The sequence below is a fragment of the Tachypleus tridentatus genome, chromosome 8, assembly GCF_004210375.1.
Source record: "Tachypleus tridentatus isolate NWPU-2018 chromosome 8, ASM421037v1, whole genome shotgun sequence".
NCBI lineage: Eukaryota > Metazoa > Arthropoda > Merostomata > Xiphosura > Limulidae > Tachypleus > Tachypleus tridentatus.
This window is the reverse complement of record NC_134832.1, coordinates 145,620,735-145,764,913: the sequence shown is the minus strand read 5'-3', so window position 1 is coordinate 145,764,913 and position 144,179 is coordinate 145,620,735. Positions and strand designations below refer to the sequence as shown.

The 144,179-nt window shown below is 33.0% G+C and overlaps 3 protein-coding genes and 2 long non-coding RNA genes across 9 annotated transcripts; 1 reads left to right on the top strand and 4 right to left on the bottom strand.

The window, feature by feature from the left end:
- Positions 1 to 7,482: 7,482 nt before the first annotated feature.
- Positions 7,483 to 11,345, bottom strand: LOC143224302 (neuropeptide F receptor-like). Its single transcript, XM_076452698.1, has 2 exons — positions 11,238 to 11,345; positions 7,483 to 9,460 (listed from the first exon to the last, which is right to left on the bottom strand). Exon 2 carries the CDS (start codon positions 9,343 to 9,345, stop codon positions 8,248 to 8,250), a length of 1,098 nt encoding a protein of 365 aa, XP_076308813.1. The 5' UTR covers positions 9,346 to 9,460; positions 11,238 to 11,345; the 3' UTR covers positions 7,483 to 8,247.
- Positions 11,346 to 36,039: 24,694 nt separating this feature from the next.
- LOC143224301 (neuropeptide F receptor-like) lies at positions 36,040 to 40,028 on the bottom strand. Its single transcript, XM_076452696.1, has 2 exons — positions 39,617 to 40,028; positions 36,040 to 37,885 (listed from the first exon to the last, which is right to left on the bottom strand). The coding sequence occupies exon 2, from the start codon at positions 37,768 to 37,770 to the stop codon at positions 36,673 to 36,675; it is 1,098 nt and encodes a 365-aa protein (XP_076308811.1). The 5' UTR covers positions 37,771 to 37,885; positions 39,617 to 40,028; the 3' UTR covers positions 36,040 to 36,672.
- Positions 40,029 to 71,376: 31,348 nt separating this feature from the next.
- LOC143223697 (uncharacterized) lies at positions 71,377 to 129,823 on the top strand. 2 transcript variants are annotated; one of them, XR_013013047.1, is made up of 4 exons: positions 71,377 to 72,773; positions 114,562 to 115,381; positions 118,893 to 119,047; positions 129,415 to 129,823. It is a non-coding gene; the product is annotated as an uncharacterized LOC143223697 (long non-coding RNA). The 2 variants fall into 2 exon arrangements; XR_013013048.1 differs by lacking the exon at positions 71,377 to 72,773 and adding an exon at positions 111,527 to 113,229.
- On the bottom strand, positions 88,951 to 114,762 carry LOC143223695 (homeobox protein DBX1-like). Of its 4 annotated transcripts, none has more exons than XM_076452014.1 (8): positions 114,557 to 114,762; positions 108,982 to 109,329; positions 107,307 to 107,389; positions 101,106 to 101,690; positions 99,332 to 99,872; positions 91,856 to 92,052; positions 90,046 to 90,096; positions 88,951 to 89,767 (listed from the first exon to the last, which is right to left on the bottom strand). In XM_076452014.1, the coding sequence occupies exons 4-8, from the start codon at positions 101,106 to 101,108 to the stop codon at positions 89,648 to 89,650; spliced, it is 912 nt and encodes a 303-aa protein (XP_076308129.1). In that variant the 5' UTR covers positions 101,109 to 101,690; positions 107,307 to 107,389; positions 108,982 to 109,329; positions 114,557 to 114,762; the 3' UTR covers positions 88,951 to 89,647. The 4 variants fall into 4 exon arrangements, 3 of the variants coding, with proteins under 3 accessions (XP_076308129.1, XP_076308130.1, XP_076308131.1); XM_076452015.1 differs by having other exon boundaries at positions 101,579 to 101,690; XM_076452016.1 differs by lacking the exon at positions 101,106 to 101,690.
- LOC143223698 (uncharacterized) lies at positions 92,087 to 93,998 on the bottom strand. The gene is made up of 2 exons (XR_013013049.1): positions 93,857 to 93,998; positions 92,087 to 92,499 (listed from the first exon to the last, which is right to left on the bottom strand). It is a non-coding gene; the product is annotated as an uncharacterized LOC143223698 (long non-coding RNA).
- Positions 129,824 to 144,179: the final 14,356 nt, after the last annotated feature.

Here is a 144,179-nt window from a genome sequence, read left to right as displayed (position 1 = left end):
TATTTTGTTGTAACTTTAAAACTTGAAAATGCAGTGAATTTTATGTTTTGTATGTTCAAAAATACGATACAATAGGGGAGGAAAACCAACTAAACGTTGTAATATTTCTTTCTATAATCAATCAGTTTTATGTATATTAACATAAACACAACAATATTATTACTCTCCTTTATGGGTCAGTTGTAAGACTATGGATTTATAATAATATCAGAGATTCGATTCCGCGTGATATTTTTCATCGGATATATCACAACACAGAACATTCATTGTTGCCTTTGTACAATTTTAAAGATGAATATTGTGACGTTGCATCACTCTATCATTGGAACAATAATTACCATGAATATTTTGTTTGGTGTCTCTTCAATAAAGTGATATACTTGTAAGTTATTTGATCTCACAACAAAAAGTATGGAGAACAAAAAGAGGCATGGTTAACCTTTTACCTGAAATCAGTTTATAAACACCACTTGTATACATTCTCATTAAACCTGTGTCAGACATCACCATCCAACCTGATTAGATTTATCTCCATAGCCTGTTGGTCGAACGTATATGACCTGTCTAGACCAGGCTTATTATACTTATGTTAGTATTATTAATCGATAACTCCGAAAGTGTATTAGATCCGTGTATGACCTTTAAATAACGTCTCAAATGATGGAAAAAAAGAGTAAACAGAAAAACGCGAACCCTATTGCAATTCTACATTCACACAGAATAAAAATTTCGCTAAGTTGAGTGATGCGCATCGCATAATAAACAAGTTTTTCGAGTGTCATATAAGTAAGACTTTCATTGTAGTGTGGTTCATATCATATGATAATAAAGTTTTAAGCTTTAGATATTAATCGTCGACAAAATTGTTACAGTACTTATGAAAATCAGTAAAGTTCATTGTAGCAACATAAATACGATAAGTAGGATAGTCAACCATGTGGTCTTCCTTTAAAATGCATAGTCAGTCACGAAAACTTGTGCTCAATCTTTGCTAAATGTATGACGACTTTTTTTAGTTAGAGGAATGCCCGAATGTATAATAATAAGGCTGATAATATTTCTTTTAAAATTTTTCTTTACGAATTTCCAACGATGATAAACGTAATAACATCTGGAGCGTATGCACACTTTGCAACACACGCACAAACCGCATTAGCATTTCACCCGTAACGAGAGCTCGTTGTGTTAGCTGAAAAGTTGAGTACTTTAATAAGTAAGGTAAATAAGGTTTAGACTTTGATAAATTTTGTTCTTAAAACCTTCCAAAGGAGCGATAAAGCGAAATGTTAGGTGTCTAATTATCTAAGAACAACAATTGTTGCAGAGATTAAATAAAATAAAATAAAAATTATCACAACTGAAACACAAGTATTTTTTAAAATACGAAGATGATTAGAAATAAATATAAAAAGAAACAATTGATACACAAGTAAAATACGGGTAATCGGTTATAAACTTAATGAATAACGAATAAGTGTTTATAAATAATAATATAGTATAAGATAAATAAATGAATAATATCTATTTCCACAGTAGAGGCCTTAAATTGGTTTACTTCAAGATATCTGTCACGAAAAAAATTGAACTTTTAAAAATAATATTTACCTTTACCCCAATCAATAAACCAAATGCGTTTAAAATTAAAGAAAACATACACGAATATATTAGGAAACTTGGTTAACAGAATGTTTACATAATAATTTAAATAACGATGGATTGTTGAAACAAATAGAAAGTAGTTTTGTACCTTCAAAAGAACAAATCTAGAAGTTGTTACAATTTATAAAGATATAATAAAATACATGTTGTAAAATTATTCTATTTAAAGAATATATTTGCAAAAAGAAAGAAGTACATTAAAGAAACTTTAAATATGGAAGACAGAGTTTTTGTTACCATGAATCAAGAGTATTATGATAATATGGATTCCAAACATTCAAATGATAAAGAAACTTATAAAAATATGTCCTCTAGAGATACTTTAAAATTTGAAATAAAGAAAAAGAAGAAATGAAATAAAATATAATATAATTTAAATATGAATATGTTAAGAAAGGAAACGATTATTTACTGAATAATCAAAAACTAGGAATGTTTTATGTGTTGTCCAAAATTCATAAAAGTAAATACGTTAAAGAAATTGCAGGTAAAGATAAGGTGGAATATTTTTTGGATAAAAGAGCATTCCAAAAAATTTCGGTTGTGCCACTGGGGAAAGTTAAATATGAAATTATATTTATTTTTATCAATCACTTTCCAAAGAGTTAAAATAGTATTCAAATATCACTAGGTGTTGTATCTCTTTATCCAAGTATGAAATCCGAATCAATTGAACATTAGTTAGATAAATACCCAGGTTTATTTCATGGTTTATTGTTTTTTGTTTGTATATTAAAATATATTTGTGTTATACAAGAAAATTGTGTGTATCACTCTTCTTGGTAAATATTATAAATTTGATGCATATTAACATTTAATTAACTTCTAAATTCAAATTTCCGGTTATTTGAAATAGTAATACGTAACGTCATAAATCGGAGATTCGTCATTTACAAAGTATGATACGTAACAAGCACAAACAGTATTGTAGAATCCACCTGGCTGTGTTAAACTTATACAAAGGTAAACAGAAATATGTTTACCACTATCAAAATCGTAGAATCAACTCATGACGTGGATCTTATGGATTCGATAAAGTGAAATGTTTGTTCGTTGGATTTTGTGGAAAGCTATTTGACGGATGACAATATTATCCATCCTTAATTTTGAAGTGACAAACTTGAAACAGTTGGGGCATTCTGGGGAGAATCAGAAGTTATTCGGTGGAAGAAAAGTATAATTTTTTTGGAGATTCATGTGTGATAGATTGTCAGGTGAAGAAATTAAATGTCCACCAGATGGCGTCTAAGGAAACTTTGGCCAAAGTGAAACGATTCACCAAAGAATTAAATATATGTGTCAAACAAACAATGTGATGCATTCCACTAGTTATTAATGTTTAGATGAGATTTATTGGTACTATCAAATACGTTTTTATTCACCTCTCCTAAACAAATTATAGAAATTATCAGTCATGTCTGCATTTAGGTCAAACATGTGTCAAATTATGGTCATCATATTACTCTTCGATAAAACATAGAAAATTGCCAACAGTTGTTTGTCGAAAACAGTGTTCTAATGTTAACCACACTCACATGCTCTCAGATGTAGCAACATATGGTTTAAACACGTACATCTATGATATTTCGTTTTGATTTGCTCAGTATTTCTTTATGTTAAACGAAAGTCTCAAAATACAGCTTTTGAGTGGTTTCTATATTTTTTTTTTCTTGTTTAATTTTCTACCAACGATTTCTACCTCTCGTGCGACCATCATTATGTAACTGTTGTCTATTAGATGAAGAAAAACTTCTCGAGTATTTTCTACCAATTTGTAAAACATATAGAGCGACATCTGTGGTTAGGTTTAAATTAGGTTTTAGTGGCGAAAAATGAATGCTTCTTTTATTAATTTTGTTGTCATGTATAATATTTTAAAGTTAGTAATGTCATTTGGATGTTGATTTGTTATACAGTGTTTGCAAATGTGTGATGGTTGAATAGGGATTGTTATGTTCTTTCGTCATAAATTTTCATAATAAACCTTCATAAGATGAGCTTTCATTCTGATGTTCAGCTTTTGAATGAAAATAAATTTGTTTTTGTATTTTGTGTTTTACTTTATACAAATGTTTATGATGTTTGTGGGTAAATAACCATGATGTGGTAAGACAACAGTTACTAGATTATGACCACAAGAGAGGTCAAAGCATTGGAATAAAATTAAACAAAAAATTGAAACAAACAATCCAGTCAAAGCCTGTATCTCTGGACTTGTAGTTAAAGTGTATTGAAACAAACAATCCAGTCAAAGCCTGTATCTCTGGACTTGTAGTTAAAGTGTATTGAAACAAACAATCCAGTCAAAGCCTGTATCTCTGGACTTGTAGTTAAAGTGTATTGGGGATTTACTCTTCTCACAACAACGATTTTATAGCTGTAGACTTTGTTCTCATACTTTAACTTTGATATCTGTGTTCTTTGTCAGAAGACGTTTTCGCATATCAGTACAGATGGTATGGGACACTGAGAAATTTAATGAGTGTCTAGACTTCAGTTGACTTTTCGAATTTTCTGTGGGCTTAAGAATATATTGTGAAAATACGAAAAAATCAGTAAGTTAGTTTGTTAGTGGGTCTGTTATAGGACAGTTGCAGAGTTAGCGAATTTGCTATTTCGCCAGTTTCATATCTGTGCCACAGACATCAGAGGAAGTTGAACAAGTAACTGTTTAGTTTTATTTGTAAGTTAGGCATGTCGCTAGGCGATATTCTGGAACGTGTTATAATATAAAATAATACATTTGCCTTTTCTTTAACTAAACAGACCAATAGCATTATTTTTACTAAATAAAAATTTAAAAACAAAACTGTCCAACAATAAAAAAAGCTAGAAGAGCGGTGATGGGAACGAGGTTTTTTGGTAAAATTAAAATGGAACCAAGAAGAAAACGTCGCGTGCCCAAACTTAAATTGGAAATAGAACACAAACTGGAATATTACATATATATATATATACGAAGTAATAATGGGTAGGAAGGGTACAAATGGGTAATAATAACGGGATTTCCTGATGTCCACAGGAAACAAGACCCAAGAAATAATAGCATACGTAAAGACAGTTGACAAATGTCATAAAAACGTTTTATTTCATTCTAATAAAAATTATTTTAATAAATATTACATTTCGGTCATAGGCCTACATAACAAAAACTACATTGATGAAAGATGACGAAAACACATAATTCAACAAACACGGATGATTTTACTTTCCAGTACATTGTTTACTTTTGTATATGATTGTTTAACATTTGTTTATAGAATGTTTACATACCTACTGGCCTGTTACTGACACAGATAGAAACTGCGACTACGAACATTTATCAATTTTTTAATTTCAATACATGAATCTATAGTCCTTGCATGGCGACGCGCATAAAACGTGCGACTCGTAATCCGAGGGTCGCGGGTTCGAGCCCGCGTCGCGCCAAAGATGCTCGCCCTCCCAGCCGTGGGGGCGTTATAAATTAACGGTCAATCCCACTATTCGTTGGTAAAAGAATAGCTCAAGAGTTGGCGGTGGGTGGTGATGACTAGGTGCGTTCTCTCTCGTCTTACACTGCTAAATTAGGGACGGCTCGGTGCAGTGGGTTAACAACCTACTCACTTAAATACCTGTTGAAGAATCCGCAAGCGATTGCGGCCCTATGTTCCTAGATGGAATCTCATGGTGATACTAACTAACTAACATGAATCTATACACATGCATGTGTGTGTGCCTATTTAAATATAAAGTTACTGAGCTACTGCCCAAGTTACTATTCCATATAATTTATTAGACGATACATACGTTTAAGATTTCTTATCCGTTTCACCAAAGATTAACCTTCTGATACATAAATCACTTTATATTGCTTTATTTGTGATTGAAAAAAACTTAGGAACCTAATTTATCGCGTATACAATTCACCATTATAGGAGACGTAACCACATTTTTTTGATTTACCAGCCGAATCTGTGCTGATGACCCTTAACTAGGCAGTCCAACAAATATTAGGCGTCACAAATATGTTTCTAATTTTATCTTGTTCAACTCGTGTTGGGTAGAACTACAGACTATAATGTGTAAATGAATAACATAGAGTCAAACGAGGGAAACATTAAATTTGAAATCAATACACGATACTTGAATAAGCGTCCTTCTTCAGAACGATTTGCATATGAAAAGTAAAAATTCTCATTAAATACAGAAACTAATGAATTAGCATTTAAACCTATCCATGTTGAGATGCGTTGATACAAGTCGTATGCATCATTATCTTTAACGTCATGGCCACCTCAGCAATGGGCACATGACTGGTGACATGATTATCTCTCGAGTTCCCTTCCTATCTCGAAGTGAACAACTAATTATGCCTTTTTTGTAATTTTGTAGCTTCTCTAAATTCACAAAAATATGTTAAATTTACTATGGAATATGTTGAAAACCGAAACTTTAATTTTCAGAAAACCCACTTACAGTCACACAATCATCCATGATCCTTCAATGTGATCAACACGATAACAACAATAAATAAAAATACACTGAAATGAATGGAAGTTTGTTTCTTTTACTGAATTTGTGAAAATTAAACTTATTTTGAATATTTTAAATTTTGTTTTGAAATTTTCCCTTCATGAAGATTCAAGCTGCTGCCCTCTAGGCTCAAATCTTGAAAACATCTATACAGGAATACGATTTTCTTATATGGTGTGTCAAGGAAGTAGGGCGAACGAGGCTGAGTATTTTGACAAGTAAACAAATTATATTATCTTCATTCCTTCCACCCATATATACATCACTACATAAATCATCAGGCGGTTAAATACAGAGATCCACACAAATATACAACTTATCAAACGTCACTCCTTTGAGAGGTAAGTTCTCATAGCGCACCTGTATCTTTTAAGAGGAAAATAAACAGAATAACCGCAATCCTATAGGTAATAATATAATATTTTTCGGCGAATATTATTGTTAACAACCAGTTAAATACCATATATTTTCCTTTAGTAGACCTTTTCCATATAACTTCTAGCTTCCCCATCTCATTATAGTTTGATGTTTATGTTTCAGATTATATTTACAATACTTATGACTTAAAATAGGATAAAATGCAAACAAAAGGAAAATATTACTGTCTCAATGTTCGTTGACGAAAGAGCTTTCAGAAAATAGGTTCAGTTACGAAGCGTTAAGAATTCGTTAGGAAAACTATGCTCTGTAAGATTGTTTCAAACCGATATAAAGGTTTATTGTTAACAGTGCCGTTTTTATAAAATTGTTTTAACACTCCGGTAAAGGCACTTAGAACGTTAACAAGTCTCATTCTTATAATTTTTATTCCTCTACAATGTTAGATCTCTAGCATGTAAAACTACTTACGTTACCGAAGTGAGGTGTTCAGAGTGTGTTCGTTATGTCAGAAAAGCCTCGTCTTTAAAGTTTTTCCAAATACTTGTTCTAGAAAATGTTTGCAGAACAATATTAAAGCTGTTTTTATAATGAGCTTTTACGACCTTTGTAAAGCTTTTTTTTAAGGGCAGTTTTCAGGACACCAATCAAAGCTATGTTTCAAAAATAATTTTCATGACATTGGTTGTTTCTTTACTGATCTTTAATAATTATGTTTTTAAATCCAAAGAGACAGTGTTTTATTTTCGTATTTTAGTGAACTTTACGAACTGCGTAAAGCTTAAACAAATAAACTTTACCTTTATTGTTTTACTGAGGCAGTAGTTTTTATTAATAATCCAGAACTGGTGCAAGTAAGAAAACATCAGATTGTCAAATAGAAATGCATTCCCTAAAGAGTTCCGTAAAACATCTATTACATTGTTATAAATTGTTTTGTATTGAAAGGAACCAGAGTTTGAAACAGTGGTCAAACTAAAGATTGGAAAGACAAGCTTTAACTGAAGTATTTTTATTAACACAGAAACTATTCTGTATTTAATGGACTCTTTCTGGCCTAACATTAGGATCCAATAGCCAACTTACTTTTGAAACTGAGATGAACAAGTATATTAAAGTATATTGAAACGCACACAAAACTTCTTTAATAACGGTGTAAATATTACAATTGCTATATATATATTACAACCATAATCTTTTTAAGCCAAAACAAAACACATTAAAAGTAAACAATTAAACAAAATACGTTGTATTTTCAAAAAACGATCCTTGGGTACAAGTTGCAATCTGAGGTTATAAAATGTATCTTAGGTTTTCAAGTTGAATGAGAAGAAGGACCCACATAGCAATGGGAATACACTGTTTATTTTATCTTGAAATTAAATAATTCCTGGCGTTTCGGTAATGACACTTTTCAAGAGCCTGATAACTAAATTGAAGGACTATAATTACACTCATTATAACAATCTATAATCAAATATTTAAAAATCCTATATCTTTACTATATCTTTAATATATTCAAACCATATATTTGCACTTTATTATGACAAAAATAAATTATATAGTTACGTCACTTTTACAAACAATGACTTTTTTTTCTGTTTCCAATCCATTTCAATAACTGTAATTACTCTCCACCACACACCAGTTTTCATAACAAGAAGTACTTTTTATTACATGTCGATCTTTACCCAGTTATTCCAGCGCATTGTTAGAGCGGACATCTTGGCGATTCACATTATTGGCTATCGATAGACAACTGAATTTTTCAACTAAACGGATCAGTTCTCGTCTAATATTGGTGTTCAACCAACCGTAGAGAATCGGATTAGAAGTAGCGGAGGTCATGGCGATGAGGTGGCAGACAGCGAAAGTCATATAGAGGTCTTTTGGCCTCATGACGTTCGGATAAACATCTGCTAATAAGTTTATAACGTTCCAGGGCGACCAACTCATTGTGAAGACGAGACAAATATTTTGTAGTACCCTGTTTGCCCGCAGGTTTCTTCTCAGTTCTCTCTGATTCCGTTCCGAATTTTGTTCGTTTTCCTGCGCAGACGTTTGTGGCTTAACAGAACCCAGGTGGGATTTGACACGGAAGTGAGTGACCACCAGCACAGTTGTGGGAATGACCAGTTGAGCAACAAAGGTTACTATAAGGTAGACTAATTTACTGAAGTTTGAAGGCCACTCTTCGATACACTTTTTATAAATAACGAAATTTAAGAAACCAACTTTTTCAACTCTTTTGGTAAAGCAGATTGGAAGAGAGAGTAGGACAGACACCATCCAAATGGCGAAAGTATACATAAGGAATCGACGCTTTCTGAACTGTCTTCTGACGGGTATCAAATTAATAATAGCCTGATGTCGGTCTATAGCAATCACTGAAATGGTACCCGCCGACACAAAGATTGTTGACGCTTGACTGAAAGGTATTATCTTGCACAACGCATCCCCTAGAGGCCAGTCTCGAAATATCAGTTGTACCAAGGTAAAAGGCATGCAAAATAGGCACAAAGCAAGATCTGAAATGTTCAAGTTAACTATCAACATATTCTGACTCGCATAAACAGCTTTGTTAGATATAATCACATATGATATTAAGAGGTTAAGACACATTCCCGCTGTTATTAACAATGTATAGCAGGATACAAATGTTATTTCGACTGCTCGGCCAAAGAAACCACCCTGAACAAAGTGCTCTTCAAGAATCGTCCTGGCCTGGTTAAGGCTAAAGTTGAAAATGTTGTGGGCTTCGCTTATGTTGAATAAATCACTCTCTTCTTTCATATTTATAACCGATGCTAGTAGGAAGAAAACTATCGAGGAATTGGTAGGTTTATGTCTGTCTTTGTTCTGATGCACTTAATTCAACATATCCACCAATAGATCAGTGGTAGACAACCTAGGTAGAAATGAAAACTTCTTACTTTAAGTGAGAGAAAACTTAGTAACTATCAAAATCAATATGGCTTGTTTTAAGTGTTGTTGTTTTTATAATTAGTTTAGATTAGAGATGGGACAGGCGAGATGGGTCAGTGGATCATTCTTTGTAACTAAATATTATGTTGCATTTTGAAAACGTAAATGATTTCTATAACTAATTAACACATTTAATGACCGAAATAAATTAAGAGTAAAAGTACCAGATCTTTCTTCTTTTTAAACTGTTGTTCCACGTAACCATATTCCACTTACGATATCCTGTAACATCATATTTAAACTGTTGTTCTTTGTTCTCTACGTAACCGTAGAGTCCGTCATGGTCAGGTGGGTGAAGGCATTCGACTCGTAATCTGAGGGTCGCTGGTTCGAATCCCAGTCGCACCAAACATGCTCGTCCTTTCTGTCGTGGAGACGTTATAATGTAACGGTTAATCCCACTATTCGTTTGTAAAAGAGTAGTCTAATATTTGCGGGTAAATGGATGATTAGGCGCCTTCCCTCTAATCTTACACTGCAAAATTAGGGACGGCTATTGCGTACAGCCCTCGCGTAACTTGGCGGGGAATTCAAATAAACAAAACAAACAAACGTAACCATATTCCATTTACGATATCCTGTAACATCATATTTAAACTGTTGTTCTACGTAACCATATTCCACTTACGATATCCTGTAACATCATACTTAAACTGTCCATTTCAGATATATAACAATCACTGTTATTACTGGCACCATGTTCTAACTATTATTTCCTGATATACTGTTAAACGGTAGATTCTAATATGTTAACACGATGTTTCTGATATAGCATTACCTTGAAGTAATTGATATATTACCACGACATAACTATTATTTTCTGATATATCTCTACCTTTAATATTGTCACGATTCTTCTGTAGTTACTGATATATTGTCACGATGTAACTAGTATTTTCTGATATATAACTACCATTGAACTATTCATATGTTGCCACAATGTAAATGTTATTTTCTGATGTATAACTACCATCTAACTATTCATATGTTGCCACAATGTATCTATTATTTTCTGATATATTGCCAATGTATTCCCATACATATATTACAGTATTTTAAATACCACCTTTGATAGATTTCATCGTTCTAATTACAACATTCTTATATTAAGTGAATAACTAGAAAAACAAAACAAAAACATTAATCTCTGGGTAAATAAGGTAGCATTTTGTGTTAAACTCTGGTTTGTATGGGTAATTGGAAGAAAATACAAGGGCTCGTTTATTATCAAACATTGGACTCTCTACAACAAGCCCATCGAGGGGATTAAACTCTCATTTTTAGCAACATAAGTCAGCTATCATATCCTTACGTTACTGGTGATTTAACATAAAACCTACATATGAAGGTACATTGATAACGCTTATCACTCACAAATGTCTAATTTATTTACCCATACAAACCAGAATTTAACACAAAATGGTACCTTATTTACCCAGAGCTTAACGTTGTTGTTTTGTTTTCCTAGTTATTCACTTTACTTTGATATTTTCTAACATGGGTCAGCACACTTTAAAGTGGATGTCAATAGCGTTGTTTAATAAACAGTTACATTTGATTTATAATATGATTATGCCTTAAGTAAAGAGAACGCCTGGCAAACAAATTAAATATATACAATAAACGTATGCTTATCTAAAATAATAATAACAGTAAATGTTTAAAATCTGACAATACAAACAAATGTCAGTATTACTTACTCTCTTTAAGTAGATGTGTTCCAGGCGTAAAGCTCTTATCTGTCTCAACAGGATTATCAGTTCTAAGAGGTTGAGAAGCGATCTGTTGTCAAGCTCGTATCTTCATCTGCTTTAAACGTATAAATATACCTTGTATAAATAGTGTCGAAAAAAACTCCCTCTAGCGATCAAAACGAAGAAATGGTCGATTTTCGAGTTCTCGAAATTTCACCCCATGTTCTAGGAACTTGTGTATCTATTGCAAATAAATCTACCTATATGTAAACGAACGGAAGCAGTTTTGCTAATACCGATATACCAGAAAGTTCTTTAAATAGAGTTTACTTCATATAACTGTTAAACTGTCACTTTTTTAAGGTTATCTATACTTAATACCAGACAGTTGTTTAGATGGACAATTTATAATATATAGAGTTTACGTCACATAACTATTTAACAGACAGTTTATAACATATATAGTTTACTTCATATAACTGTTAAACTGTCACTTTTTTAAAGTTCTCTGTACTTCATACCATACAGTTGTTTATCTCGACAATTTATAATATATATTCCCTGACGTCATGCTATATTTGAAACACTTTCTGAACAAACGATAAACTCTATCGATATGTTATTTTTCTTTTCATAATCACTTGGTCTGACTTTTTTTATTTGTACTATGTTTCTTCTCTTTATTGATACGCAATTATATACAACCTTTGATGCTGTCGTAGATCAATACATGTACTTTATGTTTTTGTTTGTTCTTTTAAAGTTTCGCACAAAGCTACTCGAGGGCTATCTGTGCTAGCCGTCCCTAATTTAGCAGTGTAAGACTAGAGGGAAGGCAGCTAGTCATCACCACCCACCGCCAACTTTTGGGCTACTCTTTTAACAACGAATAGTGGGATTGACTGTCACATTATACACCCCCACGGCTGGGAGGGCGAGCATGTTTAGCGCGACGCGGGCGCGAACCCGCGACCATCGGTATTACGAGTCGCACGCCTTACGCGCTAGGCAATGCCAGGCCTTACAAAAGAGAAAAACTTTGTTTAGATTTAAAAAAAAACTCACGCCATGAAGCAGGTCAATAAGATATTTATGTTAAGTTCACTCGGGCCACAAAGGATACTGGGAAATAATCAGCAGCATTAGTTTATATTGATCCTGTGCTTGTGAGAAAACCTTTGAACTTCACAGTAGTTGATCGCTCCTAGCTGTGTAGATAGAGGTTCTTTAAAAGGAGTGTGGAGATATTCAGCTTGAAACACGTCCCAGTTGTGAGACTAGATGTATTGTATCAAAAGCACACAGTTCGTGTTAGCTGGGAAGTGTTTGTGAGCGGGTAAATCAGAAACAGAGCTAGAAAGACTAGACGTGCTGTATAGAAGCTTTTTTTTTTATTTCGCGCAAAGCTATTTAATGGCTATCTGCGCTAGCCGTCCGTAATTTAACAATGTAACACAAGAGGGAAGGCAGCTAGACATCATCACCCACTAACTACTACAATATCTTCTGGATGGATATACCAACAATAGGACCTTCAAAAACCTACAGGTTTGTAAGAATCATAGTCTTTTTAATACTGCATCATTCACTCCATAAACAAATACTTATGGCTACCTTAAGAACCACCTACATAAGATTTGTATTGTAAAGGACGGACTGACACTGAACAAGATGCTAAAATAATTTATTAGTAGTAATAAACATTGATGTTATTTCATTATTTAATAAAATAATATACAGGACAGCTTTTATTTGTTTTATGTCGTCCGTCTGTTCTTTCTCCGACCCGAATTAAAGTGTTTATATAATTTGTTGTTTCATTGCTTACGTCACTGATGATCTGCTGTAATCTGAATTAAGTTTCATGGTCCTCTTTCGTATATTTATATTTATGTCTTGATATACGATAATGTTTATTTATTATGTTCCTTGGTATGTAGGTCAACATTTCTTTGTGTTTCTACAAGTCCGTATCTAAGTCATGCGTTATTGATAACAAAATGATTCAAGCCACATATTTTTAGTTCGATAAATTAGCTGTTCTTCGTAGGAACTACTCGATGATGGTATTAACCTACCGTGACGCTTTTCTGGAGAATTGATTAAAAAAATATTATTTTGCTGTAACTTTAAAAACTTGAAAATGCAGTGAATTTTATGTTTTGTATGTTCAAAAATACAATACAATAGGGGAAGAAAACAAACTAAACGTTGTAATATTTCTTTTTATAGTGTTTAATATTTCTTTCTATAATCAATCAGTTTTATGTATATTAACATAAACACAGCAATATTATTACTCTCCTTTATGGGTCAGTTGCTATTTATAATAGCACCAGAGATTCGATTTTGTGTGCTTGACAAAGCACGGATATAATACGAGGGAAAACAAACGAACTACTGTTATAAGTTTACTGAGATTTCATGTACTGAAAAGGCGCGTCACAGCCAGTTGGTTAAAGCGGTGGACTCGTAATTTAAAGGACACGTGTTCGAATCCCTTTGACACCAAACATGCTTCCTTTCTCAGCCCTAGGAGCGTTATAGTATGACGGTTAATCCCACTAATCGTTTGGTTTTGATTACTAGCTGTCTTTCTTGTAGTCTTACACTGCTAAAGTAGGGACAGCTAGTGCAGATAGACCTCGTGCAGCTTTGCACAAAAAGCAAACAAACAATGATGTACTAGTACAAGCAAAAGTAGATCGAAGGAACGCAAAATATGTATTCCGCTTAAGGTGAATTGAATTAATGTTATTTGTTATGATGCCGTTAAAAATAACGGTTGTTCCTCGATTAACCTACAGGCGGTTGTACAAAAACAATAATTATGGTGTGCCTGATTGCTCTCATTGTTCATTTAGTAAGACCAAAAATAATAAAACAAATGGAAGAAATGTTTAAAACGTTTGTTTAGAATAAGATTTATATCTGAGTATCTAGTAAAATACTGTCTACACCTTACAGTTGAAAATATTAAACATATTTTCCAGAAGCTTCAGAGCACTCGTGGATAAGGTTATATGCGAAAAAAGTTTAAATGGAATATTTAACTAACAGGAACTAATACAGATTTTCCTTATAACCAAGTTTATTTTACACTGAAAATATTATAGGTGTAAATAAAAAATGCTTCTGGATTTACGTGTTTGACGGTTAGGAATATTTTATAGTAATATAGAACCTACAACGACGTAAGACGTTTTTTTGAATGATATTATTAAGTTTTGACATAAACCTGCTATCGTCGCAAAACGAATAATGGCTGGGAACATCAGAATATTTTCTAGTTGAGAAAAGTTTGACAAGTGAAATATATTATAACTTAATTGTTTGTTTGTTTAATAATTTCCAAAAGACTTTGGTGAAACGTTTTTTTTTCTAAGCCAAACTCGAATTTTGCAAAAAGACTTTTGTTTAGGACAATACGATAATATTACATATTTTCTAATATTTTAATAAGAAACAGAGCTCTAATTCGAATAGAGAAAGATAATTTTGCAATGAAGCTCATTTTATGTGCACGAGAGAACTTATGGCCAAATAATTGTATTTAAATATACAATACAATCCACAAAGATGTGCTTTGTCCAACATGAGTATCATATCCTGAATTTTAACAATATAATAAATTCCTTTTAAAGAATTGTAAAGAAATATAATAAACTCCGAAAGTGTATTAGATCCGTGTATGACCTTCAAATAACGTCTCATCTGATGGAAAAAAGAGTAAACAGAAAAACCGCGAACCCTATTGCAAATCTACATGCATACAGAATAAAAATTTCGCTAAGTAGAGTGATGGGCATCGCATAATAAACACGTTTTTCCAGTATCATATAAAGTAAGAGTTTCATTGTAGTGTGGTTCATATCATATGATAATAAAGTTTTAAGCTTTAGATATTAATCGTCGACAAAATTGTTACAGTACTTATGAAAATCAGTAAAGTTCGTTGTAGCAACATAAATACGATAAGTAGAATAGTCAATCATGTGGTCTTTCTTTAAAATGCAGAGTCAGTCACGAAAACTTGTGCTCAATCTATGCTAAATGTATGACGGCTTTCTTTAGTTACAGGAATGACCGAATGTGTAACAATAGTTAGTTAGTTAGTTTTCACCATTAGATTCCATCTCGGAACATAGGGCCGCAATCGCTTGCGGATTCTTCAACAAGTATTTAAGTGAGTAGGTGGTTAGTCCACTGCACCGATGCGTCCTTAATTTAGCAGTGTAAAACTATAGGGAAGGCAGCTAGTCATCACCACTCACCGCCAACTCTTGGGCTACTCTTTTACCAACGAATAGTGGGATTGACCGTCACATTATAACGCCCCACAGCTGGGAGGGCGAACATGTTTAGCGCGACGCGGGCTCGAACCCGCGACCCTCGGATTACGAGTTGCACGCCTTACGCGCTAGGCCAGTGTAATAATAAGGCTGATAATATTTCTTTTAAATTTTTTTTACAAATTTCCAATGATGATAAACGTAATAACATCTGGAGCGTGTGCACGCTTTGCAACACACGCACAAACCGCATTAGCATTTCACCCGTTACGAGAGCTCGTTGTGTTAGCTGAAAAGTTAAATACTTTAATAAGTAATGTAAATAGGGTTTAGACGTTGATACATTTTGTTCTTACAACCATCCAAAGGCACGATAATGCGAACTGTTAGGTGTCTAATTATCTAAGAACAACAATTGGTTAAATAATTCGATTATTTCAATTATTAAAATGCTTTCGATAAACCAATATGAGTTGCAGAGATTAAATAAAATAAAATAAAAACTATCACAACTGAAAGAGAAGTATTATTCGTGTTAGCTGGGGAGGTTACGGTGTTTGTGAGCGGGTAGAGCAGAGAGAGGGGCAGAAAGACAGAAAGCTTTTTTTTTTTTTAATTTCTCGCAAAGCTACTCGAGGGCTATCTGCGCTAGCCGTCCCTAATTTAACAGTGTAAGACGAGGGGAAGGCAGCTAGTCATCACCACCAACTAACTACTGCAATATCGTTTGGACGTATATACCAACAAGTGGACCTTCAATAACCTACAGGTTTGGAAGAATCATAGTCTTTCTCTCACTACATCATTCAATCAATAAACAAATACTTATGGCTACCTTAAGAACCACCTACATAAAATTTGTATTGTAGAGGACGGACTGACACTGAACAAGATGATAAAATAATTTAATAGCAATAATAACCATTGGTATTATTTCATTATTTAATAAATTAATATACAGGACAGCTTTTGATTGTGTAATGTCGTCCATCTGTTCTTTCTCGGACCTGAATTAAAGTGTTTATATAATTTGTTGGATCATTGCTCCCGTCACTGATGATCTGCTGTTATCTGAATTCAGTTTCATGGTCCTCTTTCGTATATTTATATTTATGTCTTGATATACGATAATGTTTATTTATTATGTTCCTTGGTATGTAGGTCAACATTTCTTTGTGTTTCTACAAGTCCGTATCTAAGTCATGCGTTATTGATAACAAAATGATTCAAGCCACATATTTTTAGTTCGATAAATTAGCTGTTCTTCGTAGGAACTACTCGATGATGGTATTAACCTACGGTGACACTTTTCTGGAGAATTGATTTAAAAAAATATTCTTTTGCTGTAACTTTATAAACTTGAAAATGCAGTGAGTTCTATGTTTTGTATGTTCAAAAATACGATACAATATGGGAAGAAAACCAACTAAACCTTGTAATATTTCTTTTTATGATGTTTAATATTTCTTTCTATAATAAATCAGTTTTATGTATATTAACATAAACACAACAATATTATTATTCTCCCCTATTGGTCAGTTGTAAGACTATGGATTTATAATAATATCAGAGATTCGATTCCGCGTGCTTGACAAAGCACGGATATAATACGAAGAAAAACAAACAAACTACTGTTATAAGTTTACTGAGATTTCATGCATTGAACAGGCGCGTTATGGTCAGTTGGTTAAAGCGCTGGACTCTAACATGCTTCCTCTTTCAGCCCTAGGAGCGTTATAATATATCGATTAATCCCACTAATCGTTGAGTGGAGATTACTCGCTGCCTTCCTTCTAGTCTTATACTGCTAAAGTAGTAACGACGAGTGCAAATAGGTCTCATGTAGCTTTGCGCAAAGAGCAAACAATAATGTACTGGTATACGTAAATATGTATCTTGTTATGATCCCGTTAAAAATAACCTTCAATGTGAAAACAAAATGCATTGCAGTTCCAAATAACTTCACGAATAACAAATGTTGATCTAGTCGGATGAATAAAACCATTCTAATTAACGGTGATGCTCTAACTGTATATATGACTAAAGGTGGTGTTCTAAGTATGTATATTACTAACGATAAGTGTGCATAACACTAATGATTATGTTGTAAGTATGTTCAAGATTTACGGTGATTAATTAAGTGTGCACACAAGTAAACGTAATAATTCATATATCACCATAGGTGGCGTCCATGTGTGTATGTGACTCAGAGAGTCAAGAGTTATTTCTTGATTGTGGAAGAAGTATTGGGTACATTTAAAAGCATCTTATCATACAGGTTCTCCTTTCATTCTTAAAAAATCTTACAATTTTGGCGTCTTACAAATAAAATATGGTCTTGTAAAAATGGAAACGTGTTTACCATTAATAACTTTGCTTTCTTGTTTATATTATATGATTCAAAGCATGAAACAAGCGGATAGACAAACAGTATGTGAGTAACATCCGGGAGCAGAATAACTTGGCAATGTGCTTATCCACGTGTTAAGACATCTGAATGATTGGCATGTGAATATTACGTTCATCAAACAAACGATTCTGGTATGTTTGAATTAATTTCGCTCTCCATTAAAATATTTTAAAGAGACCAATGTACCCCGAACCGAGGCGATCGAGTCTATGTATTTGGGAATATTGCAATCCACGCTAATCGTTCAGACTGACAGAATCAAGTTAAATCAATAAGGTAAATGGGTATGAGGTAATTATTCTCTCTAACATATTTACCCACATCTTTAAACATTTGAATGACAATATTTATCAGGTAAAAAACAATTTGTGCTCTGCTCACCACTGACATCAAATTATTTAATTTGTCCTATTTCTGTAATTCTACTACACACCGTGTCTGTGTTATTACGAAGATTTTCGTCGATTTCTGTCTTTATCTCCATATAGATTGCTGTTACAAAGTTTTTTGCTTTCGAAACATTATTTGTAATTTTTTCTTGATCGTGTGAAAAGTAGGTATTTCTTTATACATAAATACAACCATAACGTTTCTAAAATTTTGTAGGGTAGGGAATTAAAAATAAGTGATTTAATTGTGTTTGTTTTCAAATTCCAAACCATGAGCATCTATAAAGTTAGCTACACTATCCATACAATTATTGATAGTAATGTAATAATTGTTATCTAATCCCAGATCAACATTTTAATAATCTCAACATATTACTTATCTGTTATCAAGTTCTTCTACAGCATTTTGTATGAACTAAACAAAGTCATTCTTTGTTTATTTAGGGAATGTAAAAAAACACATGTTTTGAAAAAAATACTAGTATATACAGGAAGAAAACTTATTTCGTTTTTCTCTTTATTTTTGGATCAACATAACCTAATTAGACTCGCTTCAGTTTTTTCCTGTTGAACACATGTGCTTTGTCCAACACGAATATCAAATCCTCAATTTTAGCCCTGTGGACTTTTCTATGAACCACTGAAGGGAGGTCCTCGAACTAATGAATAATTAGATTTTTTTTGTATATTAGATCATTTTAGGTTTTGTATAAGATAATTAAATATTATTATCGTAGAATAATGATTCCAAAACTAGCATAATATTTGGATAAACTTTTAACTTATAATGAGGTCAGCAAATTTATTAACCATACGAAGAATACTAAAAGCCTAGAATTCACAATTCAGTAAAAACCAGTGTTTGGAACCTTACATTTACTGAAATAATACTTTATTTTTGGAAAATATGGTATCATTTGACTACATGAGAATTAGTATGCATACATTAATTTCAAAAGGTGATAGGCCTACTAGTTTTGTTGTTGTTATTTTTTTGGAAAATTGGTTTACTCGATTAACCTACAGGCGGTTGTACAAAAACAATGATTATGGTGTGTCTGATTGCTCTCATTGTTCATTTAGTAAGACCAAAAATAATAAAACAAATGGAAGAAATGTTTAAACAGTTTGTTTGGAATATGATTTATATCTGAGTATCTAGTAAAATACTGTCTACACCTTACAGTTGTAAAAATTAAACATATTTTCCAGAAGCTTCAGAGCACTCGTGGATAAGGTTATACGAGAAAAAAGTTTAAATGGAATATTTAACTAACAGGTATTAATAGAGATTTTCCTTATAATCAAGGTTATCTTACACTGAAAATATTATAGGTGTAAATAAAAAATGCTTCTGAATTTACGTGTTTGACAGTTAGGAATATTTTGTAGTAATATAGAACCTAAAACGAAAGACGTTTTGTTTGAATGATATTATTAAGTTATGACAGAAACCTGTTATCGTCGAAAAACGGATAATGGCTGGTAATATCAAAATATTTTCTAGTTGAGAAAAGTTTGACAAGTGAAATATATTATAACTTAATTGTTTGTTTGTTTAATAATTTCCAAAAGACTTTGGTGAAACGTTTTTTTTTCTAAGCCAAACTCGAATTTTGCAAAAAGACTTTTGTTTAGGACAATACGATAATATTACATATTTTCTAATATTTTAATAAGAAACAGAGCTCTAATTCGAATAGAGAAAGATAATTTTGCAATGAAGCTCATTTTATGTGCACGAGAGAACTTATGGCCAAATAATTGTATTTAAATATACAATACAATCCACAAAGATGTGCTTTGTCCAACATGAGTATCATATCCTGAATTTTAACAATATAATAAATTCCTTTTAAAGAATTGAAAAGAAATATAATAAACTCCGAAAGTGTATTAGATCCGTGTATGACCTTCAAATAACGTCTCATCTGATGGAAAAAAGAGTAAACAGAAAAACCGCGAACCCTATTGCAAATCTACATGCATACAGAATAAAAATTTCGCTAAGTAGAGTGATGGGCATCGCATAATAAACACGTTTTTCCAGTATCATATAAAGTAAGAGTTTCATTGTAGTGTGGTTCATATCATATGATAATAAAGTTTTAAGCTTTAGATATTAATCGTCGACAAAATTGTTACAGTACTTATGAAAATCAGTAAAGTTCGTTGTAGCAACATAAATACGATAAGTAGAATAGTCAATCATGTGGTCTTTCTTTAAAATGCAGAGTCAGTCACGAAAACTTGTGCTCAATCTATGCTAAATGTATGACGGCTTTCTTTAGTTACAGGAATGACCGAATGTGTAACAATAGTTAGTTAGTTAGTTTTCACCATTAGATTCCATCTCGGAACATAGGGCCGCAATCGCTTGCGGATTCTTCAACAAGTATTTAAGTGAGTAGGTGGTTAGTCCACTGCACCGATGCGTCCTTAATTTAGCAGTGTAAAACTATAGGGAAGGCAGCTAGTCATCACCACTCACCGCCAACTCTTGGGCTACTCTTTTACCAACGAATAGTGGGATTGACCGTCACATTATAACGCCCCCACAGCTGGGAGGGCGAACATGTTTAGCGCGACGCGGGCTCGAACCCGCGACCCTCGGATTACGAGTTGCACGCCTTACGCGCTAGGCCAGTGTAATAATAAGGCTGATAATATTTCTTTTAAATTTTTTTTTACAAATTTCCAATGATGATAAACGTAATAACATCTGGAGCGTGTGCACGCTTTGCAACACACGCACAAACCGCATTAGCATTTCACCCGTTACGAGAGCTCGTTGTGTTAGCTGAAAAGTTAAATACTTTAATAAGTAATGTAAATAGGGTTTAGACGTTGATACATTTTGTTCTTACAACCATCCAAAGGCACGATAATGCGAACTGTTAGGTGTCTAATTATCTAAGAACAACAATTGGTTAAATAATTCGATTATTTCAATTATTAAAATGCTTTCGATAAACCAATATGAGTTGCAGAGATTAAATAAAATAAAATAAAAACTATCACAACTGAAAGAGAAGTATTATTCGTGTTAGCTGGGGAGGTTACGGTGTTTGTGAGCGGGTAGAGCAGAGAGAGGGGCAGAAAGACAGAAAGCTTTTTTTTTTTTAATTTCTCGCAAAGCTACTCGAGGGCTATCTGCGCTAGCCGTCCCTAATTTAACAGTGTAAGACGAGGGGGAAGGCAGCTAGTCATCACCACCAACTAACTACTGCAATATCGTTTGGACGTATATACCAACAAGTGGACCTTCAATAACCTACAGGTTTGGAAGAATCATAGTCTTTTTCTCACTACATCATTCAATCAAAAACAAATACTTATGGCTACCTTAAGAACCACCTACATAAAATTTGTATTGTAGAGGACGGACTGACACTGAACAAGATGATAAAATAATTTAATAGCAATAATAACCATTGGTATTATTTCATTATTTAATAAATTAATATACAGGACAGCTTTTGATTGTGTAATGTCGTCCATCTGTTCTTTCTCGGACCTGAATTAAAGTGTTTATATAATTTGTTGGATCATTGCTCCCGTCACTGATGATCTGCTGTTATCTGAATTCAGTTTCATGGTCCTCTTTCGTATATTTATATTTATGTCTTGATATACGATAATGTTTATTTATTATGTTCCTTGGTATGTAGGTCAACATTTCTTTGTGTTTCTACAAGTCCGTATCTAAGTCATGCGTTATTGATAACAAAATGATTCAAGCCACATATTTTTAGTTCGATAAATTAGCTGTTCTTCGTAGGAACTACTCGATGATGGTATTAACCTACGGTGACACTTTTCTGGAGAATTGATTTAAAAAATATTCTTTTGCTGTAACTTTATAAACTTGAAAATGCAGTGAGTTCTATGTTTTGTATGTTCAAAAATACGATACAATATGGGAAGAAAACCAACTAAACCTTGTAATATTTCTTTTATGATGTTTAATATTTCTTTCTATAATAAATCAGTTTTATGTATATTAACATAAACACAACAATATTATTATTCTCTTCCTATTGGTCAGTTGTAAGACTATGGATTTATAATAATATCAGAGATTCGTTTCCGCGTGCTTGACAAAGCACGGATATAATACGAAGAAAAACAAACAAACTACTGTTATAAGTTTACTGAGATTTCATGCATTGAACAGGCGCGTTATGGTCAGTTGGTTAAAGCGCTGGACTCATAATCTAAAGGACACATGTTCGTATCCCTCTGACACTAAACATGCTTCCTCTTTCAGCCCTAGGAGCGTTATAATATATCGATTAATCCCACTAATCGTTGAGTGGAGATTACTAGCTGCCTTCCTTCTAGTCTTATACTGCTAAAGTAGTAACGACGAGTGCAAATAGGTCTCATGTAGCTTTGCGCAAAGAGCAAACAATAATGTACTGGTATACGTAAATATGTATCTTGTTATGATCCCGTTAAAAATAACCTTCAATGTGAAAACAAAATGCATTGCAGTTCCAAATAACTTCACGAATAACAAATGTTGATCTAGTCGGATGAATAAAACCATTCTAATTAACGGTGATGCTCTAACTGTATATATGACTAAAGGTGGTGTTCTAAGTATGTATATTACTAACGATAAGTGTGCATAACACTAATGATTATGTTGTAAGTATGTTCAAGATTTACGGTGATTAATTAAGTGTGCACACAAGTAAACGTAATAATTCATATATCACCATAGGTGGCGTCCATGTGTGTATGTGACTCAGAGAGTCAAGAGTTATTTCTTGATTGTGGAAGAAGTATTGGGTACATTTAAAAGCATCTTATCATACAGGTTCTCCTTTCATTCTTAAAAAATCTTACAATTTTGGCGTCTTACAAATAAAATATGGTCTTGTAAAAATGGAAACGTGTTTACCATTAATAACTTTGCTTTCTTGTTTATATTATATGATTCAAAGCATGAAACAAGCGGATAGACAAACAGTATGTGAGTAACATCCGGGAGCAGAATAACTTGGCAATGTGCTTATCCACGTGTTAAGACATCTGAATGATTGACATGTGAATATTACGTTCATCAAACAAACGATTCTGGTATGTTTGAATTAATTTCGCTCTCCATTAAAATATTTTAAAGAGACCAATGTACCCCGAACCGAGGCGATCGAGTCTATGTATTTGGGAATATTGCAATCCACGCTAATCGTTCAGACTGACAGAATCAAGTTAAATCAATAAGGTAAATGGGTATGAGGTAATTATTCTCTCTAACATATTTACCCACATCTTTAAACATTTGAATGACAATATTTATCAGGTAAAAAACAATTTGTGCTCTGCTCACCACTGACATCAAATTATTTAATTTGTCCTATTTCTGTAATTCTACTACACACCGTGTCTGTGTTATTACGAAGATTTTCGTCGATTTCTGTCTTTATCTCCATATAGATTGCTGTTACAAAGTTTTTGCTTTCAAAACATTATTTGTAATTTTTCTTGATCGTGTGAAAAGTAGGTATTTCTTTATACATAAATACAACCATAACGTTTCTAAAATTTTGTAGGGTAGGGAATTAAAATAAGTGATTTAATTGTGTTTGTTTTCAAATTCCAAACCATGAGCATCTATAAAGTTAGCTACACTATCCATACAATTATTGATAGTAATGTAATAATTGTTATCTAATCCCAGATCAACATTTTAATAATTTCAACATATTACTTATCTGTTATCAGGTTCTTCTACAGCATTTTGTATGAACTAAACAAAGTCATTCTTTGTTTATTTAGGGAACGTAAAAAAACACATGTTTTGAAAAAAATACTAGTATATACAGGAAGAAAACTTATTTCGTTTTTCTCTTTATTTTTGGATCAACATAACCTAATTAGACTCGCTTCAGTTTTTTCCTGTTGAACACATGTGCTTTGTCCAACACGAATATCAAATCCTCAATTTTAGCCCTGTGGACTTTTCTATGAACCACTGAAGGGAGGTCCTCGAACTAATGAATAATTAGTTTTTTTGTATATTAGATCATTTTAGGTTTTGTATAAGATAATTAAATATTATTATCGTAGAATAATGATTCCAAAACTAGCATAATATTTGGATAAACTTTTAACTTATAATGAGGTCAGCAAATTTATTAACCATACGAAGAATACTAAAAGCCTAGAATTCACAATTCAGTAAAAACCAGTGTTTGGAACCTTACATTTACTGAAATAATACTTTATTTTTGGAAAATATGGTATCATTTGACTACATGAGAATTAGTATGCATACATTAATTTCAAAAGGTGATAGGCCTACTAGTTTTGTTGTTGTTATTTTTTTGGAAAATTGGTTTACTCGATTAACCTACAGGCGGTTGTACAAAAACAATGATTATGGTGTGTCTGATTGCTCTCATTGTTCATTTAGTAAGACCAAAAATAATAAAACAAATGGAAGAAATGTTTAAACAGTTTGTTTGGAATATGATTTATATCTGAGTATCTAGTAAAATACTGTCTACACCTTACAGTTGTAAAAATTAAACATATTTTCCAGAAGCTTCAGAGCACTCGTGGATAAGGTTATATGAGAAAAAAGTTTAAATGGAATATTTAACTAACAGGTATTAATAGAGATTTTCCTTATAATCAAGGTTATCTTACACTGAAAATATTATAGGTGTAAATAAAAAATGCTTCTGAATTTACGTGTTTGACGGTTAGGAATATTTTGTAGTAATATAGAACCTAAAACGAAAGACGTTTTGTTTGAATGATATTATTAAGTTATGACATAAACCTGTTATCGTCGAAAAACGGATAATGGCTGGTAATATCAAAATATTTTCTAGTTGAGAAAAGTTTGACAAGTGAAATATATTATAATGTTTTTTTTTCTAAGCCAAATACGAATTGTGCAACAAGACTTTTGTTTAGGACAACACGATAATATAGTATATTTTCTAATATTTTAATAAGAAACAAAGTTCTACTTCGAATAGAGAAAGATAATTTTGCAATGAAGTTCATTTTATGTGCATGAGAGAACTTATGGCCAAATAATTGTATTTAAATATACAATACAATCCACAAAGATGTGCTTTGTCCAACATGAGTATCATATCCTGAATTTTAACAATACAATAAATTCCTTTAAAAGAATTGTATGAGGACGGTCTATTTGCTAAAGTAAAGTTGTTCGGAAAGAATGTGGCATTTGTTGATAGAATATCTTATTCCAAATATTATCTTAGGGAGAGCAGGAAACGTCTATTAAAGATAAATTAAGTTTAAAATTTTATTTAAAAGCAAGAGATATCTGTTTGGAAAATTAGTAGGGAAAAATAATACTTACTTAAATATTCAAACTCAAGTTTAAAATGGTTTGAACAAACGAACTCGAAACCTGACTAAAAATCAAAACTCAGATAATTATGTGCCTGGCTTCATATTCTATGATAAACAAAAGACAAATAAACATTTGAATAAGTTACTAAAATAAAAAAGCGAGACTCACTCTGATACTTATTTAGACATATTTTTAAAGTTCGGGTACATAAACAGTGTGAACAAAGTTGGTCTCACTAAGGAAGATATATATATATATATAACTAAGAATATTATATAGCAAATTAAATTTGATGTTGATTGAAAATATTAGATGTGAGAAACCTTTTTATCAGTATAGGAGATAGCTGTCATCATGGCTTTCTCCCTCTCAGGAAGTGATCGATCTGAAAAGAACCTATGAATATATAAAATAATTGGAAAATATCTAAATATTAAGTCAAGTGGCTACATAAATAAAATACATCTCCATCATATTTTTGTGTGCAGAGATAATAATTACATAATTGTAAATTTTGAAAATATTTACTGCAGGCTATACATTAAGAACTATGAATATAATTATTTTTATATATTACTTTTACACACACACATGTGTATACACAGAAAGATATAGATATATAAATAAAATCTACAACAAAATATTTTCTTTCATTAGTCACATAAATGTCAATGACCAGCACTTGAAAAACAAGCAGTTATCTGTTATGCATTAAAAACACAAACAATAAATTTTCATCAGATATATCACAACACAGAACATTCATTGTTGCCTTTGTACAATATAAAAGATGAATATTGTGACGTTGCATCACTCTATCATTGGAACAATAATTACCATGAATATTTTGTTTGGTGTCTCTTCAATAAAGTGATATACTTCTAAGTTATGTAATCTCACAACAAAACGTATGGAGAACAAAAAAAGGCATGGTTAACCTTTTACCCGAAATCAGTTTATAAGCACCACTTGTATACATTCTCATTAAACCTGTGTCAGACATCACCAACCAACCTGATTAGATTTATCTCCATAGCCTGTTGGTCGAACGTATATGACCTTTCTAGACCAGGCTTATTATACTTATATTAGTATTGTTAATCGATTACTCCGAGAGTGTATTAGATCCGCGTATGACCTTTAAATAACGTCCCATCCGATGGGAAAAGGAGTAAACAGAAAAACCGCGAACGCTATTGCAAATCTACATGCATACAGAATAAAAATTTCGCTAAGTTGAGTGATGCGCATCGCATAATAAACAAGTTTTTCGAGTGTCATATAAGTAAGACTTTCATTGTAGTGTGGTTCATATCATATGGTAATAAAGTTTTAAGCTTAAGATATTAATCGTCGACAATATTGTTACAGTATTTATGAAAATCAGTAAAGTTCATTGCAGAAACATAAATACGATAAGTAGAACAGTCAATCATGTGGTCTTCCTTTAAAATGCAGTCACAAAAACTTGTGCTCAATCTATGCTAAATGTATGACGACTTTTTTTAGTTCGATGAATGTCCGAATGTATAATAATAAGGCTGATAATATTTCTTTTAAAATTTTTCTTTACGAATTTCCAATGATGATAAACGTAATAACATCTGGAGCGTATGCACACTTTGCAACACACGCACAAACCGCATTAGAATTTCAACCGTTACGAGAGCTCGTTGTGTTAGCTGAAAAGTTAAATACTTTAATAAGTAATGTAAATAGGGTTTAGACTTTCATACATTTTGTTCTTAAAGCCTTCCAAAGGAGCGATAAAGCGAAATGTTAGGTCTAATTATCTAAGAACAACAATTGGTGTAAATAATTCGATTATTTCAATTATTAAAATGCTTTCGAGATACCAATATGAGTTGCAGAGATTAAATAAAATAAAATAAAAACTATCAGAACTGAAACACAAGTATTTTTTGGAAAATACGAAGATGATGAGAAATAAATATAAAAAGAAACAATTGATACACAAGTAAAATACGGGTAATCGGTTATAAACTTAATGAATAACGAATAAGTGTATATATATAATAATATAGTATAAGATAAATAAATGAATAATATCTATTTCCACAGTAGAGGCCTTAAATTGGTTTACTTCAAGATATCTGTCACGAAAAAAATTGAACTTTTAAAAATAATATTTACCTTTACCCCAATCAATAAACCAAAAGCGTTTAAAATTAAAGAAAACATACACGAATATATTAGGAAACTTGGGTTAACAGAATGTTTACATAATAATTTAAATAACGATGGATTGTTGAAACAAATAGAAAGTAGTTTCGTACCTTCAAAAGAACAAATCTAGAAGTTGTTACAATTTATAAAGATATAATAAAATACATGTTGTAAAATTATTCTATTTAAAGAATATATTTGCAAAAAGAAAGAAGTACATTAAAGAAACTTTAAATATGGAAGACAGAGTTTTTGTTACCATGAATCAAGAGTATTATGATAATATGGATTCCAAACATTCAAATGATAAAGAAACTTATAAAAATATGTCCTCCATAGATACTTCAAAATTTGAAATAAAGAAAAAGAAGAAATGAAATAAAATATAATATAATTTAAATATGAATATGTTAAGAAAGGAAACGATTATTTACTGAATAATCAAAAACTAGGAATGTTTTATGTATTGTCCAAAATTCATAAAAGTAAATACGTTAAAGAAATTGCAGGTAGAGATAAGGTGGAATATTTTTTGGATAAAAGAGCATTCCAAAAATTTCGGTTGTGCCATTGGGGGAGGTTAAATATGAGATTATATTTATTTTTATTAATCACTTTCCAAAGATTTAAAATAGTATTCAAATATCATTAGGTGTTGTATCTCTTTATCCAAGTATGAAATCCGAATCTATTGAACATTAGTTAGATAAATACCCAGGTTTATTTCATGGTTTATTGTTTTTTGTTTGTATGTTAAAATATATTTGTGTTATACAAGAAAATTGTGTGTATCACTCTTCTTGGTAAATATTATAAATTTGATGCATATTAACATTTAATTAACTTCTAAATTCAAATTTCCGGTTATTTGAAATAGTAATACGTAACGTCATAAATCGGAGATTCGTCATTTACAAAATATGATACGTAACAAGCACGAACAGTATTGTAGTATCCACCTGACTGTGTTAAACTTATAGAAAGGTAAACAGAAATATGTTTACCACTATCAAAATCGTAGAATCAACTCATGACGTGGATCTTATGGATTCGAGAAAGTGAAGTGTTTGTTTGTTGGATTTTGTGGAAAGCTATTCGACGGATGACAATGTTATCCATCCTTAATTTTGAAGTGACAAACTTGAAACAGTTGGGGCATTCTGGGGAGAATCAGAAGCTATTCGGTGGAATAAAAGTATAATTTTTATGGAGATTCATGTGTGATAGATTGTCAGGTGAAGAAATTAAATGTCCTCCAGATGGCGTCTAAGGAAACTTTGGCCAAAGTGAAACGATTCACCAAAGAAGTAAATATATGTGTCAAACAGACAATGTGATGCATTCCACTAGTTCTTAATGTTTAGATGAGATTTATTGGTACTATCAAATAAGTTTTTATTCACCTCTCCTAAACAAAGTATAGAAATTATCAGTCATGTCTGCATTTAGGTCAAACGTGTCAAATTATGTTCATCATATTACTCTTCGATAAAACATAGAAAATTGCCAACAGTTGTTTGTCAAAAACAGTGTTCTAATGTTAACCACACTCACATGCTCTCAGATGTAGCAACATATGGTTTAAACACGTACATCTATGATATTTCGTTTTGATTTGCTCAGTATTTCTTTATGTTAAATAAAAGTCTAGAAATGCAATTTTTGAGTGGTTTCTATATTTTTTTTCTTGTTTTATTTTCTACCAACGATTTCTACCTCTCGTGCGACCATCATTATGTAACTGTTGTCTATTGGATGAAGAAAAACTTCTCGAGCATTTTCTACCAATTTGTAAAACATATAGAGCGACATCTGTGGTTAGGTTTAAATTAGGTTTTAGTGGCGAAAAATGAATGCTTCTTTTATTAATTTTGTTGTCATGTATATTTTAAAGTTAGTAATGTCATTTGGATGTTGATTTGCTATGCAGCGTTCGCGAATGTGTGATGGTTGAGTAGGGATTGTTATGTTCTTTCGTCATATTTTGTTTTGTTTATTCAATGTAAATACCATTGATGTATGTAGAGATGTTTGCCTTGATAGAGTTATCAGAATAAACCTTCATAAGATGAACTTTCATTCTGATGTTCAGCTTTTGAATAAAAATAAATTTGTTGTTTATTTTGTGTTTTACTTTATACAAATGTTTATGATGTTTGTGGGTAAATAACCATGATGTCGTAAGACAACAGTTACTAGATTATGACCACAAGAGAGGTCAAAACATTGGAATAAAATTAAACAAAAAATTGAAACAAACAATCCATTCAAAGCCTGTATCTCTGGACTTGTAGTTAAAGTGTATTGAAACAAACAATCCAGTCAAAGCCTGTATCTCTGGACTTGTAGTTAAAGTGTATTGGGGATTTACTCTTCTCACAACAAAGATTTTATAGCTGTAGACTTTGTTCTCATACTTTAACTTTGATATCTGTGTTCTTTGTCAGAAGACGTTTTCGCATATCAGTACAGATGGTATGGGACACTGAGAAATTTAATAAGTGTCTAGACTTCAGTTGACTTTTCGAATTTTCTGTGGGCTTAAGAATATATTGTGAAAATACGAAAAAATCAGTAAGTTAGTTTGTTAGTGGGTCTGTTATAGGACAGTTGCAGAGTTAGCGAATTTGCTATTTCGCCAGTTTCATATCTGTGCCACAGACATCAGAGGAAGTTGAACAAGTAACTGTTTAGTTTTATTTGTAAGTTAGGCATGTCGCTAGGCGATATTCTGGAACGTGTTATAATATAAAATAATACATTTGCCTTTTCTTTAACTAAACAGACAAATAGCATTATTTTTACTAAATAAAAATTTAAAAACAAAACTGTCCAACAATAAAAAAAGCTAGAAGAGCGGTGATGGGAACGAGGTTATTTTGGTAAAATTAAAATGGAACCAAGAAGAAAACGTCGCGTGCCCAAACTTAAATTGGAAATAGGACACAAACTGGAATATTACATATATATATATATACGTAGTAATAATGAGTAGGAGGATACAAATGGGTAATAATAACGGGAAATTCCTGAGGTCCACAGGAAACAAGGCCCAAGAAATAATAGCATACGTAAAGACAGTTGACAAATGTCATAAAAACGTTTTATTTCATTCTAATAAAAAATATTTTTAATAGATATTACATTTCGGTCATAGGCGTACATAACAAAAACTACATTGATGAAAGATGACGAAAACACATAATTCAACAAACACGGATGATTTTACTTTCCAGTACATTGTTTACTTTTGTATATGATTGTTTGATATTTGTTTATAGAATGTTTACATACCTACTGGCCTGTTACTGACACAGATAGAAACTGCGACTACGAACATTTATCAATTTTTTAATTTCAATACATGAATCTATAGGCCTGGCATGGCCACGCGCGTAAGGCGTGCGACTCGTAATCCGAGGGTCGCGGGTTCGAATTCCGGTCGCACCAAACATGCTCGCCCTCTTAGCCGTGGGGGCGTTATAATTTACGGTCAATCCCACTATTCGTTGGTTAAAGAGTAGCCCAAGAGTTGGCGGTGGGTGGTGATGACTAGGTGCCTTTTCTCTAGTCTTACACTGCTAAATTAGGGACGGCTCGGTGCAGTGGGCTAACAACCTACTCACGTAAATACTTGTTGAAGAATCCGCAAGCGATTGCGGCCCTATGTTCCTAGATGGAATCTCATGGTGATACTAACTAACTAACTAACATGAATCTATACTTATGCATGTGTGTGTGCCTATTTAAATATAAAGTTACTTTTGAAATAATTATCTACAGGCTATCTTCTTGAGCTACGTTTACACATATTTCCTTTTTTATTATTTTAATTGTTTTACTCGTTTATTTTTAGAACAAATGAAAAAATTTTAATGAAAAATTAATTTTTCATGAATTCATGATGTTCTAGAAACAAATAGGTACAAGAAGTCTTGATAAAAATGAAACAGAAACCGAACGCTTTCGAAAGGTCCACGTTTCATGCTGACAATGGCCTTTCAACGAATTTGTAATTTTAGGTTTCTAAGCGAGGTTTAATTTTAATAAATTTTTATTCTTTAAATGATAATTTATTAAGGCCTGGAAAGATGGAAAAACGAATCAAAACCCGAACACTGTTATAAATAATGTATATGCAACCTTTGTTTTACAAATGGGTATACGAAATTAAATTTCATATCATAGAAAATGATAAATGCATCTGAGTTACTCGCTTTCGTGAAACATGTTTAAATTTTTTTAACAACCATATCAATATGTATCTGCTGACGCCTTTATTGGTGAAAGCGTGGTCGTTAATAAATGTCTGTTTTCTTATAGCAAAGCCACATCGGGCTATCGTCTGTGACTACCGAAAGGAATCGAACCCTTGATTTTCGAGTTGTAAATTTGAAGACTTAATAAATGAAGCACTTGTAAAACGTACAATATTTTTTTTGTTCTCCTCAATTCTGTAATCTCTAAGTACCGACAGTTTCAAGTATGAATTGTATAAAATAAGCTAATACAGAGAGATTATCTGTATCATAAAAAAACTGAAAACAAACATGTTTAGCAACTCAACACCTTTAATTCAGCAACACTTACGTGGAATCTCAACCTGAAATACTTTTTACTTAAGACTAAAACACTTGAAACTCAGCCAAGAAGACCCTGAAATCAGCAAAGCAGATCTAACTTATCGAAGAGATTAAGAAACAGTGTAGTATTACAGACAATGAAAGTGTACATCTAAAAACAGTTTAGTTCACAGAGAACTGTGTTTCTATGATAACCCAATGTAATTTGATCTACAGAACATAAACATATGTGACAATGTAAGTCAGTACATATACATGAATCAAAAAAGAAGCTTATAATCTAGTTATACACGAATATAGTTCACATCTAATAATATATTACTTTTCAAAATTCCATCCTGAGTTAGTAAAAAATCAGAGTTTGCAAAACTGCCTAATAAAAGTTTGATAAATTTCCTTAAATCCAGGTTTAGTGTAAAAAGGCTTTGAAAAATTTGCAGTATATATAGAATTAGCAATTAATGTTGAATCTGTAACAATGAATATGTGCTCTAAAATAATTCAAACTTCTACCAACGACTTTCGTTAAAAATGGAGTTGAAGCTGATTGAATCGATACACTCTAAAAGTAAAAATGATACTTTAACAGTCACAAAGAGGACAAAGGTAATACTGTTGTTGTACCTGAAAACAACATAATCACGGTAAAATAAACGACTTTCTTGATTTTCATATTATTACGCTTCTGAACATAGACTTCATCAAAATCTACAACCTTAACGTTAATGGGGCTCTGGAGTCCTTTTCAATCACCAATAAATTATCCTCAAATAATTTCGGTATTTGAATAATGCCTGAGGTACTGCCCAACGTACTATTCCATATTATTTATTAGACGATACATACGTTTAAGATTTCTTATCCGTTTCACCAAAGATTAACCTTCTGATACATAAATCACTTTATATTGCTTTATTTGTGATTGAAAAAAACTTAGGAACCTAATTTATCGCGTATACAATTCACCATTATAGGAGACGTAACCACATTTTTTTTATTTACCAGCCGAATCTGTGCTGATGACCCTTAACTAGGCAGTCCAACAAATATTAGGCGTCACAAATATGTTTCTAATTTTATCTTGTTCAACTCGTGTTGGGTAGAACTACAGACTATAATGTGTAAATGAATAACATAAAGTCAAACGAGGGAAACATTAAATTTGAAATCAATACACGATACTTGAATAAGCGTCCTTCTTCAGAACGATTTGCATATGAAAAGTAAAAATTCTCATTAAATACAGAAACTAATGAATTAGCATTTAAACCTATCCATGTTGAGATGCGTTGATACAAGTCGTATGCATCATTATCTTTAACGTCATGGCCACCTCAGCAATGGGCACATGACTGGTGACATGATTATCTCTCGAGTTCCCTTCCTATCTCGAAGTGAACAACTAATTATGCCTTTTTGTAATTTTGTAGCTTCTCTAAATTCACAAAAATATGTTAAATTTACTATGGAATATGTTGAAAACCGAAACTTTAATTTTCAGAAAACCCACTTACAGTCACACAATCATCCATAAGCTTTCAATGTGATCAACACGATAACAACAATAAATAAAAATACACTGAAATGAATGGAAGTTTGTTTCTTTTACTGAATTTGTGAAAATTAAACTTATTTTGAATCTTTTAAATTTTGTTTTGAAATTTTCCCCCTATGAAGATTCAAGCTGCTGCCCTCTAGGCTCAAATCTTGAAAACATCTATACAGGAATACGATTTTCTTATATGGTGTGTCAAGGAAGTAGGGCGAACGAGGCTGAGTATTTTGACAAGTAAACAAATTATATTATCTTCATTCCTTCCACCCATATATACATCACTACATAAATCATCAGGCGGTTAAATACAGAGATCCACACAAATATACAACTTATCAAACGTCACTCCTTTGAGAGGTAAGTTCTCATAGCGCACCTGTATCTTTTAAGAGGAAAATAAACAGAATAACCGCAATCCTATAGGTAATAATATAATATTTTTCGGCGAATATTATTGTTAACAACCAGTTAAATACCATATATTTTCCTTTACATGAGTAGACCTTTTCCATATAACTTCTAGCTTCCCCATCTCATTATAGTTTGATGTTTATGTTTCAGATTATATTTACAATACTTATGACTTAAAATAGGATAAAATGCAAACAAAAGGAAAATATTACTGTCTCAATGTTCGTTGACGAAAGAGCTTTCAGAAAATAGGTTCAGCTACGAAGCGTTAAGAATTCGTTAGGAAAACAATGCTCTGTAAGATTGTTTCAAACCGATATAAAGGTTTATTGTTAACAGTGCCGTTTTTATAAAATTGTTTTAACACTCCGGTAAAGGCACTTAGAACGTTAACAAGTCTCATTCTTATAATTTTTATTCCTCTACAATGTTAGATCTCTAGCATGTAAAACTACTTACGTTACCGAAGTGAGGTGTTCAGAGTGTGTTCGTTATGTCAGAAAAGCCTCGTCTTTAAAAGTTTTTCCAAATACTTGTTCTAGAAAATGTTTACAGAACAATATTAAAGCTGTTTTTATAATGAGCTTTTACGACCTTTGTAAAGCTTTTTTTTAAGGGAAGTTTTCAGAACACCAATCAAAGCTATGTTTCAAAAATAATTTTCATGACATTGGTACAACATATTTCTAAGGGCGGTTTTCAGGACGACAATCAAAGCTCTGTTTCATAAATAATTGTCCCCACAGGTACAGCGGTAAGTGTAATGATTTACAAAGCTAAATAAGGGCTTCGATTCCCCTCGGTGAACTCAGCAGATAGCCCAACGTGGCTTTGCGAAAAGAAAACACACACACACATAAATAATTTTCATGACCTTCGTACAACGTGTAAGGACGGTTTTCAGAACTACAGCAGTGCCGTGTTTTATGAACTGTTCTAATGCTTTAGGAAAACAGTTTCACAAAATATTTTCATAGCAGATTTTAATGAATGTTTCGATATTTCCAGAAACCTATTTTCCGTTAAGTTTGTTCAGTACACTTTAAACTTTATTTGCTATAAAATTATTATAGCACGTTAATAAACCTCAAATGTAAAAGTTGTTTTCAAAGCTGTGTTTTATGAAGTGTTTTCACGATGATGGCAAACCTGTGTTATGTTTAGTGATTTCAGGATACAAAAAAAAAAATTGTTAATTTTCTCCACTCCAAATTACACACTTATGTTTCAGATAACTGTTAGATTTGGGGAAAAGAGTTGTTTCTTTACTGATCTTTAATAATTATGTTTTTAAATCCAAAGAGACAGTGTTTTATTTTCGTATTTTAGTGAACTTTACGAACTTCGTAAAGCTTAAACAAATAAACTTTACCTTTATTGTTTTACTGAGGCAGTAGTTTTTATTAATAATCCAGAACTGGTGCAGGTAAGAAAACATCAGATTGTCAAATAAAAATGCATTTCCTAAAAAGTTCCGTAAAACATCTATTACATTGTTATAAATTGTTTTGTATTGAAAGGAACCAGAGTTTGAAACAGTGGTCAAACTAAAGATTGGAAAGACAAGCTTTAACTGAAGTATTTTTATTAACACAGAAACTATTCTGTATTTAATGGACTCTTTCTGGCCTAACATTAGGATCCAATAGCCAACTTACTTTTGAAACTGAGATGAACAAGTATATTAAAGTATATTGAAACGCACACAAAACTTCTTTAATAACGGTGTAAATATTACAATTGCTATATATATATATTACAACCATAATCTTTTTAAGCCAAAACAAAACACATTAAAAGTAAACAATTAAACAAAATACGTTGCATTTTCAAAAAACGATCCTTGGGTACAAGCTGCAATCTGAGGTTATAAAATGTATCTTAGGTTTTCAAGTTGAATGAGAAGAAGGACCCACATAGCAATGGGAATACACTGTTTATTTTATCTTGAAATTAAATAATTCCTGGCGTTTCGGTAATGACACTTTTCAAGAGCCTGATAACTAAATTGAAGGACTATAATTACACTCATTATAACAATCTATAATCAAATATTTAAAAATCCTATATCTTTACTATATCTTTAATATATTCAAACCATATATTTGCACTTTATTATGACAAAAATAAATTATATAGTTACGTCACTTTTACAAACAATGACTTTTTTTTCTGTTTCCAATCCATTTCAATAACTGTAATTACTCTCCACCACACACCAGTTTTCATAACAAGAAGTACTTTTTATTACATGTCGATCTTTACGCAGTTATTCCAGCACATTGTTGGAGCGGACATCTTGGCGATTCACATTGTTGGCTATCGATAGACAACTGAATTTTTCAACTAAACGGATCAGTTCTCGTCTAATATTGGTGTTCAACCAACCGTAGAGAATCGGATTAGAAGTAGCGGAGGTCATGGCGATGAGGTGGCAGACAGCGAAAGTCATATAGAGGTCTTTTGGCCTCATGACGTTCGGATAAACATCTGCTAATAAGTTTATAACGTTCCAGGGCAACCAACTCATTGTGAAGACGAGACAAATATTTTGTAGTACCCTGTTTGCCCGCAGGTTTCTTCTCAGTTCTCTCTGATTCCGTTCCGAATTTTGTTCGTTTTCCTGCGCAGACGTTTGTGGCTTAACAGAACCCAGGTGGGATTTGACACGGAAGTGAGTGACCACCAGCACAGTTGTGGGAATGACCAGTTGAGCAACAAAGGTTACTATAAGGTAGACTAATTTACTGAAGTTTGAAGGCCACTCTTCGATACACTTTTTATAAATAACGAAATTTAAGAAACCAACTTTTTCAACTCTTTTGGTAAAGCAGATTGGAAGAGAGAGTAGAACAGACACCATCCAAATGGCGAAAGTATACATAAGGAATCGACGCTTTCTGAACTGTCTTCTGACGGGTATCAAATTAATAATAGCCTGATGTCGGTCTATAGCAATCACTGAAATGGTACCCGCCGACACAAAGATTGTTGACGCTTGACTGAAAGGTATTATCTTGCACAACGCATCCCCTAGAGGCCAGTCTCGAAATATCAGTTGTACCAAGGTAAAAGGCATGCAAAATAGGCACAAAGCAAGATCTGAAATGTTCAAGTTAACTATCAACATATTCTGACTCGCATAAACAGCTTTGTTAGATATAATCACATATGATATTAAGAGGTTAAGACACATTCCCGCTGTTATTAACAATGTGTAGCAGGATACAAATGTTATTTCGACTGCTCGACCAAAGAAACCACCCTGAACAACGTGCTCTTCAAGAATCGTCCTGGCCTGGTTAAGGCTAAAGTTGAAAATGTTGTGGGCTTCGCTTATGTTGAATAAATCACTCTCTTCTTTCATATTTATAACCGATGCTAGTAGGAAGAAAACTATCGAGGAATTGGTAGGTTTATGTCTGTCTTTGTTCTGATGGACTTAATTCAACATATCCACCAATAGATCAGTGGTAAACAACCTAGGTAGAAATGAAAACTTCTTACTTTAAGTGAGAGAAAACTTAGTAACTATCAAAATCAATATGGCTTGTTTTAAGTGTTGTTGTTTTTATAATTAGTTTAGATTAGAGATGGGACAGGCGAGATGGGTCAGTGGATCATTCTTTGTAACTAAATATTATGTTGCATTTTGAAAACGTAAATGATTTCTATAACAAATTAACACATTTAATGACCGAAATAAATTAAGAGTAAAAATACCAGATCTTTCTTCTTTTTAAACTGTTGTTCCACGTAACCATACTCCAGTTATAATATCCTGTAACATCATATTTAAACTGTTGTTTTACGTTCTCCACGTAACCATACTGTCATGCACGGTCAGGTGTGTTAAGGCGTTGAACTCGTAATTTGAGGGTCGCGGGATTGAATCCCCGTCGCATCAAACATTCTCATTCTTTCAGCCGAGAAGACGTTATAATGTAACGGTGAATCCAGTTGGCGGTGGGTGGTAATGATTCCCTCTTGTCTTACTTTGTAAAATTAAGGACGGCTAACGCAGATAGCTCTCGTTTAGCTTTGTGGGGAATTCAAAAACAAAACAAACAAACAAACCATATTCCATTTACTATATCCTGTAACATCATATTTAAGCTGTTCATTTCAAATATATGACAGTCACTGTTATTACTGGCACCATGTTCTAACTATTATTTCCTGATATACTATTAAGTCGTAGATTCTAATATGTTAACACAATGTTTATGATATAGCATTACCTTGAAGTAATTTACATATTACCACGACATAATTATTATTTTCTGATATATCTCTACCTTTAATATTGTCACGATTCTTCTGTAGTTACTGATATATTGTCACGATGTATCTAGTATTTTCTGATGTATAACTACCATCTAACTATTCATATGTTGCCACAATGTATCTATTATTTTCTGATATATTGCCAATGTATTCCTATACATATATTACAGTATTTTAAATACCACCTTTGATAGATTTCATCGTTCTAACTACAACATTCTTATATGAAGTGAATAACTAGAAAAACAAAACAAAAACATTAATCTCTGGGTAAATAAGGTAGCATTTTGTGTTAAACTCTGGTTTGTATGGGTAATTGGAAGAAAATACAAGGGCTCGTTTATTATCAAACATTGGACTCTCTACAACAAGCCCATCGAGGGGATTAAACTCTCATTTTTAGCAACATAAGTCAGCTATTATATCCTTACCTTACTGGTGATTTAACATAATTCCTGCATATGAAGGTACATTGATAACGCTTATCACTCACAAATGTCTAATTTATTTACCCATACAAACCAGAATTTAACACAAAATGCTACATTATTTACCCAGAGCTTAACGTTGTTGTTTTGTTTTCCTAGTTATTCAATTTACTTTGATATTTTCTAACATGGGTCAGCACACTTTAAAGTGGATGTCAATAGCGTTGTTTAATAAACAGTTACATTTGATTTATAATATGATTATGCCTTAAGTAAAGAGAACGCCTGGCAAACAAATTAAATATATACAATAAACGTATGCTTATCTAAAATAATAATAACAGTAAATGTTTAAAATCTGACTTTGATTTTCTCGTTAACTTATCATTATTAGAGATAAAATTAATATCTGACAAAGGTCGTGTTGGTTATTATGCCAGTACAATACCCTACTATTGGATAGATTTACAAATACAAACAAATGTCAGTATTACTTACTCTCTTTAAGTAGATGTGTTCCAGGCGTAAAGTTCTTATCTGTCTCAAAAGGATTATCAGTTCTAAGATGTCGAGAAGCGATCTTTTGTCAAGCTCGTATCTTCATCTGCTTTAAACGTATAAATATACCTTGTATAAATAGTGTCGAAAAAGACCCCCTCTAGCGATCAAAACGAAGAGATGGTCGATTTTCGAGTCCTCGAAAATTCACTCCATGTTCTAGAAACTTGTTTTTGAATTGCAAATAAATCTACCAATATGTAAACGAAGGGATGCAGTTTCGCTAATACCGTCAGAGAGTTCTTTAAAAAGAGTTTACTTCATATAACTGTTAAACTTTTTAAAGCTCTTGATACTTCTTACCAAATAGTTGTTTAACTTGACAATTTATAATATATAGAGTTTACTTCACATAACTCAGATTTTTAAAGTTCTCTGTACTTCATACCACACAGTTGTTTAGATGGACAATTTATAATATATAGAGTTTACGTCACATAACTATTTAACAGACAGTTTATAACATATATAGTTTACTTCTGTTAAACTGTCACTTTTAAAGTTCTCTGTACTTCATACCATACAGTTGTTTATCTCGACAATTTATAATATATATTCCCTGACGTCATGCTATATTTGAAACACTTTCTGAACAAACGATAAACTTTATCGACATGTTATTGTTCTTTTCATAATCACTTGGTCTGACTTTTTTTATTTGTACTATGTTTCTTCTCTTTATTGATACGCAATTATATACAACCTTTGATGCTGTCGTAGATCAATACATGTACTTTATGTTTTTGTTTGTTCTTTTAAAGTTTCGCACAAAGCTAAACGAGGCCTATCTGCTCTTGTCGATCCTTATTTGGAATAATCTTTTACAAATAACTAGTGGGATTAATTGTGACATTATAACCCCTCCACGGCTACAAACAACAAGAATGTTCATGTGGAACAATTGTAACTACACAATGTAATTGTTTCATCGTTTATTTAATTAACTTTTAAAGAGTTTAATGTCTTTACTTAATTTATATTTAGATGTTTTCTGTTTGATGTGTGTAAAGTTTTGTTAATATTTTTATTATAACCTTTCAAAACCGTCAATTGATAATGTCCTACAAAGCTTAGAATTTATTTGTTATCAGTTAGGTATTGTTATTAATATATTATAATATCTTATCGCCTTTTAACAAAGACAGATAGTGTTATGAAACTTTCTAATCTTACATATTAAATTTCAGTGTTTTTTACACTATATTATCCCAATTTTATAGAAGAAATGGATGAAACAACCACAAGATTGCATTTTATGACAAACCTTTAGACTGTCTATTGCGGAAAATAACTGTACTGTGTTGATGTGTTTAGTAAGAATCGTTAATCATTATACTTAAAGTTCTAATCCTCGGAAAAACAACATTTGTGAAACGTTATGTACAGAAAGATAACAATAATATTTACACAATGGTAATTGTTATTCATTGATGTTTACATAGATTCCTTAAACTTTAGGAAAACAAATAAATGTTTTGACTCACAATTCTAACCACGAAATTTAAATAAGTGTCCTTTTCAGGAATAAGAGGAGTTTTATAAGATATTAGTTATGGAAATGTAAACTACAGAATATGTGAATTAACGAAATTAATATGTGTTCTACATATTAAACGTCAGAAAAGCATTATATGCAAGTTAAATATAGAAGTAAAAATTATTTCACTGATAAATTTGTGAAATCTTTCAGTACATAAATGGGTGGATTTATTTTGTTCCACACATTCCACGTCTTCTTCCTCTCTTTTTACTCTATCACACATTTTCTTACAAGTTATTTGTTCCATCACACGGGTGCTTCAAGATTCCTTAATGCATGAAATACATTTTTCCATGTTTGTTGTTCCAGCACACATGTTATTGCATATTATTTATTCCATTACACGTTCTTTGTTCCGTCGCAAGTGTTCCTCCAAATTTTTACTTCACCGCACATTTTATTTTAAATTATTTCTCCTACCACACGTGCTCTTCAATGTTTTTTATTGCACCACACGTTTTCTTCCATGTTCTTTATTGCACCACACGTGTTCTTCCATGTTCTTTATATATTATATAAATATATTCTTTCATTTTCTTTCTTGCGCTAAATGTGTTCTTCGAAGATGTTTGTTACATGACAAAGATATTAGAAAAGAGAAAAACTTTGTTTAGATTAAAAAAAACCTCACCACATGAAGCAGGTCAATATTTATGTTAAGCTCACTCTGGCTACAAAGGATACTGGGAAATAATCAGCATCCTTAGTTTATATTCATCCTGCGCTTGTGAGAAAACCTTGTGAAATATTCGGCTGGAAACACGTCCCAGGTGTAAGACTAGATGTATTGTATCAAAAGCATACAATGTTCGTGTTAGCTGGGAAGTGTTTGTGAGCGGGTAGAGCAGAAAGAGGGGCAGAAAGACTAGACGTACTGTATAGAAAGCTTTTTTCTTAATTTCGCGCAAAGCTACTCGAGTGCTATCTGCGCTAGCCGTCCCTAATTTAACAGTGTAAGACGAGAGGGAAGGCAGCTAATCATCACCACCCACTAACTACTGCAATATCGTTTGGACGTATATACCAACAAGTGGACCTTCAATAACCTACAGGTTTGGAAGAATCATAGTCTTTCTCTCACTACATCATTCAATCAATAAACAAATACTTATGGCTACCTTAAGAACCACCTACATAAGATTTGTATTGTAGAGGACGGACTGACACTGAACAAGATTCTAAAATAATTTATTAGTAGTAATAACCATTGGTGTTATTTCATTATTTAATAAAATAATATACAGGACAGCTTTTATTTGTTTTATGTCGTCCGTCTGTTCTTTCTCCGACCTGAATTAAAGTGTTTATATAATTTGTTGTTTCATTGCTTACGTCACTGATGATCTGCTGTAATCTGAATTAAGTTTCATGGTCCTCTTTCGTATATTTATACTTATGTCTTGATATACGATAATGTTTATTTATTATGTTCCTTGTTATGTAGGTCAACATTTCTTTGTGTTTCTACAAGTTCAACGTCCGTATCTAAGTAATGCGTTATTGATAACAAAATGATTCAAGCCACATATTTTTATTTTGATAAATTAGCTGTTCTTCGTAGGAACTACTCGATGATGGTATTAACCTACCGTGACGCTTTTCTGGAGAATTGATTAAAAAATATTATTTTGCTGTAACTTTAAAAACTTGAAAATGCAGTGAATTTTATGTTTTGTATGTTCAAAAATACGATACAATAGGGGGAAGAAAACCAACTAAACCTTGTAATTTTTTTTTTATAATGTTTAATATTTCTTTCTATAATAAATCAGTTTTATGTATATTAACATAAACACAACAATATTATTATTCTCCCCTATTGGTCAGTTGTAAGACTATGGATTTATAATAATATCAGAGATTCGATTCCGCGTGCTTGACAAAGCACGGATATAATACGAAGAAAAAACAAACAAACTACTGTTATAAGTTTACTGAGATTTCATGCATTGAACAGGCGCGTTATGGTCAGTTGGTTAAAGCGCTGGACTCGTAATCTAAAGGACACATGTTCGTATCCCTCTGACACTAAACATGCTTCCTCTTTCAGCCCTAGCAGCGTTATAATATATCGATTAATCTCACTAATCGTTGAGTGGAGATTACTAGCTGCCTTCCTTCTAGTCTAAAACTGCTAAAGTAGGAACGACTAGTGCAAATAGGCCTCATGTAACTTTGCGCAAAGAACAAGCAAACAATAATGTACTGGTATACCCAAATATGGATCGAAATAACGCAAAATATGTATCTTGTTATGATGCCGTTAAAAATAACCTTCAATGTGAAAACAAAACGCATTGCAGTTCCAAATAACTTCACGAATAACAAATGTTGATCTTGTCGGATGAATAAAACCCTTCTAATTAACGGTGATGCTCTTACTGTGTATATGACTAAAGGTCGTGTTCTAAGTATGTATATTACTAACGATAAGTGTGCATAACACTAATGATTATGTTGTAAGTATGTTCATGATTAACGGTGATTACTTAAGTGTGCACACAGGTAAGCGTAATAATTCATATATCACCATAAGTGGTGTCCATGTGTGTATGTGACTCAGAGAGTCAAGAGTTATTTCTTGATTGTGGAAGAAGTATTGGGTACATTTAAAAGCATCTTATCATACAGGTTCTCCTTTCATTCTTAAAAAATGTTACAATTTTGGCGTCTTACAAATAAAATATGGTCTTGTAAAAATGGAAACGTGTTTATCATTAATAACTTTGCTTTCTTGTTAAAATTATATGATTCAAAGCATGAAACAAGCGGATAGACAAACAGTATGTGAGCAACATCAGGGAGCAGAATAACTTGGCAAAGTGCTTATCCACGTGTTAAGACATCTGAATGATTGGCATGTGAATATTACGTTCATCAAACAAACGATTCTGGTATGTTTGAATTATTTAATTAGTTCTACTTCTGTCATTTTACTACTCTGTGTCTGTGTTATTACGAAGATTTCCGTCGATTTCTGTCTTTATCTTCATATAGATTGCTGTTACAAAGTCTTTTGCTTTCAAAACATTATTTGTAATTTTTTCTTGATCGTGTGAAAAGTAGGTATTTCTTTATACATAAATACAACCATAAAGTTTTTAAAATTTTGTAGGGTAGGGAATAAAAAATAAGTGATTTAATTGTGTTTATTTTCAAATTCCAAACCATGAGCATCTATAAAGTTAACTACACTATCCATACAATTATTGATAGTAATGTAATAATTGTTATCTAATCCCAGATCAACATTTTAATAATCTCAACATATTACTTATCTGTTATCAGGTTCTTCTACAGCATTTTGTATGAACTAAACAAAGTCATTCTTTGTTTATTTAGGGAATGTAAAAAAAACACATGTTTTGAAAAAAAATACTTGTATATACAGGAAGAAAACTTATTTCGTTTTTCTCTTTCTTTTTGGAACAACATAACCTAATTAGACTCGCTTCATTTGTTTCCTGTTGAACACATGTGCTTTGTCCAACACGAATATCAAATCCTGAATTTTAGCCCCGTAGACATATCTATAAACCACTGAAGGGAGGTCCTCGAACTAATGAATAATTAGTATTTTTGTGTATTAGGTCATTTTAGGTTTTGTACAAGATAATTAAATATTATTATCGTAGAATAATGATTCCAAAACTACCATAATATTTGGATAAACTTTTAACTTATAATGAGGTCAGCAAATTTATTAACCATACAAAGAATACTAAAAGCCTAGAAATCACAATTCAGTAAAAACCAGTGTTTGGAACCTTGCATTTACTGAAATAATACTTTAGTTTTGGAAAATATAGAATCATTTGATTCCATGAGAACTAGTATAAATACATTAATTTCAAAAGGTGATAGGTCTACTAGTTTTGTTGTTGTTATTTTTTTGGAAAATTGGTTTCCTCGGTCAACCTACAGGCGGTTGTACAAAAACAATAATTATGGGGTGTCTGATTGCTCTCATTGTTCATTTAGTAAGATCAAAAATAATAAAACAAATGGAAGAAATGTTTAAAACGTTTGTTTAGAATAAGATTTATATCTGAGTATCTAGTAAAATACTGTCTACACCTTACAGTTGTAAAAATTAAACATATTTTCCAGAAGCTTCAGAGCACTCGTGGATAAGGTTATATGAGAAAAAAGTTTAAATGGAATATTTAACTAACAGGAATTAATACAGATTTTCCTTATAATCAAGGTTATTTTACACTGAAAATATTATAGGTGTAAATAAAAAATGCTTCTGAATTTACGTGTTTGACGGTTAGAAATATTTAGTAGTAATATAGAACCTAAAACGACATAAGACGTTTTGTTTGAATGATATTATTAAGTTATGACAGAAACCTGTTATCGTCGTAAAACGGATAATGGCTGGTAACATCAAAATATTTTCTAGTTGAGAAAAGTTTGACAAGTGAAATATATTATAACTTAATTGTTTGTTTGTTTAATAATTTCCCAAAGAATTTGGTGAAACGGTTTATTTTTTCTAACCAAATTCGAATTGTGTAAAAAGACTTTTATTTAGGACAACACGATAATATTACATATTTTCTAATATTTTAATAAGAAACAGAGCTCTACTTCGAATAGAGAAAGATAATTTTGCAATGAAGCTCATTTTATGTGCACGAGAGAACTTATGGCCAAATAATTGTATTTAAATATACAATACAATCCACAAATATGTGCTTTGTCCAACATGAGTATCAAATCCTGAATTTTAACAATATAATAAATTCCTTTAAAAGATTTGCGTGAGGACGGTCTATTTGCTAAAGTAAAGTAGTTCGGAAAGAATGTGGCATTTGTTGAGAGAATATCATGTTATAAATATTATTTTAGTGAGAACAGGAAACGTCTATTAAAGATAAATTAAATTTAAAATTTTATTTAAAAGCAAGAGATATTTGTTTGGAAAATTAGTAGGAAAAAATAACATTTACTTAAATATTCAAACTCAAGTTTAACATGTTTTGAACAAACGAACTCGAAACCTGACTAAAAATCAAAACTCAGATAGTTATGTGTTAAGACAAATGAACATTTGAATAAGTATCTAAAATAAAAAGGCGAGACACACTCTGATACTTATTTAAACATATTTGAAAGTTCGGGTACATAAACAGTGTTAAGGAAGATATATATAAAACTAAGAATGTTATTTAGCAGTTTAAAGTTGATGTTGATTAAAAATATTAGATGTGAGAAACCTTTTTATCAGTATAAAAGATAGTTGTCATCATGGCTTTCCCCCTCTCAGGAAGTGATCGATTTGAAAAGAACCTATGAATATATAAAATAATTGGAAAATATCTAAATATTAAGTCAAGTGGCTACATAGATAAAATACATCTCCATCATATTTTTGTGTGCAGAGATAATAATTACATAATTGTAAATTTTGAAAATATTTACTGCAGGCTATACATTAAGAACTATGAATATAATTATTTTTATACATTAGTTTTACACACACACATGTGTATACACAGAAAGATATAGATATATAAATAAAATCTACAACAAAATATTTTCTTTCATTAGTCACATAAATGTCAATGACCAGCACTTGAAAAACAATCAGTTATCTGTTATGCATTGAAAAACACAAACAATAAATTTTCATCAGATATATCACAACACAGAACATTCATTGTTGCCTTTGTACAATATAAAAGATGAATATTGTGACGTTGCATCACTCTATCATTGGAACAATAATTACCATGAATATTTTGTTTGGTGTCTCTTCAATAGAGTGATATACTTGTAAGTTATGTGATCTCACAACAAAAAGTATAGAGAACAAAAAAAGGCATGGTTAACCTTTTACCTGAAATCAGTTTATAAACAGCACTTGTATACATTCTCATTAAACCTGTGTCAGACATCACCAACTAACCTGATTAGATTTATCTCCATAGCCTGTTGGTCGAACGTATATGACCTGTCCAGACCACGCTTATTATACTTATATTAGTATTATTAATCGATTACTCCGAAAGTGTATTAGATCCGTGTATGACCTTCAAAGAACGTCTCATCTAATGGAAAAAAAAAAAGAGTAAACAGAAAAAACGCGAACCGTATTGCAAACCTACATTCACACAGAATAAAAATTTCGCTAAGTAGAGTGATGCGCATCGCATAATAAACACGTTTTTCCAGTATCATATAAGTAAGAGTTTCATTGTAGTGCGGTTCATATCATATGATAATAAAGTTTTAAGCTTTAGATATTAATCGTCGACAATATTGTTACAGTATTTATGAAAATCAGTAAAGTTCATTGTAGCAACATAAATACGATAAGTAGGATAGTCAACCATGTGGTCTTCCTTTAAAATGCAGTCACGAAAACTCGTGCTCAATCTATGCTAAATGTATGACGACTTTCTTTAGTTACAGGAATGTCCGAATGTATAACAATAGTTAGTTATCACCATTAGATTCCATCTAGAAACGTAGGGCCGCAATCGCTTGCGGATTCTTCCACAAGTGAGTAGGTTGTTAGCCCACCTCACCGAGCCGTCCCTAATTTAGCAGTGTAAGACTAGAGAGAAGGCAGCTAGTCATCATCACCCACAGCCAACCTTTGGTCTACTCTTTTACCAACGAATAGTGGGATTGACCTTAAAATTATAACGCCCCCACGGCTGGGAGGGCGAGCATGTTTAGCGCGACGCGGGCGCGAACCCGCGACCCTCGGATTACGAGTTGCACGCCTTACGCGCTAGGCCATGCCAGGCCTGTGTAACAATAAGGCTGATAATATTTCTTTTAAAATTTTTCTTTACGAATTTCCAATGATGATAAACGTTATTACATCTGGAGCGTATGAACACTTTGCAACACACGCGCAAACCGCATTAGCATTTCACCCGTTACGAAAGCTCGTTGTGTTTGCTGGAAAGTTAAGTACTTTAATAAGCAATTGTTGTTATTGTTTTTTGGAATTTCGCACAAAGGTACTCGAGGGCTATCTGTGCTAGCCGTCCCTAATTTAGCAGTGTAAGGCTAGAGGGAAGGCAGCTAGTCATCACCACCCACCGCCAACTCTTAGGCTACTCTTGTACCAACGAATAGTGGGGTTGACCGTCACATTATAACGCCTCCATGGTTGTGAGGGCGATCATGTTTAGTGCGAGGCGAGCGCAAACCCGCGACCCTCGGATTACGAGTCGCACGCCTTACGTGCTTGGCCATGCCAGGCCTCTTAATAAGTAATGTAAACAGGGTTTAGGCTTTGATAAATTTTGTTCTTAAAACTATCCAAAGGCACGATAATGCGAAATGTTAGGTGTCTAATTATCTAAGAACAACAATTGGTGTAAATAATTCGATTATTTCAATTATTAAAATGCTTTCGATAAACCAATATGAGTTGCAGAGATTAAATAAAATAAAATAAAAAACTATCAAAACTGAAACAGAAGTATTTTTTTGGAAAATACGAAGATGATGAGAAATAAATATGAAAAGAAACAATTGATACACAAGTAAAATACGGGTAATCGGTTATAAACTTAATGAATAACGAATAAGTGTATATATATAATAATATAGTATAAGATAAATAAATGAATAATATCTATTTCCACAGTAGAGGCCTTAAATTGGTTTACTTCAAGATATCTGTCACGAAAAAAATTGAACTTTTAAAAATAATATTTACCTTTACCCCAATCAATAAACCAAATGAGTTTAAAATTAAAGAAAATATACACGAATATATTAGGAAACTTGGGTTAACAGAATTTTTACATAATAATTTAAATAACGATGGATGGTTGAAACAAATAAAAAAAAACTTCAAAATATGGAAGACAGACTTTTTGCCACCATGAATCAAGAGTATTATGATAATATGGATTCCAAACATCCAAATGATAAAGAAACTTATAAAAATATGTCCTCCATAGATACTTCAAAATTTGAAATAAAGAAAAAGAAGAAATGAAATAAAATATAATATAATTTAAATATGAATATGTTAAGAAAGGAAACGATTATTCACTGAATAATCAAAAACTAGGAATGTTTTATGTGTTGTCCAAAATTCATAAAAGTAAATACGTTAAAGAAATTGTAGGTAAAGATAAGGTGGAATATTTTTGGATAAAAGAGCATTCCAAAAATTTCGGTTGTGCCACTAGGGGAAGTTAAATATGAGATTATATTTATTTTTATCGATCACTTACCAAAGATTTAAAATAGTATTCAAATATCATTAGTTGTTATATCTCTTTATCCACGTATCAAATCCGAATCTATTGAACATTAGTTAGATAAATACCTAGGTTTATTTCATTCACGTTTTAACGCGTAATCCATACCTCAGGGGAAAAATTTTGTTCTCAGTCCCACGAGGCTGTCCTCCGTGGTACAGCGATAGGTCAACGGATTTATAACGCTAAAAGCAGGAATTCTATTCGCCTCGGTGGACTCAGCAGATAGCTCAATGTGGCTTTACTATAATAAAACACACACACCTACGAGGCTATTTCAGCCAGAAACAAAGATAATTGATTATACTATTTTACATGGATTCCTTCATAAAGTAATGGATCTTAATCCGGGATATCATTGAACCTACCGAACTTCTTCCATATTCTACCAGTATTCTATAAGAAAGATATGAGATGGTTGAGGAGGGAAACCCCATCGAAGTGTCCCCTGGCGAGAAGGATATAAAAAAACAGGATCAGTCATATGAAACTGAAAAAGAAGGAAACACAAGTAGCTGAACTCGAAGTCCAGCAGGTGTTCCGTTATGAGTTCTGTACTCGTTCCAAGGTCAACATAAGTATTCATAAAAAAAAAAAAAATCATAAAATAATTGTCATTTATTCACATGTAACAGATTAATTAATTTTGGTTTGTTTAATCTGAATTTCGCCCAAAGCTACACAAGGGCTACCTGATCGGCCGGCATGGCCAGGTGGTAAAGGCACTCGACTCGTAATCTGAGGGTCGCGGGTTCGAATCCCCATCCCTCCAAACATGCTCGCCCTTTCAGCCATGAGGGCGTTATAATGTTTCGTCAATCCAGCTATTTGTTGATAAAAGAGTAGCCCGAGATGTTTGGGTTTTTTAATCAATAAGTACCTGGTATATTACTAAGTAGTACCTCATCTAATATTGTTCTTATAGTCAGTTAACACCTGTTACATTACGATCATTTAGTCAATAAATAACCACTATACTATTTATTCTGTTGTCAAGAACTGCGACTAATTTAATACTATCCTATTAGACAGTAATTGCTTGGTATTCTGCTATTCCTTTATTCAGTAATTACCTTCGTTTCCAGTGGTCATGCAACCAGTTTATATTTTGTCACTATATGTCAGATGCACTGAAGGTGTTAGACAGCAAATGCCTAGTCCACAAATTGTTTCTGTTAAAAGTAAGTTGCTCTTTATTGTTGTTAGTAAATGCCTTTTACTCTACTGTTTCTTTAATCAGTAAACGCCTAATATCCTGCTGTTACTTCAATTAATTAATGTCTATTATATAACTGTTTCTTTAGTCAGTAAATGACTTGGTACTGTTACAGAAGTGTAGAATTAGATACTGTTACATTACAGTTCTTTAGTGTGTGTGTTTTTTTTTCTTATATCAAACCCACATAGGGCTATCTGCTCAGCCCACTAAGGGGAATCGAACCCCTGATTTTAGCGTTGTAAATCCGGAGACATACCGCTGTACTAGTAGGGGGCAGAGTTCTTTAGTCACAAAATGTTTGATATATTACTGCCACTGTCCCTGTATTCCAAGAATGCTTGGTATTTTGCTGTTCCTATAGTAAGAAAATGCCTTTTCATGTTACACTGCTTCAGTTAGTAAATGATGGAAATATTAAAGATATTTACGTATCTGGTACACAACTTTTCCTTTATTCATTAATGGGTGCCGAATCGAAAAGAAACCTTTCGTGTCTAATCCAATTCATGTATGTGGTTCAATACTTTAAGAAACAAAAGCAAATATATTCCGTAATTGTATTTCAGAGAAATATAAATTATTAGGCTTGACAGTGGAATTTTATTTTTTAAACAAACAACTCAGATATTTGAATATATATATATATATGCATATGTGTAGGTATGTGTGTGTTTTCTCCTAAATAACTTATGATTTTCTTCAGCTTCCTGATAAGTGTCGACAAAACTGTAAATGTTTTAACGTAAAAGCGTAGAGATGCTGATATCTTATTAAACATTTCTAGCGTCTTTCGTTTTTATTCACAGACTGCACTCACAACTAATCAAATTTTAGTTAAGGAAATAAAAAAAATATATACAGATGAAAATTTAACAAAATCATATCCTAATTTAAATACTTATTTAAAATTCGTTATCTAATTTTTCGATTGTTTTGTGCTAAATTAGAACAAGCTAGCATAACATATTTAATTATAGTATTGGCGTTTTAACAAGTTCTAACATATTTCCAAGTGATTTTTTTAAAAGATTCGGTCATACTAAAGTATCAACTAGAAAAATTCTACTGTAATAAAGAGAAGATAAGAAGAAGAAAATAATAAAATACACGACCATGTATGGCCAGGTGATTAAGGCACTCGACTCGTAATCCAAAACATGCTCGCTCTTTCAGCCGTGAAGACGTTATAATGTTACGGTTAATCCCACTATTCGTTGGTAAAAGAGTAGCCCAAGACTTGGCAGTGGGTGGTGATTACTTCCCTCTTACCTTACACTGCTAAATTTTCAGATAACAACTTTGACAGTTTTCACTTATTGTCTTAATAAATAACAAAATAATATCGCTTGTCACGTGATTATTTTAAGAGAGAGGTCAGTCTTATGCTTCAACATTCTCGCAAGTGAGATCCTACCTGGAGAAGTGAAACTTAACTGTGGGGTAACTACGGTTTAGGAATTATTCCTCTTTATTAGTACCTCCCCGCTTCCACTGGCACAATGGCAGGCAATGTGTAAAGGCTTATAATGCTTTAAAGCGGGTTTTGACACCCACGATGGGCACAGAACAAACAGACAATTGTGTAGCTTTGTGCTTAACTACAAACAGTCAGAAGAACTTTATTAGAATGATCGTTGTTGTTCATCGTATTAGTTTTCACTGATTCGTTCGTTACCAAGGAACTTTATGATAGTTAGGCCTAAATCGTCACTCTATCTGAATAACTTACGTATATTTTTAATACTTTAAGACTACTGTAGGCGAGACAATAATATTCAACATCACGAAAACTGATATGTTAACAGATCTAGAAATTACAAAAGATACAAGGAGATGAGGGATAACTCCTCTAAAAGCACTTAAACAGTATTGGAGTTAGTTAGCCTGTTTCTCTATTTACCCTCGATCTTGCTGATGTAAAATAAACCTCTAAACAAATTAGACATACGTGTCTATAAATATATTATGTAATTCTGGTTCTTAATCTTTATGTGGATAGCTTTGTTTTGACCTTTTTACAAAAGTTTGTAGAAAAATAAATATTATCATAAATATAAATCGTTTCACATTTATAGGCCATACTCAAACTGAATAGAACAGGTGACAGAAGTTTTTATTAATTTGACAAACAACGATATATGATCATGATGAAAAGTGATATACGTTTGGGGAACATAGTACATCTTTCGAGAGAACGTGTCAGCACAATAAACCCAAGTGGAAGATGGTGAGAGAAAGACAAGTCTGGAAAAAGGAAAACGAGACCAAAAGGCTTAATAAAAGAGAATGAAAGTAGAATAAAGTAAAAAAATGCATAATCCATAAAGTGTCCTTATAAGTGTTTTTATAAGTTCACCAAAAACCGAGAAAGAAGTGAACAAGCAATTTGGGTCAATTTTGTCAGCTATGTGTTCAAGAATAACACATTATACAAAGTCAACATTTCAGAAATTAGCAAAAATTATCAAATGGATATTTGGCATAAGAGGTTTATGAGCAAAATTATGAATGTCTAAGAACTGGTGAAGAAAAATTGATTTTCTCTTGAATTTGTGTTCAAGAAACCTATGAAAAACTGGAAACACAGACGAGCAATGCAGATAATGAATGGATGAACTCAACAAGAATCTCAGCGACAGTTGGAATTAAGAACGATATTAGACTAATTGGAAATAATTCTTTCATCAGCAAAGAGAAATTCTGTATCAGGAATAGATTATGAGAGATACTTCAAAACTAATTTTATCCCCATGTAATATGAAGCAGAGATAGCTCAAATAACCAAACTGTCAATTATTGTTAATAGACAATAAATTCAGAGAATTTCCAATGATATTACTGAAAAAATCCTTGATAGATATTCACATACTAAAGGAATATAGGCATTGGCAATCGGGTAAAGCTTTAAGAATGGAAACATTGTCTATTCAGCAAGGTAGAAGAGGAAAACTAAAGAGATCCACAATCTTAAATATTAAGGCAGTCATACACACAATATTCAGTAAAGTTTAGATATTTAACCTTATAGATATTCACAAGCGAATATTATATTAACATTTTAGTACGATGAAATTAAAGGTCTGTGAATTTTGGACATTCTAATATGGTGTATATTGGTTACCCCGAACAACAGGTGCTTTAAACTGTAGTTTGACAAATAAAAATACTAAGATTTTGAAACATCCTCTAATTTGTCTCAAGAATCCTTAGTAAGTCCTCTTTTCTTCAAAGCAAACATAGTTTGTATATATATCGACACACCGAAAAGTCCTGGACTGACACCAATCACATACTTTGATTTTGATGATATAATTGTTGCAAGCATATCACATGCTTAGTGAAGTAGTGAAGGGTTGGCACAAAGCCTAGCCTCTACTAACAGATAATATATTGTAAAATATATATTTATTTAGATAAGGCCTCTCAGATGTTGGCCGAACAAAATTCTTTCTCTTCACGCTGATATGTCCAGACAAAATAGTTCCACAAAAAGCTTTGTCACATTTGTACATGTGATAGTTGATTGCAGAATAACAATAACTGAACACATAAATCTTCTGAGAGAAACATCAGTGCAGTTCAGGAACTGCCTCTTCAATCTGATAAAAATGACATTAATGACCAAAAATGAGCATGGAATCCATTTGTTTACATCAGTAATAAAGTTAGTGATGATTACGTTACAATGTATGTAGAATATATTCATGACAATAGCGAGTGGAATAGTCAAACTAACATACTATAAAACACAGAATTTGTACAAGACAAAGAATTCTTTTTAGCCAAGCTTTATTTCTATAAACAAAAATTACATTTCATCATTTGCATTATTGCTGAAAAGAAAGGACAGTTGAAGCAGTACTAAAAAAACTGAAACCAGTCAATGCATGGGTCAATGAGGCCAAGAAAAGTATAGATGTGCTCTGTCGATTGGAAAATATTAAACGTAATGAGTGTTTGCTCAGACAGGTTGCATTACATCAAGCACAATTAATATTATCAGTAACATGAAGAAGGAATGTTTAGGACAAGTTAACAAAGCTATTATCCCGGAACAGATATATAAGCAACATACAATACGTACACGAGATCTTTATGTATATACGGGTACCCAGTGGTTGATTTGCCAGTGGGAATAAATGGATGATCCAGTTTATTCAGATTATAATATGAAAATTTACTTGCCTGATTGACCAAGAATATTGAAAGTCATAACAATGTCATATTACTGATAGACAACCTGAACCTTGTCCCGAGATTGAAGTTAGGAATAATTCAAAGAATCTTGGGTTCCATTCCGTTGCGTTTTATAATTCAACTAGAAAATGAAACAGCTAACTGGTAAGGAGAAGTTCTTGGACAATCTGGCAAGATATCCAACTTATTTCATCAATGATATATCATGTAGAGGAATTGCAGTCTCACTGCTCATGTGGTTGCTGCTAGCCAGTTGCATCACTATTGACAATGGTTTGAAATACGAAACAGCCTTGACAGCATGGTAACAAATTTGCTGAGGTTCTACATTGTGCTTTGGTTGATGCTTAGAGTGTTGTAGCATTCGAGTAAATAAATAAATAGAACAAAGTTCATCTTTCGAAGTAACAAAAATAGTTTATTTATTTTAAGCTCTGAGTTCTTCATTCAGCTTATCCAAGGTTCGCTGGTAGCCCTAACTTCATATATAAACTATGTGTACTAAGGAATTCCTTCTAGTTGTTCATTTTGTACCTGTATTTCTTCGCCAAAACATGATCTTTATATATCAAAGTACCGAACTAATTGCACTAATTAGTAACTCGTGCGTTAGTTACTCAGTAATTATCCGGCTGACACACTCAATCCCAACTCCCTGAAGTTTTTACAAACTCTCAGACCTTCTAAGACAATTTCTATTACATGCGAAAAAAAAGTCGTTCCTATTAAACACCAATGTAATTTCGAAAATCTTTTGAATTCACAAAATAACATACAACAATAGTATTGTTGAGTTATACAAATGTTTTACTTGTAGTTAGTGGCGTTTTTAGGTAGGGGTTAGAAGGCCCCAGGGCTAAGGGTCTTAATGTGGGTTCGTTGATTATTTTATTCTATATAACATTACATGGGATGTAGGGTCACAAACATTATTAGACACTGGGCCAACACAACCTTAAATCCACCACTATTTGTAGTATCTCTTGTAATTTGAAGTTTTCAATAGTACTCTTGAGTAGATGTTTTTAACCATTTAGTAAAAAACACTGCAACACCCAATACACTTGAAGAAAAGGCGGACATTTTTCTTATTCTATTACAAGTTATACTAAGCCCTCATTGGATTACGAAATCCTCTAAACAATCTAAATATATAAATAAAACAATACAATAAACATAAAATTCAAAAGTTGGCAATACATATATATATTTACAATTAAGGTAATTTATAATTGTGCATCCAATATTACAAACATTTAAATCAATGCTGAGACATAAAAAGCACAAAGTATAATCATATTTATGTTAGTAAGGCAGTACTGTTCATTTATCTTAGTTAAAGTAGAATAGGTTATGGTATGGTTGTGATATTCAAGGAAAATCATAAATTTTAGGACGGTACCATAGTAACACTAAAATTTGTAGACCAAATTAGTTCTTTGTCATTATATAAAAGACTGTTTAGTGTATATATTATTAATTAGTTTATTTTGTGAATGAATATCTTCAAATTGTTTTCTTGCTTTATTATTATAAGATTATAAAAACAGACAACAATTGGAAATTGTTTGTAACTCGGTGGTATTGAGAATATAACAATCAAACAACTTAATAATAAACAAATAAATAGTAGTAGATGAGCGGGAAACAGCATACAGACCAGACAACAACAAAAGGTAATGAGTTCTGATCGAAGTAAAGTTCGAAGTGAAAGTAGCTGTAGTAAAAGCTAGGCCTAGCTTTTAATATGTTAAAGTAAGACTAGCTGTGTAAAACGAGAATAATTTATTCCGTCAAAGAGTGGTTCTAAAGTGACTGAATCAGCCTGCGTACATTTTTACAAAAGGAACAAAGTATATTTTGAAGAAAGAAGACGAAACTATCACTGAAAGAGTAGTATACGAATCTGTGTAACTCGTACTTGTTGTAAGTACATTGGTGCGATAGAAATGCTAAGTAATTGAATAGGCCTAAGCGAACTTTTTGGAAAGAAGAACAGAACCATATAGATATTTCCATGATATTTCTATGGTCCCTATATTGTAAAGAATTTGTTGTACTTAGGTTAAACTAGTTTCGAATATTATATTATTTAAAAGTGTATTCCGTTCACATATCGTTGAATTTTGACAGTAAGACACGTACTGTAGAACAACAACAACATAGTATATATTTATATTATTAAGTATAGAAGTGAAAGCGTAACAGATTTGATTCTTTTGTTTTCCAGTTTTATTTCAACATGAACGTCGTTTGGTACTATCGTTCTCACTTTCAGTATATCTTCTTGTATTTCCCATTACAGTCTTCATTTCAAAAACATCTACACGCTCTACTCCAGGTGTTCTAATGTTCTGTCTCTTTCTCCTTAAAAAAAATTATTTTTCTTATTGATTTTCCTTTAATTTTCTGTTCGTCTTTTTTATGTTCTATCTCCTTCTTTTAACGTTTTCAATTTTATTATTTCTCTAATTTTAACTCCCTTTTCTAAATCTTTCTCTCACTTTTCTTATGTAATTTTCTCTCTTCAAATGTTCTGTTCTTTTTTTTTCGATCTATTCTTTTAACGTTTTCTTTTTTATTGTTCCTTTAATTTTTTCTCTGTCTTCTAATGTTCTATTTCTTACTTTCTTTCACGCGTAGTAAATTTTCAACTATACAGTTCCTCCTGGATTCTGTTTCAAATTTATCAAAATAATTCCACTCTCGACATAAGAGTTTCCCAGTGCTGTGCTGGTTGAAATGTTTTGTTTTGTTTTCAACCACAAGTTCTAATAGCTCGCTTGATCTATTTTACAACTAAACATGAACCATCACACAGATGATTTTTTGTCATGTCAAAAAACTGTCTTTAAATGGTTCACTCGCTAACTTCCCATTCGATCGTAAGAATTTAATTATGTTGACTAAACAACCCACAGAGTGACTGAATAACTATATAACTATCAGATGACGGTAATCTCAATACCTCTAACAAATCTCTAGAAAATTCAAGACATCAGACATCTTTACTACGTCAGTAAAAAAAAAGTAAATTTCTAAATTAAGATATTAATGGACTACAACAATATTGTTTTAACATTTATGTCCCTTTACTTTTATAACATCTTTTAGCCCATTGTCCAGTAGTAGTTTGGAGAAATTGATCCTACAGAAAGAAGAAAAAATATTGCCAATCCAAGGACCTTCCACGACTACAAAGAAAGTTCTTAATTTTCTAACTTTAAACGTCTGTATTTCGTAACTATTGAGTTAATCTTTTTTTCTTCTTACGTTAATTTTATTTTAAGGATTATTTAACTTTTTATATCTGTATTTTTTATGCTTTCTACTGTTAACTTTTCTCTCGTCCCAACAACTGGAAACAAGATGATGCAGTCCGTTGAGAATTTCTTTTTTCTTTGATCTGTTAATGTCATATCTTTTGTAATTAGAATACTTAGATACAAACAATGAAATTGCTTTTGATCTGACAATAACAAATGCAAAAAGATGACTAAACATATAATTCGTGAAAACTGAATCCTGAAAACAACTTATCAAAGATATAAGTGAAAAAAAGGAACATTCGTTCAGATTAACGAATGTTAATGACAAAAGCTCACATATTATTTGAAACATATTTTAATGACTTACTTCTGTCTACATACAAGATAAATATAATAACTTTTAGTCAGTAGAAGTAACGATCATAGCATTTTAAATGTTATTGTGAAAAGTTAAAGGATGTGTTTGTTTCACGTATAATCTGTGATATGCAAAACCATACTTTTAACACTAGTTATTTAACTATTACAGCTGCTTATAGACCTTCCAAATCCTGCTAAATGGATGACCCTTGATGTGTTTGATCTTTGACACCAATACATCAGAACTTAATAACAACTTATTAGTAATAAATCTCTTGTCATGCAATGTTTAAACTACTTTGTAAAGAAGTTGATAACAGAAGAGTTGAAGCAGATCATTATATGACGTCACTTTCTCTTAATGTATGTTGTCACTTTCATCATAAGGTTTCATCTTCTGTCAATATTTGATGTCACTTTCTATCATTATATGGTATGACTTTCAGTCATTATAAGGTTTCACCTTCTGTCTTTATATAATTTCACTTTTTTTCAGTATATTTGTTAATTTCTGGAATTATATGCTGCCAATTTGTATCATTAGAAAGAGTTTCTTTTACCACTTTATGTTCTCTCCTTTTATGATATATGATGACACTTCGTGTCATTACACTATGTAACAAAATTTTTACTTTTTCTTGTTCCTGGGCAGAAAGTGTTATTTACTTTATGCCTAAAGTAAACGGAAAAAAAAACAATTTTTCTCTTCAATTTTGCTTTTGTAGCCTGGGAGCGTATAACGAAAACATGGTGGGAGACTATATTTGGGGGCTGATACGTGCAGTGATTTACATTACTGTCGCAAATCTCGAAAAACTACTCACTTCTAAACATTTCTGTGTAACTTTAGTATAAATACATGTAAATCTTGATTCATATGTTGTTTTATTCAGATCTTATGTAAATGAAAATGTGCAAATTTGCCCGTTTTTACACAGAAAATATGATAATTTTTAAATTTCATTATCCAGGTCACAAAAACAAAATTTGAAGGGAATAATGGCCACTTTCTGTACTTTTACAACATAAGCAATTAAGATATACATACTATCCAGGAACAAAATTTGTGTTACCTTGGGTTATATGAGCACACCTTTGCGACTATATGGAACCATTTCTGTTTACAGTTGTTTAGTCAAGAGAACAGGAATAATTGACATCAACATTTGTAATATTTTATGCTCGACTGTTGTGTCTGTAAACTGTTTTTATTGTTACATACGTCAACATCTGTGAGTTAGTTTGTATTAACATTACAAAACAAATGGTAAAGAATTGGTACTGTTTTAGTTAAGACTGGAGTTCTTACAAGAAGGCAAGCACTGTTCTACTTGTAGTCAAAAGTATATTATAATAGGCTTATCTTTGAAATGGGAAAAACACCCCTTACAAATGACTTTCAACACTGAAGGTATTGGTGTTTACGAAAATTGAATATTCGCATCATCAGAATTTTGTGCGAATTTTTTTCTCTAGTTTTAGTATACGCCAGCGTACTGATTCTTTTATAAGAAAGAGGATTACTTGTGTGAGCTTATAAATCAGATTTCTAAGTTAATTTGATTATCAGAGTAGGTGGCGTGATCCTATCTATAGATGTAATAAGAAACCCAATTCGATATCATGTTTTAGGGTGTAGGCTGGTTGACTTCCTCATTTTTTCTACTGATATAAAGAGAGATCTCTGACGTAAATGTTCATCGTACAACGTCATCACCACGTGAATTAAGCGTATTTTAGAAAACAAAAATAGCACATGAGAGTATACTTTTCCACACATTTAACCTGTTACAAATCATTAGAAGATTTTTGTTTTTTGAATGTCGCACAAAGCTACTCGAGGGCTATCTGTGCTAGCCGTCCCTAATTTAGCAGTGTAAGACTAGAGGGAAGGCAGCTAGTCATCACCACCCACCGCCAACTCTTGGGCTACTCTTTTACCAACGAATAGTGGGATTGACCGTTACTTTATAACGCCCCTACGGCTGAAAGGGCGAGCATGTTTAGCGCGACGGGGATGCGAACCCGCGACCCTCGGATTACGAGTCGCACCCCTTAACGCGCTTGGCCATGCCGGGCCTATCATTAGAAGAAAACAATAACAAGATCTACTCGAAACGTATATTTTACCTGTTCCAGTACAACAAGGAGTTTGTGTACATGTGATGGATACAGTTTCAATTTGCAAATCGAAAATAAAAGATATTTGTTACAGTTTCGACTACAATCTCGATAACATCAGATATTTCAATTGTAATTCTGACTGTAACTTTGATAACAGCAGGTATTTCTATTATAGTTTTGCTGTAACCTCATTAAAAGCAGATATTTCTATCCATACTTTAACTCCAAGCTATGAGGCCCTTATAATCTTGTATACATCATCCACTATAATATTAATTGCAATGTTCTACTTCTGTAGTTTATGATATACTTCTAGGACTTACCAGTTTCTGTTCACCTTGGTATCCGGTGGTATGTTCTTGTTAAAGAAAAACACAGTTGATCTGTATACCATGTCATCAAAGTTTTCACTTGCTTGTCTACTTGTGATAATTTTCATTAAAAAAATATTTTTTCGAAAAGAATTAGACAGATAAGCCTGCAAATAACAGAGGTTTCGATCAATAAATATTGAGAATGTTCTGTAGTTGATAAATTGTCTGGATTGTCCGTATTAAATGACAGCAAGAACAATTTATATATAGAGAGAGACATAACATAAAAAATAGTGCCCATACTGTATCAGTGAATTGTTCACGACTTTATTGTTTCTGTCTGTCACAAGTGTAGGTGAACTTGAAGTATCAGCCTGCTTTCTTTGTCCAGTGATAAGTGTCACCTCGTAACCTCTGTCCCCTGATAATTTTGGTTAGCTATCAGTTTTAGTTGACCATCAAAACATATTCCAGTTTTAACTTTTAATCCAGGCTCAAGGTACTCTGAAATATCCTTGTGGACAGAAGATATCACCTAACAAAAGGACAAAGGCCTAAAACAGTTAGAACAACATAATTTTATACATTAACTCGTGATCCCACCATGGTAGTGTGAAAACTAGATGTTGAATAATTATATATTACTTCGAAGGTAAGAAACCCGTTATATGCTCCCATATCACAATATATTATCCACTAGTTTGTATACGTTAAGATACTAATCCTTGTTCAAGAAAGATGATTGATTTTATAGGTTTTGAATCAGATTTCTGAATTAATTCAATTATTATAGTCTGTAATATGATCCCATCTGTAAATACGTTGGTAGAGCATATTTTTTTCATTCTCTAGTTTATGACATGGTTTACACTTCAATACATTGTCTACTATGAAACTCGTTCAATTGTTTTCATTCTATAGTTTATGATGAACCTCCATTACTGTATGTTTCCTATACACCTAAACATATTCATTATAGTATGTTGTGCTTTTCAATTTCTATAGTTTATGATCTACAAAACACTTAGGTACATCGTCTACTATTAAACCCGTTCATTTGTTTCAATTCTATAGTTTATGATGTACCTCCATTGCTGGTGGGCTGTATATACTTAAATACTTCATACAGTATGGGGTGTATCATAGTGTTCTTATTCTGTAATTTGTGATGTACATACGCTACTATGTGGTGCATATACTCTCAGATATATCATCAACTATGTGATATACTGTATTAGATACATCATCAACTATAAAACCCACTCCACTGTTTCAGTTGTGTGATAAATGGTGTACCTTATTCTGTCTGTTTCCTATACACCTAAATACATCATTCACTGTAGTGTGTTGTACTATTCTGTAGTTAATGGTACACTGTTTGGTATCTTCCACTACTATGTGATTTGTTTTGTTATTATGCACAAAGCTACCGAAATGGCTGTTTCTGTTCTGCCCACCACGGGTATCGATACCCGTTTTTTAGCATTATAAATCCGCAGACATAGCACTATGCCACTGGGAGGTACTACTATGTAATACATCAACTACAGGACGTATTATAGTGTTCACATTTTGTAGTTTGTGATGTACTTCCACTACTGTGTTGTCGTTATACTCTTAGATGCATTACCAGATATAAAATGTTTATAATCTTGTAAATCTTTAACGCAGTATTAACACGGAACCGTATCAGACGAATATTATCCAAACTACATTGTATTTTCAGGTCAGTATTAAATCTGATCATACTGTCTTATCAGACCAGTCGTTTTTCTATGTATATCAAGGTTTTCAACCTTCTAGCTGACTATTGAATAGTGCATTTTCACCGTATGGTGCTTATAAAGACTCGTAACGAATTACTAAGTAGCGTTGCTTCGTTACTTACGATAGATTTAGACCTTCTGATCATGTCATTAAAGAATAGTTTCTCTTAGTATGACGATTGTAAACCATCAAATCAGTTAATCAGTGGTTGTTGTTGTTTTAATACAATGATTAATTAAAACGTTTTGGCCGATTACCGAGTGGTATTTTCTCTCTTCATTATGACATAACTGCTAACCAACTACTATAGTAATATCTTTTCACCCTTTATGATGTCTTTAACTCTTCTATCCAATTACTAAATGACATCACTTTTTTCTCTTTATTATAGCTTTAAGTCTTTTAATCATCTAGTAAATGATAGTTTTTCACTTTTTTATTATGGTGTTAATATTTTCTAGTGAACTAATTAGTGCTGTAGTTTCTCTATTCATCAATAGTTTTAAGCCTCCAAACAACTTCTCGGTACTACCTTTTCCTCTTTTGTATTTCGTGTCTGCTTGATTTGTTTTACAGTTTTCTAACTCATTCGTGTTAATTTCACCTTCATCAATGTATTTCATGTAATTCGTCCGTGATATTTATATAAACCTCATTATATATTATATGATGTATGCTAATTTATTTCGCATGAATATTTAAATATTACGAGCGAAAACGTTTTGAAACTTTCTTTGATATTTTTTCTAAGACCACCTCAGGCTGAAATAACATAAAGATCGTGAAATAAGAACAAATTACAAAAATTACCTGAGAATAATCTTACCTCTTTGAAACGACGTATATTCAAAACAAAATATTCCTTCATTACTCAGTCAAGCCACCTCCAAACTTTTATATACGCTGGTTTTATCTACCAAAATGCAAATACATAATCATATCAGATTCTTGTTTTATTTAAAACAGTATAAAATGAAAGTTTTGGAATATATTTTCTCTGCTGTCTTTCTCGCTAAGACTACCTCAGGTTAAAAAATGAATAAAAAAGGAGGAATGTAAAATGAGAACCGGTTTCTAAAGATCACTGTAGTAATTTAATATTCAGCTGTAAGAAAATGAAATTCCAGCAAAACAAGGGTATATTGTTCTTATTATACTAAAATATAATATATAAGATGACAAATAATTGTCAAATCATTACGTTATTTAATGTGTTTGATATTTCTTTAGTATTGCCTTCCAAGATTGTTTTGATAGTCACAGATGTAAGTAACGTGTAGTTTAACGACATGAAAAGAAGCATAATTTTGTTCTTGAACTGGAGATTTGAAGTTATACTTAAGCGGATTCAGTCTTTTAATTTGATGGGACCACATAAAGTATCCAAACACTGACCATTCAAACAACCACTAGATAATTACAGTTATCAAGTCACAAACCACCACTTATATCATCAAATTAGCTCTTTATTTACTGGCTAATATAACGACTACCAGTTCCAGATAACATTAGGTATCCAATCAGAAACTTCTAAAACGATCACCATTTGAAAATAGCATCATTTATTCAATCATCATTTGTGTTCTAAGGTAGGCTAGCCATTCATTGGCCAATGAATGAACAATAGGTTATACGTAAGTTTACGATTACGGAATCCCTCTAAAAAAAAAAAAAAAACCGCCAGCTGAATCTTAACTGAAGTTGTCCAGTTACTACATGACAGTTATTCATTCAAAACGATTTTATTTGTCCCTAGCATTTCGTCATCAGATTTGATTGTATTAAATGTATGCCTCATAAAGTAACCTTAAGCGCCAATTCAGGGCAATTTCTTTATACTAGTGTCTTTTTAGTATATATTCCCAGCATTTTTTCCGAGTTGTTTGAAAATCTGAAACATCCCGAGAATCTTCATGTTCAGGAATGAACTCTAAGTCAGTAGCAATGTAGAAAAGTGAAAGAGCTGTCAGAATTAAGTCACTTTAGAGTCCGTCTTAAATTTGCTCAAGAACATTCGAAGGTTTTTCATTGTGACCAGAGGATGGCGGGAGATTGAAATAATTTCGTCACTGACAGACATATATGCACACACAGTGTGCTTTATGCGTGCATTGGTTTTCAAGATACTTTTATTTAAAATATTTTTAGAGTAGAACAAAATATGTAGTATTTTACTTTATCAAAACTATGATTTCACTACTTATGTGGAACGATGGTTCTTATAACGACTAGTAGATGGCAGGGCTAACTAAATTCTTATATTTTCGGGTAATGGCGTTAAGCTGCACAAATGTACGAGTCGACAAAACAGAGAAAGAAACAAGACACAACACCCACCGCCAATTTGTGAACTACTTTAATTGACTGGTGGAATATTATTGTGAATATTATAAAACATTATCGCCCCGAAACTTGGTATTATGTTATGTGAAGTCAACCAAAGACTTGTTTGTTTTGTTTTTGAATTTCGCGCAAAGCTACACGAGGGATATCTACACTAGCCGCCCCTACTTTTGCAGTGCAAGACTAGAGGGAAAGCAGTTAGTCATCACCACCTACCGCCAACTCTTGGGCTTCTCTTTTACCAAAGTATAGTCGGATTGACCGTAACTTTATAACGCCCACACAGCTGAAAGGAAGAGCCTGTTTAGTGTGATGGGGATTCGAACCCGCGACCCTCGGATTAAATCGAGTGCCTTAAACCATCGGGCCCAACCAAAGACCCTTGTATCACCAGCTGGGCGTGCTAACTCTGGTTCAATTGTGGCCTTAATAATTCGTAGAAGGATAAATTACTTTCAACCTTTAAAAAGTATCAAAACAATATATTTGCTGTTGAATTACATATTTCACCCATTAGTTGGTAATATTAACATTACTATGTATTATGCTACTTTAAATTGTTTGTTTAGAATTAAGTACAAAACTACACAATGGGCTGTCTGCGCTCTGTGTAACACGGGTATCAAAATCCGGTTTTCAGTGGTGTGAGTCCGCAGACATACTGCTGTGCCACCCTACTTTTACAAACACCTACATAGGTTATTATATATATATATTTGTTTTTGACATTTAGTAGCAGAAGGCTATTTTAACCAATACACCTTCTGAGAAAACAAACTTAATGCAAGTGAAACAAGCTATGCTAAGAAATTTATTGTTTTAAAAAAATCTAAACATAAATCTCCAATATTCAATGATAAATATTTTACAGATTTTGATTTTTCACGTGCGTTACCCAAATACTTTGATATTCCTTTGTATATGGATTAAAAGTTCAAAAGTCTTAATTTTTATTATCAATATTCAGTTAGTAACGCGTATTGCAGTTCAACATGAGATATATTGAAGGTTTGATAACCTATATCTACACTTAATGTTTCAGTATTTATTTCGTTTTGAAAAAAAACTAAGGGTAGGTGTATGTTTTAATGCCATTTTATTTGTTTCTAATGTTAAAATTAGCATAACTAAACCGTTAGCGAAATTTAATGAAAACAAACGCAATATTTCAGAATAACGTTTAATTTAAATATTTGAAGGACATTATATAAATACATGAAAAATTACGACTTGAGCTCCGCGGAAAAAATAGAATTACATTACTGTTCTCTCTAAAGGGTAAACAAAAGTTAAATTTGCATCTTTCCTTTCGATTGAGCAATTTTTATCTTTTTATTTTGTCAGAAGTACTTGGGAGAAATTCTTCTAAACTTAACACGATAGTCTTGTTAAAAAATATCGAAGAAATACCTGAGAAAGTTTTTGTACATATATAATGATGGTTTTGTTTAAAATATAACCTAGACACTTAAGAATAAATTTGTAAAATTAACATGGTAATCTTGTTTAAAATATCAACGAAACACCTGCAAGAAATTCTTATAAAGTTTTCTTTCAAATATCAACGAATCTCCCGAAGTAAATCCTTGTAAAATTAACACAGTGGCCTTGTTTAAAATAACATCGAGAAACCTGGGAGAACTATTTATAAAGTTTATATAACAGTTTTGTTTAATACATTAACTAAATATTCTAAAGAATTTTTATAAAGTTAACATGACAGTATAATTCAAAATATAAATGACACAACTGGGAGATATTCTTGTACAGTTAACATGTTAAGTTAATTAGACATTTAAACGAACATTTTAGGAGATATTTATAAACACATAATGACGAGAAAACCCGATATAGGTGTTAACACTTTTACCAAAATATAGCAGAGAATAACGTTTTGACCTTTTTCTTAACCTGAAGTTACCCTAAGAGTGTCAAAACGTTGTTCTCCGCTATTATTTGGTAAAAGTGTTAATACTCTTACTAGCCGTCCTCAGATAATCCTATTTTTACATACAAACCCCTTTAAAGTAGAGCTACGTTTGTTTCTAGAATTCAGTTAGAATAGCAATTTTTAACTTGTGAGTTTCTTTTTTATGATGTTTATAGAAAAGAGGTGCTAAGAGCTTCGTTTATCATGTATTTTCTAACACTTTAGTTTGTCCATTAGTCACTTGTTTATTATTATTATTTAATATAATATTGAAGCGAGTTATCTCTTTCACTCGCGGCTTGGTCTCAGAGACCGACCTCGTAATCATTGTGTGCTTGTTATAGTTTTAATTCTTTTACTTTTAAGTTAGTAAGTCTATGTTCATGAAATTTGACATATTAATAATAAAAATTACAATAATCTCATATGCAAAATATTATGTTTTTTATTGAGTATTAAGATTTGCAAAGCGATGTTTTTCTCATGCCTTTCTTTATTTCCGCATTCTGCCTTCTTTAACATACAAAGTAATTTTCATTACTTGAAAATCATTATAATTAAAACTTTGATAAAAAATATTTTTGAGCACCAGAAACGTTTCAAATTTCTCATGCGAAATCAGTATAATGTTGAGATATCTTTATCAAACATATTTTAAGAAAAAAAAAACTATATTTTATGTGTATGTATTTCCTTATATCAAAACCACATTGGTCAATCTGCTGTGTCCACTGAGGGGAATCGAACTCCTGATTGGAGCGTTGTAAATCTGAAGACTTCCCGCTGTTCCACTAACAAATATGTGTATGGGGTCAGTCGATTTTACCACTCTTGTAACCACTGTGAAAAATTAGTATATAAATTATGCGTTTGTCGTTCTAAAATGACGACAGATTATCGAAAGAAAACAAATGTTTAGACTGAATGGCGTAAATCTCACGACTTTATTAGATTGATCTTTTAGCTGTGTATGAATAATAAATACAGAACTTACAATAACGCAACGCACGTGCAGTTACCGTATCCATTAATATAAAACTGTCCCTTAGTTTTTACAAATTATTACTATTTACAAACAAGTTTTCAAACTTATTTTTCTTAAAACCTAAGGCAGTAAATACAGAAATAAACCACACAATTATCTCTTAACAGTTACGACCTTTGTACTCGTTATTGCTTGTACGAAATAACTTTTTATATTTCATATATACATTTGAATAATCAAAAATCCTGCATTGCTTCATCGATACCTTAGAATTTATTATAATTTATCAAGTTTAGTAACTAAGCTGTATTTGTAAAAAAATACAATATCACAAACAGACAAAAGATTGAACTTACCAAATTTGTAATTATATTTTAAGATGTTTGTTTGTTTTTTTAATTTCGCGCAAAGCTAGACGAGGATTATTTGCTCTAGGCATCCCTAATTTAGCAGTGTAAGACTAGAGGGAAGGCAGCTAGTCATCATCAATCAACGTCAACTCTTTTATCAATGAATAATAGGATTGATCGTCACATTATGACGCTTCCACGGCTGAAAAGGCGAGTATGTTTGGCATGACGGGGATTCGAACCCCTAACTCTCAGATTATGAGTCGAACACCATAACCCACCTGGCCGTGCCGGACATTTGAAAAATGACTGAAAATCACTAAGGGGGACATTTTGAGCTTTTGATTGGTTATTCACATGTCATATATGGAAATGTATATGAAACAGAAAGAAAAAAATGTTTTATTTTATATTGTAGCTTGTACTAATTCGTACCAGACTACGTACTTTGTATATTGACACTAAAAACATCATTTGAACCAGTGCTTTATTCAACATACCACGTGACACAGAAAAATCGCTGTTTAGGTGCGATTAATATTTAGATTTAAATTAAGAAATTAAATAATATGTAATATGAACATTTCAATTATAAACTAAAGTTCGATACCAAATTTCAATAAATTCATAAAATTGTAGTTCAATAAACTTGTGAATGCAAGTCAACAAACGCGATGGCGTGACCTCTGAACCGTGGTGATTAGTCTGGAAAGGTTATCTAGGTGTCTGTCTAAAACATTGAAATGTTTGAATAATTCTGTAGACATCTGAGTTTGTTGTTCATAGAACTCTGAGTTCTTTCATTACAATATAGTTGTGTTTGCTGTATTTTGTTAGTGTGTGTTTTAGATAACTTTATTCATGTTAGTCTACAACTGGTTTTATGTATGTTTTGATACGTTTTTCGGTTGAAGCTACTTAGTTGCTACCAGTCAGGTTTATGAGGTAATTCTATCTTTTCTAAATTCTGTTTTTGTAGTGTTAATGTGTGGTATCCAGTTTAATTTTGAATCAAAAGTAATTCATAAGAATTTTGCTAATGCTATTACCTGTAAGAGTGTCCAGTATAGATGTAACTGTAGTATTCATTTGTTTGTTTTTTGTAGGATTTTAAAAGTAACATTTCTTGTGTTTTATGCGCATCAATAAGTTAAAAAAACTTGGCTGTGGTGAAAAATGGCGATCACTTATTTTCACATTAAAATTTTAAGACTATATGCGATAGATGGCGCTTCCTACTTTTATGACTTAGATTCAGCTGTTGTACTGTTTATTTCTTCCCAGTGAGACCTTGAACACAAAAATTGCCGATGGTTCTAAGTCGTTAAACATCCTTTAAACAGTACTTTATCCAAACTCGAAAGTAATAATTGTTTATTTTTTTAATCGTACTTGCTTTTCTATTTTTAAAGTTTACTTGCTCATCCAGAACATTATAAAAATTGTTTGCGTTTTAGAAATTATAAAAGTTAAAAAACATTTCTAACTTAAATAAAAATCATACTCACTAAATTAATACTCTAGTATTAAGCCTGTTGTTTAATTTAAACTGTTAAGATATATTTATCAACAACTTGTATACCTGACAACAAATTTATGGTTTGAGCTCTAATGTTTATACTTCATGAAAAGGTGAAAGATGCAATCTAGTTGCAGGATTCTCAGACTTTATAACTTCCAATGAATAATATTAATTCTGAATTAACTGTTACAAGCTATTAATTAATTAATCAACGCGATCTTTTAGCAACAATGTTCAGCAAATATTTGTAAAACTACAACATGTTTTCCAGTCAGTACCAATGTACTTTGTTAACTTAGCATCTTTGTTAACCAAAACTCAGTTACACTATTATTCTTAATTTTGTTTAATGCCAACTGGAGTTTAATGAGAGACATTTTAATAAACGTAGAGAAAGTCACGACTTATGTCTCCAGAATGTAACTTTATTTGCTCAATATTTCCCTATTACATTGTGTTTAGAAAGTTCAAATTATATTACAATAATACGAAACGTTCTTGAGTTTTAATTGTTGAACCAAATCAAACCAATGGTAATAATTACATATGTAAAAACCAACAGGCAGATTACCAAAATCATTCAGTTTAGAATAGTATACGTTCTGTGTTTCAAATATCCTATCATACTTGTAGCTATATGTATTATTTCATCTTGTTATATCGATACATGCACAAAGCAATGTCTGGAAACATGTTTTAACCCCTATCTATTACTTTAACGCCAGTATACGTTATTACAAATGCTATAACTTGATAAATTAATTGTTTTTTAATTTCCTAATTTAAGCCACCGAGAGATTTCTGTCAAGTAACTGAGTTTTGATTCTTAATGTTAGTTTTTCTTTGTTGTGTTATTTCTATGAATTTTTACATCCAGAGATCTTTGTTTAATAATATCAGACCAACTCCAAAGATTCAAGAAGACCCAGATGCGAGGCCAAACTTTTTTTCTTTATTTTTTTTCACATGATTTGGCTGCTTGTCTTCCGTGAAATTGATTGTTGATATTAATAAACAAGAATATTCGGGTGGAGAACACCCTTTCTTCTGGCAATACAAACGTTCGTTGTGTTTGAATTCGAGGGTGTGTCGAAAATAATACTTCTCCTATGACATTCCAGGAAGGACGACACAAACCCAGGAAGTGAAGACGCTATGGTGTTATCTCTCTGTACATTTTGAGGTGTGTTGAGAGTTGGAACAACATTTCTTCCCCTGTGCCTTCCGTCATAGCTGGATTATAAGGGTCTGTTGCCACTCCTGTTTCTGATAAACTTCTATCGAGTTTGGTATCAGTACCAGGCCTCTTAATCCACCAAGAAACAGCAGGAAATTGTTTAATCAATCTTCAAGCATAGCAACATTAAAGTAAGTATTTCTCGTCAACTACACGTGTTTTCTATTTCTAGAAAACAGAGGAACTACAAACAATGCCAGTGTTTACTTCCGAGAATAATGTACTTTGAGTGATATTTCGTGTAGGGTTTGGGTATCAGGGCAAAGATAGTCATGGATTGAACATAAGTCACATATATTAACCATTAATATGTCAACCTCTATTTGTGAGAAATTGGAGAAAGATCTTTGATTCAAGTATTTGACACCGTCATATCATCATTAAAAATAGTACATTTATTTCAGGTACTTATGAAGTGGTGTTCAACTAACAAGAGTACATACATTGTAGCAGTATATTAGAGGATATTTATATGATAACGGTGCATATAGTGTAGGTACATATTAGTTCCCCAGTGGCATAGCGGTATGTCTGCAAACTCATACCGCTAGTACTGGGTTTCGATACCCATGATGGGTAGAGACAGAGAGATAGCCAATTGTGTAGCTTCGTGCTTAATTCAAAACAAATAAACAATGTACATATTAAGCAGAGTTCATCTAACAATGGTACATACATTGTAAATAAACATTAAGTGATGTTTATCTAACAATAATACATTTGTTGTGGATTCATACTGAGAGTAAAAATTGAATAAGCACTTCCTTTATTTTATACCAATTGTCACTCTATCAACGTAGGGGGAACTGTCTAAATGTAGAGCATTATAAGTTCCAGTAGTTCGAAACACTAAAATATATATACAGGATTAATTCATTACAAAATTAATGTTTCGTGTCTTACTAGAGCTATAAAAAAACTATATAATATCACTCCATTACAAAGTACATATATCAAGTGATATAAACCCCTTCCCCTACCAATCTATATTTCTTCTTCTCTTGATGTAGGGTCGGTGCTTTTCGTAATCCTTCTCTATTTAAATACGTCTTTCACCATAGTGGGGACATCTTCAGTACTGTTCTCTTTAAAACAATATCCTTTCATCTCTTCCTTGGTCTCTTCTTCTGGCATCTACCTCTCACTGTCCTCATCCAGCCTTCGCACATCCCCATACCTCCCCAATTTTAATTTCTGAACCTTATCTTGTATGTTACAAACTCTTATCTGGTTTCTTTGCTTGACTTATGATATCGTCAAATCACATCTCTAATGCATCTTCACCATCTCGTTTCTGGAACTTCTAACATTGTCAAATGGCACCACTTCACCACCCAAATCTCCACGCTAAATGGCATGGCCGGTTTGATCATTGCTTTTTACATAAGGCTCTTGGTTTTCAATGACAATCGTCCATCACGCACCATTCCTGAGATCCATTGTCACGCCTCCTTGTTCTTTGAAACCTTCATCTCGTCCCAACCTCCCACGTGCTAGTAAGTCTTCACTTACTTTAATATATTCCTTTCAGTCTCTATATTCAGCTCAGTTCGGTTGACTGGTGATGACGATATTACCAGAACTTCTGTGTTTATTCCGTTTTTCGTCATTCCACGTTTGCTCAGGACTTTGTTCTATTTACACACCATTTCCTCCAGCTCCACCAACGAATAGGCTCCTAAAACTACATCCTCAGGGTAAATCAGTGTCTTATTTATTTTCAAATCTGAGTTCTTAGTGATGTAATTTAGGATTGTTACAAATATCAATAAACTAACTACTGAGCCTTAGTTTAGACCAACCATCGCTTCAAATGAGAGTCCAAAACAAGTTCCTACCCATGTCATTGGTACTTTACACATGACCATGATCACATTTTTGACACTTTTTATCAGTACTAGTGAGATCAATTTTACATTCACCTCTTCATATGCTTATTCCAAAATCAGAAATGTCCACGTTCACTCTTATTGATCATCCAGTTTCCTTTCCATTAATTACCCAATAGATCTTTACCTTTCGAAAACCAGACTTCTATTATCCTGGCTGTGGTTCTGTTGTTCTTCACAGTCTTTGTTTTCAATGATTATCTTTATTAGTGTTAAACAGTGTGCTAAGGGGCATTACCCTTCTGTAATTTCCATAATTACAGATATTGTCCTTCTTTTTGAAAAGTGGCACAGATATACAAACTGTTCATACCTCCTGTATCTTCCTCTCATATACTGCTTGGATCATTCTAGTCACCCAAGGGACTCCTATTTTCCGAACTGGCGTTCCCATACCTTTTATAATCTCATCTGGTTCAGCATGCTTACCCACTTTTATTTTACCAGTTGTTCTTTTCACTTCCTCAACAGGTACTTCTAGTTCACTATTGACATCTGGCGTGTAGTCTGACAACTACACTTCAAACAGATATCTGTGTATTATTAATATATTACGGAGTGCATATATCGTGTGTTTCACTGGCATCAACGAATTGCTATGTAATTACTGTATTACAAGGTATACGATTCTTGTGTTACGAGCATTAGGAAACCTAAGTGTGATTAACCCCTGGTAAACTGAATATATCGTGTACAGCACAAGCACTACTAAATCTATATTTATAATTAGTCCATTGTAACGCATATACATACCAAGTGAGGTACTAGCATCATGAAATATAAATTATGTTAATTCATGATAAAGTACACATATGAATGGGGCACAAGTTCAATAAAATCTATATGTGACTAGCACATCGTAAAGCAAAAAAATAGTGTGTGTTATACTTAGACAACTAAATATATATTAGTGCACTGTAAAATATTCCCCCGCTAAAATCTGGAGTGTGATTCCATACGTTCAACACAGCAGACAACTCGATGTGCCTTTCTGTAAGAAAACGCACGCACGTTGCACCATAAAATAAATATATAGTATGTGTTATACTAGTTCAATTAAATGTATATATAATCAGTGCACCATAAAGTACATCTTTCGTGTGTGTTATACTGGCACTAGGAATTCTATATACGATAGGTCCATTCTAAAGTACATATATCGCGTGCGATACTAGCACCAAGTAATCTATATATCAGTATTCCATTTCAAAGTAATGGTATAATATTTGACACAAGAACCAGGAAGTCTTTATGTGATTCGTACATCGTAAAGGACATGTATCTAGAAACGTACAAGCACCAGGAAAACAATATATGATGAGTACATTGTGAAGTACAAATATAATGTTTTATATAGCACTTGTAATTCTCTATATCATTAGTCTATTGCAATTACACATATAATGTATGATACACTACCAGTAATTCTGTATATAATTAGTCTATTGAGAGTACACATATAATGTTTGATTCAGTACCAGTAATTCCGTATATGATTAGTCTCTTGTGAGTACACATATAACGTTTGGTACACATCCAGTAATTCTGTGTATGATTAGTTTATTGTGAGAACGCATAGAATGTTTGATACACTACCAGTAATTATCTCTATCTTTGGTCTATTGTGAGTACACATATAATGTATGATACACTACCAGTAGTAACTCTGTGTATGATTTGTCTATTGTGAGTACACATATAATGTATGATACACTACCAGTAGTAACTCTGTGTATGATTTGTCTATTATGAGTACACATATAATGTTTGATACACTACCAGTAATTCTGCATATAATTAGTCTATTCTGACAACACATATAATGTTTCATCCACTACCAGTAATTTTGTGTATTAGTCTATTGTGAGTACACATATAATGTTTGTTACACTACACCAGTAATACTTTATATGATTGCTATATTGTGAGTACACATATAATGTTTGTTACACTACATCAGAAATTCTGTATTTGATTAATCTATTGTGAGTACACATATAATGTTTGATACACCACTAGTAATTCTCCATATGATTAGTTTATTCTGAGTCACATATAATATTTGATACACTACCACAAATTCTGTATATGATTAGTCTATTGTGAGTACACATGTAATGTTTAATACAATACCATGAATTCTGTATATTAATATATTGTGAGTATACATATAATGTTTCATACTCTACCAGTAATTTTGTATATTACTCTATTATAAGTACACATATAATGTTTGTTACACTACACCAGTGATTCTGTATATTACTGGTCTATTGTGAGTACAAATATAATGTTTGATACACTACCAGTAATTCTGTATATGATTGGTCTATTTTGAGTACACATATAATGTTTGATATACTACTCCAGTAATTATGTATATGATTGGTCTATTGTGAGTACACATATAATATTTGATACACTACCAGTAATTCTGTATATGATTAGTATATTATGAGTACACATATAATGTTTGATACACAACCAGTAATTATGTGTATGATTAGACTATTGTGAGTACACATATAATGTTTTATACACAACCAGTAATTCTGTGTATCATTCCTCTATTGTTAGTACACATATAATCTTTGATACACAACCAGTAATTCTGTATATGATTAGTCTATTGTGAATACACCCATCATCTTTGATACACTACCAGTAATTTTGTATATTAGTCTATTGTGAGTACACATGTAATGTCTGATACACTACACCAGTAATTCTCTTTATTATCCGCCTATTGTGAGTACACATATACTTTTTGATACTCTACCAGTAATACTTTATATGATTAGTCTATTGTGAGTGCACATATAATGTATGAAACACTGCCAGTAATTCTGTATATGATTAGGCTATTGTGAGTACACCTATAATGTTCAATACACTACACCAGTAATTTTGAATATGATTAGACTATTGTGAGAACATATATAATGTTTGATACACTGCCAGTAATTCTGTGTATGATTAGTCGATTGTCAGAACACATATAATTTTGATACACAACCAGTAATTCGGTGTATCATTAGTTTATTGTGAGTACGCATATTATGTTTGATACACTAACAGTAATTCTCTGTATTAGTCTATTGTGAGTACACATATAATGTTTGATAAACTACTCCAGTAATTCTGTATATCGTTAGCCTATTATGAGTACACATACAATGTTTGATACACTACACCAGTAATTCTGTATATGATTGGTCTATTGTGAGTACACATATAATGTTTGATACACAACCAGTAATTCTGTGTGTGATTAGACTATTGTGAGTACACATATAATGTTTTATACACAACCAGTAATTCTGTGTATCATTCGTCTATTGTTAGTACACATATAATCTTTGATACACCACCAGTAATTCGGTGTATCATTAGTTTATTGTGAGTACGCATATTATGTTTGATACACTAACAGTAATTCTCTGTATTAGTCTATTGTGAGTACACATATAATGTTTGATAAACTACTCCAGTAATTCTGTATATCGTTAGCCTATTATGAGTACACATACAATGTTTGATACACTACACCAGTAATTCTGTATATGATTGGTCTGTTGTGAGTACACATATAATGTTTGATACACAACCAGTAATTCTGTGTGTGATTAGACTATTGTGAGTACACATATAATGTTTTATACACAACCAGTAATTCTGTGTATCATTCGTCTATTGTTAGTACACATATAATCTTTGATACACCACCAGTAATTCTGTATATGATTAGTCTGTTGTGAATACACCCATCATATTTGATACACTACCAGTAATTTTGTGTATTAGTCTCTTGTGAGTTCACATGTAATGTTTGATACACAACCAGTGATTTTGTGTATCATTAGTTTATTGTGAGAACACATATAATGTTTGATACACTATACCAGAATTTCTTTATATGATTGATCCATTGTGAGTACACATATAATATTTGATACACTATACCAGAATTTCTTTATATGATTGATCCATTGTGAGTACACATATAATATTTGCTACACTTCCAGTAATTCTGTTTTTGATTAGTCTATTGTTAGTACACACATAATGGTTGATACACTACCCTTAATTCTCTATTTTAGTCTATTGTGAGTGCACGTATAATGTTTGATACATTACCAGTAATCTTGTGTGTTAATCTATTGTGAGTACACATATAATGATTGTTACACTACACCAGTAATTTTGTATATGATTGCTGTATTGTGAGTACACATATAATGTTTGATACACTACGAGTAATTCTGTATATGATAAGTCTATTGTTAGTACACATCTAATGTTTTTACACAACCACTAACTTTGTGTATGATTAATTTATTGATAGTACACATATAAAGTTTGATGCATTTCCAGAACTTCTGTATATGATTAGTTTATTGTGAGTACTCATATAATGTTTGATACACTACCCTTAATTTTTAATTAGTATATTTTGAGAACACTTATAATATTTGATACACTACCAGTAATTCAATATATGATTAGTCTATTGTGAGAACATATATAATGTTTGATTCACAACCAATAATTTTTTGCTATTAGATTATTTTGAGTACACATATAATGTATGATACACTACCAGTAATTCTGTATGTGATTGGTCTATTGTAAGTACACATATAATGTTTGATACACAACCAGAAATTCTGTGTATGATTAGACAACTGTGAGTACACATATAATGTTTCGTACACAACCACTAATACTGTGTATCGTTCGTCTATTGTTAGTACATATATAATATTTGATACACAACCAGTTGTTCTACATATAATTAGTCTATTGTGAACACACATATCATCTTTGATACACTACCAGTAATTTTGTATCTTAGTCTATTGAGAGTACACATACGTTTGTTACACTACAGCAGTATTTTTCTACATGAATAGCCTACTGTTAGTACACACATATGTTTGATACACAACCTATAATTTTTTGTATCATTAGTTTATTGTGAGTACGCATATTATGTTTGATACACTAACAGTACTTCTCTGTATTAGTCTATTGTGAGTACACATATAATGTTTGATAAACTACTCCAGTAATTCTGTATATCGTTAGCCTATTATGAGTACACATATAATGTTTGATAAACTACTCCAGTAATTCTGTATATCGTTAGCCTATTATGAGTACACATACAATGTTTGATACACTACACCAGTAATTCTGTATATGATTGGTCTATTGTGAGTACACATATAATGTTTGATACACAACCAGTAATTCTGTGTATGATTAGACTATTGTGAGTACACATATAATGTTTTATACACAACCAGTAATTATGTGTATCATTCGTCTATTGTTAGTACACATATAATCTTTGATACACCACCAGTAATTCGGTGTATCATTAGTTTATTGTGAGTACGCATATTATGTTTGATACACTAACAGTAATTCTCTGTATTAGTCTATTGTGAGTACACATATAATGTTTGATAAACTACTCCAGTAATTCTGTATATCGTTAGCCTATTATGAGTACACATACAATGTTTGATACACTACACCAGTAATTCTGTATATGATTGGTCTATTGTGAGTACACATATAATATTTGATACACTACCAGTAATTCTGTATATGATTAGTCTATTATGAATTCACATATAATGTTTGATACACAACCAGTAATTCTGTGTATGATTAGAATATTGTGAGTACACATATAATGTTTTATACACAACCAGTAATTCTGTGTATCATTCGTCTATTGTTAGTACACATATAATCTTTGATACACCACCAGTAATTCTGTATATGATTAGTCTGTTGTGAATACACCCATCATATTTGATACACTACCAGTAATTTTGTGTATTAGTCTCTTGTGAGTACACATGTAATGTTTGATACACAACCAGTGATTTTGTGTATCATTAGTTTATTGTGAGAACACATATAATGTTTGATACACTATACCAGAATTTCTTTATATGATTGATCCATTGTGAGTACACATATAATATTTGCTACACTTCCAGTAATTCTGTTTTTGATTAGTCTATTGTTAGTACACACATAATGGTTGATACACAACCAGAAATTCTCTATATGATTAGTCTATTGTGAGTACACATATAATGTTTGATACACTATACCAGAATTTCTTTATATTATTGATCCATTGTGAGTACACATATAATATTTGATACACTATACCAGAATTTCTTTATATGATTGATCCATTGTGAGTACACATATAATATTTGCTATACTTCCAGTAATTCTGTTTTTGATTAGTCTATTGTTAGTACACACATAATGGTTGATACACTACCCTTAATTCTCTATTTTAGTCTATTGTGAGTGCACGTATAATGTTTGATACATTACCAGTAATCTTGTGTGTTAATCTATTGTGAGTACACATATAATGTCTCATACACTACCATTAATTCTTTGTATTAGTCTATTTTCAGAAAACATATAATGTTTGATACACTACCAGAAATTTTGTGTATTTCTCTATTGTCAGTACACATATAATCTTTCATACACAACGAGTAATTTTCTGTATGATTCGCCTATTATGAATACACATATAATGTTTGATACACAACCAGTAATTTTGTATATGATTAGTCTATTTTGAGTACATATATAATGTTTGATACACCACGAGTAATTCTGTGTATTAGTTTATTGTACGTACACATATAATGTTTAATACAGTACCAGAAATTTTGTATATGATTACTCTCTTGTGAGTACACATATAATGTTTGATACACTACGAGTAATTCTGTATATGATACGTCTATTGTTAGTACACATCTAATGTTTTTACACAACCACTAACTTTGTGTATGATTAATTTATTGATAGTACACATATAAAGTTTGATGCATTTCCAGAACTTCTGTATATGATTAGTCTATTGTAAGTACACATTTCATATTTGATACACTACTCCAGTAATTCTGTATATGATTAGCCTATTATCAGTACAAATATAATATTTGATACACTGCCAGTAATTCTATATATGATTAGTGTATTGTGAGTACACACATAATGTTTAATACACTGCCAGTAATTCTGTGTATGATTAGTTTTAATGTGAGAACACATATAATGCTTCTTACAATACACCAGTAATTCTGTATATGATTGCTATATTCTGAGTACACAAAGTTTGATACAGTACCAGTAATTCTCCATATGATTAGTTTCTTTTGAGTACACATATAATGTATGGTACACGACAAGTAACTATGTATATGAATAGTCTTGTGTCAGTACACATATAATGTTTGATATACAACCAGTAATTCTGTATATGATTAATCTATTGTGAGAAGACATATAATGTTTGTTACACTACACCAGTGATTCTCTATATTATTTATATATTATTAGTACACAAATAAAGATTCAAACTCTACCAGTTATTCTCCATACGATTAATCTCTTTTAAATACACATATAATGTTTGATACATTACTTTTCATTCTATATATTATTCTATTGTGAGTACACATATAATGTTTTATACACTACCTGTAATTCTTCATATGATGAGTCTATTGTGTGTACACATATTATATTTGATACACTAACAGTAATTCCCTGTATTAGTCTATTGTGAGTACACATATAATGTTCGATACACTACACCAGTAATTCTGTATGTGATTAGTCCATTGTGAGTACACATATAATGTTTCATGCGATACCAGAAATTCTGTATATGATTTGTCTATTCTGAGTACACATACAATGTTTGATACACAACCAGTAATTTTGTGTATTAGTCTATTGTGAGTACACATATAATTTTTCATACACAACCAGTAATTTTTGTATGATTAGTTTATTGTGAGTACGCATATAATGTTTGATACACTATACCAGGAACTCTGTATATGAGTGGTGTATTGTAAATACACATATTATGTTTGATACACTACCAGTAATTCTCTGTATTAGTCTATTGTAAGTACACATATAATGTTTAATACACTACTCCAGTTATTCTGTATATGATTAGCCTATTATGAGTACACATATAATATTTGATACACTGCCAGTAATTTTGTATATGATTAGTCTATTGTAAGTACACATATAAATTTTGATACACAACCAGCTATTCTGTGTATGATTAGACTATTGTGAGTACACATATAATATTTTATACACAACCATTTTCTCTGTGTACCATTCGTCTATTGTTAGTACACCCATCATCTTTGATACACTACCAATGATTTTCTTTATTAGTCTATTGTGAGTACACATATAATGTATGTTACACTACACCAGTATTTCTGTACATGAATAGCCTATTGTGAGTACACATGTAATGTTTGATACACTACCAGTAACTCTGTGTATGATTAGTCTATTGTTAGTACACACATAATGTTTGATACACAACCAGTAATTTTGTGTATTAGTCTATTGTGAGTACACATATAATATTTTATACACAACCATTTTCTCTCTGTACCATTCGTCTATTGTTAGTACACCCATCATCTTTGATACACTACCAATGATTTTCTTTATTAGCCTATTGTGAGTACACATATAATGTATGTTACACTACACCAGTATTTCTGTACATGAATAGCCTATTGTGAGTACACATGTAATGTTTGATACACTACCAGTAACTCTGTGTATGATTAGTCTATTGTTAGTACACACATAATGTTTGATACACAACCAGTAATTTTGTGTATTAGTCTATTGTGAGTACACATATAATGTTTGTTCCACTACACCAGTAATTCTCCATATGATTAGTTTCTTTTGAATACACATATAATGTTTAATACACTACTCCAGTAATTCTGTATATGATTAGCCTATTATGAGTACACATATAATATTTGATACACTGCCAGTAATTTTGTATATGATTAGTCTATTGTGAGTACACATATAAATTTTGATACACAACCAGCTATTCTGTGTATGATTAGACTATTGTGAGTACACATATAATATTTTATACACAACCATTTTCTCTCTGTACCATTCGTCTATTGTTAGTACACCCATCATCTTTGATACACTACCAATGATTTTCTTTATTAGCCTATTGTGAGTACACATATAATGTATGTTACACTACACCAGTATTTCTGTACATGAATAGCCTATTGTGAGTACACATGTAATGTTTGATACACTACCAGTAACTCTGTGTATGATTAGTCTATTGTTAGTACACATATAATGTTTGATACACAACCAGTAATTTTGTGTATTAGTCTATTGTGAGTACACATATAATATTTTATACACAACCATTTTCTCTCTGTACCATTCGTCTATTGTTAGTACACCCATCATCTTTGATACACTACCAATGATTTTCTTTATTAGCCTATTGTGAGTACACATATAATGTATGTTACACTACACCAGTATTTCTGTACATGAATAGCCTATTGTGAGTACACATGTAATGTTTGATACACTACCAGTAACTCTGTGTATGATTAGTCTATTGTTAGTACACACATAATGTTTGATACACAACCAGTAATTTTGTGTATTAGTCTATTGTGAGTACACATATAATGTTTGTTACACTACACCAGTAATTCTCCATATGATTAGTTTCTTTTGAATACACATATAATGTTTGGTACACTACCAGTAATTCTGTGTATTAGTCTATAAACACAAATATAATGTTTGATACAGAATCATAAATTCTGTGTATGATGAGTGTATTGTGAGTACCCATATAATGTTTGATACACTACCAGTAACTCTGTATATGATTAGTCTATTGTGAGTACACATATAATGTTTGATACACTGCCAGTATACCTGTGTATGATTAGTCTATTGGTAGTACATATATAATGTTTGATACACTACCAATAATTTTGTGTATTAGTCTATTCTGAGTACACGTATAAAGTTTGTTACAGTACTCCTTTTATTCTGTATATCATTGCTCTATTGTGCGAACACATAATATTGTTTGATGCAGTGCCAGAAATTCTCTACATGATGAGTCTTTTTTGAGTCCACATATAAAGTTTGATACAGTACCAGATATTCTGTATATGATTAATTTATTGTGAGTACACATATAATGTTTCATACTCTACCAGTAATTCTCTGTATTAGTCTATTGTGTGTATACATATAATATTTGATACACTACACCAGTAATTCTCTATATGATTAGCCTATTGTGAGTACACATATAATGTTTGATACACTACCAGTAATTTTGTGTATTAGTCTATTGTGAGTACACATAATGTTTGTTACACTACACCAGTATTTCTGTATATGATTAGCCTATTGTGAGTACACATATAATATTTCATACACTACCATTAAATTTCTATATAATTAGTCTATTGTGAGTACACATATAATGTTTCATACACTACCAGTAATTCTGTATATGATTAGTCTATTGTGAGTACACATATACTGTTTCATACACTACCAGTAATTCTCTGTATTAGTCTATTGTGAGTACACATATAATGTTTGATATTGTGCCAGTAATTGTGTATATGATTAGTCTATTGTGAGTACACATATAATGTTTGATATTGTGCCAGTAATTGTGTATATGATTAGTCTATTGTGAGTACACATATAATGTTTGATACACTGCACCAGGAATTCTGTACACGATTAGTCTAGTGTTAGTACAAATATAATGTTTGATATGCAACCAGTAATTCTGTGTATGTTTAGTTTATTATGAGTACGCATATGATGTTTGATACACTACCAGTAATTCTATATATGATTAGTCTATTGTGGTACACAAATAATGTATGATACACTGCGAGTAATTCTGTGTATCATAAGTTTATCGTGAGTACACATATAATGTTTCATACACTATCAGTAATTCTGTATATGATTAGTCTATTGTGAGAAGACATATAATGTTTGCTACACTACACCAGTAATTCTGTATATGATTTCTGTATTATTAGTACACATATAAAGTTTGAAACACTTCCAGTGATTCTCCATATGATTAGTCTATTTTGAGTACACATATAATGTTTGATACATTACCTCTAATTCTCTATATGATTAGTCTATTGTTAGTACACATATAATATTTCATACACAACAAGTAATTCTGTGTATGATTAGTTTATTTGTAGTACGCACATAATGTTTGATACACTACCAGTAATTCCGTATATGATCGGTTTATTGTGAGTACACATATAATGTTTGTTACACTTCACCAGTATTTCTGTACATGATTGCTCTTTTCTGAGTGCACATATAATGTTTTATACACTACACCAGTAATTCTGTATATGATTAGCCTATTGTGAGTACACATATGTTTCATACACTACCAGTAATTCTCTATATAATTAGTCTATTGTGAGTACACATATAATGCTTCTTACACTACACCAGTAATTCTGTATATGATTCCTGTATTGTAAGTACACATATAATGTTTGATACACGACCATTAATTCTGTATATTAGTCTTCTGTGAGTGCAGATGTAATGTTTGATACAGTACCACAAATTCTGTATATGATTAGTCTATTGTGTGTGCACATCTAATGTTTGATACACTACACCAGTAATTCTGTATATGATTAGTTTATTCTGAGTACACATATAATGTTTGATACTCAACCAGTAATTTTGTGTATTAGTCTATTGTGAGTACACATATAATGTCTGATACACTACCAGTAATTCTCTATATGACTAGTTTCTTTTGAGTACCCATATAATGTTTGGTACACCACCAGTAATTCTGTGTATTAGTCTACTGTGAATACAAATATAATGTTTGATACAGGACCAGAAATTATGTATATGATTAGTGTATTTTGAGTACACATCTCATGTTTGATTCACTACCAGTAACTCTGTATATGATTAGTCTATTGTGAGTACACATATAATGTTTGATACACTGCCAATAATTCAGTGTATGATTAGTCTATTGTGAGTACACACATAATGTTTGATACACTACCAGTAATTATGTATATGATTAATCTATTGGTAGTACTCATATAATGTTTGATACACTACCAGTAATTTTGTGTATAAGTCTATTGTGAGTACACATATAATGTTTGTTACACTGCCAGTAATTCTGTGTATGATTAGTCTATTGTGAGTACACATATAATGTTTGATACACAATTAGTAATTCTGTGTATGATTAGTTTATTGTGAGTTCGCATATTATGTTTCATACACTACCAGTAATATTGTATATGATTAGTGTGTTGTGAGTACACATGTAATGTTTGTTACACTACCAGTAATTCTGTGTATGATTAGCCTATTGTGAGTACACATATAATGTTTGATACACTACACCAGTAATTCTGTGTATGATTAGCCTATTGTGAGTACACATATAATGTGTGATGCACTACCAGTATTTCTCTATATGATTAGTCTATTCTTAATACACATATAATGTTTGATAAACTACCAGTAATTCTGTATATGATTAGCCTATTGTGAGTACACATATAATGTTTGATATACTACCAGTGATTCTGTGTATGATTAGTCCATTATCAGTACGTATATCATCACTTGAATGATACACCAGGAAATGTGTACATTACTAATTTTTATTAAATATCCATTTCTCGTCATGCTATTTCCCACACTTTAATTAATGCCCCCATTTCTCTGGTACAGAGGTGTATCTGCAGACATACAACGCTAAAAGACAGGTTTCGATACCCGTGGTGGGCAGAACAGAAATAGCCTATAACGTAGCTTTAGATCGTGGCTATAGATGTTACAGAGCTTTACATAAGTCACAAAATAAGCAGTGTTACAGATGTTACGAAGGAATTGGCAGAAGTCACAGAATGAGTCGTGTTTATAGAAACTAACGAAGAATTGTCAGAAGTCGCAGAATGAGCTTTGTCTATAGATGGTGCTACAGAGGAATTGAAAGAAGTCACAGAATGAGTCGAGTCTATAGATCTTACAGAGGAATTGACAGAAGTCATAAAATGAGTCATGTGTATAGATGTTACAGAGGATTTAAAAGAAGCCACAGAATGAGTCGTGTCTATGGATGCTAACCAGGAATTGACAGATGTCACAGAATAAGTTGTGTCTATATATGTTACAGAGGAATTGAAAGAAGTCATAGAATGAATTGTGTCTCTATATGTTACAGAGGAATTTATAGAAGTCACAGAATGAGTCGTGTGTATAGATGTTACAGAGGAATTGACAGAAGTCACAGAATGACTCTTATCAATAGATGTTACAGACCAATTGACAGAAGTCACAGAATGAGTCGCGTCTATAAAATCTACAGAAAATTTGACAGAAGTCATAAAATGACTCTTATCAATAGATGTTACAGACCAATTGACAGAAGTCACAGAATGAGTCGCGTCTATAAAATCTACAGAAAATTTGACAGAAGTCACAGAATGAGTCGTGTTTATAGATGTTACAAAGGAATTTACAGAAGTCATAGAATGAGTCGTGTTTATAGATATTACAGATGAATTGACAGAAGTCACAGAATGAGTCGTTTTACAGATGTTACAGAGGAAGAATAATTTCATTTTATCATCTGCTTGTAACTGCTGCATCTAGAAGTTTTTCTGTCAACTTGTTTGTCTGTCTTGTACCTTTCCAACATAATAACTGTTGCTTGCCTGCAATTACTCAGTGGATTCACACCTTCTGCTACTTTCTACATCCTTTCATCTTGCCCTCTGTCACAGTTATTTGAATCTTATTTGTTCTGATAATGTTTCCAAAATAGTAACGCTTTCTCATTTAGTCGTCTGCTTTCATTTTGCTGTTTGTCTTGACCACCTACAGAAATTCCAAGTCATCTGGGTTAGGAAAACAAAAAGTAAAGTACTATAGATGTAATTGCCTTCCATTTTATTAAATATTTTAGTGTGATGCCTTGACAATGTGAATAAATTACTTTGTTGTTGCATTGAATAGTAGGATTACAGTTATAGGCACGGCAATGGTTAGAGCGCAGTGGTTGAGATGGTAGTATTTTTCATGTTTTAAGTCTGTACTGTTGTCTGAATAAAAATGTACCATATCTGTGAAGGTGACTCAGAACATCATTGCTTACAGTGAAAATCCTTATGATATAGTAAAAATTTCGGAATAATGGATGCATAATTCTCTATGAACTGAGATACTATCCTCTGAGAGTCCTCTTCAAACTTCCATTTCAATCACTGGTAAGTCCATGTTACGGAATACTCAAGACAATACAGGCTTGCCAGTGGAAGAAGGGGTTCATATTTGTTGACCCAAGTTTGACCTATTGTTTAGAAGGCACATAATATTTATCTTATTACACAGTCTGAACTGGAAGTTTTGACAATCGTTCCATTACGTGCAGGTAGGTCTATTGGAAATCATCAGGAAGACAATGTCCGGAAGCCTCCAAATACAAAAAACGAGCTGAATATAATTTGGTATCTATTTTGGAGGGTAAACAAATCGTCGATCTACCATCAATGACTAATGGCGGTGTAGCCCAGAACAAAGAAATGCATCATTTTATCTTTAATGTGAAGGTTAGCTCATAAGAACGAACTCACTACGTAACACCAAACATGAGAATAAATCTCACCAAAAATACTCCGAGAAATTACCACGTACAACTCTTAATCCACTCATCCAGAATATTTTTTTAACTTATTAACCATCGGCAAATATAGTTTGTTTGGTTTTGAATTTCACGCAAAGCTACACGAGGGCTATCTGCGCTAGCCGTCACTAATTTAGCAGTGTAAGACTAGAGGGAAGTCATCACCACCCACCGCCAACTCTTGAGCTACTCTTTTACCAACGAATAGTGGGATTGACCGTAATTATAACGCCCCTACGGCTGAAAGGACGAGCATGTTTGGTGTGTCCGTGATTCGAACCCGCGACCCTCATATTATGAGTCGAGTGTTTTAACCACCTGGCCATGCCGGGCCTAGACGAATATGGAGATAAGGAGTTATTAAATATATTGTTTGTTTCTTTCTTTCAAATATTTCTGTGTGACGTTTCGACATGTATTTCATTCACGCGGTAATTCTTTATTCACACAAACATTTCAAATGCTTGCTGTATCATTATATTAATTTGTTCTTGTGAATTGTTCAGATTAAAAGCTGCCTAAAATATGAAGAAATAATGTGAAATTCAATCTATCGTTATTCGGTTCACATTTTGTTACCGAGTTACACCGGTTTCGGTGGATTCCACCTCTCGCCACTAAGTCACCAATAAAGGAACCGATGACAGAGTTGTAGAACTTTGTTTCCTGAATCAAACCAACCCTTCAAACAAAGAGTAAACAGATGTGACAAAGTGGTATCAGAGTTGTTGACACAAATATAATAGCTTTATTCTGTTCATTTGCTGTTAAGTATAAAGCAGACAATGGGGTATCCAGTGTGTTGCCAGTCGCGGGCAACAAAACCCGACTTAGAGCATTATAAGCCTTCAGACTTACGACTGAACCACTAGCAGGAGTGTGGGCAATATACGTTTTAACCTATTTATAAGATACTTACTAACACTCAGTTGAAACATAATGTGTTTATAACTACTTATATGATCTTTGTTAATTGTTTTAAACTGTTTATATTAGTATTAATAATAGTAAGTTGAAATTTCATGTGTTTGAAACTGTTCATGAGTTCTCACGTAACTCTCACTTTAAATTCAGTCTTTGAGGTGTTCGAAAATTCCCTAACTATCGTCAACTAAAGTCAAGTGTTTTAAACTGTTTATAGTTATCTATTAATTGCTGTACGAGATACAAGATGTACATGCTGCATACGATCTTCAACTTACTTCCAGATTCACTTGTTACAAATATGATGATGAATTAATTGTTTCACGTTAGCATTAAACAGAAGTGAATTGTATGGGATATGTACTGTGAATAACCTTCACTCACACGGCAAATACTTGAATTACGTCTTTCAGGATATGTGATAGGTACTATGAATAATAATTTCACTTTATTACGTGAATTCCACATAATACATACAACCTTTAGTCCACAACCTCAGTTTCACTTTGGCATAGTTAATACACTATCTAATATGGGACTGTTCTGTACATCTTTCAAGGTTTTGGAACAAAAAGAAAGAACTATACAATGTTGATTATGACCTGCACTAACCAATGGTCTCACTAAAACCCACCCTTTTTACTGAGTGGGTGGTATTAAACAAGGTATGACGTAATGCTTTACTATACGTCTTCGATCCATATTTTATATTACATGCAAAAATAATCATAGTACTCTATCAGACTAGAATTAAAATGCACTTTTTTCTAATGTAATATTTGGTTTCGTAAAAAGTGAAAGGAACCGTTTTTATCGTGTGGTTCGATTTGAACTTCACTGTAGCCGAACTGCTAATTTATCTTCGATCACTTTTATCAAACACATGTGGTCATAAATAATCAGAGAAACGTTCAACTTTTAGTTTGTTTTCAATCGGATTTTATCAGAACCGTATATGGTCATAACTGATCAGGAGAGTAGTCCAACTGTTGAGTTGTTTTCAACCAGTTTTATCAGACCCACGCTCACATCTGAGCAGTAAGTAGTCAGTTGTTGATTTGCTTTAATCAGAACTAAGATTAAAATATAAGTCTGTAAGAAGAGCTTTGACAGCACCTTCCTCATTTTATGTTGACATCACATCAAAGTTCTTTCTTTCTCCGTGTTTGTCTTCAGATGGTATTTGTTTTTCCGTATCGCTACATTTGGACTCGTGGATTGATTGGCTGGTAGGGAAGTCAACATCCTGAAACCAAAAGCATCATTTGAAATTTCTTCAAAAAATACTAGAACAAAGGATAACTGTAGTCTAAGACTCGAAAAATTTGGAAGATGGATTTGACATTTTCACACACAAAAAAAACAACTGAAGTTTTTATATCTCATATTAATTTGTGAAAATAAAAATAAGATATTTTTCATTATTTCATTTCTGTAGAAGTTCACGCGTATCTTCAAATATTTTCAGTCTTATAATTTTTTTTTAATTCTATAAATTTCCAAAGCAGGAACATAAATTCTTACTTGCTTGATACGTCGCCATTTTGCTCTTCTGTTTTGAAACCAAGTTTTAACCTGAAATTAAAAGCATAACTTCTCGGATCAAGATCGTATTTTTATAAAAAAAAACGATACGATTTAAACGAAATGTATGTGATAAAACATGAATATTATGACATGTAACTAGCATAGCATGTAATCAGAGTAACATGTAACCAACGTATCATGCAACTAGCATGACATATAAACAGAGTAGCATATAAAATACGTGATATGAAACTAGAGTAGCATTTAATATCATTATCTGTAACCAACATCGCATGTAATTAGTATAACCACCGTGTCGTATAACCAGCATTACATGTAACCAGCGTAACATGTGACAGGTTTTTATAGTGTCGGATTCTATAGAGTAGGTAACTGTAACTTGTTGGTGATAAATGTCGACAATAAACAAACAGCACTCCAATTCACTTGCTTTAAAATAATATATTCAAAAACAAGTCAAATGAATATGCCAAAATTCATTACACTATTAATTATCACAGTTATAGCCAGAGCTTTAAGTAATACTGTTTTGTTAAAGCCTACACAGGGGAGTTTAGTTACTTTAGAGCACCTTTTGATAAAACAAGTTTTCTTCTGTCGTCTGTTGTCACAACACAATGATAAATTCACTAACGTTACCAAGTGAGTTACCACAGTTTTATCCAGAGCCTCAAGTAATTCTTGTTCACGATAAAAGTCTACACAGGGGGTTCAGTTACTTTATAACACAATTTACAAAACAACTATTTGTTCTTTATCTCTGTTTTTACAAAACAAGCTGTGAGACTTTCACTGTACAAAATCGTCTGTTAAACAATCACACAGTCATATTTCACTAACTTCCTTCGTCTTCTCTGTATCTGTATGTATTTAAAGTACGTGACAGACAAACCTAGCCCTCTAGTAACAACATTACACGTTACGAGAAGCACTACGAAGCCTTGAGTAAGACGACGTTAACAACATCACAAAAGCTTTAACAACAATTAAACTACAAGTACACGTAACGAAACTTACCACAACTATGGCTTTTAAAGTAATTAACATTTAACACTTGTTATGAAAAGTAAATATTAAATCACCAAATAAATTAAATCACAACTCTTAAACTGAAGAGTCTTGTACATCTAATAACGTAAATAGCACGACATGTAACCACTGTGTCATTTGATCAGCGTGACAACTAAGAAGCATCTTGTGAAACCATACAAAACAATCAGTATAACAATTAATAACTGTGTTCATGTAACTAGTGTGAAATAAGACAAGCAGACCGCTATGCACCATGTTGTTGACAAAATTCACTTGGAGTTTTGTATTATTTTGCGTCAGTTCTCAGAACTTAAACCCTTAAGAAAAGATGGCCTTGTAAATTAAACATTGTCTGCACATTTATGTGAACAATACAAACTTATGTTTAATCTGAACATATGATATTTATTTTAAAATGTAATGATGTGGTGGAATAATAAATGCTTTAAACAGCAATGATATTTATATGAAAAGGTAGTAATTAACTCTTAACCTGTAAGAAATAATAACTAATAACAATATGTAAAATAGTGGCTAAACGTTGACCTCTAAAGATAGTAGCTAAACGTTAACCTGCAAAGATAAAAACTAAATGGTAACCCATAAAGATAAAAACTAAATGACGATCTGTAAAGAAAATAAATCTTAACTTGTAAAAATTGAAACTGAATTTTAACCTGCAAGAGTAAAAACTAGGTGTTTATCTGTAAAGATAGAAACTAAATTTTAACGTGTAAAGAAATTAAATGTTAACCTGTCTTTCTGTTAGACGCAAAACAGAAGCCATCTTTTTCCTCTCGGGTGGCGACAAATACTTCTGCGTTTCGAACACTTTTTCTAATTCTGTGGTTTGATTGTTGGTGAAGCGAATTTGTCCTCCTTTTCGTTTCGGTGGCGGTCGGTGAAGAATGTGAGCCCAAACAAATGGATGGCCATTGTTGTGGGAATCTTCTAATTTATAATAAAATTGCTAGTTTTGTGAGATGGCCATTGTTGTGGGAATCTTCTAATTTATAAATAAAATTGCTAGTTTTGTTAGATGGCCATTGTTGTGTGAATCTTCTAATTTATAAATAAAATTGCTAGTTTTGTCAGATGGCCATTGTTGTGAGAATCTTCTGATTTATAAATAAAATTGCTAGTTTTGTCAGATGGCCATTGTTGTGAGAATCTTCTAATTTATAAATAAAATTGCTAGTTTTGTTAGATGGCCATTGGTGTGAGAATCTTCTAATTTATAAATAAAATTGCTAGTTTTGTTAGATGGCCATTGTTGTGGGAATCTTCTAATTTATAAATAAAATTGCTAGTTTTGTTAGATGACCATTGTTGTGGGAATCTTCTAATTTATAAATAAAATTGCTAGTTTTGTTAGATGGCCATTGTTGTGGGAATCTTCTAATTTATAAATAAAATTGCTAGTTTTGTTAGCTGACCATTGTTGTAAGGATCTTCTAGTTTATAATTTAATATTGCCAGTTTTATTAATATATCACAAAACAAAAACTTCAAAGCTTGTATTTTAGGTAAGTTATAAAGATATATTCCATTCATACTAAATGATATAAGACAATCAGTTGATTACACGTAGTGGATTAACATTATATTTTACATGAACAATTTGAGGAAAAATCAAAGAAAGTGTTTTAGTCAATATTCTTAGATATTTTTAACAATAGCTTTTAACACTAACATAATTCCACGTGAATGTTAACTAAAACTGTTGTTCCGAAGCAAAAATAAACCGAATTAAGATTTTTTTTACATCTAAAATAATAATCAAAAAATAAACACCGTTCGTGGAAGAAACAAATTTTGTTGAACATTTATTGAAACCATGTTTGTTTTTCAATTTCGCGCAAAGCTACAAGAGGGAAATCTGCGCTAGCCGTCCCTAATTTAGTAGTGTAAGACTAGAGGGAAGGCAAATAATCATCACCACTCACCGCCAACTCTTGAGCTACTCTTTTAGCAACGAATAGTGGGATTGACCGTCACATTATAACACCTTCACGGCTGAAAGGGCGAGCATGCTTGGTGCGACGGAGATTCAAACCCGTAACCCTCGGAAGCATGGTTGTCTCAAGACACCTCTGTTTTGTTGTTTTTCGTTTGTTTTTTCTTGTTGTTATTGTTTTAAAACTTGAAACAAACGTTTAATAGAAATACCATTCTTAAATAAAGTTTTAGCGACATTCAGAATTATTGTAATATGTCTAATTATTTTACGCTTTTTTTGTTGCAATGTTGTGTTTTTCTAATAACTTTGATTTGTGAAGGAAGGTTGGTTAATAGCTTTAAGCTTTGAAACACACAGTAATATTTCATAACGCAGTAACATATTTATTTTTCGTAAGGGCATGACACAGTAACAACTCATAAGTTAGTAACGTAGTAATACCTCATAACATAGTAAAGTATATCTCGCAAAGTAGTAACGTACTAGCATCTCATAATGTAGTATCGTAAGGACATCTCTTACGATAGTAAAGTAGTGTCATCTCTTAGGTAGTAACGTATTAAAAGTTATTGGCAGTGAGGTAATAGCATTTCATAAGATAGTAACATCTCATACTGTGGTAACGTAGTAGCATCTCTTAAGGTAGTAACTTGAGGACATCTCTTTGGTAGTAACGTATTAAAAGTTATTGGTAGCGAGGTAATAGCATTTCATAACTTAGTAACATCTCACATGGTAATAACACTGAAATTGTATGGCAAGACATTCTCTGCGAACAAGTAATGTTTACTTAACCTGCTCTGTATACGATGATATTTTCTTCAAGTGTGTCTTCAAGACTGGTGTAACAGTTAATAACAGAGTTCTGCAAACAATGAACCGATCGGTTCTTTCTAGGTCGACCAATCAGCCTGAGTTTCTCTCCCTTTTTTAACATACACAAATAAAACTGTAATTCTTTATTCAACGTAACTTTAATTTAATTAGATATTTGTCTGAATTTCTCTGTCTGAATCTTCAACAGAGAAAGAATTGAGATACAAACACTTCCCTAATGTAGCTATCACCTGAACTCTGCATTTCAAGGGTCTTCAAACCTATGTTACTAACCCATTGATTTTCCGGCTAGTTGGTTGCTCTGAACTAAACTTGTTTAAAGTTTTTGAGAGCTATCTCAGCCATATCATTAGGTAATAGATATAATAAAACAATACAAGTCTGCAGTTCCTGGATTCCATCTTTAAAGCATGACGTAACGTCGGCTGTCAACCCGTCCTTCTCAAACTCTGTTTAGGGATAATTAAGGTCCATTATCGCCTACCGGTTTATCCTGCTGCCGTCCAAAAGCTGTTGACATGTGTTGCTTTAAAAGGTTAGCAAGAGACAAACAACTAACCGACGCAACTCGTTAGCTAAAGGCGATAATTACGACCGTTAGTGTTTCTGCGCACCCAGGAAAGAGCTTTGTCAACACTTCGTCCTTTTAGATATTCTCAGCCCAGGACGAAGTCAATCAAGCAGCGATGATTCTTGCCTACCTAGACACGAGGCTCTATATCACAGTTTAAAGCAAGGTCCCGGCTTGTTCACCCCGTAGACAACGTTGAGAAGCCCGGGGAAGTTGCTCAGAACCGGAAACCGCCGAGAAGTGGTTCGGAGTTTCTAACGAATTCCGGAAGTCCCAGGCATTTCATGGGAAAAGAAGGCTTCCGGAGAACAGATGGAACCCTAATGTTGCCTATAGCTGGCGATTGTGTACACCAGGTACAGTTTTCAACACGTGCTTGTAATATTCATAATAACACTTAAAGTCATAGTAAAACCTCTTATCTGTACATCACGGTTTAAATAGACACGTGTTCCTACAATCCAAGCCTATTCACGGTTTAAATAAACACGTTACTTCAATCCAAGCCTATTCTCGGATTAAATAAACATGTTCCTACAAACCAAGCTTATTCACGGTTTAAATAAACACGTTACTTCAATCCAAGCCTATTCCCGGATTAAATAAACATGTTCCTACAAACCAAGCTTATTCATGGTTTAAATAAACATGTTACTTCAATCCAAGGCTATTCACGGTTTAAATAAACACGTTACTTCAATCCAAGCCTATTCCCGGATTAAATAAACATGTTCCTACAAACCAAGCTTATTCACGATTTAAATAAACACGTTACTTCAATCCAAGCCTATTCACGATTTAAATAAACACGTTACTTCAATCCAAGCCTATTCACGGTTTAAATAAACACGTTACTTCAATCCAAACCTATTCCCGGATTAAATAAATATGTTCCTACAAACCAAGCTTATTCACGGTTTAAATAAACACGTTACTTAAATCCAAGCCTATTCACGGTTTAAATAAACACGTTACTTCAATCCAAGCCTATTCTCGGATTAAATAAACATGTTCCTACAAACCAAGCTTATTCACGGTTTAAATAAACACGTTACTTCAATCCAAGCCTATTCCCGGATTAAATAAACATGTTCCTACAAACCAAGCTTATTCATGGTTTAAATAAACATGTTACTTCAATCCAAGCCTATTCACGGATTAAATACACATGTTACTTCAATCCAAACCTATTCATAGTTTAAATAAACCCATGTTCCTACAAACTAAGCTTATTCACGGTTTAAATAAACACATGTTCCTAGAATCCAAACCTATTCTCAGTTTAAATAAACCGATGTTTCTACAAACCAAACATACTTTGCTGTAACGTTTTCTCCAAGTGTATGAGATTGTTGTAAGGCAGTGGTTCCCAACCTTTTTTTATGCCCCGCACCCCTAAAAAATTTTAATATGTTCTCGCACCCCTCACAGTAATTATTTATTTAAGAATAAAGGTGAAGGTGGCCAAAACAAATGTGATCTCGCACCACCTGGAACGCTATCTCGCACCCATGGTTGGGAACCACTGTTGTAAGTGGTTTGGATGTCGTTAAGCTACACGACAAATTATTTTTCCTCTGCCAAATACGGATATCGAACCCCAAGTTTCAGCGTCGTAGGATTTCAGTGTTACCATTGACACACCAGCGGAAGGGGGGGTCCGTTTTTAATGTAAATTAAGTTATTTCATTCTTGTGAATAGCAGCTGATATAGATACACGTTTTGAAACTCATCTAATCTCTCTGTATGACCTTACTGTAAACGAAAATTATATATAGTGTCATGCTAGTAAAGTATTGTTTACACGTGCATTTTGAAACTCACCTAATCTTTATTAAGAAGGAAAATTAAGACTTTTCACGTGATCTTATATTGTTGTTTAAATGAGCATTCTGAGACTCATCTTTCCCTTGCTTCTAACTATATCATAACATGTATTACTTCACTTTCTTCCTCAATATGAAACATTCGAAATATTACACACCACAGCCATGTCTTTCTTTTGCAACGCTAGAAGTATTAATAATAATATATTGCTACAGTCTTCTACCTTAGAATGTTAGAAACACTACATGGCATGGATTACTTTACAAGAGTTCTTTCCATAAAATGTTAGGAATAATACAGGGCGTGGATTACTTTATAAATTTTGTTACCATAAAATGTTAGTAATATTACATGGCGTGGATTACTTTACAAACGTTCTTACCATAAAATGTTAGATATTTTTCATGGCGTGCATTTCTTTACAAAGGTTCTTACCATAAAATGTTAGAAATATAACATGGCGTGGATTACTTTACAAGGGTTCTTACCATAAAATGTTAGCTATTTTTCATGGCGTACAATTCTTTACAAAGGTTCTTACCATAAAATGTTAGAAATATAACATGGCGTGGATTACTTTACAAGGGTTCTTTCCATCAAATTTTAGAAATATCACTCAGCATGGGTTACTTGACAAGGGTTCTTACCATGAAATGTTACAAATATTACACGACATGGATTACTTTACAAGAGTTCTTACCATAAAGTGTTAGGAATATTAAATGGCGTGGATAACTTTATAAATTTTGTTACCATGAAATGTTAGAAATAATACATGGCGTCGATTATTTTACAAGGTTTCTTACCATAAAATTTTAGAAATATCACACGGCATGGATTACTTTACAACAGTTCTTACCATAAAATATTAATATAAATAGTAATATAAATTTTTATATAAAGTAATATAAATATTACTTTAATATTTATATTAATATTTAATTATTTTATAAGGGTTCTTACCTTGGAATGTTAGGAATATTGCATAGCAAGTTTTTCTTTACTAGGGTTCTACATTGAAATGTTAGAAATATTACATACCATTGATTAGTTTACAAGTGTTCTTACCTTGGAATGGTAGCACAGATTACTTCACTTGTGTCCCTTGCATTAAAATTTAAAGTTTCACACAGCAAAAGTCACTCTAGTCGTATACTTATAGTACAATGCTAACATAAATTACCCCACTGATGTATGAGCCCTGTAATGTTAGCATGGATTACTCCACTTACGTTCTTACCAAGTAAGATGGCATTGATTACTCTACTTGTGTTCTGACCTTGGAAAGATGGCATTGATTACTCTACTTGTGTTTTTACCTTGGAAAGATGGCATTGATTACTCCACTTATGTTCTTACCTTGGAAAGATGGCATTGTTTACTCCACTTATGTTCTTACCTTGGAAAGATGGCATTGATTACTCCACTTATGTTCTTACCTTGGAAAGATGGCATTGATTACTCCACTTATGTTCTTACCTTGGAAAGATGGCATTGATTACTCCACTTTTGTTCTTACCTTGGAAAGATGGCATTGATTACTCCACTTTTGTTCTTACAAAGTAAGATGGCATTGATTACTCCACTTATGTTCTTACCAAGTAAGATGGCATTGATTACTCTACTTGTGTTCTTACCTTGGAAAGATGGCATTGATTACTCCACTTATGTTCTTACCTTGGAAAGATGGCATTGATTACTCCACTTATGTTCTTACCTTGGAAAGATGGCATTGATTACTCCACTTGTGTTCTTACCTAGTAAGATGGCATTGATTACTCCACTTGTGTTCTTACCTAGTAAGATGGCATTGATTACTCCACTTGTGTTCTTACCAAGTAAGATGGCATTGATTACTCCACTTGTGTTCTTACCAACTAAGATGGCATTGATTACTCTACTTGTGTTCTTACCTAGTAAGATGGCATTGATTACTCTACTTGTGTTCTTACCTTGGAAAGATGGCATTAATTACTCCACTTGTGTTATTACCAAGGAAAGATGGCATTGATTACTCCACTTGTGTTCTTACCTTGGAAAGATGGCATTGATTACTCCACTTGTGATCTTACCTTGGAAAGATGGCATTGATTACTTCACTTGTGATCTTACCTTGGAAAGATGGCATTGATTACTTCACTTGTGATCTTACCTTGGAAAGATGGCATTGATTACTTCACTTGTGTTCTTACCAAGTGAGATGGCATTGATTACTCTACTTGTGTTCTTACCAAGGAAAGATGGCATTGATTACTCTACTTGTGTTCTTACCAAGGAAATATGGCATTAATTACTCTACTTGTGTTCTTACCAAGGAAAGATGGCATTGATTACTCTACTTGTGTTCTTACCAAGGAAAGATGGCATTGATTACTCTACTTGTGTTCTTACCAAGGAAAGATGGCATTGAGTACTCTACTTGTGTTCTTACCAAGGAAAGATGGCATTGAGTACTCTACTTGTGTTCTTACCTTGGAAAGATGGCATTGATTACTCTACTTGTGTTTTTACCTTGGAAAGATGGCATTGATTACTCCACTTATGTTCTTACCTTGGAAAGATGGCATTGATTACTCCACTTATGTTCTTACCAAGTAAGATGGCATTGATTACTCCACTTGTGTTCGTACCAAGTAAGATGGCATTGATTACTCCACTTGTGTTCGTACCAAGTAAGATGGCATTGATTACTCCACTTGTGTTCGTACCAAGTAAGATGGCATTGATTACTCCACTTGTGTTCTTACCAAGTAAGATGGCATTGATTACTTCACTTGTGATCTTACCTTGGAAATATAACATGGATTACTCTACTTGTATTCTTACTTTGGAAAGATAACATGGACTACTCCACTTGTTTTCTTAACTTGGAAAAATAGCATGGATTATTCCACTTGTGTTCTTACCGTGGAAAGTACCATGGATTATTCCACTTGTGTTCTTACCTTGGAAAGTACCATGGATTACTCCATGTACGCATTAACGTTGGAATATTATAATAACAAACACTATAAAATACTTCTGTAAAACTTACCAATAATGGGATTTCTACTCTCTCCTCTTATGGGTGAGGAAAATCCTCCAAAAAAGTCAGATCTAGCTTTGGGAAAAGTCCATACAGAGGTTGGAGATATGGGATCTAGGGTAACTGGACTGGATCCAAGGGACACGTCTTTTACAGGAGATTGTGGCTCGGAAAAGGAACTCTGTCTCGATGCGGATATTCTGTAATCAAAGGACAGTCTAGAAAAGTCTGAATGAGAAGTGGACATGCCAGAGAGGCGACTCCCGCTACAACACATACTTGGAACACGACCACCATCACTGAATGGAATAAAAACTAGCGGAGTAGGCTTGTGTACCGTCGTCCTCAACTGAGATTTCGAGATATTGTCCGTCTTCAAAATATCGTCTATCATGAACGAACGTAGTGCTCCGGGTCTGGACATTTTATGAGTTGTTAAACAAGGTGTGGGGTGAGTCCACGTGGATTGGAAGGGATAAATGGCGGAAATACAAGAAGTATCCATAGACAGGTCCATAAACATGAATGTGATATTCCTTCTACCTATATCCTGTAACAGGAAATACATGTTTGTACAAAAAGTACCTGACAACTATTTTCTACTGTTAGGTAAGTGTTAGCTGTATATAATCACAATTTTTCGCACGACTCAGATTTCTAAGAAAATACAAATGGTCTCTGTTTCCGTTCAGCAGCATATATTAAGACACTTGATTACCTGAGCCTGTAGTTGAAACACTCATTACTAATTGATTATACTCTAAGAACTCTATAAACACTTTCAATATGAGTACTTTTATTGGTTCCGTAATAACACCAGTACTACATTGTACCAGTTCCGAGATGACACCACTACTACACCGTACCAGTTCCGCGATAACACCACTACTACACCGTACCAGTTCTGTAATAACAAACACTACTACACCATGTAACAGATATTGACCTTCACCAATAAATGAATGAAACTCATGTTGACTCCTTCCTATAAATGTGTGAAAGCATTTTCACTCTTTCTTATCATTAATAACCCTATCAGTGTGTAAACACCCATGTTGACACTTTGCTATCACTGTGTAAAACCCATGTTGACACTTTGCTATCACTGTGTAAAACCCATGTTGACACTTTGCTACAGGTGGGTAAACACCCGTGTTGACACATTGCTATTAGTGTATATCTGTGAATTTCATTCCTCTAAATTGTTATCTTTGAAAGTATAACGAATAGTGAAGCACTTATACATTCTTAAAAATAATTATTTCAGAAAACAACTTTGACCTACAGATTTCAAGAGTCTTCTAAATCGCTAGTCAACTTACAAATGGTGGCTTATTTATTTATCTTCTTTTGTTGTCATTAACAGAAGAAACTTTATAATGAGTACCAACTAAATGTCATATTGATCACAAATATTCAAAAGAACCAATTAATAAAATAAACCTTTTAATGAATTAACTATTAGCCACAATTCGGTGTATCAGGAAAATAATTATGTTGGTGATAACTATGAATAGGTTGGTTCAACATCAGGCTAATATAATAATAAGAAAGTTACTTAATATGAATTAATACAGAATAGTAAATATATATTTTTAAGCAATGATTTTCTGCAGAATTTAAAACAAAAACATTTTGATTTAATTTCACTTTCATCTTGGTATGTCAAATGAACTTAAAACTTCCACTGCCTAATCTGGAAGTGCTTTTTTCAACATTATTTGGATTATAAGAGTTACAGAGTGCCTAACCGACGAATTAACCTGAACAAAGATAGTATTACCATTAACCTCTACGCCCCTCGATGCTTCAGCTTTGTTCTTAACAACAGCCAACCAGGTAACTTTTACCAACACTTCAGTATCACTGACCAGTTTCTGAAGTTATGTTTTCGAGTAAGGTTTAACATTGTGCAATATGAACAATGTTTTCCAACTTGATATTTCTTTATTTCGACTTCTGAAATTACGCCTCCCCCTATCCACATATAAACTATACTGGTTTCTTCATTTCTATATATATAACTGCAATAAAAGAAACATGTGCCTAATCTTAGATTTTCCGCTTCAAACATAAATACAAAAGTAAAAATCAGAAAATCGTTTGTTTGTGCTGAAGGACTCAGTTTCTATGGTATTAACAACAAAACACTTGACAGCCTAGCTGACTGTTTCTGACCACGACTATGCTTAAAATTATATTCAATCTTAGGTCTATCAGAACTTTACAACACTATTTTAATTGTAAAAGCGTTACTTATCTGACTGTATGGCATTCTTCCTACAGAAAACAGCATTTCTGTTACTGGTTATGTTTAAACATGGCGTCAACCGCGATAAGAACCCAAAAAATCAGCATGAACATCTTGCTATAAAATACAACACGCGGTACCACAATTTGAACATCTTGCTATAAAATACAACACACGGTACAACACTTTGAACATCAATGTAATGTTTTCGGTTTTCTGATTTTTGTCCCATTTTGTTGTCAGAAAAGTTTATGTTAGAGTGCCCATTTCTTAAATAATTGATTACCCTTAGTGTTTAGCTTTCCAGAGAAAATATTGTGCGTTTTTTTCATTGGAAGATATGAATGGTAACCATTTGTGTAATTTAAACAGAAGTGTCATGAGGAATGTATCTTATTTTTTAGTATTTCATCTCTATACCTAAAACGTTGTCTGAGATATCCGGTACTAAATAACCAGTTCATAACGAAGTAGAACTATAATCAAAACTAGATTTTAATACTGTAGAATCATCACACTGTGACTGAACAACCAGGTCAAAACAAAGTAGAATCATAGCCAAAACTAGAACAACCAATCTTAATAATATAGATCCACCATACTGGTACTAAACATAACAATATAGAATTATGGCCAAAAGTAGCACAAACGTTTCTTCATAATATAGATTCATCGCACTGGTATTGAACAATCAGTTCTTAATAACAAATATCCACCACACTGGTATTGAACAATCAGTTCTTAATAACAAATATCCACCACACTGGTATTGAACAATCAGTTCTTAATAACAAATATCCGCCACACTGGTATTGAACAATCAGTTCTTAATAACAAATATCCACCACACTGGTATTGAACAATCAGTTCTTAATAACAAATATCCACCACACTGGTATTGAACAATCAGTTCTTAATAACAAATATCCACCACACTGGTATTGAACAATCAGTTCTTAATAACAAATATCCACCACACTGGTATTGAACAATCAGTTCTTAATAACAAATATCCACCACACTGGTATTGAACAATCAGTTCTTAATAACAAATATCCACCACACTGGTATTGAACAATCAGATCTTAATAACAAATATCCACCACACTGGTATTGAACAATCAGATCTTAATAACAAATATCCACCACACTGGTATTGAACAATCAGTTCTTAATAACAAATATCCACCACACTGGTATTGAACAATCAGTTCTTAATAACAAATATCTACCACACTGGTATTGAAACAATCAGTTCTTAATAACAAATATCCACCACACTGGTGTTGAACAATCAGTTCTTAATAACAAATATCCACCACACTGGTATTGAACAATCAGTTCTTAATAACAAATATCCGCCACACTGGTGTTGAACAATCAGTTCTTAATAACAAATATCCACCACACTGGTATTGAACAATCAGTTCTTAATAACAAATATCCACCACACTGGTACTGAACAATCAGTTCTTAATAACAAATATCCACCACACTGGTATTGAACAATCAGTTCTTAATAACAAATATCCACCACACTGGTACTGAACAATCAGTTCTTAATAACAAATATCCACCACACTGGTGTTGAACAATCAGTTCTTAATAACAAATATCCACCACACTGGTGTTGAACAATCAGTTCTTAATAACAAATATCCACCACACTGGTATTGAACAATCAGTTCTTAATAACAAATATCCACCACACTGGTATTAAACAATCAGTTCTTAATAACAAATATCCACCACACTGGTATTGAACAATCAGTTCTTAATAACAAATATCCACCACACTGGTATTGAACAATCAGTTCTTAATAACAAATATCCGCCACACTGGTATTGAACAATCAGTTCTTAATAACAAATATCCACCACACTGGTATTGAACAATCAGTTCTTAATAACAAATATCCACCACACTGGTATTGAACAATCAGTTCTTAATAACAAATATCCACCACACTGGTATTAAACAATCAGTTCTTAATAACAAATATCCACCACACTGGTATTGAACAATCAGTTCTTAATAACAAATATCCACCACACTGGTATTGAACAATCAGTTCTTAATAACAAATATCCACCACACTGGTATTGAACAATCAGTTCTTAATAACAAATATCCACCACACTGGTATTGAACAATCAGTTCTTAATAACAAATATCCACCACACTGGTATTGAACAATCAGTTCTTAATAACAAATATCCACCACACTGGTATTGAACAATCAGTTCTTAATAACAAATATCCACCACACTGGTACTGAACAATCAGTTCTTAATAACAAATATCCACCACACTGGTATTGAACAATCAGTTCTTAATAACAAATATCCACCACACTGGTACTGAACAATCAGTTCTTAATAACAAATATCCACCACACTGGTGTTGAACAATCAGTTCTTAATAACAAATATCCACCACACTGGTGTTGAACAATCAGTTCTTCATAACAAATATCCACCACACTGGTGTTGAACAATCAGTTCTTAATAACAAATATCCACCACACTGGTATTAAACAATCAGTTCTTAATAACAAATATCCACCACACTGGTATTAAACAATCAGTTCTTAATAACAAATATCCACCACACTGGTATTGAACAATCAGTTCTTAATAACAAATATCCACCACACTGGTATTAAACAATCAGTTCTTAATAACAAATATCCACCACACTGGTATTGAACAATCAGTTCTTAATAACAAATATCCGCCACACTAGTATTGAACAATCAGTTCTTAATAACAAATATCCACCACACTGGTATTGAACAATCAGTTCTTAATAACAAATATCCGCCACACTAGTATTGAACAATCAGTTCTTACAACAAATATCCGCCACACTGGTATTGAACAATCAGTTCTTAATAACAAATATCCGCCACACTGGTATTGAACAATCAGTTCTTAATAACAAATATCCACCACACTGGTATTGAACAATCAGTTCTTAATAACAAATATCCGCCACACTGGTATTGAACAATCAGTTCTTAATAACAAATATCCGCCACACTGGTATTGAACAATCAGTTCTTAATAACAAATATCCGCCACACTGGTATTGAACAATCAGTTCTTAATAACAAATATCCACCACACTGGTATTGAACAATCAGTTCTTAATAACAAATATCCACCACACTGATATTGAACAATCAGATCTTAATAACAAATATCCACCACACTGGTATTGAACAATCAGATCTTAATAACAAATATCCACCACACTGGTATTGAACAATCAGTTCTTAATAACAAATATCCACCACACTGGTATTGAACAATCAGTTCTTAATAACAAATATCCACCACACTGGTATTAAACAATCAGTTCTTAATAACAAATATCCACCACACTGGTATTAAACAATCAGTTCTTAATAACAAATATCCACCACACTGAACAATCAGTTCTTAATAACAAATATCCACCACACTGGTACTGAACAATCAGTTCTTAATAACAAATATCCACCACACTGGTATTGAACAATCAGTTCTTAATAACAAATATCCACCACACTGGTACTTGAACAATCAGTTCTTAATAACAAATATCCACCACACTGGTGTTGAACAATCAGTTCTTAATAACAAATATCCACCACACTGGTGTTGAACAATCAGTTCTTCATAACAAATATCCACCACACTGGTGTTGAACAATCAGTTCTTAATAACAAATATCCACCACACTGGTATTAAACAATCAGTTCTTAATAACAAATATCCACCACACTGGTATTAAACAATCAGTTCTTAATAACAAATATCCACCACACTGGTATTGAACAATCAGTTCTTAATAACAAATATCCACCACACTGGTATTGAACAATCAGTTCTTAATAACAAATATCCACCACACTGGTATTGAACAATCAGTTCTTAATAACAAATATCCGCCACACTGGTATTGAACAATCAGTTCTTAATAACAAATATCCGCCACACTGGTATTGAACAATCAGTTCTTAATAACAAATATCCACCACACTGGTATTGAACAATCAGTTCTTAATAACAAATATCCACCACACTGGTATTGAACAATCAGTTCTTAATAACAAATATCCACCACACTGGTACTGAACAATCAGTTCTTAATAACAAATATCCACCACACTGGTATTGAACAATCAGTTCTTAATAACAAATATCCACCACACTGGTATTGAACAATCAGTTCTTAATAACAAATATCCACCACACTGGTGTTGAACAATCAGTTCTTAATAACAAATATCCACCACACTGGTGTTGAACAATCAGTTCTTCATAACAAATATCCACCACACTGGTGTTGAACAATCAGTTCTTAATAACAAATATCCACCACACTGGTATTAAACAATCAGTTCTTAATAACAAATATCCACCACACTGGTATTAAACAATCAGTTCTTAATAACAAATATCCACCACACTGGTATTGAACAATCAGTTCTTAATAACAAATATCCACCACACTGGTATTAAACAATCAGTTCTTAATAACAAATATCCACCACACTGGTATTGAACAATCAGTTCTTAATAACAAATATCCACCACACTGGTATTGAACAATCAGTTCTTAATAACAAATATCCACCACACTGGTATTGAACAATCAGTTCTTAATAACAAATATCCACCACACTGGTACTGAACAATCAGTTCTTAATAAATATCCACCACACTGGTGTTGAACAATCAGTTCTTAATAACAAATATCCACCACACTGGTACTGAACAATCAGTTCTTAATAAATATCCACCACACTGGTGTTGAACAATCAGTTCTTAATAACAAATATCCACCACACTGGTGTTGAACAATCAGTTCTTAATAACAAATATCCACCACACTGGTGTTGAACAATTAGTTCTTAATAACAAATATCCATCACACTGGTACTGAACAATCAGTTCTTAATAAATATCCACCACACTGGTGTTGAACAATCAGTTCTTAATAACAAATATCTACCACACTGGTGTTGAACAATCAGTTCTTAATAACAAATATCCACCACACTGGTACTGAACAATCAGTTCTTAGTAATACAGAACCACCACACTGGTACTGACTGAACAATCAGTTCTTAGTGATACAGAACCTCCATAATGGTACCGAATATTCAGTTCTAAGTAATACAGAACCACCACTATGGTACTGAACAATCATTTAACAGAAAAAAAACGATGACTAGCAAGAAGGACAAGACTATTAATAATTTATAAGACATTCTGTCTGAACCATTATAAAGTGTGTATTTTGTAGCAGACCATATTAACTGTGGCGGGTATTGTGATAATTTAAAGATTACGTCTGATAATGTACACCCTCTCTCTTGTAATGTTGTAATTGTGATAACCAAAATAACATGTATGGAACGTGTAGAAGAAAGTATATACCACGATCTGATCTAGTGCTAAATTTTTCTTCTAGTTAAATCTGAAATATATTAAATATTTTAAATCACCTTAAACACTTAACTTTACATCTAATAATTCACAACTTAAACGAACGTAAACCACCTGTTAAGTAAGTTTAAGCCTATCGCATCAACCAGAAGATATAGAATCAAAATGTATTAAAAGAAACACATGTAAATAACGTTTCCCTCTTCAGTTTGTTAGTTATCACTAAGACTTCACAGAAAGCACCTAACTTCATGAACTAACTACAAAAGTATTAAACGACTAGTAAGTCCTTACGAATCAGACGAATTTTCTTTCTCCTTCAGTACGTTTAAGGTTTCTCAGTTAACGTTATCCTTCATGCTTGTGGACCGAGAATACTGAAATTAAAAATTAAAAATCGAATTAATCAATGAATTTATTAATATTGATATGAGATCAAGGATTGCACGTGATTAGAAAATACAGCAAACGATGATTTATAAGAAAAATGGAGTGGTTTTATTTTTAGGGAATGTATTACATGTTTCGAAAAACATTTGTCTACCCTCAGTGATGTCGAGAAACCCACTTGTTGAAAAATTTATATGCAAAAACGGCTCGTTTGGGTTGAGAAAATATTTTACGTTGTTCGCTCTTCTATGTAAAATATTTTCTCAACCCAAACGAGCCGTTTTTGCATATAAATTTGTCTACCCTCTTCATGTATCCAATGTTGTGTCGAAGCATGCAGTACTTCCACTGAAAAAAAAACAAAAAACATTTTATCATGTTTCTAACTTCTTGTTTGCTAGTTTACTAAGATATGTGCTTCCGACACAACAAATCAAACACAATACGTGATACTAAAAGAGACAAAAACGTGTGAACTTATATCAAGCAGAACGCATGAGTTCAAAACAGAACGAACACATTATTTTACCTTAAGTTGAACACGATTTGAGATATACATAGCTCTTAATCAAACACGTACGTGATGTATGTTAGTAGGTATGCTTCAACTGATTTTTGTTTTTGATCTGCCAGTCTATTAAAGCATAGTGAACATTAAGAATTATTCAATATCACTACAATAATTTTGATTTTTATGAAATGAATAAGTGATTTTTCCACTGCGGTTATAAACAGAGAAAACTACATTCGGTAAAGTTGTTTCACGGCAATATCGACAGTTACTTGCTAACAATAAATCACTTGAGAATATCCAAAAGGTTTTAAAACTGGCACTTGTTTGGTTAATGAAATTAAAATATCCTTCATTCTTAAATGTAGCCTACAGTGACTGTTGGCTTCCCTTCAGTTGTTATTAACAATGAGAAATTGTTATTTTAATGTGTCATTCGACTTCTTAAGATTGAGAGTTTGTTGGTTTATTTAAATTGCTATAAGAAGTTTTAATATTAAAGAGATGTAGTATTAATTTAAATTGTTATTAAAACTTTTAACAGTAAAAGACTGTTTCCTTATTTTAAGTTGTTACTGGATCTCTTAACAGTGAGATACTGTTGTTTTATTTTATATTGTTGTTGTAATTCTTAACTGTAATATATTGTTGCCCTACTTTAAATTGTTATTGTATTTCTTAACTGTAATATATTGTTGCCTTACTTTAAATTGTTATTGTAATTCTTAGCATTACGATATTGTTATTTCAATATATATTGTTATTGGAACTCTTAGCAGTGAGATATTGTTGCTTTATTTTATATTGTTATTGTAAGTTTCGAACATGAGTTTATCTGTTAAGTGAAATACGTTTGCTTATTTCAATTAGTCATCTACGGATCACTATAATTCCGGATATGATCATTCTAAAAGCACATTCCACTTTATCGCTTTGTAAGTTTGGTTCTTTTAAAACACTTTCAAACTTATAGCTACGTCAACGAGCAGAACCCAGTACTGGTCTCAAACTTTTGTAATCGTATAGCGTGATCAATTATTACTAAAAACAAAGGGAATTTGAACTCACCACACGGTTTCTCGCTCGGTTCGCTCTGGGTTCGTTCAACACCTACAATCAGTTTAAACTCTGTTTTCAGGAGACATATAATTGTCCCTAATCCAACATCAGCCAATTAATCATGTCCTAGGAGGCACGTGGAAAACACAACATTTGGGTACTTGTAATAATGATGGCCTATCACACTCGCTCTGTAAGTGTAATCAGGAAGTGTAAACCCCGTGCCTTCGGTACTCAGGCCTTAGTCAGACTCACTGTTGAAACATACATCTACGTTCTTCCGGCTGTTATGAGGTCTTCCGTACCTCAAGTTGACCAATAACCAGGCTCAAACGTAGGCGCAGAATTACGTGATACCTTCAAATTACAAAGAAAGACACGTATATGTGTGATATGTTCTCACAAGAAACATGGTGTTTTTTTTTTATTTTAGATTCTTCGTGTACTGAATAGAGACCACCTTGCATCTGTCTTTAGGGGGGGGGCTAGGTTGAGGGTATGGACGTATCTGTCTTTATGTGGGGGTTAGGTTGAGGGTATGGATGTGTATTTCTATCAGTATGTATTTTAAAGTTATTGATGTAAGGAAGCTTTGAGGTAAATATTAACAATCTGGTTAAAAGTCGGGATCAAAGCACTACCTCTGATTAGGGTTATAATGTGAATACAAGATCTTATATAACGTGGAGTCTGTCCGAGCGTTCGTCCGTCTACCGTTTGAAAAGCTGTGTCATACCTTGGAACTTGAATAACAGCGTGAATAAATAAATATTCACTATATAACTATTCGTGTCTATTTTCTTGTTATTCCAAAAGTCAATGTTGGGCTTCGCCTGTCTGTCTGCACAACTTTTGTAACAGGAGACAGACGAACACTCGAACAGACACCACATACAAGATAAATACATTAAAAATTACGGTGTAAACGCTAAAAACTGGCGAAGTATCAGGCCTACAGTGTGTGTTTAAAATTATGAAAACTGTATGTTTGTTGCTGTTTTAGACTCCTTGTAATTTGTTTACTTTCAGGCTCAAAATCAAGTATTGTTACGAATTTGTCAAACGTTGAATCAAGTGAACTGTTGAAAGTTTAGCCTAATATTAATGATACACTCGAGTAACGGAACATGAAATTTGACAATATTTATGATACAATTAACACGACTTTTATACCAGAACATTTGAGTAACTTGTCAATGCTTTGTTAGTCAGTGTAACATGATAATGTCCGTTGTAACCAAAACATTGCAAATACTTCAGATAATTTTACATAAAAGCTTAAATTAAAAACTTGTAATTAGGTTGATATTATGTGCATAGCCTTCATTCTTTCATATATGTTTTACTAACTTAATAAAACATTTTTGACTATATTTGCTTATCATATTTTCAGCTCCTTTATAACATAAATATGTTAAAAGTTTACAGTAAATATTTATAGTAAATTTCACACAGTAAACTACAATTAATATAAATTTGTAAATAGAAATGTAGAATATTCACTAATATTTTTTTTAAATATGTGAACTTTGATTATTACAAACTCATGTCATTTATGCGTCTGTAAGAGTTAAAAAAACTATTCTCAGATGTTATAAAACAACAGAAAAACATTTAACTTAATTACGTCATTGTAAGCAAATGAAACTTGTCTCTGCACTTTATGTCATCCATGCTGTTATTTTTGTTGTCATTTAAAACTCCGAGGCCATTTACGATCGTTGTAGCACAGGTGGTTAGAATGTTTAACTCGTAATCTGAGGGTGAAAAGGCAGAATCCCCCTCTCACCAAACCTCCAAAGAGGTGGCGGCGGGTGGTAATGACTAGCTGCCTTTTCTCTAGTCCCACACTGCGAACTTACAGACAGTTAGCGAAAAGCGCCCTCGTGTAGCTCTGCGCGAAATTAAAAACAAACAAATCTTCCTTTCTAGAAGGAAGGCAGCAAGTCAACCGACGAATGATGGGATTGATCGATACTTTATAACGCCCTTCTGAAAGAAAAGTTGAACCTATTTGGCAACAGGGTTTCAAATCTGCAACCTACATATTGCAAATCAAGCGTACTAAGCACCAGACCATACCAACATTGTGTTATCATATTTTAACTCAAGAAATATCTTTAAAAAACATGTACAGAGGCCTAAACACATCATAAGTAGAGAAATGTATTTGATAAGTAAAGGAAAAGGCATCTCGAATCTTGTATTTGTTGCACATGGAAGTCTGAATGCAAGGTGATCCGACCGGGGTCACTATGACGTTGCGCTAGGTAATTACTCCATATTCCACTGTGGACAGTTCAAAACATCTTATAAAAACTAAGCGCTGTAAGCCAGTAATGGATTCCTTGAGGCTGAATAAGTAAAAAGCAACCAATCTCGCCTAACAAAATCATGCACCATACTTTAATGATGTATTGATTGGAAAGTTGGGTAGATATAAAACTTTATTAAGTATCATGGGCAAAATTGCTGAAAGATTCACAACTACACAGGTGGAAGTGTTTGCATGTTCCTGTAATGATAATTTCTAACATGGAAATTTATATTTTAGAATTAATTATGGCGGGTCTACTAAGTCTACAGGGACACTGCTTGATCGGTGAGTTGTAATGCACGTCTCTCGTATTTGAATGACGTACACGTACCAATGAACGTGTTCTTTACCAGTTATAGAATCTGTACACGAAAGATTTATTTGTGTTTATGCGTTATACATTGAATATTCTCAATTCCTTTAACATTATCCTTTGAAGCGATGTTCTTCCAACTCTACAGATTATATGTAGAAATACGTGCACTCGAACATTTGACACCTACTTTAATGAAAGGAAGTTATGTTAAATAGGTTGAAATGCATTGTGAATATTAATGAAAGAAAATATAAGTATTTCCCTCTGAACAAAAAAAATACACGCTGACAGATGTGAAGACAAATGATGCAAATTTCAATCATGAGGGAATGAACAGCCACAGATATGTATGAGGAAATCACCTATAACACGATCCAGTCTTGATGTATGTCGCAATTATGATCAAACATTAGAGCCAATAGACAGTTGGCGAGATTGATGATGAGTGAAGAACTCAAAATCTGGCGGAGCCACTCAGAAGCCCGAACATTGTGCGGTTACTTCTATTGAATGCTAACGTTATATCTTCTCTTAACATGTTTCCTTTGCAGTTTCCATACTTACCGAAACTGATAAAAATGTTTTGTTTTCTATTATCCAACAATATGGCTGAACGCTCGTTCAACACAGTGGAAGAAGTGGAAACAGATTTAAAGTTTCACCATTAAAAACAATTATTCATTGTTGTTATGTACTGAAACGGGGTGGGAGAATATATCAGCACATGCTTTTGACCTGGACGTTCACATGCAGAAAAGGCTTAGCACGTGCTTTTGACCCAGACGTTCACATGGAAAAAATGTTCAAACATTAATTGAGGCACCGACATACTCTTGTTTTCGAAACCTGAATTTGGTAGTTTTAAAAGACGAATTGATTCGTTATTCCATGTGGAATATGCGTTTTATTTATTCCTCACAAATAAATGTTTTAATGTAAAATTTATTTTAATGTTATGTAAAAGTTGAAGTTTGGTGCACTAAACAATGGGACTTACAATTAGCACTGAAAACAAGTTAGCTAGTGACACTTTAACTAGAGCTTTCCTTATGCTTGTTTGTAAGACATAGTTAACACGCTGTTTATTTTTCCTTTACGAATATTTTATTTAAAGATTTGTTTCTGTTAATTGAAACTAAAAAATAGTTCTTCCGCACGTGTACTCATACTTGAAGACTTGAGATGAAGAAATATCTCAATGAACAGTTTATTTCGTGCAGTTCTCTTCGTGTTCATAACTAACCATTTTGCGTGTGTTATAAAAACTAACCAAGTGGGTTCTTTAAAAATGGAGTTTGATTAAGCTTTAATAACTTAAAGTTTGTTTTGAACTTTGCACAAAGCCAAACGAGGGTTATCTGCAGTAGCCGTCAGTAATTTAGCAGTAAGAGATAGAAAAAAGACAGCTGACACTAATTCTTAGGCTGCTCTCTTTACCAATATGTGACTGCTCTAACACCCTCACAACTGTAAGTGCTCGCTCTAATAGACATTGCATCCCGTGACTTGCAGATTGCGAATCGATCGTCTCACCAGGTGGCCATGATTACTAGCTGACATCAGAGGATATTTATGCCTAATCTGGTGTTTTAAGGATCTTAATCGGAAAAAAACTGCTTATAACGTAAAGTATTTATGAAATTAAGTATAATAACGACCTATCTGGTTAATAACCATTTGTCTTTAATAGAAAATTAAGCGGTGTTTTCCTTTTTATGAAGTTAAAATTATTCTGAAAACTGAAAGGTAAAACTAGGTAGAGTAGAAACTCTCTAGATTTCTCTTTTATAATTTTGTGTTTCGAATATTATGTAACCAAGGAATAATTAAAAAAGACCAGGTGACTAATGAATATGAAATAAGACCAGATCATTAATAACAAAGTGAAAAAATCAGGTGACTAGAACTAAATAGCATGACGTTGCAACTAATAATTAAGAAAATAGACTAGGTGCCTAAAATAAGTAAGGAGATCAGATAACAAATAACTAAACAAAAAGATAATATGGCCAATAACTGAGTTGAGATATCAGGTATATATGAACAAAGAGAAAATGTTTTATAAATAAGAAAACATAATGTGACTTGCATCTAAAAAAGAGATCAGGTGAATAATAACTAATAGAATAAATAATATTACTAATAACTAGGAAAACATATGTAACTAATTATAAAGTAGAAAAATCACATGACTAGTAACTAAGTAAAGAATACAGGTTACTGATATACTAATAAAAGAGATTAGAGGGCAACTAAATAAGTTAAGAGATTGTGTGTTTAATAAATAAGAAAACATATAATATAATAAGAAAACATATTATAAAGATATGAATAATATCTTTACAAACGATCACATGACTAGTAACTAAGTAAAGTATATGGTGTGTCAGTTAAGACACCCCAAATATCTTCCTTCTTCATTTGCTCCCCGAGTTACCAATTAGTTTTATTACCGTTTCTTGCCGGTAGGGTCCAACCCTTGCACAATATTTTATCGTTTACTTGTCAAAACATTAGATGTAAAGAATAAAGCATGTATATATATATTTATATTGTTCACAGGTTATATAAACAATGAAATGGTTGATAACTAGACACAGTCTATCCTCAACAATGGATGCTTTTCAACCAATCACATGTCTGCAATGTTGTAGTTTTTAGACCTGGTAATAAATTACCGTTTTCTTTTGCTGTTAATAATTGCCACCACTACCATTGTTATAGATTTATTAAATATGCTTGATGTATTATTTGTATATAAAATATATGTATAATTACTCAAAGGAAATGTAAACGCTCTCAGCTTCTAAAATTGCACTGACATATATACAGATTATCCTCTATATTTTTTATGAAGTCAATTTTAAATTATTAATCTAGGTTGTTAGAGTATGTTAACATGACAAGAGGTTGAAAGTTTCACTCAATTAAATATAAATTCTTGTTCTTACAATAGATTTCACACAGAGAAGTCTGCACCAGGATAAGCAGTTTAAGTTTTTGATGTTTTCCACTTAACAAGTAATTAGTGATCTTGTTACGGCTTATTACAGAATAAACTTCCTGACATTAGCTTCGTTTACTTTGTTGCAACTCGGTTAATCACGTGACCTGGAACGCACGACGCTGTGTTGCGAACGTCGACCAAAGAGCAAACGTCTTTCACTGTGATTGCGTCGATGAAAGCGACTTAGACTCCTAGTCAGTGTCAATAATCTTCCAAAGGTGTTTACCTAGCTTTCTGTCCTTGTCTCTTATTGGTTGTAGGTCTCTACGCTTCAGTGAACTGACCAGTCAACGATGAGAGCGACAGAAGCTTTATTTCTAACACACATCTTCCAGATAAAACAAAAATATTTTATAAACATATTTTATACTAAAAATAAAGCAGGAAGTTTAAAAACCTAATCATTGTGTTTAATATGAACTTGGTAGCCAAATTATTTAATGTTTTGTCAGTTTGTTTTTGTTGTTTTTTTGTTTGTTTCTTTAGGTGTTCATGGTCAATTGAAGAAAAAAAACCTACTAGGCCTTATAATAGAATGCCTTGCGCATTAGTTTGAGTTCTAACTGTATATCATGTGTTATGCTTTGTTTGTATCTTGTTGTCAGCTGTATCTTTAATATTGTAACTACTTATAAGTTGACATAGTCTGTCTCGCATACTCTGATCTACACTGTAAATACGAAACAGCTGTGGAGATTGCACTTCATTTTTCAAGACAATAGTTAAGTGAATCAGACACAGTTTTTGCTACAGTGGTTACTTTGTGCAAGTAAGTTGGTTTTAAATTAGTCCTAGGTTGTTAAAGAGGTTTGAATGTCATTTATAACATAGGTCTACAACATTTATGACAGTGTATAATTAAGGAGGACTAGACTTTGAATAATCTTCCCCAGATAATTTAGAAGAACTAAAGAACAAAGATAAAATAATATTTTTTTAATAAAACATACCCTCATGTGCTTTGACATCAGAAGTATCATAATACAGCTGTACAGTCAAAACGTGGTAGTAACACTTGAACTCGGCTTTCTCTTATTTATCCTTAGCTGAGGCTTGAAACAACTAATTTTCAATGTTTCAAATTATCATTCTTCTCGGAACGTGCAGATACATGGATAAGAGTGGTTAGAATTCATTACATTTGATTGAGCGAGACTAAACATAGAATTCACCAGAAATATTAAGTTTAAAAAAATATATCCATTTTTTTATAACTTTACTCATTTTTAGAACCTTTATTTTCTAATCAAATCATCTGTATCTTTCAGAATTCTTAATCCTTTAAATATCGAGTTAGTATTCTGATATTCCAAGTCAGGACCGACTCTTTTACTTTGTTTGTGATAATACATAATGTAAAGTGACTCATTTTGTCTCTGAAACATTGAGTCATTTCTACAATAGTGGCCCGGCATCGCCAGGTGGTTAAAGCACTCGACTCGTAATCCGAGGGTCGCGGGTTCGAATCCCCGTCACACCAAACATGTTCGACCTTTCAGCCGTGGGAGCGTTATAATTGAACAGTCAATCCCACTATTCGTTGGTAAAAGAGTAGCCCAAGAGTTGGCGGTGGGTAGTGATGACTAGCTGTCTTCCCTCTAGTCTTGTACTGCTAAATTAGGGACGGCAAGAGCAGATAGCCCTCGAGGAGCTTTGCACAAAATTCAAACCAATCTATGATATCACAAGCCAATACCTACCTTAGTTCTTAAACTTTAATTGTGGTAAATCTATAAAGTTATTAGTCCTTTCTAAACATCGCTCTTGTGATATCCTAAGTCAGGACTTACTGGTAAATCTATAAAGTTATTAGTCCTTTTTAAACATCGCTCTTGTGATATCCTAAGTCAGGACTTACTGGTAAATCAATAAAGTTATTAGTCCTTTTTGAACATCGCTCTTGTGATATCCTAAGTCAGGACTTACTGGTAAATCAATAAAGTTATTAGTCCTTTTTGTACATCGCTCTTGTGATATCCTCAGTCAGGACTTACTGGTAAATCTATAAAGTTATTAGTCCTTTTTAAACATCCACTCTTGTGATATCCTAAGTCAGGACTTACTGGTAATTCCTAAGTCAGGACTTACTGGTAAATCTATAAAGTTATTAGTCCTAAAGTTATTAGTCCTTTTAAACATCCACTCTTGTGATATCCTAAGTCAGGACTTACTGATAAATCTATAAAGTTATTAGTCCTTTTTAAACATCCACTCTTGTGATATCCTAAGTCAGGACCGACTCTTTCACTTAACAATTCTTTGTCATACGTCTTTTAATGCTATGAGTTTTGAAAAACACGCTATAAAATTAGAAGTAACTTATTAGTTGATTAGTTTCCAGCCTCAAGTTATGAACGAGTAAGTTCTGTTTATCACTGGCTCATGCTGGGATCAAAGTTGGTTAAACTGAACGACTACATCACGTTCACTTCGGTCATGTTCATGTTCCCTCGATTTAGCAGGGGATCTAAAATTCACACTAGTTGACCCAACATAGACCCACTGTAAGCAAGAAATGATAAATCTATATATCGCATTTAACTACTTTAAGTAAGAAATGTGGTTCTTAAATCTAAAACAAGTTGTAAGACAAGAAATAAATTTCATTAAGTTTGAGTTGTATTTTAGAACTACCCTTCGAAGTATTTTAAAAATTAATTAACGTTTATCGGTGTATGGCAAGGTAATAACAGCAGGATATTTCTGAACATCAAACATACGTGGTTTACAATAACTTTAAAACAATCACTAAGTATTATATCAATGATTTCAACTAGAGAAAAATGTTTACATGAAAATTCTTTAATATTATTGAACTCTTTTCGCAAATGTCCATAAACGGTAGATATTTCATATGATTTATAATTTATATTATTCATGACGGAAGAAAGTTGAACCAAATAAAATGTTTTGTTGCTTTTTATGGTACACGTTACTTTGGAAATGACTATTCTTATTATTAATTAAAGTGCGAAAAACAGAAGGTTTGTGATTTGCTGATGTTTTACAGTAAATGTCATATTGTTATCTATATTGTTCAAGTACTCAATAAACTTAGAACCACTTTAAAAATGGGTAAATGTGTTATCAACATACATGCAGAAGTGATGCAGTTTAAAATCTATTGTGGAACTTTTTCAACCATTATTTTTCATGATAACAAAACATAGATTGGCCAAAGAGGGCGCTAGTGTAAAAACCATATCAGACGATCAATCTAATTATAAAAATTTCCGTTTACGGGAAAATGAGATCATAATAACAAAAAATAGATTGGCCAAAGAGGGCGCTAGTGTAAAAACCATACCAGACTCATCAATCTAATTATAAAAATTTCCGTTTAGGGGAAAATGAGATCATAATAACAAAAAATAGATTGGCCAAAGAGGGCACTAGTGTAAAAACCATACCAGACTCATCAATCTAATTATCAAAATTTCCGTTTAGGGGACAATGAGATCATGATAAAAAATAGATTGGTCAAAGAGGGCGCTAGTATAAAAACCATACAAGCACCATCAATCTAATTATAAAAATTTCCGTTTAGGGGACAATGAAATCATGATAACAAGAAATAGATTAGCCAAAATGGGCGCTAGTGTAAAAACCATAAAGCACCATCAATCTAATTATAAATATTTCTGTTTAAGAGAAAATGAGATCATCATAACAAAAAATAGATTGGCCAAAGAGAGCGCTAGTGTAAAAAAACATGTTTGTTTTTTAATTTCGCGCAAAGCTACTCAAGAGCTATCTGCGCTTGTCGTTCCTAATTTAACAGTGTAAGACTAGAGGGAAGGCAGCTTGTCATCACCACCCACCGCCAACTCTTGGGCTACTCTTTTACCAAGAATAGTGGGATTAACCATCACTTTATAACGCCCCCACGGCTGAAAAGGCTAGCATGTTTGGTGCGACCTGGATTCGAACCCGCGACCCTCGAATTACGAGTCGAACGCCTTAACCCACCTGGCCATGCCAGGCCGTGTAAAAATCATACAAGCACGATCAATTTAATTATAAAAATTTCCGTTTAGGGGAAAATGAGATCATAATAACAAAAAATAGATTGGCCAAAGAGGGCGCTAGTGTAAAAACCATACCAGATTCGTCAATATGATTGTAAAAACTGCCGTTTCGGAGCAAATGAGATCCTTAGAAATAAAGTTCATGAATTAAAAAAAAAGCTGACCTAGAAAAGACATTTTCCGAGTTGTTATTGTTGCTGTAAACGAAGTGATTGTGTGTATATTTTTTCTAATGGGGGTTTTTGTATACAGCAAATCAACTTCAAAAGTGGCATGATGAGCATTCCTTGTTCAGTTTTAGTTGTCGTGTTTAACCAGAAAAACTCAAGACTGCCTTTCAATGTGGTGAACGAATTCAAGAATCCAACTAGAAACAAGCCAAAGCATGGATTTAAGTTCCGATGTTGGTAAATATGGGTCAAAATGAACATCCATTATTGTTAATTTTAATATTATACAAGCTAATTTAGTTATTCAAAGTACATGCTTTTGGTGATATTGTATAAAAACGTTTAGCTCAAGGTTTAAAATTCAGTATTCCAAATAGGCTTAGGTTTGACGAACTTCTGCAACTACTACCACATAATGGGCCCCAGCATGGCCAAGTGGTTAGGGTGCTCAACTCGCCATCTGAAAACCGCGGGTTCGAATTTTACCATCTTTAAGAACTAAATTATACCATCAAACAAAATAAATATTTTTTTGTTTTTATTATAATTTCGCAAACTTTATACCAAATGTTTTAAAACAAATCTTTATTAAAATTTTGTTCCATTGAGCACATTAAATTTCTAGTACTTATGAAACCTCGTATAAAGAGTTCAATAACAAGTCTTATGTAAAACTGGTTTTCCCATTTTCATTATTGATAGAATTCTTAATTATTTGAGTAAGAGAAGTAAAACATCCATGTTATAAGCTTCGCATTGTGCACCCTCCGCTGGTACAACGGTAAGTCTACAGATATATAACGCTAAAATCAGGGGGTTCGAATCCCCTCGATGGTCTCAGCAGATGGCTCGATGTGACTTTGCAGTAAGAAAACACACTCAAACTATCCTCTTCCTATTACCTTGCAAATGGTAAATACTCTCTGACCATTAAAATAATTATTTTATTATTGCTTGTTACTAAGCGCAAAGATACACAAAGGGCTATCCACGGGTATCGAAGCCCATTTGTAGCGGAAAAAGTTCACAGACAAAAGCAGTTTAAAATCTACTGTGATGTCCACAAGTATAACTATAGAATGTCTTAAAACTAATTGTTGCCGTTTTCTCCCCACCCCCCTCTAGATCTGATAACCGTTTTTGTTTTGTTTCCATTAAAGTTGTCAAACGTAGTTTACACAGTTCCTTGTACATTCTGTCAGTAATGGTATAGTTGGTATACTAAGATAGTTTTTAACTCATGTTAAAAAGAACACGGTAATTTTATATTCACTACTAAAATACTTCAACATTCCTTTAGTGAATATGACGTAGTCGTCCATTTTAAATAATTTATGATCTTAGCTAGGGCTAATGATAAACAAAACTTTTCAAAATACGTTGTGATGTAAATTATCACAATAACACAAATTATGGTCTCCAAGCACAAACACACACTTGTATGAATTATAATAATCAATTTAACTTATGACTTAAACATCGAGACTGTAGAAACTTCTAGGCCTAAAGTTTGTGATACAGATTATGTAAATTGCAAATGTTTATCCACAGTTCTCCCAATCTCTAACGAATTTATCACAAAGGTGTAAAAAATAGCATTTTATATATGTTTTTTTGTATAAGTGTCGCCGAGTGTTTGAAAGATTCGAATTTCAGGCCCACAAACGCATTATGATAACATAGCTCTCTGTTCTGATATTTCAAGACATCAACTTTGGATTTGAGCAACTGTCAAATAGAATTGGGGCATGTTCCCCTTGTATCAATCTAGTGACGCCTTCAGTCAGGATCGGCATGGGTCTGAGAGTCGCGGGTTCGAATCCTTGTCACACCAAACATGCTCGCCCTTTCAGCCGTGTGAGCGTTATAATATGACGGTCAATCCAACTCTCCGTTGGTAAAAAAATAGCCCAAGAGTTGGCGGTGGGTGGTGATGACTGGTTATCTTCCCTTTAGTCTTACACTGCTAAATTTGGGACAACTAGCCCAGATAGCTCTCGTGTAGCTTTGCTCGAAATTCAAAAACAAACAAATCTTCTTTTGTTTCCCGGAAGCCACTGTCCACGAGGCTTTTCGTCAACACTATAATTCCAAGAGAAGCAAAATATTGTTTGAAATCCAATGTGTATAAGTAATATAATAATACTCTAAAAGTTATGATTTAATCTCCAAAAGCTGGCGAAAGATTAGAAACCAATAGGCCTAAAAGTAATTGTCGTAGCGTTTTGTGCATTTCCTCACATTTCGGGTTATGAATAGTTTTCAAAACAAAACTGTGATCATTTAAACAGATAACTCTGAAGTCATATTATGATTATATGTACACTGCATAAAAAAGATGTAATTCCAACGGTAACTCTACTTATTGGTTTAGAAGACAAGAACACAAACCCTTAAAAATGTGAATTTATCAACACAAGGAAATGCTTTGTAGCTATGGAAACAAAATAAAATAGAACAATATAATCTTAAGACAACTTCTTAAAAAAAGCGTAATTTTTTTAACAAGTCTCCAACTCTTTAAATTTCCCTCAATGCGTCAACAGTCACTTTACAGACTTATAAAGGCGAAATCCTAGGATCCATACTCCTTGATGGACAGAGCACAGAGGTGGACAAAGCACAGATAACTTATTGCGTAGCTTTTGCATTTACATAAATAAACCAAAATTCACAAAATGTATCAATTTAACAAACAGTTTCGCTTGCAGGATGCGTTTCCTAATTCTATTGTAATTGTTAAGTCATTGTTTTTCTTTTCTGAATGAAAGTGAATTCTGTAATGGATTTACTGTTATATAGCCTACCCTCCAATTGTGCTCAATTAAAACATCCAAACAAACAATTCACAGTTATATATTTATTTTAATATCGACATCTGTTTCAATTAAATATATTTAGAAATGCGTGTAACTTATACTGTTAAATGTATATTGCGAAATTTCAGCCTATTCCATAATTTTATAGAAGATTCTCGAGTGTTAGAATCAATAATATATGTTTCACGAAAACACTAGTGTATCTTCAAGTATTATTTGGCCAAATGAAATTTCTAGAACCTCACCTATAGTTTATAAATCGACGCACCAATATACAGTTTATATTGTTGGTTGATAGTTATTATACAAACCTTAGAAGCTATAACTGTGATAAACGCTTATTAAACGGGAAACTATAGATATCTGACCACAAACGTTTATAGATTGCGAATATTACATAACATTCAACTTCAATGAATTCTCATTGGACGTCAATACTTTTACGAAAACATTACATAACTTTAGCGGTGAAAAATCAGCTTGTAAACAGCGCGAGACCAGCGAAGAATAGAGAGCTAGCTAGCTACCCGTTAAATAAACTGTGATGATATCAACTCAAAATTAATTCACTCATCGTGAACCGCTGATAAAATATTTAGTTCCAGACTAGATAGAACAATGAATATTATTTGTAAGTTTGTGAAACATTTGTATTATAAATCATTATTTGTAATAACCGTTATTACAAAATTGTATTATTATTTGTATATTAAAATTAAAATATATTTGTGTTAATAAAGAAACTGTGTGTGTGTGTGTGTGTGTTGTCCAATATCAAAAATTTGATAATTATCGACATTCAATTATCTTCTAAATTAAAAATAAAATTTCAGGATATTTAAAATTGTAATACGTAACGTTAAAATTTGGTGCCTCGTCCGAGATGAATTATAATAAATAACAATTCACACTTTTATAAATATAGCTTCCCCATTGTTTAAGTTTATTCAGGTGTATAACGGGTATGAACTGGTACGGAGTGATTAACCTACGATGTACTGGCATCCTGAATATATCTTCATTATTATCTGCATATTCCATTGAAACCGAAGCTCAGTACTAACTGTGGCATGAAAGGGGTTCGACCTTCAAACCGGAGTCAAGTATGGTCTCCTGTTCTGACATGGGAGATATTGGACTTTCATTTTAATTCACATCACGAGTTAGATTGTTATTATATTTACTCTGAAGTTTGATTTCATTCGCATATCACGCACTTGATTATATGTATATAACCTGGAACTTCTCTACCATTGGTAGGCAGACCACAGATTGTGGAAACAACTTTGTGCTTAATATCAAATAAATCAAGTGTGTGTGTTTTCATATAGCAAAGCCACCGCGGGCTATCTGCTGAGTCCACCGACGGGAATCGAATGCTGATTTTAGCATTGTAAATCTGTAGACTTACCGCTGTACTAGCGGAGAACAACAACCAACTCAAACAAAATTTAAAGGCCTTGAATTAAGTTGGAAAGTCTGACAAATAGATTGGTTAAAGACACAATTCAGTAATGAACAGTGTTTGAGTTGTTAACAATGAACGAGTGAACGTCCAGGTTTAATATTCAGTTGGCGAACAGTAGTTTAACAATAGAAACAGTTTAATAAATTAAAATTTAAACGGTGTTCCTTTTGGGAATGAAAGAAAATAAACATTCGATCTCAGCCATGTCATTAAAATCTTTCCATTGAACATGATATGGACACATGTAGCTTGAATCTGTACTACAAAGCTTGTTTATTAATTAATTTATTTGTACGTCTTCACTTAGGTTCAAAGAGGTGTGCTTTCTATTTTTTCTATACCCCTATTTGATATTTAAATTTAAACTCATGTTTGTTTGTTTTGAATTTCGCCCAAAGCTACACGAGAGCTATCTGCGCTAGCCGACCCTAATTTAGCAATGTAAGACTAAAGGGAAGGTAACTAGTGATCACCACCAAATCTTAAGCTACCCTTTATCAACGAATAATGACGTCCCCACGCATGAAAGGTCGAGTATGTTTGGTGTGATGGAGATTCGAACCCACGACATTCACATTACAAGTCGAACGACCTAACCACTTGGTCATGCCGGGCTAAACTCTTCTGAAGCCGTATCTATAGTAGCACCTAACATAAAAATGTTAGTGTTCATTGGAAAAGGAAAAGGTCCCGATAAAATGTCAATGTTAATAATAATTTAAAGTATATTGAAGTATTTGTATTTGTATTTCTTCCATGCTCAAGAAAGTCAAATACTGTCATTGAATCAGGTTTTAAAATTCATAATATTAACTACAGATTTTATAATTATATATAAATACATGTACAAATATATATATATAAACTTTAGTGATAATACAAGCATGTGATATATTTCCTCTTTCACTGGTAAATTAGGCAACTCTGAACGTGCAGAACCCTATTTCTAATGGCAAACAGAATGCAAGTAGCAATATACTATCTAGATTCCAGAGGTTAGCTGTTGTTAATCAAGCAACGCCCTCTAGTACAACAAAATAGTATTAAGCCACGTATAATAAAAAATACTAATTTGATGCTAGTTATTATTATTATTATGCTTAAAATAATAAATAAAAAAAAATCTCTAGACGGAAGTTTCAAAGTTTGATTAATTTTGTTGTATATTTTTACTTAAAGAATTGTATCTAAAAATATCAGTTAAATCAATTATCGTCCGGGCCAACTTCATAATCACGGTTAATAAAATATAGAATAGTTAATAATAGCGAAGTTCAAATTAGCAAAACTTAACGTGGTTAATAATAACAAGTTTACAATAGCCAATTTCAAGTTAATAAAACAAAGTTGTAAACAATAATACGTTTACAGTGGCCAAATTCAAGTTAATAAAACATAGAGTGGTGAAGAATAATAAGTTAACAAAAACCAAGTCCAAGTTAATAAAACATAGAGTGGTGAAGAATAATAAGTTAACAAAAACCAAGTCCAAGTTAATAAAATAGAGTAGAGTGGTGGCCAAGAATAAAACATAAGTTAAGAATAATAAGTTAACAAAAACCAAGTCCAAGTTAATAAAACATAGGAGTGGTGAAGAATAATAAGTTAATAACAACCAAGTCCAAGTTAATAAAACATAGAGTGGTGAAGAATAACTTAACAATAACCAAGTCCAAGTTGATGAAATATAAAATAATGGATGGTGAATGCTAACAGACACACATACAAGCGTAGTTAAATTTCACCATTTTACAAATAAAACTACGATTTCGAACCCTTTAGTAAATCTTATGTCTTCATATTACACATGTAAATGTTGGGTTACTGTGCCTGTTCTCAATACTATACACTTCAAGCTATTAGAGCCCAATCAGTATGTTACGTTTCACTTTGTTTTGTTTGGAAATTTAGCGCAATGCTACTCGAGAGCTAACGGAATCAGACGTTCCTAACGAAAAAATGAAGACTGGAAGTTGACAACTCCACCCACAGCCTCTTAGCCTGATATTTGTCAATAAATATTGGGATTGACCATGACTTATAATGCCCACACGCCTGTATGGTCGAGCACATTTTAAGACGGGATTCGTTATATTTTAGTACGGTATAGTTAAAGAATTAAGATAATATTGGTATATTTGTCCAGCCTGCGGTAATGGTTAAAATATATTTAAATCAATCTGTTAATTAGATCTTTTGTCAAGTTTGGTAAATTTTGAATCATACAAATGACATGATGATATAAAAATGCTATAAACTGCTGACAATGTTAAACTTCATCACAGTGCTTAAACTCTTGTCTTTTAATTACACAGTTCTTATCTTTAACACAATTATTTATCTTACGATATAAGTAGGGCTTCTTTGATTTTGCGTTTCTTTATATTTGTTTCCCTACTTAGTATGTTCCTGTACAACAACTAAAACCAATATAAAGAAACATCTTCATACCTATACTAATTAATATCCACCCCGGTATGGCCAAACGGCTAAGGCGCTCAACTCGTAATCTGAGGTTTACGGGTTCGAATCCCCGTCACACCACCCATGCTCACCCTTTCGTTGGTAAGAAAGTAGCTCAAGAGTTGTTGGTTGATGGTAATGACTATCTGCCTTCCTTTTGTTCTTACTTTAGGGACAAATACCGCAGATAGCCCTCGTGTAGCTCTGCGCAAAAATTAATAACCCAACCATAACGTTTCCTCCAATCCTGTACCCGTTCATTCTCTCGACTATAATACATGGTAAGTTAAAATGACCTGAGAAGGTCTTAACGGTATTCAGTAGTTTATCTTAAAGTTGTAATACCCACATCAACCGTCTTTAGAATATATATGCTATTACTGTACTTTCTATGTATCGATTAAATTACTCTAATTACAGCAATATTTAATTAATAATGTCATTCTTATATTTTGATTTGCCTGTTATAAACAAATTATGTTGTATATCTTAAATATCTTTATCGTTTTGATTACGAAACTTCGGTTTCCAACGAATGTATTGATCACAACTGAAAAGTGTTGAACGTTGCTTCTGAGTCTTAACTTTACAAGGTAATCTATTTACTTTACAATTCAGCAGTTTTGAACTTTAATGTCGTTATCTAATTTTACATTTTAATAGTATTGGAATTTAAAAGGCAGTTTTGTTTGGTTTGTTTGTTGATTTTTTTATTTAAGCACAAAGCTACGCAATCGCTATTTGTGCTCCGCCCACTACAAGTATCGAAAGCCGGTTTATAACGTTCTAAGTTCTCAGACGTACTGTTGTGTCACTTGGGTAATTTGAAAAGCAATGGTTAATTATTTTAAGTACGAAGTTTTCAGGTTTACCAATAGGTGGCAGCAAAATTACAGTTGGATGTTTCTTGAATTCTTTCGTGTCTTTTGTTGTTCTTGTTCGTTTTTAGAACAAAGTTACACAATCACTATATGTACTCCGATCGCCAAAAGGTATCGAAATCCGGTTTTAATGTTGTAAGTCCGCAAAAGTACCGATGAGCCAGTTGGGCGGTTCAAATGCTGTAACTAATTATTCTAAATGCAAAGTACTCCATTTCATAAACAGATAGCAGCACAATTAGAATTGGTTGTTTCTTTTTTACTTTTGTTATTGTTTTGGTGAAAAGCTACACAATGGACTATAAGTGCTTTGTCCATAGATATGCATTGAGCCACCTACCATTGACCCGTTGGAAAGCACATTTTCAAAGGTCTATCACTGCACAAATATATTGATAAATGATTGCTTTCGAACTCTTTCTTAGAAATGTGCAGAATAGAAATCACCGATTAAAAGTTCCTTATTCCCAACTAGTTTCCAACAAGACCAGATAAAATGGGCTAATTCAATGAATAATTTTGCTTTGTATAAATATTTTAAGGGAAACATAATTTATAAATTTTTAAGAATTAAAGTTTAATAAAAAAGATTCATCAGTTCCTCAACATTTAAGTGTTAATAACGACAGATTCTGACCCTCAGAGTCAAACAGTGCTAAAAGGTATTAAATAAAGAATATTTTTTGCTGCTCAGTAACTTTGGAGCTTTTTTCAAACATCGAGAGAAACCAAATGAAACACCCTCGGCTTAATGACGCGAGATAGTGCTGCCACTTAGTGTGTGAAAATCGAGTTAACAGAACTTTAACAACACCAAAAAAAAACCAAAAAAACAGCAAAGCCATTACAATGAGATCTGGCAACATTTATATATTTGACAAATACGTTTCTGCCCAGAAACCGTAAGGATAAAATATATTTTATCACACGTGAGCTATCACACAATTAAAAATGTTGGAAAAAAGTGTAAAAAATATTAATTAGTTTCTTAGATGCAATAGGTGTATAAAAATATAATTTCCTCTCCTTACTGAAATAAAACATTTATATGTTTAACTATGGCTGTCAAGACATATTGTATGTATTGTTTATTATCTTAGTTGGAGTAGTCTCTAGGTAGACAATATGTAACGATCGGTAACTAGAATTGTCAAAAGAGAGACAATATGTATTGTTTGTTCCTTCACCTAGAACTGTTTATAAACAGAGAGTACGTATTGTTTGTTCCTATACCTAGAACTGTCTACAAACAGACAGTAGGTATTGTTTGTTCCTATACCTAGAACTGTCTACAAACAGACAGTACGTATTATTTGTTCCTTGTTTACCAGACAGTAGCTGTTGCTATACCTACAGACAGTAGGTATTGTTTGTTCCTTTACCCAGAGCTGGCTACCTACAGACAGTACGTATTGTTTGTTCCTTTACCCAGAGCTGACTACCTACAGACAGTACGTATTATTTGTTCCTTTACCCAGAGCTGACTACCTACAGACAGTACGTGTTATTTGTTCCTTTACCCAGAGCTGTCTACACACAGACAGTAGGTATTGTTTGTTCCTATACCTAGAACTGTCTATAAACACAGTAGGTATTGTTTGTTCCTAGACCTAGAACTGTCTACAAACAGACAGTAGGTATTGTTTGTTCCTATACCTAGAACTGTCTACAAACAGACAGTAGGTATTGTTTGTTCCTATACCTAGAACTGTCTACAAACAGACAGTACGTATTATTTGTTCCTTTACCCAGAACTGTCTACAAACAGACAGTACGTATTATTTGTTCCTTTACCCAGAGCTGGCTACCTACAGACAGTACGTATTATTTGTTCATTTACCCAGAGCTGACTACCTACAGACAGTACGTGTTATTTGTTCATTTACCCAGAGCTGTCTACACACAGACAGTAGGTATTGTTTGTTCCTATACCCAGAACTGTCTACAAACAGACAGTAGGTATTGTTTGTTCCTATACCTAGAACTGTCTACAAACAGACAATAGGTATTGTTTGTTCCTATACCTAGAACTGTCTACAAACACAGTAGGTATTGTTTGTTCCTATACCTAGAACTGTCTCTAACAGACAGTACGTATTGTTTGTTCCTATACCTAGAACTGTCTACAAACAGACAGTACGTATTATTTGTTCCTATACCTAGAACTGTTTACAAACAGACAGTAGGTATTGTTGTTCCTATACCTAGAACTGTCTACAAACAGACAGTACGTATTATTTGTTCCTTTACCCAGAACTGTCTACAAACAGACAGTACGTATTATTTGTTCCTTTACCCAGAGCTGGCTACCTACAGACAGTACGTATTATTTGTTCATTTACCCAGAGCTGACTACCTACAGACAGTACGTGTTATTTGTTCATTTACCCAGAGCTGTCTACACACAGACAGTAGATATTGTTTGTTCCTATACACAGAACTGTCTACAAACAGACAGTAGGTATTGTTTGTTCCTATACCTAGAACTGTCTACAAACAGACAATAGGTATTGTTTGTTCCTATACCTAGAACTGTCTACAAACACAGTAGGTATTGTTTGTTCCTATACCTAGAACTGTCTACAAACAGACAGTAGGTATTGTTTGTTCCTATACCTAGAACTGTCTACAAACAGACAGTAGGTATTATTTGTTCCTTTACCTAGAGCTGTCTACACGTAGACAGTACATATTGTTTGCTCCCTGTCTACAGATAAACAATAAGTTTCATTTGTTTCTCTCGATGTGTTGTGTAGACCTTACCTGGCTTTAGGTTAGTGTTATAATAAATTGATACTTCTATACAGACGGACAGAATTACAGTTTGAAGAACTGTCACAGTTTATCGAATGAGATTAACATACAGTAAGATCTCAGACTCTTCTATATTATTTGTGGTACTTCCCCACATAGTTAAACGTGTATTGTATTTTAGAGAGAACTCACTTTGTTTTAACTTCTTACAACGTTTAGCAGAAGATCGTAAAACGTAGCAAGAACATCTGATAACGAGCGAGTTCATCCCTTCCTGTTAAAAGATCCTGAAACCTATATATAGTATCTGATCATTGAGAAAACTTATTAGTTCCTATCAGAATATCAAGAAAACCAATACTTAATACCTGATCATCGAGAAACTTATTTCCTGTCCAAAGATCATTAAATTTGCAGCAGTATTTGAACTCCAACTAGGATCATGAGAGATACACGTAACATATGATCCAGAGGAATCTTGGCAAATCCTGACAGAAGATCATGTAGCTAACAACATCTAGTACAGTGGTTCTAAACCTTGTTGGAGGTACTGAACCCCGGAAGTTTCGTACTTGCATTCACTGAACCCTTTGTAATTGGAAAAATAAAATATGATTTTTTTTCAAATTCAAAACATAAGTAGATATGTTATTAGTGCACAAACTGAATCATGCATCAGTTGCACACAATATCACTGTGCTCAAAGAACAAAACCAATAAAACATGAATTTCACACAAAAACAAAACTCAATAAATATTTACTGCAAATCAATGTGGCTTTTGCTGTTGCCTTTCAGAGACAAGTTCAGAAATGCGCGGCTTCACCTTGGCAAGTGCCGCTCTCATATCATTTTCGCAACAAAGTCTGTTCGTTTTCTTCGTTTTTATGTCTACCATCCTCGAAAAGGATTGCTCGCAAAGATACGTTGTAACAAACGGTATGAGTATCTCAAGGGCTTTCTTAACAATAAGAGGGTACGCTACGATTTGGTGACACCAAAACGTTGAGAGCGTTGTTCTGCTGAAAAGTTGCTGTTGAACCTGGCTCTGCTGAAGTTCAATGATTTCGTCGAGGTATTTATCATTGACATCTGCTGTCTCAACACTAAACGTGAACGGCGGTCTCACCCATGCTGAATATGACTCTCTGGTGGGGAAGTATCCGTCGAGACTTTGCGAGCTCATCTAAGTGCATGGCAATTGCTTGCTTCAGTTCCCCGAGTACAGAAATGTCTCCGATTTCAGACACATCTTCGATCTTACTTACACAGTCGTCCGGCAGGGGAAAGTTTGCGAAGTTATCATTCTCTGTTCGTCGTTTCCATAACGGTAGCTTTTTTTTGAAAAGCCTTCAGGTTTTCTTCCGCTTCGATGATGTTGACTCCACCGCCCTGCATCTGTTGATTGAGATGGTTGAGAGCATTGAAGATATCGGCCATGTACACCAAAATGAGAATGAACTCAGATTTTTCGAAGCAATCTGCATGACAATGTTGGTGCTCTCGCAAAAACAAGGCTAATTCCACACGCATGGCAAAAACACGATTCAGGATCTTTCCCTGAGACAACCACCGAACGTTAGAATGGTACAGAAGTACTTCGAATTCAGAGCCCATTTCATTACACAGCTCTTTGAAGATGCGGTGCTTCAGGGCACTATTTCGCACAAAGTTCACACATTCCACCATATTTTTTAATACTTCTGCCAGTTTTGAAGGCAAGGTTTTTGTTGCCAATGCTTGCCTGTGCAGACCACAGTGCGTTACTATGATGTGTGGTGCATCGGCTTTCACCAGCGCACCAAAACCAGAGTTTCGTCCCAGCATGACTGGAGCTCCGTCCGAACAAACTGCAGAAACCATATCCCACGAAAGATCGTTGTCTCTTAAGAAGTCATTCACAAGTTTCTTCACGTCAGCTGCCTTAGTTGAAAGAGGCTTACAAAATAAAAAAAATCTTTTATCTCGTCGTTCTTCACATAGCGCACGAATACAACAAGCTGGCTTAGATTGGAAACGTCGGTGGTCTCGTCGAGTTGAAGACTGAATTTTTCTGGGCTTGAAATCAGATCTGTAACTACTTGAGCCAAGATGTCATCGCTCATGTCATCTATTCTGCTGCTGATGGTGTCATTCGAAAGAGGAATTTGAGATAACTTATTTTCAGCAGTTTTTCCCAACATGATATTTGCCATGTTCAACGCAACTGGTTTTACGAGTGCTTCACCAATGGTGTGTGGTTTGCCCTGCTTTGCAGTCAAGTACGCAACTTCGTACGATGCTGTGAAGATCGGTTTGTCGATGGGTACAAAGCCGAGAACAGGCAAAGTAGCCTTTTCATCGAACCTGGCTCTCTTTACCTTGAATTCAGCAAGCGTTGTGTTCTTGTAGTTCCCATCTCCATGCAGCTTTAGGGAGTGTTTTCTTAGTTTTCCCAGTGCTAGACTAGAATTGCTCAACTTGGCATTGCAAATCATGCATTAAGGACGCTGACTCCCACCATGTTCCGTTATACACGTAAATCCATATTGTACGTATTCGTTCGACTATTTCTGTTTTTGCTCGACATAGTTATAATGAAGGGATTGGAAGAAGAGGAAAAAATCACAAATGACGCACGATTACTACAGTCACAAGTCGACTGCTAAGCGCACGAAGTTCCCTGCAGCACAGATATTAAGGCCAAGTGATGTGACGTGATCAGCCGCAGCCAATGATGGCCAAGTGGAGCATGACGTCACGAATCATACGAGTGGTGTGAACGGAACGGACACACACACAGTGTGTGTGCCTTGACCTCCGCCAAACCCCTGGGGTTCGATTGAACCCAGGTTAAGAACCAGTGATCTGATATCATGCTTTAGATCGTGTAACTATCTAACAACATCTGGTATCACGCTCTAGATCATGTAACTAACAACATCTGGTATCACGCTCTAGATCATGTAACTAACAACATCTGGTATCACGCTCTAGATCATGTAACTAACAACATCTGGTATCACGCTCTAGATCATGTAACTAACAACATCTGGTATCACGCTCTAGATCATGTAACTAACAACATCTGGTATCATGCTTTCGATCGTGCAACTATCTAACAACATCTGGTATCACGCTCTAGATCATGTAACTAAAACCATCTGGTATCACGCTCTAGATCATGTAACTAACCATCTGGTATCACGCTCTAGATCGTCATCTACCGATCTAGTTATGTTCGGTAAAGGAGTAGCGAAAGAGTTGGCGGTGGATGGTGATGACTAGCTGCCTTGCTCCTAGTCTTATGCTGTTAAATTACGGACGACTAGTGCAGATAGTTTTGCGCGATATTCAAAACAAACAAATTGAATGCCTCTATAATGATAACAGGGTACGTAACGAATGCGATGTAGGTGTCGTTGAACTTCCAGAGTCTGATCGGACACCATGGATAGCTTGTATTGTTGCTGAACAGACTTTCTGCACAGTGGAGGTCGAATGACCAAACGGCTTTTCTCTCTTTACTTACGGCTTGATGGTTAGGAAACTCGATCTGTTATAAGTGGTTCGAGGGAACGTATACCTAAAAATGTTCGGCCTTTGGAACGTAGGGAGTACTGTAATATAACAGACAATAACAATATTCATTAGTAAAAAGTAGTCCAAAGTGTGGACTAGCTGACTTCTCTTTAGTATATCACTTCAAACTTAGGGATGGCTAGTGTAGATAGTTCTATATTATCTTTACGCGAAATTCACAACAACATTAAAAAGCTTATTTTTCTTCCACTTTTCATGAGAACTATTCCTTAACTTCTACAGGAAAACTGAAGGAAACGTTGTTAGTCTAAATCATAATGCGAATGTACTTGGTTCTAACGTTTCCTAATAAAACATTTTCTGTTGTAATATGTTTTGTTGGCTTGGCATAGGGCAAATGCACATTGGACTATCTGCTCTGTCTATCGCGGGGAATAGCGATTTTAGCGTTGTGAGTCTAAATTTGCGGCTATCCCACCGGATGGCATTAATCTTATATTTGATACTATAAAGCATTCTAAATATTTACAAAAGCTGACGCCTATAAACATAGCACTGGCCTGCGATAGTTTTATTGTCTTGAAATGTTTATGTGTTCTACAGTAATTCATGTACGCAGAATCCGAAAATGATGTCTATTTTTCTCTATCACGTCCAGTTTTTCTCACATAACGTCATAACGCAATACAAAAAGGAGACCACAACACGTAGTTTTGAGACTAAAAGACGCAGATTATACCAAAAACACCAAAATGAATGGGGATACATATTAGTTTCACATCAGTGTTCTTCCATTTTCTTCAGTTTCTTTGTATTTTTGATAACAAACGTCATAATGAAACACTTTTCTTGTGGCAAATGAAATAATAATTTGATCTAAGTAAGAGTTTTTTCTTCCCGAATTATAAAAAAGATCCTTAAGTGAAAAATGATAATTATTATTTTCGAAACCTGCGTAGCTGATTTATGGAAAATTCGTTATTAAAATCAAGCCAAACTGTAAAGTTTTCGCAGGCCTGTGCAGTTTGAAATGCAAGGATTAAAACTAATCATTTAGACGTCACCAAATTTCGATAAATATCGATAAACATTGGATGCACAAAAAAAGGATGCATAGTGTTCTGGTTTTATGAAGAGAATTTTGAAAAAACACGAAACGTCTGAGCAGGGTTCAGATTTCTTAATGACGTCATAATTTAGATTGAGTAAGTGAAGCACGTGACTCATTTTTATGCTTAAACCTCGCGTACTTCCATTTCTAAAAAACGTTCATTGAAAATTCAAGTTGGATCTGTTTTCTGACATCAAGGATTTATTTCCTCCTAGATGAAATTAAATTGTCCTCTATATTTTATTAGATTATTTCTTTAAATGTTTTTGTGTCTTTAATTATAGAACAAAATAAAAATTTACACCTTCCTTCTTGCAGTCTCTCGCGCCCTAAAAATTTCGAGTTACAGAGATTCGACCGTTAAGCGTATTACCGAATCACATACACTATGCTAAAATAAATTAGATAGTAGAGGTAGCCATTATCATTCTACGTCTGATTCTCCCCGAGGGGATGTGTCCCTTCTTTAATTAAAGCCTAATAACTATTACACGCCATCAAAACAAAATAACAAAAATAACTCAATTTTGTTCCAGACGACACAGTTATTATTTAGTCCGCTAGGTAGCGACTCTTTAATTTTTTTTTTTAAGAAGCAATGTCCACCAGGATTTGTGAGTACGTAATTCCCTTTTTGTCGTTGGAAAAAAAAACAACTAAAGATACGCTTTAATTATCAAATCAGGACAGAATATTAAAAGAAAAAAAACCTGGAAAAATAAACACGAAACCTGATACAAAATGCAACATTTTGTAATGTTTATTCCCATGAACGAGAAGTTGAAAAAAATCCATATCTTTGTCTTGAAGTAAACTACGACTCACCTATGGCCATTTAATGATAATCAATATGTACGTTCTACGAAACACATCTGTTCTGCTGTCTGTGAGGTTACATCCAGTGATACAACTATATTTGATTAATTCCACCATTTACACAAAGTAGTTTTCTGTTTACACTGCTACTTAAAGTATTCGTTCTTACATTAAAATACAGGTTACATTTCGATTTCTCTCTAATCTACGAAGACCTATAAACCAGCCAACCAATTGCAAACTTAAACTACAGTTCGTTTTTTCAAATCTAACTTACAGTGAAACGTTTGATTACTTTCTTCTACACACTATCCACATCCATCTTTTACAGTGGAACGTTTGATTACTTTCTTCCATGCATTATCCTCATCCATCTTTTACAGAGGAACGTTTGATTACTTTCTTCCATGCATTATCCTCATCCATCTTTTACAGAGGAACGTTTGATTACTTTCTTCCATGCATTATCCTCATCCATCTTTTACAGAGGAACGTTTGATTACTTTCTTCCATGCACTATCCTCATCCATCTTTTACAGTGGAACGTTTGATTACTTTCTTCCATGCACTATCCTCATCCATCTTTTACAGTGGAACGTTTGATTACTTTCTTCCATGCACTATCCTCATCCATCTTTTACAGTGGAACGTTTGATTACTTTCTTCTACGCACTATCCTCATCCATCTTTTACAGCGGAACATTTGATTACTTTCTTTTATACACTATCCTCATTGTCTTCTACAGCGGAACGTTTGATTACTTTCTTCTATATACTATCCTCATTGTCTTCTACAGCGGAACGTTTGATAACTTTCTTCTACACAATATCCTCATTGTATTTTACAACAGAACGTTTGATTACTTTGTTTAAAGCACTATCCTCATCCCACCACTGAACATCGTTTTTTAAAAATAAGTTGTTAATGCTAGTTTCCGCTCATGGACGATTTTGTTTTAACAGACAAAACTGTTGCATCTTTCTACAAAAATACTTCGGTATCTGTGATGCAATAAATTGAATTAATAATATTTGGAAATATAATTAGTGTTAATGAACCTGATGTTTTCAGAACACGTTTTTTTTTCAATATATATGTTTATAAGTTAGTTTATTATAACCAAAAACAAAAATAAACTAAAAAGAAAACGCTGCATTAATTGAAAGGAAATAAATGTATCTATTTATAAATATAAATATGTACAATTTCCCGATTACTGTTTATGAAATACCATCTCCCACAGTAGCATTCTTTGCAGTTTCGTTTCATTGAGGTCTTTGAACTACCAAATCCTCTACCCCTCAAAACTGTGGTTATTCCACGGCTGTTTTCCTTTTTTTCGTTGAACATATCACTGATACTATAACTACCAAATCTAAAGTTCCTAAGACAGCTGCTTGAGGAATATAAGTTCGGTGAACAGAAGACTGGAAGCTTTTCACCACGTGACCAGTAAATTCAAGTGAGGACCCCCTAGGTTCAGAGACAAGGACTTTGATTCAAATAGGCGGTCACGGATAATTTTGCTAAGCCTACTAATGATCGTCTAACGGAGGAGGAACTCGCATGTATTTCCTGTCACCGCAAGTCGCGAGTCTCCCCGCACAACCAAGCCTGAAATAAACGGCTCAGTCTTGGCATTGAGACGGGAATGAGATATCAAGCAGCAAATGTTTTTATTATTAGCTGTCAACTCACAATCACGGGATCGTTCAGTTCTTTTTTCATAATGCGAACAATTAATGATCCAAAGAAACAAACTGAGCGACCCACAGGCTCACCCCCCCCCCCCAAGCCAACGATGTGGCACAACAATCCATTGATGTACTGTGTACATTACACGTTATTTGTTTCTGCCTTCTTAAGCATATGAATCTTGAAACTAAAATACGAAAGACCTAAAGGTAACTAAAAACAGAATATATCGACCCATTTAAGACACTGAATGTTGCCTGTAACACCACACTACGAAGTTAGTCCTTGATCAATCAGTCTTTTAAAACCTTGAGCTACAACAGCTGTACACGTCACAAATAATAGTTTATTTACTGTACATGTTAGATACTAAAATATCCTTTATGTACATGCAACGTACCGGTAGCTGCTTTACTATATAAGTATCGAACCGGTAGCTGTTTTACTCTATAAGTAACGTACCAGTAGCTGATTTGCTATATACACTACATGGCCAAATGTATGTGGACACCCTTTCTAATTAGTGGATTTGGCTATTTCAGCCACACCCATTGCTAACACATGCATAAAATCAAGTATACAGCCGTGCAATCTCCATAGACAAACGCTGACAGTAGAATGGATCATACTCAGTGACTTTCAACGTGACACTACCATAGGATGCCACCTTTCCAACAAGTCAGTTCGTCAAATTTCTGCCCTGCTAGAGCTGCCCCTGTCAACTGTAAGTGCTGTTATTGTGAAGTGGAAACGTCTAGGAGTAACAACAGCTTAGTCACGAAGCGGTAGGCCACACAAGCTCACAAAACGGGAACGCCGAGAGCTGAAGCGTGTAAGAATCATCTGTCCCCAGTTGCAACACTCACTAACGAGTTCCAAACTGCCTCTGGAAGCAACGTTAGCACAAGAACTGTTCGTTGGGAATTTCATGAAATATCACCACACACAATGCCAGTCGTCGGCTACAGTGGTGTAAAGCACACAGCCACTGGACTCTGGAGCAGTGGAAACATGTTCTCTGCAGTGATGAATCACGCTTCGCTATCTGGCAGTCTCACGGATAAATCTGGATTTGGCAGATGCCAGGAGAACACTACCTGTCTGAATGCAGAGTGCATTTCGTAAAGTTTTGTAGAGGAGGAATAATGGTCTGGAGCTCTCTTTCGTGGTTTGGGGATAGGCTCTTTAGTTCCAGTGAAGGGAAATCTTAATGCTACAGTATACAATGATATTCTATAGAATTGTGTGCTTCCAGCTTTGTGGCAACAGTTTGTGGAACGCCCTTCTTTGTTTCGGCATGGCAATGCCCTCGTGCACAAAGCGAGGTCCATAAAGACATGGTTTGCCGAGGTTGGTGTGGAAGAACTTGACTAGCCCACAAAGAGCCCTGACCTCAACCTCACTGAACACCTTTGGAATGAATTGGAACGCCAACTGCGATCCAAGCCTTCTCGCCCAACATCAATGTCCGACCTCACTAATGCTCTTGTGGCTGAATAGGAGCAAATACCCGCAGCCATGTTCCAAAACCTAGTGAAAAGCCTTCCCAGAATAATGGAGGCTGTTATAGCAGCAAATGGGGTACCAACTCCATATTAATGCCCATGGTTTTAGAATGAGATGTTCAACAAGTACATATGGGTGTGATGGTCGGGTATTCACATACTTTTGGCCATGTAGTGCATGTAACATGGCAGTAGCTGCTTTACTGTACACGTAACATAGCAGTAGCTGCTTTACTGTGCATGTAACATAGCAGTAGCTGCTTTACTGTGCATGTAACATAGCAGTAGCTGCTTTACTGTGCATGTAACATACCAGTAGCTGCATTACTGTACACGTAACATACCACAAGCTACTTGTTTGTATGTGTAACATACCAGTAGCTATATGTAACAATATACAATATACTTTATTCAATATTCCATATACTGGAACTGTCAATATCCATTCGATTGGTTTGTACTAATAAACATGCAACAATATCCATGTATATAGCTCCGGTCACTAGTTTACTTCATAGTATTCATTTGGTCAACAACGTTTACGTAATTTTTTATTAAGTGTAGATTGTACGTTACAGTACTGAGGTAGTTAACATTGTTCCTCTATTACTTAAGTATAGATTGTACGTTACAGTATTGAGGTAGTTAACATTGTTCCTCTATTACTTAAGTATAGATTGTACGTTACAGTACTGAGGTAGTTAACATTGTTCCTCTATTACTTAAGTATAGATTGTACGTTACAGTACTGAGGTAGTTAACGTTGTTCCTCTATTACTTAAGTATAGTTTGTACGTTATAGTACTGGGGTAGTTAACATTGTTCCTCTATTACTTAAGTATAGATTGTACGTTATAGTACTGAGGTAGTTAACATTGTTCCTCTATTACTTAAGTATAGATTGTACGTTATAGTACTGAGGTAGTTAACATTGTTCCTGTATTAGTTATTACTGTAGATTGTACGTTGCAATATTGAGGTAGTTAAGACTGTTCCAGTATTATTCATTAAATGTAGATTGTTAACCACCTCAATAGTGTAACGCACATTGTTCCTGTATTATTTATTAAGTGCAGCTTGTACTTTATACTACTGAGGTAGTTAACACTGTTCCTGTATTACTTATTAACTGTAGATTGTACGTTACAGTATTAAAGTAGTTAACATTGTACTGGTATTTTGCATTAAGTGTAGATTGTGCGTTATTACAGTATTGAAGTAGTTAACATTTTTCCTGTATTACTTATTAAGCGTAGACTGTACGCAACAGTATTGAGCTAGTTAATATTGTTCCTGTATTACTAAAGTGCAAATTGTACATCACAGTATTGAGGTAGTTAAACTTGTTCCAGTATTATTCATTAAGTGTAGTTTGTACGTTAAAATATTGAGGTAGTTAAATTTGTTCCAGTATTATTCATTAAGTACAGATTGTACGTTACAGTACTGAGGTAGTTAACATTGTTCCTCTATTACTTAAGTATAGATTATACGTTACAGTATTGAGGTAGTTAACATTGTTCCTCTATTACTTAAGTATAGATTGTACGTTACAGTACTGAGGTAGTTAACATTGTTCCTCTATTACTTAAGTATAGTTTGTACGTTATAGTACTGGGGTAGTTAACATTGTTCCTCTATTACTTAAGTATAGATTGTACGTTATAGTACTGAGGTAGTTAACATTGTTCCTCTATTACTTAAGTTTAAATTGTACGTTATAGTACTGAGGTAGTTAACATTGTTCCTGTATTAGTTATTACTGTAGATTGTACGTTGCAATATTGAGGTAGTTAAGACTGTTCCAGTATTATTCATTAAATGTAGATTGTTAACCACCTCAATAGTGTAACGCACATTGTTCCTGTATTATTTATTAAGTGCAGCTTGTACTTTATACTACTGAGGTAGTTAACACTGTTCCTGTATTACTTATTAACTGTAGATTGTACGTTACAGTATTAAAGTAGTTAACATTGTACTGGTATTTTGCATTAAGTGTAGATTGTGCGTTATTACAGTATTGAAGTAGTTAACATTTTTCCTGTATTACTTATTAAGCGTAGACTGTACGCAACAGTATTGAGCTAGTTAATATTGTTCCTGTATTACTAAAGTGAAAATTGTACATCACAGTATTGAGGTAGTTAAACTTGTTCCAGTATTATTCATTAAGTGTAGTTTGTACGTTAAAATATTGAGGTAGTTAAATTTGTTCCAGTATTATTCATTAAGTACAGATTGTACGTTACACTATTGTGGTGGTTAACATTGTTCCTGTATTATTCATTAAGTGCAGATTGTACTCAACAATATAGATTTAGCTGTCATTGTTCATAAAATGTTTATTATGAATGGTCCGTTTGGAATCTTCAGGTGTGTTCACGTAAAACCAATATCGACCAACAATCATGAGCTGTGATTGTTGTTTGATATTAGTGTCTGTGTACGGTAACGAAATATGGTTTTCGTGTGGTATTAATATCTGAGGACTGTCATGAAGTGGAACGTTGGTGTGATATAGGTATGTCAAAACGGTCATGACCTGTATTGTTGGTGTGATATTAGTGTCTGTAGACGGTTATGAACTGTGATTTTGGTATTACATTTGTACCTAAGAAAGGTCAAGTGATGAGGTCTTTATTTGATATTGATCTACAGACAGTTATGAGCTGTGATTTTCATATATTATTAGTATCTAAGGAAGGTCACGATATGTGTCTTTCATGTGATATTAGTATCTACAGATATGGTGAAGAACTGTGATATGAGTAGTAACTACGAACAGTAAGGATATGAGATTTTGATGTAAAATTAATATCTATGAACGTACATAAGCTATGGCTTTGGTTTATTAACAGTATCTAAAGACAGTCACGAACTGTGGTTTTTGAGTGTGATTAGTACTTAAGAACGGTTACGATCTATGGTTTTGTTGTGATAGTATCTATAGATGGTGACAAGCTGTGGTTGGTCTATGACGAACATGTGCTATGGTTTTTATGTGATGTTACTATCTATTGGCAGTTATGATATATATTATTGGTTATTATCAGTATCTAGACACTTAGACGATATATGGTTTTGTTGTGATATTAGTATCTAATGGTCATGAGCTGTGGTGTTTGTATGACATTACTATCACCTAACAGTTACGATCTGTGGGTTTTGTATTTTGTTGGTATCTAAAGACTTTCACGACCTGTGGTTTTAGTGTTTTATTAATATCTAAAGATAGTCATGAGCTATGGTTTTGGTGTTCTATTAGTATCTATGGATAATCACGGTCTGTGGTTATGGTGTGATAAGTTATTATGTACAGATGGTCATGAGCTGTGGTTTTAGTGTATTATTACTATCTACAAACGATGATAAACTGTGGTTTCGGTGTGGTATTAATATTTATTGATAGTGACAAGCTGTGGTTTTGTTCTGATATTAGTATGTTCGGATGATGACGACCTGTGGATTTGGTTTTACATTGGTATCTATTAACGGTGACGAGCTGTGGCTTTTCTGTAATATTAGTATTTACAGCCTGTGAAGACTTGTGGTTTTGACACGAAGCTAACAACTTGTCTATCTTAAACTCAGAATGTAATATCCTTCTCACACTGTCTATCAGAGTCTTAAAATTTAAATACAATACATTAACTTAGCAATTACATTCTTAAACTTCATATATAACCTTCATCACTTGTTGCTTTAAACACTTATTTGTTTGTATAACCTTCTAAATTTTTGTTGTAACCATTTCAACATGTGGTGCTCCTTCCTACTTGATTTCAACAGTCAACGTGTAATTATTAGAAGGAGAATATAACCGGGAAAAAAAAAATTACTCAATGTTTTTATTTTTACCGTTGAAACATCTAAGCATGTGTTCTGTAATTAAGTCTGGCACGTTTATTCAACATTTTGGCTTCACACCTCCTTGTCACTTGGAAAAAATAAGAACGTTTATATTGGGCTAATTACATACAGGCAAAACCCATTCTGGCGTAGTTTAGCGCTCGCTGAATAGAACGTGCTATACGAAAGAATAATGATTTACACCTGACCTGTCGGTCTCGTGTCGAGACTCTTCCTTTAGTTTCTTCTGTCCATTGTGTCCCTCTAGGCCGCACACAGATAATCATTTATCTTCCCCATTCCTTTCTCGACTTCTTCAAGATGTCTAGCCAACAGCCTCAGAAAAAAGGGCAAGCCTGAATTACGTATGTGCCGTACACAGAGGAGGCTCTTTGTTGAATATAAAAGTCACACTGTTTTAAAGTGTGTGTCTTTAGCTGTTAAGTTAGCGCCTACTAGCCGCTATGAAACTCTATAATCTCAAAGCCTTAAATACCTCACAGAAAGGTTTCCGACAAAGCGTGGGGGAAGTCGAGGACACTCTGGGTCTTATTTTATTAGTATTTCTTAGTTTACGAACAATTTGTGTCTTTAAATTCCAATCCTTTGCAAGTGTTTCAGTCTTGGAAGCGGGAATTGCGATTTAATTTTAAAAAAGAAAGATTTTATTTTGCGTGGTCTATTAAACGTATCTGGAAAAGCTTTATAATTAATAAACATATATCACTCAGTTTATTGAAATGTAATACATCTCTGATTAAGTTGCATAGTTAATAAACAAATGTTTTACATTGACACAGTGGAGTTTATTAAAATAGTCTACGTCTCTGGGAAAGGTGTGAGTTAATAAATATTTTACCCCGGCCCGGCATGGCCAGGTGGGTTAAGGCGTTTAATTGTGGTTTGATCTCAAATATTAGAATAGTTCATACAAATAATTAAACCCAACATACAGTGGCCTCTTAAGTTTACAGGCCCGGCATGGCCAGGTGGGTTAAGGCGTTTGACTCGTAATCTGAGGGTCGCGGGTTCGAATCCCCGTCCCACCAAACATGCTCGCCCTTTCAGCCGTGGGGGCTTTATAATACGACGGTCAATCCCACTATTCGTTGGTAAAAGAGTAGCCCAAGAGTTGGCGATTGGTGGTGATGACTACCTGCCTTTCTTCTAATCTTACACTGCCAAATTAGGGACGACTAGCGCAGATAGCCCTCGTGTAGCTTTGCGCGAAATTCAAAACCAAACGCTTTCCCTTAATACACTTCAAGTAGTTGCAAAGCTTAATCTGTTTGTAGCTACACAGCTTCACCTTCTTGTAACTACATAGTTTCACCCCTTTGTAATTACATGGTTTAGCCTGTTTATACCTACGCAGTTTAACCTTCTTTATTTATAATTCTTCATTAAATTTTACATTGCTTTCTTTTATCACCTTCCTTAAATTCGTATCTCTTTCTCCTTGATTTTCCTCTAATTTTCTGTCTCTCTTTTTCTTGATCTTCTCCCAAACTTCCGCCATTTCCAACATACATTTCGATCTCGCTTTGAGTCTGTGTTGTCGCCATCTTGAAAGTCAAACTACTGTTTTATTTTTATCAAAATAATCCAACTTATTACATCTGTAGAGATTCTTTTTTATTACTTGATAACAATAATGTTAAATCCAGTTGACGTGACCATAATGAATTCATTTATTTTTTCACTAAAAATCCTGCACACCTAAATTCAGAAAAACTTTATTACAAAAATTCCGAGAGTAATGGTGCGTGTGCTCACCTTACTAAATAGGCTTACTTATATTCTCGTTAATCGGTCTCTAGCAAACACACTATTCAATGTTGAGTTGACCAAGTGAGTCTCAGAAATAAATAACTGATTACTTCATTGACTGTTCCTGACATTATTCACTCTTTGATTACTTATTAATACAATGAATACTTCGACGATTTCTATTCACTCAGTCTTACATTTATATCATTTTCCTTTTCTACTTATTGCACTAAACTTCTAGATTCTTATCTTTCATGAAGTTTCCAGGTGATATCATGACAGACTCCGTCTAGCAACAAATACGAAAATTTTAAAATATAGTTTACAATCAAGGAAGGGGTAGTGTGGTAAACTATATTTTAAATACACAAATAAAATAGTACATTGAACTAAATTAAGGAAGAACTTGCGATATAAAAATTAAATTTCCAATTACTGATAAAATAAGTGCTGCGAAATGTGTATACAAAATCACAATGGAAATGTCTGACAAACGTAGTTTCATGGATAAACGTTCATCACTCTAACCGTCATAAGTACTAATCAATTCAATAATAGAAACTTCATTAAACATCACTACATTAACTTGCATTAGCTACTATAATATTATGCCTGGGTCCCATCCTAACATTATTCCTCAATAAATTTACAAAATGTATATTTCTTCATTTAAATTACTATTAAAAACATGGTTATGTCTAAAGGTGCCTAAC

What these genes read in the sequence shown, in the direction of transcription:
- LOC143224302 (XM_076452698.1), bottom strand. Translation starts at nt 9,345, where the DNA reads ATGAAAGAAGAGAGTGATTTATTCAACATAAGCGAAGCCCACAACATT.
- LOC143224301 (XM_076452696.1), bottom strand. Translation starts at nt 37,770, where the DNA reads ATGAAAGAAGAGAGTGATTTATTCAACATAAGCGAAGCCCACAACATT.
- LOC143223695 (XM_076452014.1), bottom strand. An exon ending in GAGTAGAAATCCCATTATTG is followed by an intron (nt 92,053 to 99,331) that starts GTAAGTTTTACA and finishes ATTATAAATTAG; the next exon opens with AAGATTCCCACAACAATGGC. An exon ending in AATGGCGACGTATCAAGCAA is followed by an intron (nt 89,768 to 90,045) that starts GTAAGAATTTAT and finishes TTTTGGTTTCAG; the next exon opens with GATGTTGACTTCCCTACCAG.